General features: G+C 42.5%; 2 protein-coding genes across 16 annotated transcripts; one reads left to right on the forward strand and one right to left on the reverse strand.

Moving 5' to 3' along the window:
* Window positions 1-22655: 22655 nt before the first annotated feature.
* Window positions 22656-31233, forward strand: PRKAB1 (protein kinase AMP-activated non-catalytic subunit beta 1). 2 transcript variants are annotated; one of them, XM_086474054.1, is made up of 8 exons: window positions 22656-22671; window positions 24029-24203; window positions 25092-25258; window positions 27000-27093; window positions 28056-28170; window positions 29458-29591; window positions 30100-30168; window positions 30251-31233. In XM_086474054.1, the coding sequence occupies exons 2-8, from the start codon at window positions 24039-24041 to the stop codon at window positions 30326-30328; spliced, it is 822 nt and encodes a 273-aa protein (XP_086330180.1). In that variant the 5' UTR covers window positions 22656-22671; window positions 24029-24038; the 3' UTR covers window positions 30329-31233. The 2 variants fall into 2 exon arrangements, with proteins under 2 accessions (XP_086330180.1, XP_086330181.1); XM_086474055.1 differs by lacking the exon at window positions 22656-22671 and adding an exon at window positions 23316-23336.
* Window positions 31234-37520: 6287 nt separating this feature from the next.
* CIT (citron rho-interacting serine/threonine kinase) lies at window positions 37521-108921 on the reverse strand. Of its 14 annotated transcripts, none has more exons than XM_086474322.1 (47): window positions 108826-108921; window positions 107866-108007; window positions 106430-106605; window positions 105002-105103; window positions 104647-104789; window positions 103644-103737; window positions 102104-102307; window positions 100742-100895; window positions 93107-93287; window positions 85805-85910; window positions 84789-84932; window positions 83325-83444; window positions 79586-79756; window positions 79266-79319; window positions 78655-78708; window positions 77347-77487; window positions 76849-76974; window positions 73832-73927; window positions 71995-72111; window positions 71458-71567; window positions 68339-68513; window positions 66436-66633; window positions 64214-64267; window positions 56208-56405; window positions 55544-55737; window positions 54902-55037; window positions 54382-54486; window positions 52838-52978; window positions 52542-52649; window positions 51672-51789; window positions 51261-51425; window positions 49871-50008; window positions 49413-49593; window positions 49118-49209; window positions 48713-48817; window positions 47678-47847; window positions 46622-46702; window positions 46278-46413; window positions 44845-44984; window positions 43877-43969; window positions 41447-41555; window positions 41193-41321; window positions 40249-40329; window positions 39557-39635; window positions 39259-39441; window positions 38088-38388; window positions 37521-37575 (listed from the first exon to the last, which is right to left on the reverse strand). In XM_086474322.1, the coding sequence occupies exons 1-47, from the start codon at window positions 108919-108921 to the stop codon at window positions 37552-37554; spliced, it is 6165 nt and encodes a 2054-aa protein (XP_086330448.1). In that variant the 3' UTR covers window positions 37521-37551. The 14 variants fall into 14 exon arrangements, with proteins under 14 accessions (XP_086330448.1, XP_086330447.1, XP_086330445.1 ...); XM_086474321.1 differs by having other exon boundaries at window positions 38088-38391; XM_086474319.1 differs by having other exon boundaries at window positions 47633-47847.
* Between the last annotated feature and the right edge of the window lie 18747 nt (window positions 108922-127668).

A 127668-nucleotide genomic window follows, 5' to 3' on the forward strand; every position in this document is an offset into this window, starting at 1 on the left:
CTGTGAACCCAAAGAGCACTTAGCTGGCAGTGAGCTGCCAGTTGTATCTGAGCCTTGGCTCAGGTGGACTGGCTGTATCTGACTCATGGAATCCGAGCTAGAAGGAGGCTGTGGGACAGCTCTGAGAAATGAATCAGTTAGGTATTTCTAATACCAGCACTGCGGTCTGATAGTTGAACAAACTTTGTTGGGCCCGTCTCAGTACAGCAACTTCAGTTGTCTTTGTTTTAAAGATCCGTTTGTCAGACCAGTCATCTTGATTCCACAGGGCCTTAGATTTGTCAGAACTTCAAAACAGCCTCTCAAAAGCTGTTCCTGCCTGCTTGTTTGTTCCTAACTCCCTCTTTATGTTGGCACATTTCTGTTTAATCATTTGCATGTTTCAAACAACATATGCGGTCAAGCTGTGACAATCTTGGCTCATCTGCCTGCGATAGTAACGAGTTCTTTGACTGCATTTGTTACCCTTGGATTCAGATGCTTTGTCTGTGTATTAGTTTCCCTAAGCAGAGACAACGAGCAAAAGGGTGTTAGAGGTCATGGGACAGCAAAGGATGGAACTTGCTTTCTGAGGGGGTCACCTCTTCTAATTGGGATCCTAACTAGCCATGTACAGTGTGTTGGCTTTGGCCGGGTCAGTGACTAGCATAGTGACGAGTGTTCCCATACAGCTATACTTCTCTTTAGTTTATTTGGGAAGTTGATTATTTATACAGCTTGCTTTAAGTAGCTTGTACGTACCTGGACATATAACACCGTATGGGACAGCCTGTACCTACTTCAGGAGTATTAAACAACAAGGTTCAGCAGCTGTTCTTAGACATTTTTGCATGGCCCTTACCTTCGCAAACCAATAAGCTTTTCGTCTGCAGTAACACTTCCAGCCTGTCCCCAGAGACACCGAAGGCTAGCGCTCGATTGCATGCCACTGTGCAGCCTCCAGAGCAAACTCCCCTCTCATTGTGTCCTGCTTATCACCTGCCTGTTTCATTTGCCAAAAAGCAGCCATCAAGCCTGGTTCTGAATTGCTCCCCGAGGCCCCCCTTTTCTTTCTCTTTCCCTGTAAGTTGCACCCAGTGAGGAGTCATGCTGAGCCAGTGTGTCTCATTCTCCTTTGGTCTGAACTAGAGAGAATGTCTCATTTCCAGGCACAGCCAAATAAAGTTTGTTACAGCCTGGCTCATGGAAAGCCTAGAAAATGTTGATCAGAGAACCTCAGTCTGGTCTGCCCAGATTTCTAAGAGATGTGAAGGAGGATTTCTGAAGTAATTCAGTATTCGTTGTGCTTTTGTCGTAAACGGTGCTCTGGGAATGTGGAACAGAAAACGCACATTAAAAGGGATTAACAGTTTGTAGCTAATTCAGCAAATTTCTGTTCATATGAGTTCAAGTTGCTTCATTGTTGAACTGAGAATATCTTTTATAAATAGATGTGTGTGAACCTGGTGAAGTCACTGAGATGGCTCAAGTAAGTATGCAGCTGCAGAACTGTGGCTTTAATTTAGTTTATGACTTCATAGTGAGCAAGGTAGCAGAAACCTGAGAAATCATATGGTTGAAAATGACTGAAATTTGTTATAAAAGTTGGACAGACCAAATGTCATACACAGATGCTGCGTTCTGTATATGTTGCCTAGCCCTTGGAAATAAACAGATGTAACATTTAAGGCTTTAACAGTTAATGGTGTCTATGTCTAGTGCTGAAAACTGGAAGCTTGCTCCAAGGGCCCTTTCAAGCAGATGGAAGTAAATGAATTTCAAAGAGCTTTGCATCAGACCCCAACCACTCCCCTAAACCTCTTATTTTTTTCTTGAATGCTGTCTAAGTTACGCTATTTAATTTAAGCCTCTTAATAAAGAAACTTGTCTCCTTCCTGTCTCTCTCAAATCCTCTTCTTTAGCATTAGTGCTGTTTTCCTCCTCTTCATTGTGGTTTTGTATTAAAATGACATTATTTATTAAAGTACACAGAGTGAATTATTTATGCAGTACCTGCAGAAATGACATGGGCATTCTCCAGACTTCCTAAATACATTAGTAAAATTATGCAGAACTGCAAGCTGGTGCTGCCATGTCTTGCTGTCTCAGTCTTGAGACAACATGTATGGAGAACTAAGTTTCGAGTGTTTGCAGGACCACTCTCTGGATGTCATGCAAAGTGAGCCTTTGATGGGTGGGAAGAACAAAGTACAGGGCTGGGGTGTCAGTGATGCTTCTCCATGTTTCTCCCTGTAGCCACAGTAACAGTCACAGTGGCTGACAGAGGCAGGAGGAGAAGTCAGCCTGCTCACAACCAAGCCAAGCCATGTTTTTCCTGATACTCCTTTTATTGATCTTCCTGAATGTGTTTTGAGAAAACCTAAGAAAGCTCTTCTCCTGTAGACGGGTCTGCTGAAACCAGTGGAGTAGCTTAGGTGTGAGGAACTGTGCCAGCCACCCTTTGTAACAGGAGGCCGTGCTGGTGGAGAAACAGAAGTGACATCATCCTATTTGACTGTGTGTTTGTGTCTGTCTCTCATTTCCATCTCTTCCCTCTTTCCCCACTGTATCCTTTGAGTCCACTAGCCAGCCTCAATGGAATTTGACAGCAGGGCAGAGGTATTAGCAATATTCCTTAGGGAAATAAAATAGAGAAACGTTTAGGCATGTAGGCTTCCAGGAAGAGCAGAAATGTGTCTGTGCTCCCTTTAAGGGCAAGAGTGCATCAGCAGCTCAACCTTTCTTAGACACCAGAGAATAAGTACGTGCACTTATCCTTGAGATGCAATTCTAGGAATATAGGCTTCATTGCTTTGGGACTGTTGGCACGAGTGGTCTTACTGCAGTGCTAACACCAAGGATGCATCTAGCCCATTAAGTTTTGTGTGCTCACTAATCGACAGAACACACACAGATAATGTCCCTAACTATTTTTCTGCTTGGGGGAAAAAAGACCCTACAACCATGCTTGGTATCCTCTGAAGTTCATTCCTTTCATGCTTCCCACAGTCTCAGATCTTCACTCTGGTGAATTAGCTGTTCTGTCTTTGCTCCAAAAAGTGATTCGTAACTAAAGCACTTTTGTAATAGCACTTGGTGATACCTCATGCAGTCATTTTCTAAAGGCAACCTGAATTATTTAGTCCACAGAACAGTTCATTTGATCAGGTCCCCATATTTCTCCCCCCCGCCCCCCCCCCCCGCACCTCCCCATTTCTGGGATACTTCTTGGAATACTTGTGCGATACTCAAGAACAGGTTATGACTAACCTGATTCCCTGAGGAAGTAGGCTGAGATAATTCAATAGTGCAATCTGATAAAGAAATCTGGACTCATTGTCATGGTTTATGAACTCAAACTCTCCTGATCGTACAAAATAATTCTTGGTACTTGTTTTAAAAATTCTTTGATAGCATCTTATTCTTGGGAAAAAGTTACTACAAACTCTGTTAGGTTCATGTACTAGAATACTTCAGTGTACTTCACCGAATCTTTTCTTTAAAAAATATGGTCTGGTTAAAACAAAAATTAATTCAGAAAATCCTAGTCTGTCTCACAAAAGACCAGAAGATCAGAGTGGTCCCATCACACCTTGCAATCTCTGCATGTAATGAATATAAAGTGTCTGCCAAGTCATGGGCGGATAAACTCAAGTCTGTTAAGATAATATCCGTATGTCTGATGCATACCCCGGGATGTATGTGATAATTATCAGTGTGTTCCAGAAACGCAAAGGGACAGAATTTTGAGACCATGAAGATGGCACTCAGCTGTTTTGTCCAGATGAACTGTATTTGTCTTTTTCCTTTTTTCCCACCACCAGCAAACTACCTGTTAATTCTTCAAACTTCATTTTGAAAAGTAAAACACTGGAAAATGAAGAAATTAGTAAGCTTTTTTAAAAGAAGTTTTCCTGAGGCTTTCTGTAAAAACGCAGCCTATTTAGGCTCCTTCTCGTGCGTATGGTCCTATAAAGCATAAGAGTTTATTTCACTGCTAGTGAAGTGGCCAACTAACAGTTCACATATCCTTAAAAAATATTTCCAGAGATAAAAGCCACTGAGTTATGCAGGTGGGTGGATTAGAGTTGATTTGACAGATTTTACGCTGGTGTGTACAAGAAAACTCGCCATGTGAATGTAGCCTCACCACTGAAAATAAAAGCTGTAGTTGCAATGAAATGTGCCGAAAATGAGTGGAACAGAAAACTGGACTCCCTGCTTACCTTGGACTGTAGGCAGTGAACGTTTACTTCTACAAAGCAAATCACCATTTTTTGAGGTCCTTTCTGCAGTACCGGTGTGCACAGAACTTAATGTTGGAGTTCAAGCGGTCACGCTGGCTTGTGTACGGATTTCTGTTTAAAAAAAGTCACAAACTCTCTGTTTCTCTTCTACAGGCTTTAAACAGTTATAATCAAGGAGATATAGAAGGGTCAAAAAGACTGGGTCGCAATGCACTCTGGGTTGCTGTTGCATCAATTATCATTGGCCTTGTCATCATTGGAATCTATTGCGTAGTTCATTTCACAACGGTAAGCCAAATGCTGCTAGTTCCAATGCAGGCGGTTCTTCTCTGTGCACGGGCTTCAGAATAAGAAAGTAAAGATTGTCAGAGCTGTGTACTAATGTTAAGATGTAGGGGTGCATGCATGTTTTCCTCAAGGGCCATTTTGACTTATTTTGCAATTTAGAAAATTCTGTTGTCTGTGACTAAATGCAAGCGGCTGTGTCTTGGTAGCAGTGGATTTTCTAGAAAGTCTTGCAGCACCCACGGGTTTTTCCAATTTAGGCCAGTTGCTTCTTGTTTTTTCTGCCCCTCAGTTTCACCATCTGCAAGACCAAGTGCACAGAGATCCTTAGCTTTCAGGTAATAGTGTCCCCAGGTGCTAAATTTCAGTTTCATAATCTGTCCAACATATCTTTTAACTTTGCAAGGAGAAGATGACAGTCAATTACTGTTTTACTGCTTGATATTAAGGTGACCATAACTGTATCAAAAGTGACCACAAATGTAATTTTGACTTGGCTTGCTGTGGGGTAAGGTTGTTCACTCTCAGTGCTGTGTAGCTGGCCTACCTCTGTACATCTGGAACAGCAGCGAAGAAGCTCGATGAATCTCTGTGTACACAGGGGTCGCCCAGGTGGATTATAAGCTTATTTGGAAAAGAGGACAAAAGTAGTTAGGGTATTGATACCCTTTCTTAAGCTTGTGCAACCATAGTAATATGCACTTCCCATTAAAATAACAGATTTAAATCCATTTATTATTGGCTGTTTTGGTTGAAGAGCCTTTCAGCGCGCTGTACAAACTTATGTATAAACGATAAACAGAGATCACCTCATCCACTACTGAAATGCAGACATCTCCAGGGAGTGGAATGGAGCGGCCGCTTAAACACTGCAACATTTTCAGCTAAAACCTTGAAGTACGCCGCAGTGAACTGCAGGGAAGTTGTTGGAGATGGGGTCCATTTCTGTAGGATATTAGTGGATGGTGCCCCAGCATCAGTACAGTCATCAGTTTCCCATGCATTTTGCCAGCATGAATCTCTCTCTGGTTCAGCTTGTGTTCAGTTTGTTCAGCCCTCACAGATTTAAAACCAAGTCACTGCAGGCGGGGTGTGCCAAGTTTTGTAATTGACAGCAGCAGTAGATTCCTCTGTTCGCTTCTGCTACCTTACTCATCATTTCTCAGACAAGGATAGCAGCTCAGTAATTTTTTTTTTTTTAAGTAGGAGAAGAGAAGGGCAGCGTGAGGAGCAGCAGATAACACTGACCCAAAGCATTCACATTAACCAGGGCACCCTACCTACGTTTAGTTGTGGTCCACATTTCACTTCCACTACAGTAGGACCCTGCGTGCTGAACATGTGAATGCTTCTTTGTCCCCACTGCCAGGTATCAGTGGTAGTTAGCACTTCATATCTAGCTAGTGTTTGAAGGCACCTGTCTCTCTCCTACCCTCAAGGAAGTAAGCAGCAGTAGATCAATATATTGCGACTTTGTTTTTTCTTAAGTTTTGTCTTTTGAGGATTTTTTTTAAATTGGTTTTGGGTTTTTTTTTAAGAGAAAAATCTCTGTGTGAGATGGAAGCATTGCCAGGTACCTGGGAACCCTCAGTACACTCCTGGGATATTAATTTCTGTATTCAGTCAACAGATTCCATAGAGGTCTCTTGGCCAAATGGTACCTTGAGTTTCATCAGGACTCAAGGTTTACTGGATTCACCCTGCTCTCTGGCTTTCTAGTCTCTTTACTACTCCCCTTGTCCCTCTCACCTGTCACCCTCCAAACAGCCCTTGCTTCTAAGAAAGTGTTTGACGGGAACGACAGTCTTTATTCTTCTGTTGTGAAAATGAGTGAACAGAAGCACCCAACTGGCCTTTGCACCCTCCGTGCTTACCTGAGTCCCCTTTGTTGCTTTACTCTTGGGCATTTATATTTTATACTAAGCTGCCTTCGAGTTTGACATGCCACTGTTGTGGATGGCTTTGCATGCTCCATGCAGTTATCTCGCATCCATTTGTACCTTGGTCATGATTATTTACTAACAGCCACTTCGCACTCTGCTACTGTGAAGTGATTGTAAATTACTTCTATGCTAACATTAATACATGTCCTTTGGTGTTAGTAAGTAGCCTTAATAGAATACTATGACAGTCAGCCCTGTAACTGATTTATTTGGTTACCATTAGGCACAGATTTGATGTTTCCATGACCTACACGTGCATTTTTCCTGAAAGTTAATGTAGACTTCAGCAATGTGTATGAAAAACTTGACCCTTCCAGGATTCATTACTGTGTGTTTTATCCACATGAAATTCATCAGCTACTATATTACCCAGTTGCTCCTGCTGCCATTCCTTGTGGCTTCTTTTGGTCTTCAGAGGATAACAAGTCCCATTACAAATTACCACTGGGAGTACCCCCTTGCGTTCTCCTCCCTAGAGCTTGTTGTTGACCATCCTACAGTCCCATTTCTAATCCGTGCTAGTACTTTATCTGTTTTCCCATGACTGCTAGAGCTTCTCACAGAGGGTGTTACTTGAGTATTCATAAACCCTTTGATAAGTTTCACTAGCTCATTCTGATTTATCCATGGTCCTGCTGACGGTATCAAAGATACAAGGTGTAACGAGTTGGAGAGCTGGATGTGCCTTGGGACTTCTTCCACAACGTCCCAAGTCTGAGCTTCTGGAAAGCAACAAACCTGCGACTTCCAAGTCAGGTTGGCAGGAGGAAATCTCTATCAATTGTTACACAGCTTTTCCTCTTGTACAGAAACTTGGTTCAGGCTTAGCTGGCTCTCAAGTCTGCTTCAAAAGAACTCCTCACCTTCTCCCAGGGGGCTGGCTACACATGTCCTGGAGGATCTGCAGGCCAAGAAGGAACCTTCCGTCTCCTGCCAGAAGTCACAAACTTCAGGCCTTCCCCATCATGGAAGTCTCCATTCAGCTCTTGTTCAAGCGTAGTCTTCAGTTGTTCATCCTTTGCTTTGTGGAGCTCAGGCACTCTCCTCTGCAGAGTCTCTGTGGAGACCCTGTTGGTCTCCTGTTTGTACACCCTGATGGTCTGCAGTCTGCTCGCCTCCTCCTGAAGCCCTTTTACCTGGAGACTTGGTGCTTCAGTCAGACTACAGTTCCCACCAGAGAGGCCACCAACGTCCCAGCCCCAAAGACAGGCAGCAGTCACTCGCCAAAGCTGCAACCTGGGCAGCGACGTCCTCCTTCTGAAGCTCCATCTGGGTCAAGGCATCCAATATGCCAGGCAGTTGCTCCAGCAGTTTTGGGGACGGTGCCCTGCAGCTTATCACCACCACTGTTGCACAGTCCCAAGCAGTCCCTTGGTGTCTTCAGCAGAGTTACTGGATCTCCTTCTGTGCAAACTCACAACTTAATTGCTAAAAACCTTCTTTGCCACTTTTGAGCATCTCTCATTGAAACCACTGTGAATTGAGCACTGAAATACTTCTCCATCTCCAGACTCGATTCTTTCAGTGTTCACTGGAAAGTAATTTCCTCTCTATGAATGGTATTTCTAGAAGACCAGTTCAATGAGGTCAGTGCCTAACCTGCTGCATTTCAGTGGCCTCTGAGTATGAAAACCCACATGCACTATTAAAAATGCCAACCAAAGTTATCCATTTGGTCCCACATCTCCTCTTCTAGCTTTTCAGTGCCCAAACCTACTATGCATTCCATCTTGCTTAGGAAAAGGGTTAAGTCTTGTGCTTTAAGCAGAGCTGAGGAGGGCTCCCATGGTATTCCATGTGCCTCAGCCAGGAGAAAAAGGTCTAGTCAGGGGTGTTAATGGTAGAAATGGTAGAAGCTACAGAGAGAGGAAGTGCAAGAGACTCCTGTTTTGAACAAGCAGCGACGTTATACCCTCAGTTGTACCCCAAATAATACTGGTAGAGTCAGGAAGAGGAAGACCCTTTCACTTTTCAGAAAATTCCTACCTCTGATCCCCAGGCTTCCTTGCGTGCCTTCTTTGGTTTATTCAGTTGCAGAGCAACAGTAGCACAGGAATAACAGCGCGCAACACCTACGTCTGCATGGAAGAAACAGCCTTGACTTTTCATTTTGAAGATTTACTCCGTGCTAAGCCAGCTCGGGGCTTCTGCTGCTGCCTAGGAGAGCCTCATTTGTCTTTTAACACTGGCATGTTATCTTTAGCAAACATATATTAAGATATATAGTGATACATACATATATATAGCCTGGAACAGGGCCCACCCAACACTTGGGAACCATCTACCTTCTGGAGTCATGACCCTGAACGTAGACAAGGGGAAGCCGTCACTTGCATCACTGGAGTTAACAGCCCAGCAATAAAACTTGCTTGTCTTGATCGATGTAAACTGATGTGCTCCTCGTCGTGCTGAGGAATCACTGAGTGTTGAGCTGTGCTGTGTGTTGAATCAGGGCTGTCCCTCGTTCCACTCTAGGCCAAATTTATTCTTACTCCATTCTGTAACTTTTACCCTCTCCGCTGAGCTTCTCCTGCACTGCTACCTTGCCAGTCCTGAATGCTGAGTTACCCTTCCACTGCTTGCTCAGACGTAACTTAAACCAGTATTTTTGTCACCACTGACTCTAGCCCTGCCTGTGTGCTCGTAGGCACGTCATCCATCCAAAACTGCAGTGAGAAAAGGGACATACTTGTCTCCTCATCAGGAGACATCGCTACGAACTGCAGCAGGGCAGAGCTGTGTGCCGTAGCCCGCCCGTGGCCTTAATCGGCTGTAATACGTCTGCTTAGAGAGTGAGCGGCAAGACACCTAGTGACAGGCAGCACTCAGCTGTGACCCCCATCCTGAATGCTGCATCTGCTTCTGGTGTCCTCGTCTTAAGGAAGGTGGGGTGTGCACACACACACAAAGAGAGAGAGAAGGGCTGCAAGGTATGAAAAAAAACCTTTATCGTGGACCGACAAAATAGACACAATCTGTTTGGCTTGGGAAAGAAAGATTCGGGAATCGGTAGTTAAAGGCAATGAAATAGAGTGATTAATTGTTGCCTGTTATGAATGAGATGAAGGGCATCAGAGGAAAGCAGCTTTAAACAAGAAGGAAGTACTTTTCCGTGCGGCACACAATTCAGCTGTGGGACTCATTCCTTCTGGTTGCTGTGGATACAAAAAATACAATTGATACGAAACAGCAATGAGTGAAGTTACAAGAAAGAGCTTAAATGCGAAGATGCAGATATAATCTCAGGCTCAGAAAGTTTCTAAGCTGCAGATTGCCAGAGCTGGAAGGCAATAAAGGGAGAAATATCACCCTGGATGTAGCCTTTTCTTATACAGTCAGTCCCTTTAGGCATTTGTTACATGTCACTGTCAGAGATGGGATGCTGCCAAGGTGGCTGTTTGCTCCCACCCAGTACCACTACTCTTATGCTCCTTCATGAAGCCTGTTAGTGGCCTTTCCACTGACTTGAATGGATTTGGAGTCAGCCTTCCTGTCTCTTCCCAAGTACTTTGATCAGCAAAAGCTAATAATCTTGTCAGTGAATGAGGGCTCTCCAGTAGTTCACAATCTATGTTTTCAGAGCGGTCTCTAAATTTTCAGAGCAGATTGCAAATTCTGTTTTGTTTTGCTTTTTGATAACACAAGACAATTGGTGTCTTTGTATTTCGTTTGAGCCCCACTGGCAGGATTTAGGGAAGCATAGTTCTGGGCTGGAACCTCCTTACTTAAGTGAAGTGACACCCCGGGTATCCCGAACTCTTTTCTTAACTGGATCTCAACATGCCATATTCTACTTCATGCTACCATGGAAATGATGCGTTCTTACTCCATAGCTGGGTTTGCTGCATAGGCTGGCAGTAGTCTGGAACATACTTTTAGCTGTCTCTAGTGTCTCAGTGACGCTTGACAATGCTGCTCAGGGCAGAACTAGAGCTCACACCAGTTTGGCTTCCCAGTTGAGCCACAAAGCGTATCATATAAAGCCCATATGTCTTTTGTGCACCTGTCTAGTGCTTCTCTGCAGTCTCGGCAAGTAGGAGGGAGTCAAGTAGAAATGCGGAGAACTAGTAAGAGGTGTTAGAATGAAGTAAAGACACAAGCTTTTCTGTAGAGCTCTGACTGAGAGAGTGACAGTTTTGGTGTGAGGAAGGGTAGCCAAAGTACTGAAGGAAAGGAATGCAAGAAACTCCTGCCCATGGACCAGTGTCCAAGACTTTTTAAATTCACATCAGAAGTTCATTGTCTTTGTTTAGCTTGAACCCCAGGGCCACAGGCAGGGTAGAATTACCTCCTGGTAATACTTTATGTGAGAAGGGTGGTCATGTTCTGTGACTTTGGAATTTCATACAAACCATTATGATACTTTAATGCTTTCTTAGAGGAGTGTGAACTTCTGACCCCTTCTTTAATCTCACTTGATCTAGAACTTCACCCAAGGAAGTCACAGAAATACCACCTGTCAGCATGGCTTCGAAGGAAGACAGCCAGCCAGCCAGGCCGTGCAGAAAGTACTAGCTTATACTGTTTCATAATCAGTAGGGTCTTGAATCAAGCATGTGTGTTAAGTAATGCAACATTGGCAATTACTGGTAGAAGGAAAAGGAGTAAGCATTTAGACTGTGCACCAGGGACAGATGTATACATACATTTTTCTTATTAATTTAGAAATAATTGTTCAGGGGGAAAAGATTATTTTTAATATCTCTGCTGTTCCCCTCCTGAGGCTCTCAAAAGCCTTTGCAGCCATTTCATTGAGTGACTGTCTGTCTCTCAGAGACAGAATAAACTGAGGGCCAGTAAAGATGACAGGAATTGCACAGCCAGCCTCCAGATCTTTACACTGCCAGTCCTGTTCTATGTACCTTACCATAGGAAAAAAAAAGAGTCAAGGAAGACTGCCTGCCTTTTGCTGTAGGGATTGACCTGCCAGTAACTGATAGAGCACAAAGTCTGAAGTCAGGGCATTCTGATTGTCTTTTACCCACGTTAATGCTTGGTGTCCACCTAGCCAGTGAGCTCATACTGCTGCTTTTCTGCCCATAAGGGCACTGATTATCTCCTTGATACCCTACCTCTTTTTACTGGATTTGTAAAAACATAAGTCCTCTACCTGTCTATCAAATGTGTTCGGTCAGCTCAGAGGCTGAGTAGTGGGCAGACACACGTAGGTGCACAGAGGCAATGTGCTTACATCAGCCTCGTTCCCTTAGCAAACCACATTAAAAATTCTGGTCCAGTTGTTTCCGCTGTGCATGGAGGAAATGTGCCCACCATAGATTCTGCCCATTGGAGTTCTGAGTAGCATCCAAGAGACAGTCAGCAAAGGAGTTAAGGCTGTCTGCAGAATATATTTACTGTTTAGTGCCTCATGTCCTAGGTCCCTTTTTAAGGGGCTGCTAAAAGGTAGCTGCTTGACAGAGAAGATATCTCAGACTCCAGCAGAAAGCCCAGCATCCAGGGACAAGCCAGTGAGATCAGTACCTCCATGGATAATGTCTGAGACCTGCCCCCAACACAAGAATTTGAGGGAACTTCTCAGATCTTTCCTCTCCTAATGCAGGTGTGCAAGAAAGGTTACCCAGTCCTTTTAAAACATCTCTCCTATATTGCTGTTGTATTTGCCAAGTTGTCTACTGCTGAAAGTGTTGTTCTTGCCTGACTTTTATGTACCGCTTCAAGGAAGCAGAGATGCTGTTGACCTCATGAAACTTTCTCAAATAAGAGCCCATTTCCTGGCAATGAAAGATCCTAACTTGCATTGATTCAGGTAACGCAGTTTAAAAATTCAGTTCAGATTGACAGATGACCAGTGCCATTAGAAACTCAGCTCTTTCATTCAAAACTGTATTGAACCACTGATCTAGAGGGATGTTTGTTAAGGGAACAAGTGCCACTAATGTGGCATAATGTATCCATTAGATCTGTAGAATTAATAATTTAAACTCACAAGGCAAATTCTCTGTCTTTTCCTCCTTTAAAAATACATATTTCTGTGTCCTTGCAGCATGCTATCTGAAGACCAGGACTGCATTTGGAGGATATCATCATGTAAATCTCAGGAGGGGAAAAAGAAGAAGAGAAGGAAACCCTTCATTCCAGACTGTTAGATTTGACCCTGCAAGTCTGCAGAGGCATGTTGCTGGTGGATGAACTGATAGTCCAGTTAGTTAATCAGCATGACGTGACCAGGTTTTCAAAATCATCTGTTTATAAGCAATCTCAGTATAAAGCAGCATTTTCTCTTTTACCCTAATGTATAATGAAATCTCACCCTAACAACTTCCTTTTCTTTTTCATTTACATGAAGTGTGTGCTGGACCCATGATGTTCCCTGGCTGACCCTAGCCAGACAAACCCAACATACCTAGACTGTTGATAGTGCACAATGTAAGATCTGATGCACAGCCCGCTGAAGCTAGTAGAAGAACTGCTGTTGCCTCCAGTGGGTTTTGGATCAGGCCATTAAGCATTTTTTTATTACTTTAAAAGAGTCTCAACATAACACAATCATAACCATGGGTTTGTGATTTTATCCTGCTGTGTGATTTTATAATGCCGTGGGCGTACTCTGACTCAGTGGCTGTTTTCTTCTATCATCCTCAGCTTTTAGGGCTTTACCTTGGATTTTTAATCACCTGGGACCGATTTCAATCACTTGATTATTAAGAGACACTCTTCTTCCATAGCATCCGTATTTATTTTTGTTTTGTTGTCTTTCATTGTTGAACTCCCTTGACTCAGCTCCAGTCCTGCACTGATCACGTTTTCCTCTTTAAGCTTCACGTATGTAAAAAGTTCCTATTTTTTTTATCTGACAAAAGATCTTTTTAAACAGATGTTCTTCTTCATCCCTTTGTTATTGTTCCTTTAGAAAGTCACTTAGTTTCATTGTGTTCTGCTTTGTTCATGTCTTTTTTTGTTTAGTTCATCCTCTCATCTTGCTATGAATAGTCTGTATATCAGTGTGGTTAGAGATGGACAGACTTTTGTACCCTTACATAGTTACACTCTTGCTGATCCTAAGATATTACTCAGTGAACAGCCTTAGGTTACAGAATTGATGGCCTCTAAATTACTGCAGTTTCTTGATACCTTGTGAAAATTTAGCATGGGACAGCTGGGGTTTATTAGCCGAAAACTGAAAGAATATATTTGTTTTGTCACACAAGTAGTCCATGTTAAAAGGAGTAAGCTCTGGTGAACGTTAAGACAGGTGTCTACATCTTCAGTGGTTGCTGCTCCATTTGCTTTAATTATTATCTCATCTACAAGCAAGCTATGCCAACTTACACTTACTGTCCTTGCACTAACATAAATCTGGACCAACTACCCAGAAATGCATGAGAGTTTTGCAGGTACACATGAGAAAAGAATCACGCCTGGCAGGAGTACAACTACTTATTAAAAAACCAATAATTTCCCAGAAACCTTTACCTGTTAAAGCGTATGCCTGGAAGTAGCATGTATTTTCTGTGCCTTGATACTATACTTTTAATGTGCTTTTTCGCTTTTCTTTCTGCCAAATTCTGTTTTTCATTGAAGTCAGTGATGCATCTACTATCCTTAATGACTCCAATATAAAACTTCACAAACACTGGTGAAATCAGTTGATTTCTTAAGCATTTACACTGATGGAATTTGTCCACGTGGGAATCTTGCCACTGATTTTGATGATCCCAAGAATTGGCTGTTCTGTGAACTCCTCTTTGATTTTTGAATACTATTTCAATGGTCTGATATGTCTTGTGGGACTTTTAGTAGCTTGCCTTATTATCAGATATGATAGAACTGTCATTGAGAAGTGGAATAAAATTACTTTTAATTCATGTCCATTCTGGTATGTGGGAAGTGTCTTTCCTAACTTTTGTTGCCTCTTCTATTTTAAAGAGTAATATCCCTTTTTCTAACCCCATGGTTTGAGAATAAAGTGAATCAAAGCAAAAGCAGAACTTCTGGCCAGCATGATACCAGTCTGTGCCATAGCTAGTACACTCGGAAGTTGCTAGAGATCAGTTAATGCTCAAAATACCAGCAAGGTAGGCTCTTTGCTTCATTTTTCAAAGTAGCATCCAGAAAGAGTGTTGAGGCCTTTTCAAAATGGTCCCTCAGTCGTCTTTTCGGGGCCTTCCTACCATGAGGGGAAAGTGGTCAAGTGAGGTCACCAGAGGAGGTCTCGCAGCAGGTAACAGAGGTCAGATTTCCACCCCCTTGAGCTGCTGGCATCAAAGTAAACGCTATTGCATTGCTGTAGTAATAGTTTTCTACATCAGTGTACTAAAAATCAAAGCGTGTACAAAAAGTTTCATCCTTCTGCAAAATATTAAACTGCAGTATTGTAAACTAAACCACAGCTAGTGGTGTGAGAGGGGAGAAAGATTTCCAAAGTTCATTTGGGCACCAGAGGGTAGGGATAGGCAACTTGAGGTATTTTTTCAAAGTGCCTAACAAGGATTTAGATCAATAGGAGCTAGACTCCTGACTTGTTCAGATGCTTTTGAAAACCATATTAGAAATCTAACTTGCATCTCGATGCTCATAAATATCTTTGAAGTCTCACTCTTAATATAATTGAGAATTGAGCCGTTGTATCTTCAGGGCTTCTGAAGATAAATGTTGCTACCTTACAGTGCTATTGATTGGTATAAAAATAAAGGCTTTATATTAAACCACTTAATGTGACAGAGAGGGGAAAATGCAGCAATTCCTCTAATGTCCTTTAGTGCCTCTATGTCATAGGTAATCTTACTTTTGCTTTACTAATGTACTGGTATCGGTTCTCTTCATTTATTTATGTTTACATAAATTTTCAACCATGTTTGAGAAATGCAGTCAAACACAGCTTGTGCTGGAAATTAATATGGTCCTTGTACAACCAAATCATTCTGTTGTAGGTGTGACAGACCCAGATACAAAGTGAGGTGTCAGACATAGGGAAGCTAAATGACATTTTACTGCCCAAATCAACAAGACCCTTGGTGACAGCGGTGGGTGTGGAAGGCAGAATGTAGCTGCCTGACTGAGGAATTGGTGCCTGCTTTGTATTTTGAGGGCATAGAAACAAATTTCATTATCTATGACGGCTCTGGAAATTACCTGTTCTTCATCGTCATCCATCTGTTTGGATTTGGTCCATTATTATTCTGCATTGCACCTACCGTTTTTTGGTGGGAGGAGAAAAAAGAGCTGTCATATGTGTGTGCTAAATGATGTTGTTTCATTAAATTAGCGGGGAGGGAGAAGCAGTAAAACATATTTCAGCTCAACGTCTGTGTCCCAGGGAGGTGAACAGAGTCTGTCTTCCACAAAGCTGCTCCAGGCTTCCGTTTTTTGATGCAGTCTTCCTGCATGCTGAAGGCACCAACTCATGCCTGAAGTCCAGCTCTCTTTTCCTTCCTGCATGTATTACAGGCAGAGACAGATGGAAACTTGAAATTGCTGGCCTCAGCTCCTGGATCGTGTTAGCATCTTTCGCTTCTTACAGGGCAGCTGCATTCTGCAAAACAGCAGTGTGCATGTATCTTGATACGTAACCCTAGAAGAGGGCTTCTAAATATAAGAGGAGTTTCTTTGCTGCCGTATGAAGGGGGTCAGCCAGACGCTTAAACAACACGCGGTGTAGGTTTCATCAGATTGCACGGCAAAAAAAAAAAAAAAAATCAAGGGGACAATGTGAAATCAAATTCTTAGGGTGCCTCCCTGCAGGCACACCCAGGAGTTTACAGCTAGTCACTTGAAGATCAGCACTGGCTCTTCAATTATGTGGTTGCAACCACAATCCATGAACGGTGTGGCTCAAGGCTCCAGAAGCTGTTGCTTTTGTTGCCTGTGTTTTGGATTTGTGCTCACAGTGTGAACTGTGTTCTGCCTCTCAGGCTGGAGACAGGTTGTATCCGGTTGCTACCACAGTGTCCATCGCTCTCAGAATCAGTCCAGATGCATCTGCTGGAACAGTGTGCAAGCATCTCTCTCTAGGCTCATTTCCTTACCTGGACCTTAACTTTGTCTACCGGTTATTTAGGATGGATTTTGTTACTGATTTTGCATCAGCACGGGAGAGACGGGGTCATCTTCCCAGTTAGTTTTTACTTTGTGGGCATCGTGTGTGCACACGTGCACAAGAGGATGCATTTGAAGGACTGGATTCCCCAAGGCAAGTAAGATTTAGATACAAAGTCAGTCACTGGGTTGATTTGGGGCCAAGCTGGTAAGTCACATCCCGGTTACCCGACAGCTGTTCAGGTGGAGGGAAGAGTCCATATTGCCAAACCTTCACTCCTGATAATGGGGTAAACGAAGAGGAAGTTGAATAGATGTGGAACCTACCCCGGACTTTGGAGATGCCTCCAGGCAAAGTCAGAGACATCAGAAGGCCTGTGCAGGGGAGTCTGCATGGCTGCTGCCTAAGCCACAGCTCTTCTGAGGCTGAGCCCTCAGTCTTTCACGGGCAGTACCTTCAGGCTGAAACACAACTTGAACGTTGGTTTCCTCTTACTATCCTCCCATCTCCAACCTCGTTTTTAATTAGTAGGTCTCTGGAGGTGTGCAGTGTTATGTTGGAGCAGAAGAGTTGAGAAGGGCTGCGATGGTCTATGAGTGATTTTTATGTGCACTCACAATTTTACGTCTCCCAAGCGCAACGGCATGTTCTGCATGCGCGGCAACGGCATGTGTCCCTGAAATGTGAGTGAGCCTTCAAGGAGGCTGCCCAGCTTCCTCTGCATCGCTCCCTGGCAGCCTGGCAAGTGGGCTAAATTCAGAAGTGACCTAAATGGAGGAGGGGGTTTGGAAACAGATCACTCAGCCAACGTAAAGATGGAAGAACAAACTTGGGAGCCCAAGGTTATAGTAAGAAATTTAGCCGGAAGGTTTCTGCAGTTAAACTCGTCCTGTTGTGAAGTCTAGGGTAAGTTCTGCTGCTGCTGCTGCCACCTAACTCGCTCTCCGTGGCACAGAAGCTACAAGAAGCACTTGCTCATGCGTCCTTTACAACGTGATTGATGGCATGTCTGAATTTGATCTACCAGCTCATGACTGAGTCTGGCTCTTCTGTTTGTCATATCTAGCTGTAGGGCTGAGTCAGCTTCCACTTTGCTTGCAGCGACTTCTCTTTGGCTAAGTAAGCTTGCATCATGTCAAGGAAAAAGAACTTTTCCAGATATCAGCGGATTCATCAGGACTTTAAACCGCACAGTCTCAGATTTGAGGCCGCTGCGTTTCTTTTTCAACACATACTCTGAGGTAAGAGAAGGGGAAACTCCCACTGAAATTAAGGGATGCACACCAGAGCAGGCTGTGTGGTAAAGGTGAGCCATGGCAGCCTCGTGTACACATATCTCACCCAGTGTTCAATCGGGGCTTAACTGCCTTTTGATTTTAACCAACTCCAGGAGATAATCCAAACAATGGAAATGAGATTGTGGCCTAAAGCACAAGTGGTTGGTGAGTGTTCCCCCTTCCTTGGCGCTAGCACAAGAGTTTAGCTTTGACTGTTGGTGCCTGAAGGGTTTGCAAGGCCATTTAATCAAGGGCGTGTAATCAAAGACACACATTCCCCTAACACAGGTCTCTCCTGACCCCAGATCTACCCTGTTTGGGCCTTACTTTCTCTAAAAACGAGTCAGCTGATGAAGAAAGATGGTAAGTGATATCTCCAAGGGGGCAGAATGACTCAGTAGTCAAGATGTCCCTTTCCTGACCTGTCAGCCTGTACAGCAACCAAAAGTGCTCTGTCCTGATTGTTAGAACTTTGACAGTCTGCTGAGCGTCATGATCTTACGAGCCAAGAACCAAACTGCTTTAAAATTAATTTCTTAATAAGATGCTTTCTGTGAGTTTTAATAGTCAGGCCAGGTCTAGTTCATGTTTGTTAAAGAAGGTGGATGCGAGTAAGGGAAAAAGGAGCTGACCTTTGCTTGTGGCTAGTGACATGGTAAATAACATAGAGACCATGTGGCTCATCTCCTTTTAAAACCTCCCATTGCCCTATGAGCTGGTGTAGCACAGTCATGATGTGATAGGTAGAGACACGGACAATTTAAAGTGTCAAAATCCAATGTGAATTTTATTATATTAGCAAGCGAACAAGAGCAAAGGCAGCGCTGGGCGGCCGGGGAGTCTGCGCTCCGCCAACGGCTCGCGCCTTCCCGCCTCGTGTAAGCACCTTATATACAGTCTCATTTCCTGCATTCACGATGTCGCAATCAGGTCGATACTCTGCGCATGTTCCTTCTGTTGCTGGGGGGTCTTTCTCTGCCTCCTGGTGATCCTAAGGATGAAGGCTGAAGGTCTTCCTCGTTGCCCTGTGGGTGGACTTATGCAAGAATGTGACTATTCAACCCCCTCCGCTACGGGTCCTGTTGACTTATGCAAGAATGTCCTTCGGTTGGGCTATCAAGCCTTGGGGGCACATAAATCTTCCATCCATACCTTCCCATACAGGTTTAATGAACAAAGCACAATATGTTACTTATTACAATGACACCTGATAAAGCATTTAATTAATTATTTTTATCTTGGTTTCTGGGTTGTGGACAGTCTGGAAGTGGACCGTGCTTTTTTTTTTCAAGGGTATTTCTCACTCAAAATTACTCAGTTACATTTTCCCCTGATCCTTTTACCCTCCAGCCTGCCATTTGTAATTCAAACTGCTGTGATTCACCATACAATTGCCATGATACCACTTCTTTTTCCTGAGCAGACAAGTATAAATCCCGGGGCACTCACATTGTTGGTGTGATTGCCAATACCAAAATGTCGTATTTGTTTTTGCGATGTCTAAATTTAATGTTTACTTAAGTTGAGTATTTGTTACATGGAAATGTGAGTGGTGAACACAAGCAGGGTCCTGAATACACAAGAACCAAGTAATCTGCGGTTCTGAATTTGTATTCATCTAAAAGATTTTGCAATATTCACCCAAACTAGCATCTCCTGACTTTGGCTGATGGAAAGCTAATAGCTAAAGGCAAAAGTGATTAAGAGTCTTCTTGAAGATCATGCTGGCAGTTAGTGTCAGAGGCAAGAAGGAGATTTTTATCTAATTCTTTCTCTCATTCTCAGTGAAAATGTTTACAGTCACTGTTCTTGGGCATCCCCCAAAATTGTAAGGCAATGTACACAGCGAAGGAACAAGTTATTCTGGTACCAGTGGTACCCTTAGCGAGGGCTAAGCCTGAGCGGCCTGTTGCTGTCAGAGAGAAATGGCAGTTCAGAAAACTAGAGAGAGTTGTCGTGATAAATTATTTCAATGGCAAGTGACATGTCTGACATTCTCACTAGGAAAGTTAACCAGGAACTTCATTTGTGACACATAGGGAAGTCTTGATGGAAGAATATGAACCAGCTCCCCATTTGTTACATCGTCATCTGGCAGTAGGAAAAAAAGGTATGTAAAGGGGCAGGAGCGGGAAAGGTATTTTGTAGTCCTCCTTTGGAATCTCCAGGCTGGTCCTGGATGGAGTGGAAGAGAGGGAGTTTTTATGCCCTTAGGTTGCAGAGCATGGAAGGAGGCACACGGTCACAGATGCTGTTAAAGGGAGGAGCAAAACTCTACGGCTCCAGAAAATCAGGGGGTGGATAAGCTCTGCCAGGCCCTTGTGACATGTCTTTAGCTAATCTCTCGCTTCCCACATCTCCTGCGTTAACAGCTGTGAGGGAATTGGGCTCCCACTCAAGCTGATGGGAGAAAACAATATTCCAGTGCATGTGAGGACCATGCAGACAGACGTGCCCATGAGGAGACAGGGTGATGACTTAGTGGGCAGCAGCGATAAGCCCCGCACACAAGACTCGTTGTTCATGGTGTAATGTGATCAAGCCCTCACAAAAAAAAAAAGAGTTACAGGCTTTAGGACTGTGCTACACCCACCTGTCAGAACTGACAGCGAGGGAGGGCACGAATCAGGGTTGAAGAGGAAGCAGTCATGGGGAAAAGAGGGAAGAGAAGGCGGCAACAGTGAAGCCCAGCTAGCAAGAGGTTGAGATGCGTGTCCATTGCCTCTGGCTTGTCCACAGGCCAGTAACTCCCGAAGGTGGTGGAACGTAGCACACCGTGGATGGCTGGTTCATTGCCGCGTAGGGGGGAACCATTACATTTTAATACCAGAACTCTGAATAATGCTTGGACCTACCACAGACTAGTTCCCACAGCCTCAGGAGCTGTTAGCAGTCCTTGTCCTGTACTTCATTACGTATCTGTGGTTCTCAGACCTAACAAAACCCATCGCAAAGAAGTGAGGAAGGGCCCCAAAGTGAAGGTACCGTTGCTTGCACTGAGTCTGGCTGGCCGCTGCGCAGATCATCACAATGGTCCTACTGGGCGACTGATGGACAAGACGTGGTAGTGTGCCTGTCCCACCTACGCTGCAGACGTAACCAGCACATGCAGAGGCACGTTCATTGGTGCTGGCCAAAAAACTGTGGAGAACAAAACAATCGGGTTTAGAGACAATTTAGGAGAGCTAGGCTGTGTGAAATAACAACAGCTGCATTTTATAGCAGGGTAACTGTTCTGCAGGGGCTGGGGAAGAGCTGCCCACACGCATTCCCCTCACCCCTCTCCGGCAGGCTGTCCCCTGCCGAGGTATTCTACCCACGAAAGACCTACCAGGAGCAGCTGTTCCTCAAAACATGCTGCGGGAGCCAGCCGTGCATTTGCGATCAGGCACAGGGAACCTGTCTATCCCGGCAGAATTCTTCCTACCACATAGCAGCGTGCCACAAGGATACACTCCGATTTGGTAGTGAATCTGAGAAAACTCGGTAACAACTCAGTGTTATCCAGCAGGGATTCTTTATTGCAGCGCCGGGCAGCACGGGGGATGGCTCCTTCCATCCGTGCGCACCCAAGCGTTCGGATTCTTGCCTTGTATTTACAGCTTTCATGTTTATTCATTACATTAATGAGAAAAGGTTGGGTTATTCTAATTATTTCCAGGAATTCATTAACGTAAGTTCCTCCCATAGTCCCGCCTCAGTCTGCCCAAGTTACGCCTCTGTCGGGGGTCCTTGGTGGTCGTTGGGGATGAAGGTCCGAGTCTTCCTCAGGGTTGAACTTTTGAACTTGTCCTGTGGCTCATGCCCTGTACCAGCCTGGGTCTTTTCCAGTTCACAGAACCAGCTCTTGCTCGCTGCCCTCCCTGTCTCTCCTGCTCAGTCCTGTGTGTTCCTTGAGCCCCACAGTCTGACTGGAGGATTCCACCTGGTGTCCTTCGCTTGGCGGATTCTGCTTCATTCTTATCTTTGAAGTGTTGGTTAGTCGGCAATGGAGATAGGCATAAGGGTTGGTACAAATCAGCCTCCCTCCCTGTCTCTAAAGGCTGGTCAGCAGTTCTTTTCTAAAAGCCAGTTTTCTAAAGGCTAGTTAGCCATTCTTCATTACAGTAGGAATCCTTCTGTCTGTTTGCAGGTTGCTTCGATTGGTTAAGAAAACAACAATTTCCTTGTGAGAAGAACTGCCGACCCAGGAACCTGCAGTCCTCACAAGTTTGTGCCCACTAGAAAAGTAGAAGAAAGACAGCGACAGCTGATGTAGAGCAAAGGGTAAAATGAGACAGTGTAACGGGCAATGCTTAGAGAAATAATGCTAGAGAAATAGACGAGTGTCATTTAATTTGGGAAACGTTTATCGGTCGAGGAATTAAATTCCCATCTGTGCTTCCTCAGAGGAAAGAGGGCCAGGGGCTGGTGGTTCCACAGGCTGCTCGGAGCACCTCAGGGTCAGCGTCTGACCCGCCGGCTCCTGCTCCCTTCCACCAGGAGGGGAAAAGCATTTCTTGCCCGGCTCCAGCGTCCCGGCGCTCACTCATCTCCAATTCTCCTGCAGATCCCAAACCTTCCTGTGGTGGTGGTTTGGTGCTGATGGTTGGACTCGATGATCTCAAAGGTCTTTTCCAACCTGAGTGACTCCAGGATTTGGAGAAGACGGCTCCGAGGGGCAGGTAAAGACCCACCGCTCTTCGCTGCTGACCTCGGACCCGCGGCACCGGTGCAGCAGCCGCACGAAGCAGGTATGGGACAGCCGGCACGCAGCCCGGCCCCGGGGCGCCCGGTACAGACCCTCGGCTGCCGCAGGGCCCGGGGGTCGCCCGCCGCCGCCGCCGGAACCCGTGCGCGGGGCTCGGGTTCTCCCCGGGGCGGCAGCGGGGGCGCGCGGCCGGGCGGAAGCGGAAGCGCCTGGGCGGCGGTGGCGGGACAGCGGCGGGCTCCGGCGGCGGGAGGTGGCGTTGCGGGGCAGCGGGCGGGAGTGGGGCCGGGGGACAGGCGGCGTCCTGGGGACGGCGGTGCCGCTGCCCGGCCCGGGTTGTGCCGTCCGTGCGAGGCGCGAGTGGCCCGCGGGGGTCCCGGTGCCGTGCGGGCGCAGCCCCGGCGGCGCCGGTAACGTGGCGGGGGCGGCGTGCCGCCTGCCGGCGTGCTCGGCGGGCACGGGAGAGAGGCGGCGGGGGCGGCGACCGCGCGGCGGGCCGTGAGCGGGCTCGGCGCGTAACGCCCCCGGGCGGGTTTGCCGGTGAGGCCTTGGGCGGCCGTTCGGTGCCGTTCGGGCCTTCGACAGCCGGTCACCGCGCCAGGCAGGCGCGGCTCGCTCGGAGCTGTCGCGGTCTCACGCCGGCAGTTACCGCCGGCGGGTGTACCGGTTTTTTTACCGTGCAGCGAAATCCGCCCCGTGTTGAGCTGTTTCTTCACGCCGGCCCCGCACGCCGGGCCGGGGGGCGGCCGCTTGCGGCCGAGCTGAGGTCGGCGCAGCTGGAAGTTGGGCCCCGTCCGTACGTGGAGCCCCCAGGGAACGCGGTGTCCCGTCCGCGTACCCTGCTGGGGCTCTGCCAGGCCCTGCCTGCACGCTCCCACACGGCCCCCTCGGCCACGGCCAAGTCGCCGCCGTTGACCTGTAGGTAGCCCGGCAGATGAGATACGCCATGTGCATCCAAGTCTGTCCCTTCGGCCTGTGTGTGCGGCTGCGGCGCGGGCTGGAAGTGTGTTTCGTGCACAGCAGGCCCCTGCCTCTCCTAGAGACGAGCAGGGACTGGAGGAAGCCTCCAGCGCAGCACCGGTGGGGCTGTGCTCTTTGTGCTTCAGAGCCGCAGCCAGCCACCGCAAGGATCCTCAGCCGGCTGCTACCTCAGCTGCCTCTTTCTTTTCTAGTGAAGTCACATTTTTAGTAGGCTGTCTTTGAAGCGTCCTGACAGAAAGTTCTACTGATGTTTCGGCTGACGTGGTAGAACATTAGACGCGTGGGTATTCAGAAGCGAGAAGAGCAAGCGCTGAGCTTGGGAAGAGAGAATGTCAGTGTGCTGCAGGGACAGATAGCTGCTTGGTCAACTTTTAGAGTGGCTGAGCCTTGTAGAGGTGCTGGGATATTGAGCTGTAGCATGGGATCAAGAGTATCTGAAAGTTGTCGTTTAGCGTCCTCGTTCTGAGTGTGATACAAGTTTAAGAGGCTAGCATTTTGGGTTAATCAAGTTTCTTAGGCTCTTCAATTCAGAAACAGAGCCCAGGTCTACTGATGAGCATGCTCTTCTGCCTACTGGTGTTCTGGCTTCAAAAGGACCTGTGTTGATCTGGCTTCTCCTGCTCTTTTAGGCCCTTAAAAATGGGGAACACAAGCAGCGAGCGAGCTGGGCTGGAGCGTCATGGGCATAAGGCATCGCGAGGTGACAACTCAGGAGGAGCCATCAGTACCAAAGAGGGTGATAGACCAAAAATCTTGATGGATAGCCCTGAAGATGCAGACCTGTTCCATTCAGAGGAAATGAAGGTATTGCTGGTTCGTTCTTGTCTTCTGACATTCCTGGCTTGGGACTGCTGTCTGGTTGTGGTGCCATTAGCCACCTTCAGTAATTCTGTCACTGAGTTTACACACAAAACTGGCTGAGATCTCCCTTGCGTCCCACGCTAAGGAGAGACCGTGCGTTGATGTTCAGGCAGATATAATGAGCGTAACATCGTGGTTTCCAGCAAGAAAAACTAAAATGTAACCGGCTCAAAGCCCTTCCCCAGTTCTAGGTACAGTGTCCCGGCTTCAGTCGGATCCTTAACGCTCTTGAGGTCACCAGTGACGTTTTACCTGTCTGTTATTTTCCATATTAAAAGATCTGTTAACTGGATTTTTGCTCAGTGTTAGACGGATTGTTGGAAATGTCTTGCCGTGTGTTGTGTTTCGTAAGAATGTCTAACAGAAAGTTCCACTTAGACTTTGGCTGTTGGACAGAGCAGTTTCCTATAGACGAGTTGTAATCTTTCTGCCAACTACGTGCCTGTGGTATTTGTATAATCTAAATGCTTCTTAAGTGCATTTCTTCTTAATTATTTCTCTCGCTCTTCTTATATCTGTGTATCTTGAAAACTCTTGTGAGCTCAAGTAATTTCTTTGTCACTTAATTTAGGCTGGAGGGGGAGGCGGATTATTTTGCCTTCCACTCTTTCTGCAGTTTTGGAAGGCTTTAACGTCTTTGTAGCATTTGTGCAAACGAGTTTGTAACAGCGTCTAGAAACGCACAGTTTCTAATCTCCATCTGACAAAAAAAAACCCTACTTGTAGACTTGTACCTTAGAGAGCCGTGCCTGAGCGCAAAATGCCTTCGGTAAAACATAGGTTGTCTAAGTCTGCCAGGAAAGAGCTCACTTTAAGACCTTGTGCTTGTAGGCTCCGTTGGAGAAGGAAGAATTCCTGGCTTGGCAGCAAGATCTGGAAGTGAGTGATAAAACCCCAACTCAAGCTCGACCAACAGTCTTTCGCTGGACTGGAGGGGGGAAAGAAGTTTATTTATCTGGGTCCTTCAACAACTGGAGTAAAATTCCTCTGACGAGGAGGTAAGGAGCTGCTGCTGCTGTATCGGTGATATTTCCCGTGGTCTGGGAACGTTCAGTGCGGTGAGAAAGGTGGTCAGCTGACAGATTGGTGCTGTGCTTGGGTTTACCACTGTCCTGCTTCTCCCCTCAAGCCCTTGAGGAGAATCTGACTTCTTGATTCTTGGATGGCACAGGGTGAAAGTTGACCTCTGTGTCAATTTTGAAGGAGTGATTTGTGCGCTAGGTACCACGCGCGGGTGACCCGAAACAAACCTCGTGCAGAGTCTGGTGCCTGGGGCAGAGCTGGGGTGTGTTAAGGTGAAGTTGGTTTTAAGCATAGAGTGTCTCTGATGGCACATGTACTTTCTTGCCATATCATTGGCTTTTGCCCGGCTCAAAGGGTCCAAATTCTGCTTTGGAGACTCTGAGCCTGGGATACCCGCTGGCGAACATGAACGAGAGAATAAATCTGTGTTACGGTACCAAGTGTTTTTTCCTGCCAGAGCGCTCTGGAGCTCAGCTGAACTCTGTACCTCAGTTTTTCATTTAAACCAATGTTTTCTCAAGAATTTGAAACTGAATGTGTGGCGGAGGGTCTGAATTTAGCTGTTGATCTGAGCCCTGTTGTCTGTCAGTGATGACGTACCCAGGAAAGATTGGTCTCCTGCTAATTTCTGGTGGTTTTTATCTCAGTGAGTGACTGCCTGCATTGTCATTGTGGCAGAAGTGTCTTATCTTCTTAGGAAACCTGAGGGAGGAGCATGGTGACCTGATGAAATGGTGTGGGAGGATTGGTCTGTGCATGAGCAATGTGAAATAAATTATCAAGACAGGAGATGGAAAAAAGGCCGGTGGAACATCAGTATTACTGTCATACTCTAAGTAGAAAGCCTGGGAGACGGGAAATGGTGAAATGAATCTGGAAGAAGGACAGAAGTGTCACTTTGCCAAAAGAAAAGACAGGTTTGTCAGGTTTGGTAGTCTGAGAGAGGAGATATCTGGACCTCCTTAGAGGCTGGATAAAATCATGTTACTGAATCAAATATGCTCAAGTGAAAAAAGTTCATTATTCCAAACTGAAATTTCAAATCCGGCTCCCCGATGGTATGCTTGCACTCCTTACCCGAGAATGAGTAAAGAGAGATGCTGGCGTGGTGGGGCCTGTTTGAATTGTTCACGCAGCATCAGCTGTTTCTGAGCTGCTTTGAGGGGCTGGTGAAGGCTTCCCAAGAATCAGGCCGTTCACAGCAGGGGAGTATCGACATAGCAGCGGCTATTGAGACGCAGAGTAACTCAGAAGTATTGAGTTGCTGCTTTCATCATCCAGTCATTGTTCATTCATTTCGTAGGCATTTGTGAAATGCAATTTGTGATGGCAAATGCTGAAAGGCAAGGAAATGGGAGTAAGCTGATATAGTTCCATCCACTGGAGTCTCGCAGATAAAGTGAGGTCTCGCGTACTAACAAGTAACATGAAATCATGAGGATGACTTTACAAAAGCTCAGGGCTAATTCCTTGATGCCAGGAACGTGGATGCTGATTTTGAAAGTGTAGGGACTTACTGTCACAGAGGAAATTACCGTTGACGTTAACCTTAGTTTGATTCTTTACCTTTAAATTGCATGAGATTCCCTTAAACGTGGCTCTGCCTTTTTTAAGTTTGTGCATGTGAAGGAGGCTTGTTTTCTGTGTTACGGTGTGTCTAGAGATTGATGTGCTTTTCAGAATATTTCAGGGCTGATTGTTTGTCTTAAATTCCAGTCACAATAACTTTGTGGCAATCCTGGACCTGCCAGAAGGAGAGCACCAATACAAGTTCTTTGTGGATGGGCAGTGGACGCACGATCCTTCAGAGGTAAAGTTGTCTTCAATTCGCTGTGTTTAGTCACGGAGGCATCTGAAGATGAGAAGCTGGCTGGTTTCTCTGCCAGGAGCTGGCCTTTTCAGAGAGATGGTTAACAACAGAAACGGACCCTTTCAGCTGGTGAGAGAGATATTTCTGATCCCAGCTGGCCTAGGTGGTGGCGTCAGACTGATGGCCTCAAAGGGCAGGAGATTTTGTAACAAACAGGTGACAAGATCTCTTGGCTGTTGTTTTGTAAGAGGTGGTGAGCTTTTGTTGTCCGGTGCCAAACTGTCTTTTCAAGCAGCACAGCGTTGCTGACAGCCCAAACCTCTGTGCTGCGCTTGCTGTCTGTGCCAGAATGTTGCTGTTGCCGCTCTAGCTCTTTTCATAGTCCGGTAATTGTGCCAAAATCTACCAGGCCTGTTCTTCTCCTCTCCTATAAAATGAGCTTTAGCCCTGGCCTGCCCAGCAGTCCCTGCCTGTTTCAGAACTAGTCATTCGCAGCTGCTGGTTCCAGCCTTCTTGCTGTCTTGGCAGCACCCTCCCAGAGTTTACCTTGCAGAAAGTTTAGCCTTTTGAACCCTCTGCCTTGGACTCTGGTCTTAGCTTTGGTAGTAAACCAGCGATACCCACCACAAAGTGCTCCATCAGGCCGTGCAGATCTTAGCCTGGCCCTGAAAGCCCGGTAGAAGCTAGAAGTAAAGCTTAGCTCCTTGTGTCGTCACTGCTAACTTTAGCCCAAAGCTGATCCCAGCCTAATCTGTAGCCCAAGAACGTATCGAGGGCTGCGGACCCAGCAGGTTCACCTGACGTGCATCCCCCTCCGGCCGAAGTCCGTGCTAAGTGAGCAGCAGCGAGCTCGTTTCGTAAAAGCCGTAGCTCTCATTCTTGGTAGCGCTGATGGTGTCGTTTTGAGTCTCATAGTCCTGCAAGCTTTTTTATCCCGACTTTTGTATCTTGTTCCTTCCCAGCCAGTAGTAACCAGCCAGCTGGGCACCGTCAACAACGTCATACAGGTGAAGAAAACTGACTTTGAAGTGTTCGATGCTTTGATGGTGGACTCCCAGAAATGTTCAGACATGTCTGGTATGAGCTTACTGGTAATTCTATATCACACTTTTTAGAGCTGTTAAAAATTCCGTTTTCCTTTTCCTCTGGAGTTCGGGCTCCGGTGTGGATTAATCTCCGCTTTTGTCGGGTCCTGCGGACGCGTGCAGATGCACAGAGGAGGAGTGTGGAATGCGTAAAGGAGGAACCTCTGACAGAGCAACCCGGGTCGCTCTGGATCTGAACGGGAGGAGGGCCTGGGTGCTCAATAGCTGTTTGTTTGCCTGCGCGATGGGAAGTGGCTGGTTCTGGCGCACTCAGGGGGGGTCACTCTCCCCTTACAGCACCAGGCCAATGTTGGCAGCGTACGCTGCTCCTCATACCGTCTTTCTCTGCTAAGGGGATGGGGTGAGGAGGTCAGAAGTTGCACGTTAAAAGGTAGAAATTAGGTGCACCTTAGTAGTGCTCACACAGGGTCAGGAGTATGTCATATCCTCTCAGTTTAGTATAAATGATCTATATCTTAGAATAGGATAAAAATGGTATTTTTGCCTTAAGTTTCATATTCTAGTGTAAAAGAAGAGAGGTGAGGTTTAGCTTGAGTCATCTCTGAGATCAGCCTTGCCTCCTGTACTTTATGGACCTGTGTAGGGATGGAGACGTGGCTGAAATAGTACCGTAACTCCTCCTTCAGAAGGCCAGTCCTTTCAATCTGAGGCAGAAGGTGCTTGCGGTTGGTTTTTGCTCTATGCAGCTTTCCCCTGGAGAAAGCCTTTTTTGGAGAAAAGTGTGATTTGTGAGACTCGGACGCTGGAGGAAGCCAGGAGGAGATTCTAGTAGATGCTTCCCCCCCCTATGCTGGAACAACCTTTCATTATATTGCTTTAGCCTCTGAAAAGCCCTTTCTGTAACCCTGTCCCCGCGTGGGAATGACGCCTGCCTTTCCCGTGTGCGGACCGTGGGTTTGGCGCTTCCCTTGGCGTAACGCTGATGAGCGACTTTGCTGTTCAGTGTTTGCAGGGGTAGTGCTGGGCAGAGACGACAGCGAGGTTCTGGGGTGCAGTAGGGCCCTCAGAACTCCGTCCCCACATCTTCACAGCTCGCCTCGGGTGAGACAGACTTTGGACATCTTAAAGTCACCTCTTGGGCAGTGACTGGTCCTGCATCAGCTGCTGCAGCTCTTGCACTTACATGCCACTCGCTTCTTTTGGCCGCCTGTTTCTGGCCGTGAGAATTGGCTTGGAGTACCGGCAGAAACGTGCCGATAAAGAGCAGATATTCGTACAGACTATTTAAGAATAAACACTCAACATCTCTCTCTGGCAGAGCTGTCAAGTTCCCCCCCAGGACCGTACCACCAGGAGCCCTATGCTTGTAAGGCAGAGGAGCGCTTTAAATCGCCGCCTATTCTTCCCCCCCACCTGTTGCAGGTCATCCTGAATAAGGACACGGGCATTTCTGTGAGTACATCCGTTTGTTTTGCTGAATAATGGCCTCGAGGGCGTGAACAGGTGGGGAAGAAATCTGGGTACAGACAGGGGACAGGCAAGGAAAAAAAATAGTTGCTGTGTTGGTAAATTCCCGATTACGTATGTCCAGATGGATCCGTCTGAAGTAGATTTATTGTTCTACTTGACTCTCTTCAAAATTGAAAAGAAGATTAGGTTGCTATTTTACTCCCAGAAGCCCTAATCTTCGCCCTGCAGCACTGCTAAAAAGTCAGCAGCACCCAGGAGGTATTTGAGGCCTGTTTCACGGTCGCAGTGAGGCTGCCGAGGGTCTCAGCCCGGAGGGAGCTTGGATCGTTCTGAAGCTTTGGCTGCACTTGGTGCTGGACTCGGCGTAGGAAGCAGTGTGATGTGTTTGAGGGTATGGCTAGTTACAGGCGCTGTTTGTCACCCATCAGCTGTGATGAGTAAACTGCGAGTTCTGTTATTTTCACACTCTCTCACTTTCTCTTTTCTCCAGTGCGATCCTGCTCTGCTCCCTGAACCCAACCACGTCATGTTGAACCACCTCTACGCACTTTCTATCAAGGTGAGAGGCCAGGGCACATTCTTCACACTTGCAGCTTTTAGATAACCATGTGATATGCTCACTTGTTTTCCATCTCCTGTAGGATGGAGTGATGGTGCTTAGCGCTACGCATCGTTACAAGAAGAAATACGTGACGACTTTGCTGTACAAGCCAATATGAACATCGCAGTAGTTTGTGACCAATTCTTCTGAGCCAGTGCCGTCTCAGAAAAAAACCAACCCTTCTCTTAACCAAATGTACTCCTGCTCTGTGCTGTAGCAACTGAACTCTGATCCCATGTTGTTTCTGAGACTTCCAGGTTCTCCCATATTCGCCTCATTTTCCCAGTCCCGCCTTGGAAGTTCTTGGAGATGGCAGCTTTGTGGCAACTAGACAGATGGCAAAGGTGTCAGTGCCCGTTGTCAGCTCAGTTAAAAACCCACCGATTTAATTAGGCTGAAAAAGGTGAGGGCAGCAACAGCGTAAAGACCTTTAGCAGTGAGGCAGACTGTAAGTAACAAACAAGCCAGCCCACAGTCTAGAACGTTCAGGATTCTTGTGGAATCTTATTTGAGCTCAACACTCAGCAAAAGCAAGCCCTTTACTGCTTTCATAACTCATCAAACATGCAATTATTTCAGTGGCAAGTTCCAAACTTGCGTGGCTGAAGTAAGTGTGACTATTGATGATCTTTTTGTAGCGGCCTTTTCGAGGCAAAGTCAGCGACACAATCACCGACGAGCTTATTTTTGTTTTACAGTGGGCTGGGGCGCACCGTTTCTGCTGTGAATAGCTCTGTAGTTTTTCTCTTCGTGAGAACTGAAATACAACTTTTCCCCTGTGGAATTTCTGGTAAAGACAATTGTTTTTAATGGCTGGATTTTTCTGTAAATCGTAAGTGTGTCTTGCAGTAATCTGCTTTTTTGAAACCGGTTTCTCTTGCTGTCGCTGATAAGGACTTCCTTAAGCTGGGGCAGGTAGCTGTAAGCAAACTGATGTGTTCAGTTTAGGGGTTAGTTCTTCAGTAACAGCCTGAGGGTGACTGTAAGTCACCTGCATCCCAGTGGCCAAACTTGCCCCTCGGCGTGAGCCGTTGCAGCACGCTGGGTGCGGCAGCGCTGCGCCCGTCTGTGCCCGGGGCTGGAGCCGGGGCTCCGCTCCGGGTGCGGCGCTGGCCGTGGGTATAAAATCCCCGGTGCTTCCGCAGCCGGGGCTGGGGGGATCTCTGCAGCTTTTTCCTCTCAAGTGATTTCAGTAGCACCAGGTTGCCTGTCCTCGGTACTCGCGGCCTGTTTGATCCCAAACCAAATGCACCGTTAATGCAAACTGCCTGCCAGCGTGCCTGCGGCCTGCCCTGCTGGGACCAGCCGGGGAGGTGACCCGCTGGGTCCTTCCCTCTCGTCGTTTTTGTGGTGCCTGAGTGTGCCAGTGACTGTGCCAAGGATAACCAGCCCCCGCTGACGGCGGGGCGGAGCGCGTTGCACAAACCAGTACGGAGCCGGAGCGGGGACAAAAGCTGCGGCAGCCGGCGGAGCCAGCCCCAGTGGAAGGGGGGGTTGCCGTCCTCAGATCCGTTCACCAGCCTCGTTGCGGTATCCCAAGTAGATCTGGGTCTAGTGCAATGGTTTTCTCTGAAAACTCTTTCTTCACTCTGTGCTGTGGATAGCATTTGGTATTCTGAAATACGGAATTGCTTTTGTTTTCAGCCTCTTCAGAAAGAAATAAACCATTTTCAAGAAAAGCGGGTGACTTGCTCTGTGTTATCCTTCCCGTCTTTGGTAACCTCAGCTTCCTTGGGTCGTTATTTTTGTATAACCTGTGATTGCCTGGTTACAGCTTTATGCCTTGGTGGATTGTGCAAGCTTTTCATTCATAGAGGCAGCTTGAAACACTTTTTCCGCTTGCAGTTCGTCAGTGAATAAGATGAGGGAGGCGTTTTAGTGTGTATTTGTGATGTGAAGTTTACAGAAGAACAGGAGTCCAAAGTGCTTACAAGCTCCAGCGATCACTCCCTTAGGGCTGAAAAGCCTGGCATTGGCCTTAAGCCTCCCGTCGGCTTCTCTTTGTTCCAGCCAGCCACCCTTCAAGCAGACCTTTTCCCCAGTCCTTTCTCCTTGGCAGCTTGCGGGTGCAGGCTGGGGATGGTTTGTGGTGGCACGGGTGGTGCAGAGGGACAGCCGGCACCCTCTGCCCTGGCTGCCAGCACCGGGAGATGCCGCGAGGAGGTCGGGGCAGAGGCTGTGGCACGCGTGATCGGTGCTAGTACCGGCAGAGCAGGGTGTGCTGCGGGGAGGGCTGCGCGCTCTGCCGCGGGTGGGAGAGGGGGAGGTTCCTTTTGGCTTGAGCTGGTTGTGTCAGGGCAGCAAAGGTGCATCAATGGCAGAGACGGGAGAGCAGGTTGGAGCAGTTCCAGTTAACTAACGTGGCAGGGTTGCCTTCTGTTCACGTGTAAACTCCCTCGGTCGTGGTTAAATGCAGCCGTATACCCCGCTGTGAGCACAGCCGCCCTTTGGCAGGTCCCTGCCCGATGGTGCCACCGTTGAACACCGGCCTCTCGTCCCGCAGCGTGCTGGTGCTCCCGTGGGCCGGGCGCTGCTGTCGGCCCGCTGGGGGTCGTCGTGGTCTGTTAGCGGAGCCGGTGGGTGCCCTGCCCGGGGGCTCGCAGCCTGGGCAGGTGGGGGCAGGCGCCCCCCCTGGACCTCGTCCTGCCCGTCTTGGCGCACGTGCCCCTGCCGAGGCGCCGGGCGCTGGAGCGCTTGGCCGGGCCCCGTGGGCCGAGGCACCGGCGGTGAATGCGCCGGGATCTCGCGCTGGGGCCGAGCCGTGCGCTGCCGAACGCAGGTGCCGCGGGCGCGAGCGAGGGGCGAGCGTGTGCGCAGCGCTGGGCCTGCTGCGGGGGGAAGCGTCGGCAGCGGGGAGGCAGGTGGTGGAAGGAATGTTTTCTCAGCTGAGTTCGAAGAAGAGGAGCTGTGAGGGTGTCAGCAGGCAGAGGTCATGCAGTGAGGCCTCGTAAATGCTTTTGGCACCAGCAGGGAAATGATACCACACCACCAGCTTTTGGGGTTTTTTTTTTGAATGACCTAGAATTAATAATTTTTTTTTTTTGCCAGAAGAGGAGCTTAGAGGTAGCTTCATAACTTTGGGTTGTTTCGTTGGATGGTTTTGGGTTTTGATTGTTGGTTTGTTTGTTGTTTTTTTTTTTTAAGTTGCAAAACAAATTTTTCACAAGTCGAAGACTAAAGAAGCTGAAACTTTGAAGAATGGGGAACAGAAAGGGAGGTGACCGTATGCAGCAGTCTTTATGGCCTCAGCCTCATTAGTTCTTGCTAAGCCTTGTGGATCTTTTTTTTTTTTTTTTTTCCCAATTACATATATGCATGACTCACTCCAGGTTTTTCATCAGTGCTGGGATGGTGGAACCATAGGACAGAACAGATTATTTTATAGAAAGCTTGCTTTTTTCTTTTTGTTTTGTTTCAATTTGCAGCCTGTAGCCACATCTCAGCTGGCAGAGCGCTTGGTACAGCGGCCGCAGCCAGCACGGCACCATGAGCTTTTGCAGCCCACCCCCCCCCCCAAAAAAAAAAGCTTTGTTTGTTTGCCTCAGCACCCAGGGGCCGTGCGCCCAGCCAGCGGCCAGCACGCCACGCCAGGGCCGGGAGCGCGGGGCTGCCGTGGGCACCCCACCTCTCTGCCTGCCGGGCCGGGGCGCGCAGCTGCCCGCCCCCCCGACTCCCAGCGGGGCAGAGCTGGGGGGTTCCTGGCACCTGCGGCCTCGACTGCCACCTCCCCGGAGCCACAGCCTTCCTCCAGGTAAGCCACGGCCGCCCGCGGCCCCCACATCCCTTTCTCTTCTGCGGGAGCTTCTGAGGAGGGTGGCTGGCGGGTTTGGTGTCACTGTGGGGCGGGCTTTGGGCCTGGGGTGGGCTTTGGGCCTGGGGCGTTCTTTTTATTTGGTTTTTTTGGTTGTTTCCTGCTTGTCAGGTGAATGAATTGGATTAATCGCACTGTTCCCTTAGTGTAAGGGGGTGAAGCAAATCCCTCCAAAGGCAAAAGCTGGATCAAGAGCTGGGTTTATTAGCTCGCTCCCCTTCCCCACCCACCTCTCACAGGCTGTGCTGGTCATGTTTATTCCTGGCTGTTGCTAGGAGAGCGCATATTTCTTTTAAGGTAGATGCAGAGACTTTGGTTACAGTCATCTCTGGGACTCTTGAGTAAGCCCTTACAGTCTCTGTCTATGGCAGAAATAACAAGAGCTCCCTGCCCTCCCCGCCCCCCTAAATTCCGGCACAGCGTGCGGTGGTGAAGCTGACAGGGGATTTGTGCAGGGTTCTTGGTAATCAAAAGGCTCGATAAATAATTTTTTTTTTTACTCCACCAGTTTCTGGATTATTTTAGTTTTGTTACAATGCTGATCATGCATCATCGGACTGCAACAATGAGCTTTAAATAAGTATTCTTTGTGCACAGTAAAATAGAAATAAAGGAACATTTAACAAGTTAGCATTTCATCGTACACAGCAGATAGTAGGCACAATAGATAAATCAAGCAGCTTGGTTTTATGGAGAGCGTTTTCATGAAGAATGTCGTGTAGACCCAAATGTAAGAGGAGCTATTAGTAACCCGCCCCCGCACCCTCCAGCAAGCCCTTTATTGGGGGTAAGGGGGCGGTTATGTGCACAGAACCAAAAACACTGAACAGTAGGAGGACAAATTAAGTTACCGTAGGCAGCAGTGTGAATATTAAAAACCTCTTCCTGTGAAAGAATACTTCAGACCCTGTAAAAACTGGTTCAGTTAAAAATAGATGTATTTACATTTAAGTCTGATCTAGCAAGTTTTCCCAGCAGGTGTAAGTTAAGATGTACAGTAACTCTGCAGGTTGTACTCAGTCGGACTTGATTTGTGACTGTTGGTTTGTTGGGTTGTGTTAAAAGTTGCAGCTATTAGGCCTTAAAGCACCAGCATCTTACAGCAGTGGGATGAGCGTCTGCACCCGCCTTGCTACCAGGGTGCTGCTGGGATAAATCCCAAACCTGTCGTTAGATCACGCTGTTGTTAATTAAGACTTTTTTCTTCCAGCTCCAGCTGTGTGGGTCATTTACCAGGGCGAGATTGTTTTCCCAGATACTCACACGTGTCTGACTCTACCCCTAGCACTGGTGGCGTGCACGAGGGCAGAATTTAGCTGTAGGTGGTCGCAGCTGCCTGCTGCTCTCGTGAGACACTTGGGCAAATCCACCTACCTGAGCTCAGATGAACATGCTGTGTTTTCGTGAAGCCACTTACGCTACTTGGTCGGGGAATAACGACTATTAAATGCTAAATACTGTCAAGGTCAGCTCTTTGGTAAGCTTGGACACCTCTAGATTATACGGCCCTAACGCTGGGTGCGATGGGAGGATGGCTCAGTGTTACTCTACACAGAAGGAAGCGTTCATTTCACCATGCCAGTCAAGATAGTTATTTGTTTTATTTGGTTATTGTTCAACAACAAAGTTCAATACTTTCCAGGTGGAGCTTTGAACTGTCCCTCTGGTTCCCTCCCTTGTCAATAATAAAAAGGTAATGAAGAAAAATCCTGTACTTTGAGAGACCTAAAACCTCATTTATGCTAACAAGCTTCAATTGCAATTTAATGTTACAATATTTCTTCATGGGAGCGAGGAGGACTAAGCTGAGGCCCCTCCAGTGTCTGAAGATGGCTGTCCACAACCACCATCAAAACAAAAAGCTAGTGTTGAAAAACGCACAGTTTACAATAAAAAAGTAGAAACCAATTCAATTCCCTTTTGTTACGAATATAAAGTTTCTTGTAAATATGTACAGTCCTTTGAGCTATTTCTATAGCAGGAAGCATTTCACGAACAAGACACAAGATATACACTTTCAGGACTCGACAAGCCCATTTCTGAGGTCTTGAAGATCTTCCATGAGATGCAAAGATTTAAAGACTGATCTCAGTGACCTTTCAAAATATTCAGACCAGGAGACAAAAACTTTCAGCAAGTTTCCTGCCAAATCATCTGACCTAAAATAACCCAACAGACAAGAGAACAGAATACAATATTCATGAAACTCGCCAAAGGACACTGACAAGGCATTTGAATTTTTATGGGTTTCTAGAACAGGTTAGCACAGGCTTGCAAGGGACTAGCAGAAGTTTAAGAGTGTGGCCAAGGGAAGATTGGATGCAGTTTTGCTCTTTCCAGTTGTAAAGAACGTGGTTGTTCACTTAGAATGGTGCTATTGCAGATTGAACGGTCAAAACCTGCTTTGAAAATCATTTGCTCTCTGCTTCGTGTTCACAGCAAAAGGGAACAGAAAGCAGTAAGTGGCTCGAGGTTAGACAGGCGGAAGCAGAGGCGAGGGCGTGTTCAGTAACCGCTAAAGCTGTTCCCTGTGAGTATCCTCGTGTGCCGTGACACTGGGGTCTTATTGTACGACAAGTTACAGGTCACGGGAAGAGCCAGCCCTGGGCTGCTGTTCTCTCTGGGGACCGTGAGACCGTCAGGACGGCGGTGTCAGTGCTGAGAGGAGAACACCACTGTGACTGTAATTCTTGTCATAGAATAAGGCTTGTTAACTCTTCGTTGCCAAATTGCCAGAGTAATTAACGGTTATTTTGCAGCGTAATCTAAAGGTTTCAGTTAATTTACAAGTGAGGTACAATACACTACTCAGCAAAGCAACCTAAAAGGAGAGAGCAGCCAGTGATGGTGCAGCAGCATGCAGTGAACTGTCATGCAGAAGACCTGGATAAAGTCTTACACCCCAGTAGCTCATAGGTAATGCACTTTGTCTCAGGGCCGGGCACATGGGGTCGTTTAAAGCCGGGTTCTTCCCTCCCCGTCAGAGCTGCTCTAGAGCAATTTTAGTGAGAACAAAATAACTTTCAGAAGTGGCAGGTGAACAGACTGGTCAGAAGTAATTTCTCTTGCGTTCTGTAGCGAATATCCAATCACCCCTTCTAGTGAAAGACTCGCTCACCTTGGCCCTGCGGTTTCCGGGCCGTCAGGATCCCCAGCACGCCTCAGAACTGTGACCAATTACCTGGTAAGGGGTGCTAACCACATTAAGGACCTGGGGTGGGACTCTAGTCCCGTTTAATTTCCTGGATGAACTACTAGGGACTAAAGCGAATACAAAAAGTCCATGAACTGCTTGAAAGAGTAACAGTAGTACAAAGTGCAAAAAACAGGAGTGCAGGAAAGTGCAGAGAAATTAACTGAGATGCGAACAATCTTCGAAAGCGCCACGTCTCCCGCTGCAGAGCGAGCTTTGGCCCAGGAATGCTGTTTTGGTAACTGGGCAGCAGACATATGGAGTGCATATACTCAGTGTATTTCCTTTTTTTTTTTTTTCCTGCAGGTCAAGATGAGTAGCTTTGTCTAGCTGAGACTTACACTGAAGATTGGTCCCAGACCTGGCAGGGAAACAAAATGACAGTTACGAGTCGCGCGTGTTTTTCTCACACGTGCACCGGTGCCAGCAGCAGGACAGCGCCCGACTGCTGCTGCGGCCTGAGCGCGGGCTGGATCCCTGCCTGCTTCGGGGCGGCACAATTCTTAACCCACTGACAAAGGCAAGTACTGTCAGGCTGTACTGCTGACACAGCAGGCTCCCACGTTCCTTTCTCCAGACACTGTCCCTCTCCAAATCCTCAATAACTTGATTTCTGTCCGTAAATGCACCTTTGCTTTCAGAGCTGGAGGACTTCAGCCTGTTCTGGAGTCAACTGCTTTTGCAGTTACGGAACTGGCGCAAGGAGGGGCGTTCACAGGGCCAGTGAGTTACACCACTCGTGCTCTGTTCTAATAGAAGCTGGGGGGACACATGGGAATGCTGAGGTTTGATTTGCCCTTGTACTTTACGGTACCATCAGCCCTTCCACGCCTTTTCCTGAGAACACAAAATTTCTCCAGGCTCCTGACTCACCTTATTGACTTGAGCAAGAGGAGTTCTGGCACCACTCACAGGCATTCGTCCTCGGCTGCTCTCTTCAAACAGTCTTCCAGGGGACCTTTCTCTGCGGGTGCTCAGGAGCCGGCCTGGAGATTTCTCCCTCTCCAGCGGTCGCCCAGGTGACTTGTCCCTCCGCAGCTCCGTCCTTCCCTCGCGGTACCGATGTGGTGTGCTTGGTTCTCGAGGGTGGCTTGGACCTTCCGGTGGCCCTGGGCTTGATGCTACCCGCTTGGTTATGTGCTCGTTGTATGTGGGCGGACCTCTCTTGTTAGGGCTGCTGTCATTCAAAAATAATGGACGCGAACAGCTGAGCGACAAAAACCTCACGTTACATTGTCTTTTAGCAAAAATGCCACTTTCCCCAAGCGCCCACCAGTGTTTAGGTGAAAAAGCGTCAGACCTCCCCGAGCCAGGATGGAGAGATACGGTGACAGCTGAGTAGCCATCGCAGTAGCCCCCCTAGTGAAGCGCCGCAACGACTTGCTCATCAAAACTACACGGGTTCATACGCTTCAGCAGTAAACTCTTCCATACCAAAAGTACGCTAAAATTTGATATATGCCTTTTCACAGACAAAATTTTCAGGAGCTCCAGGATGTTCGGGCCAGGTTAGGATGAGCCACAAGCCTCCCTTTCTCAGCCTCCAGTGCACGGTGGCACTATCAACCCCAGTATTTATTCACCTGTCTGAAATACCGCTGTTCCGCTGAACAGAACAAGGTCATTGCACAACTTCCCCACGCCCTCTCCCCAAGGCATACTCGTTATTGAAGAGGAAGGGGCTCTTGCTTTAGATTGTTACGGCCAATCGATGTTTAGCGTCGTATCAAAAGCATCTAAGCTCACCAAGCTTTGAAGTCACGGCTGTATCTCAACGTAAACCAACTAAAGATCACAAAGCATTTGTGGAGGAGATTACCCACATATTCCTTACAGCCTTAATGTTTCTTTGCCTTCTGGATTTTAAAACATCAGCGACTCTACGCCTTGTTCTGTTCCAGCACTACACTAATGGGCCAACGGCAGCCTCCGTCTCCGAGAACGGAACGTGGGCATCCCACAGCACCGGGGAGGGGAAAAGCCGCCTGGAGCAAGGTTTGCTTACGAGGCGCACGGGGCCCGTGACACACTGACTCCACCGTACCTGCGTGTAGCAGACGATCCTCTGTGGTGCTGCTCATTGTTGGTCTCCTTCACCAGGTTGCCCTTACAGCAAATGACCCTTAATTTGTCTTGGTAGGAGGAGGCCAAGTAGATCGCTCCAGATGAAATTGCCGGCCCTAGATACCGCGGGTTTGGTATCTCCAGGTGGGCTCGTGCAGGAGTTCTGGGTGAAATGGCAGAAGAAAGTCTTTACAATGACAAGACTGTACCTTTTCCTGGCAAGTACCCGTGTTCTTGCAGCACATGCTGTTCAAAGTAATGAAAAGAGAACAACTTACCCCAGAGAAGCTCGTGCCTGAATCTCGATCACTTCAAGGGAATTGAAGTGGGTCACAAACAGATAGGGCTCCCTGTAGGCTGAAGGAGCACCACAAAGGCCGGAAAAACACAAAATTCTATTAAAAACTTCTAAAAAGCATCAGTGAGTACAACAGAGCCTCACAGCCCCTTGGGGAAACTAAGGGAATATATTTTCTGTAAAAAGACATAGACACTAAGTGGGGAGATGCAAGCTTAAAGAATTGTTGCTTTGAAACTATCTGTATCTCCAGAACTTTACTAACCAAAGTATCGTGAAAAAGGCATTAAAAGCAGACTATTAACGGAACAAAATCCCATTAGGCAGTGCGAGAGGCCTGAGGGAGCCACACTGGCATTATATATTCTTGACTATTTCAGAAACTTTCAAGTACCATTAAAAATTCCACTAGCCAGTTCAATCACCGTCAGACTGGGAACATAAAAGGAAATAAAACTTTGGGTTTAGTTTTCCTCAAATTGTTTACACTTCAGAAGGTTTGCCATTTGGATTTATAATGATCGTAAGTCATGGGAAAATCTCCACAATTTCTGGGAGAACTGGGAGAGGGATGAGGAAATGGAAGTGCTGAGTGAAGAATACCTGTCCCACAAGGATGCCTCCCGGTTTCAATAATTTCCATAATCCAAGTGAATGTCCCTCAACACCTACCAAAAGCTAAGGGCAAGCGATTCCATTTCAGGTCATCTGTCCTACTGCGTCTTCCATAGGAATCCACAAAGACACCGAACTCTGCCAAGAAAAGTAACGTCGTATCGTGAGCACGTGCCTGAATTTTACTCATTTATTTTTGAAGGGACAAGGGCAATTGACCCTGGGCCTTTCAGCAGGGAGAGGGTGCTCACTGCCTGGCAAATCCTAGAGTGCTGGGAATTTCTCTAACTAACATTGGACTGGCTGGATGTAGGAGTGCTGTCAGTGCCAAAAGGTACTGCAATTCTAGGTCTTTCTATACCAATTAAGGTAAGGTGATTATTTAAGCTACAGCTGGGAAGACTGTGAGACTCCTGCTGTTACTCACCCAAAATTCCTGCTAGTGGGCTTTTGGAGACTTTCTGTGCATTTCCATGACTCTATCCTAGAGGGCCAACAAAAGCAGCTATACGAGAAAATAACACCCTCTTTTATTTCATCCCAAGAAAATTAAAAACTCTCACCTGTCTGTATAACAGACAAGAAAGCCAAAGTTTGAAAACCCCTGAACATTTTATCGAATAACCAAAGACCTGTTGGCCCTTAACAGTGATGCAATCCCATCCCATCCCTTCCTTTCAGGCACAAGCCCACACGTGGCAAGTGATCCGCAGGCACGGAGAACTTCCAAGCCAGAAGCAAGCTGACCAGAAGCACCTCAGCAGACTGGATCAGTAAGTGCTATTTCAGTGCCAATGCCCTGTGCATCCTACTGTTGAGACCACCAGCCACACCTCTTCCAGGGCTTCTGGATTCACAGTCTTCCACAACTCTTCGTTACCAGGTACTAGAAACTCCGCTCTGTGGAGCCTTCCCTTACAACAGTACTTCGGTACCTTCTGACAGTCACGTACCAAGGAGAGCAGTTGTAGTGCAAGCGCCCAACCGAACCACGCCCTTACCATGGAAACACAGCAGGTACTCCTCCCGCTGCCCTGCTGGGTTCACTTGGATGATGCTGACTGGAAAACTGTTGGTGGAAGCAGCAAACACGGCAGAGGCCAAAGTGTGGTCATTTTTATCCAGAAACTCTGTGCAGAGAATGGAGAAAAGCAGCTTGATCAGCACCAACTTTTTTTCCTAAACTGCTTTAGAAAAGCCCCACCAAAAGAGTCTGTGGAGCCACTTGGTGCGTTCCTCAGGAAACGTCTCCTACCCTCCAGCGTGTACTGCTTCATCTCAATTTCATAGAACTTGTTGGTTCCAATGATGATGCTGTAGCTGGTCAAATGAATGCAGCTGCAAGGCTCAGAGGTTTCAATCTCCTGCAAAAGAGGAAAGTATGGACCGATATTAGTTCCCCACAAGAGCTTACAGATTTTGCTTATTCTGGAAGATTATGTATTGACACATTTAACTTTATAAAAGGGAGAGATGGCAACCTCAAAGTCACTAACAGTGTCTCAAAAGCGTATGGAAAAGTACTGTTGACAGAAGAGGAAGTTTTGTTTTGTTGGAAGTGATACTTGCTTGAATACAGACTTACATATCAGCTCAACTACAGGTGCTAACCCTAGTAAGAACCTCTTTGCTTTTTGGAAGAATATATGCTCTTCTGGAAGATATTCTTATGCCCTGTAGCTCGGTTACCTGGAGCAGTAGGCAGTGGCTCCCCACTTCCAATCGGTCACAGCCGTGCCGATGCCTACATGCCTGAACCGTGTCTGGAGATGACGTAAGACCAGGACTGAGCAGTTAGGGCTGAAGGGCAGACTTGTCCCTAGGAAGTCTGTCAGTCAAAACCGCCCCAGCTCCAGAGTAGCTGTGCTAGAACAATCGCTTCCTAGCCTGGATGTCACCAGGACTCAGGGCAGCTGCTGGGAAGGCAGGCAGAAGATCCTGAGACAACTGCAGCAGGATTGACCCCAGTCAAGTCCCAAACTCTTCACAACCCATGGAGCAAAACTCTTGTCAGCAGGCATGCCCATCACGGTGATTGTCCCAGCAGGAAGAATCAGGTCAGTAAAAGCATCTCTGCTGTCAACACTTAAGGATTAGCTGGATGGCTCCTCAAGCAAAAGAAGACAAACACACACAATCTTCCTTCCTTCTCTGTGCAACAGAACACAGATAACGTTGTCCACCAAGACCTGCATTGTGACTGAACAGCTCGGATAGCTCTGCAGGTTAGCCTGACACAACACACGGATCCCCAGATCTTCTGAGGACAAGATTCCTTGCATAATTCCTAGTTTATCTGGGAATTTAGTTGGCAGAACAGAAGAGCATATTCTGGGCTTGCTGCCACCTTGTTAGGATCTAAATTCAGTTGTCTGGATTAGTGAAGATAAGGAAAACCAGCCTGCTGAAACACGCCTTTGCATGTTTTGCACGTAAGCCCTTGTCAAGGCTTGGCACTGTGGAGGTGAGCGGCAGCACGAACAGAGGACGGTGACTGCACAGCTTCAGCGCTTCCTGCCAGCTGCTGCTCCACCGTGAGCAAGAGCTGGTATCAGCTACAATGCTTGCACATGTTCCAGGTTTGCTGGCATCCACGTTGTTTGTGCCGAGATCTTCTCCGTCAAATATGTCTTTACTCCCAAGGAGACCAGCATCTCAATTACGGCGCCGACTCAGCTTCCTTACAGCAGTGCCAGCGTAGGACTCGGTGGGGATAAAAGCCTCAGTCAAGCTGTAAACAGAACCAGTGCCCTCAAAGGAACCCGCAGAAGCTCACAGGGATACGTGGTTTGACCTGAACATCCCTTAAGTTGTGAATTGGGGAGGACATGAGTTTCTGGGTAGCAGCCCATTTGAAGGTGGGCAGTGTTTAAACTCTTTGTTCTGAGGAGAGATCTCTCTTATTTGGGGTTTGTTCTGGATGTATACGGGCACATAAAATTTACTCATGACAATTCATTGGACTTGTCTTTGAGAGGAATGGTGGGTTAGATGCTCGGAGAATTATCTGCTGTCTGAAGAAGAGCTGCAGTAGTTTTTCATACCCGTGTACGGCAGAAGGAAGGAAGCCATGTCCCAGTACCGGTGCTGCCGGCAGACGGGGTTACATACAGGGGAGGCAGACACACAGCCACGCAAGATCTCTATCTTACTGCCTTGTTTGCTGGCCAGGAGAAAGTACACGTGTGTCAGGGTAGGGGTAGGGAACAGCTGCCTATCCTGCGGTGCAGTAATACCAAATACCCTTCGGTTTTCACTAGCACAGCAAACAAATCCAGATACCCACTGCTCCCTCAACTGCAAAGGAGAGAGTTACTGGTTCCATATTTCTCCAAAGACAACAGAGGTGAGGAAACACTGCTGGGTAAGTCAGAAGAAAGGCCTTTTTGGGTAAATAAGCGAGGGTGTGATTGCAGCTGAGTCCAGTATCTCCAAAAAAACCCAAAACCCAACAAACAAAAAACCCCACCACAGTTCTGTTCTGTCTCTCTCCAAATATGCCAACCCTTACTAAAGGAAACTGCTGCCTGCTCCAATTTTAGTGCACGCTGCAATTTGGTACCCTTTTAGCTGGCAAACAAACGTTCTCAGGCATACAAAAAAGGTTTAAGCTGTTTGCTCCAAAGCAAAGTCTTAGTGCAATACGTGAATTGCCTTAGCTACTGAAGGGAAGGACTAAGCTTACCTTTCTGATACAGAACTTGCTCAAGCTCTCGTTGTATCGCAGAACAACCACTTTACTGGGCATGGCTGCACAGATACAAAGCCCATTCTCAACCTGTAAGGGAGATGACAAGCGTAGTTCGGGATGGTAACACAGGGTAAATTCCAATGGTGAGCGTGTGAAACGGATCCAAGTACCTCTTGCCACAAAAAGAACTTTGCAGAGATAAGCAAGTACGTTTTTAATAGGGTGGTTATTGTGAACTAGTGAAATAATAAAAAGCCTCTTCGCATTCTCAGAAAAGAACATGAATTCGAACTGCTTCTATGACTTCTTTTATACTTGAAAAAAAGTTAATAAAAAATTGGAAGGTTTTCCACAGAAAAATGTTTCATGAAAAGGGATGAGAGGATTTCATTAAAAGGTCTGAATTTTAACCCCTGAAGCTGTTATCTTACACATCACTTTGACATGAACGATGTTCGGTTTGTTATCAAAGTAGTCCATAGAAGGAATTGTTCATGAGAATTTTTGCTGTGGCCTGATGTTCCATACTAAAACTGGGAATTAATGTAAATACCAAAAGGCACCAGGCAGACACCTAAGTACCTTTGCCAGCCTGGGAACTGTTACATGACGTTCAAGAACAAACAGCGGATGGAATTCACTAATTATAACTCTCAAAAGTGAAGTCAGCTGCGAGGAGGCAGTTATACTACACTTCGCTGTATTTCCTGTTATATGGAATTCAGGCTACCCCATCACATCATCCTGACTGCATTTACTCATAGTAGTAGCAGATCCTCCACACTGTCTCCAGCTTGGGCCTCTCTTCAGCCCCTATACATTCTCATTTGGAGAAAAAAGATTTAAAACAAGAATATAGACCTTGGATTTCTTCCCAGTGAAATGAAGATGCTGATTTGATTAATATTAAACTCAGTGCAGCCTAAAGGGTGGTCTGGGGGCACGAGAGAGCTGTATCCTACCTTGCCAGCAGCAAAAAGGTGACATCCTTTGACAGCCTCAAAGACATTTGGTGAGATATCAGGCTGGGCTGGGAGGTGAGACTGGGCTAGAGATTGCTTCACTTTCTTTACATCGACAAGACACAGAGCCCTTTCTTCTCCTGGAAACAAAAATGGTTACATTCCGTCAAGGGAAAACTCCCTATTCTCTGCAAAAGTCTGTTCTGTTACCTAAGCAGCAGCTTATCGTTACAGGCTGTTACTGTGGTAACAGTCACAAGGTTCCACGTAAAATTCATTCCATATTATTCCTATTAAAAGTGAAATAGAAAACTTACCAAAAAAACCCAACCACGCAACAGGCAGAAAATCCGCCGGGAGAACCACCATTCTCTCCGCGGATTGTTGGTGTTGCTAAGGTCGAGTAGGTCACCGTAACAGCGGCCTCATTAGGACACTATTCAAAATTAGCCAGGAAGGTTTGTTTTACCCTTCCAAGCTTCCTCAAGTAACAGGTGCTTTAGCCTCTCTGTGCCAACAGAACCGGGACTGGATTTCAGAGAAGCGCCCAAATAAACTGCGCTGTAGACCAAGGCCAGTTCCCCTCAGAAGCCCAGTGATACATTAGCTTAGGGGCTGAAATTCTAATTTTGTGTGCAATTTTCTTTTTCCAGTTGCTTTTTTCCCTACCACCCTGACACAACTAAAGCACGGACAGCTTACATCTTTACAAGGGGAAAAATACAGAACAAACAGAACAAGAGAGAGAATGTTTCTCATTCCCTAGAAATGTCATACAGACACTTGGTAATTTGGGCTTTCAGTTGAAGATACACCCTACTGTTCAGCATGCCTACATCAGTGTAGGAAGGACTACTTCTGGAAAACCACAGATGGAGAGATTAAAGCTGGTGTTCCTTTCATAAAGGAATCTTAAACCATGAAAGAAGTCCCAATTTTGTTATGTGGATTAGCGTTTAGAGCGAGAGAGGTTAAGAGTTGTTGGCCCTAGGCCACAGCGATCACATCATGGTCCTCAAATGGTTAACTATGTTAAAAACACAGGTTGTGTGGTGATTAATGCTCACTGATCAGCTCAACACTTTTTAAACTGAACTTAAAATGACGACTAACCCCTGAGCTGGAAATGTTTTGCCTCTGGTTCTGCCCTCCCTCAGCTTTTGAAACTGAGAAATCACTTTAACTTCTTGGTTTAAGTCACTCTGCCTTTGAGGTTTCACTGAGCCTTCATTCCCACACTCATTTACAAGAAGGCCTCAGACCATACTGTGTCAACCACAGTAATCGATTCCTGACAATAAATACACTGAAGAAGAAAAACAAGAAAAAAAAGCCTGGAATGAATCTGAAGGAAAGCCCGGCCCTTCGACGCTGCAGCACAAAGCAATTGGCACATCTTCACTGCAGGACAAATGGCGACGTAGAGCCCCCACCTGCTATCATGAGCAGCTTCTCCAGATCCTTGATGAGGTGAATTTGGAAGACAGCACCCATTCCTGGGATGTGCGTTAAGGAATTCTTCAGGACATTCAGGGCATAGAGACCTTCTTCTGCACCCACCAGTACTACCTGCAGGGACGGTAGGAAAAAAAAATAGCACGACATGAGGAGAACAAGGAATGCTCCAACAGCAAACTTGGATGATGCTGGTTACCAGTGAAGAGAAAAAAACCAAACCAAGAAGCAAGTCTGAAATGACACATACTGCCGTTAGGATCCCGTTTCCCTGGATGAAACACCCAGTACTCAGAAGGGCCCAGCTGAGCGTTACCATTACCTGGTCACTGAAGGGCATCGTGCAGTTTATATCCAAACGGTCCTCACCCTCCAGCTTCAGCAGGGAGTTTCCGAGCAGTTTCTGCAAATGACAACAAGATTTTATTTTTTTTTGTTGAGTTAATCCTTAGCTCTTTCTCTATTAGTATTTTAACAATGTACGGTCATCATTTCAGACAGGCAAAAAGCTTGGCACAGATTTCTTTTTCTCAGAAGCTAAAAGTTGCAGGGATACCCCCTACAAAAGACTTAGTAAACTTTTGTCAACTTGAAACAGCCAGGCAAATGGATCAGAATTGACCTAAACTCAGACAGAATTGTCCCTATCCTTTCCGTTTCCCCCAGTCCCCTGCAACGGAGCGGTGACATTTTCCTAGGGGAAGGATTAAAAAAAAATAAATAAAGTAGTCCAAATGTTGGTGGGAGCTGGTGTTTTTCTCAGAGACAAAAGGAATGCTGGCATGAGAAGAGAGATGATTTCCTGCTAGTCAAATACCTCCAGAGCTAATATTGTAATACGCAATGCCATAGAACCAAATCTCCCTTTATCAGAAAATAGAGTTATCAGTGCAGCAATGATGAAAAAAGGCTATCCAAAACCAAAACAAATCCATTTAACCTCTTACTCTTATCAGGAATAAAACTTAAACCAAAACACACCCCCACACCTCCCACCTAAGAAATGAAAAAAATCCTGAGACTGTAAGAATGGGAGAGGAGGCGGCTTTTCGCTTCTTTCTTTCTTTCCAGGTTTGCTCGTTCCATGTGGTACATTATGAGCCTGGGTTTAAACCAAGTCCTAACTGCTCGCTCTTCCTTTTCTGTTGGCTGGAGTGGCAGAGGTACAGTTTTGGCGTCCTCTGACCACATCCCCGAGGCTAACGAAGGGCACTGTAATACCATGAACTAGTGCCCGGTACCCGTATTGCGCCTCGTAAGGCAGAAGTTGTAACTTACCTTCGGTTAAACCTCAGCATGTCAAATACCGAAAAAATATTTTTCAAAACTCTGCTCCCTCCCAGAATATTTTATTATTAAATGAAACTTTTATACTCACAGCATCAGCCTCAGCTTTTTCTCTGGAAACTCTCCCACCTGCCACTATTGATTCCAGTGCTGTGACCCAGCGCTGTTTGTCAGGGAAGCTGGGTGCTAACAGGTAGAGTGTTCTACCAGGCCAGCAAGTGGTGTGTGGATGAGACTCCAATTTTAGGATATATGGCACATCTGAGATGTTATATAGATAGAATAAGACTTAGATTAGTTTTTGGAATATTGTCAGTGGACTTAAAATCAACACCTTTCAGCCTCATTGGAGAGAAGTTGTATTTATCATGACGTGTTACCACGGCAATTTATACATAGGTTTCTCCTTTACAGGTCCTGCACAGGCTAGCTACTTAAAGCTCAGTATTAGCTGGATGCATGCAATCCATACTTACAAGCTGTCTTTACTAAATAAAAATAATTTCTTGCCTTTTATTCAAAAGAAAAGAAATTCCGTTGTGAAAAAAAGTACAAAACCAGCCACTTGACTAAAGTTTGCCCTGTACTGTTCAAGAAAAATCTGTAAAAATTGGTTATGGAAACCTTTGTTTTTAACAATCTGTATCCTTTAATGTTACAGTCAAGACATACATAATCTTTTCATCAGTTCTGTTCAATACATACAAATCAAAACATCAACATTTTTCATAAGAGACTGTATACACCCCACAGTGTTTCTAAGTTAATGACTTTCTGGTTAGAGCACAATGGTGGCATGAATTATGACACTTCACACTTGATAGAGAGCATTGAGAGAAGAAATTTAAATAAACCGAGTGCTTTCCAGTTACAAAACTCTTAAAATTTACTTCCATTTGGCTTGATGATTATATTATTCGCAGTTCAACTACCACGACAGAAGCAACAGCCTGCGTAACTAAATCGAGATGACTGACCTATTCACCTAATTCAAATAGAGGTAACCTCAAAAATTACAGTTACAGCATGAAAGTTAAAAGGAGAAAATTCTGCTCAGCCAAACGGAATGCCAACGGGTGGCAAGCCAGATGAAATCCATTTGACCTCATCTACATAAGATTCTCACCTGTCTTTGCTGTATTGGTAAGTTCAGTAGCTCCTACAGCTCCATGAACTGTTACATCACCGTCAGGAAGGCAGAGCTCAAATTCCTCCAGAGGCCTCTGTCCGGCTGCGGGGAGAACGGGGAGACAGAATAAGAACAAATGAACAAGGAAGTAGCAAGAAAATAGTTGTGACAGCAAAATGAAATGGATACAGTGATGTTTCACAGCTGGATTATTACAACAGACCAGCTAACAGAACGGCTAAGCATCTAGAAAAACAACAACGTCGCCTTATTACAGAAGATTTAGCTAAATTAGGTACAGCCATAGCAAACAGCAATGATCTTCGAGCCTCTCAACTCACCAAATATCTTCAATATCTGAAGATTTTTTAAAAAAAGTTCTTCCTAGAAATGCTAAGTTACCTTCTCTTGCTTCTGCATCATAAATGAGCACTTTCGTTCCTTCCAGGACAATATACTTCCTGTCCCAGCCCTGTTGCCCACGTTTATTATTCCTGAAGGAAAAGCACAAAGCCACGTTGGACTTTCTGCCTGGATTCTGAATAAAACAAGCATGCAACTCCTAGAAAGACAAATTTCAGTGGTAGTAATTGTAACGGGCAGGTACCCATTACCACATTGTAAGAGCCAGGATAACATAAGGAACTGTTCCAAATATTTCAGCACCTGATAATGGCACCAAGATTCATGTTCATACCTTGGCACTTTCATCCACCCTTCAAGACGCAGACTGCTGCTTGGCTCCTTCAGCTGCAGACCAGGAGAATTCATTTTATCCCGGCAGAACGCTTCAGAGAAGTGCGTGGCATATTCTGCTGGCAGTCCACAAGTAGCTGGCAAGCAAGTTGAGCATTTTGGGTGACACATCACCTGGCATTCTGACAAGAGGACAGAGGAAAACTTCTGTTAAATGACGAAAAAAATCATGACACAGCTGCCTCGACTTCTAACGCACAAACCCAAGCTTTTCCAAGAATCTCCTTCTACTCTAAACCATCCGATGTTTTCTGATGTAGAATGTTTGCACCCACTAGTTTCCAAGTCTTCATACTTGGTCCTTCCTTCAGCTTTCACTGAAAAGCTGTCCTAGACGCCTGACGCTTTTCCATCCTACCGTCCAGTCCCACTTGGTGTACGCACGCCCCCTGCCCTTACCCAGGCATTTCGATGCTTGCCGACCAAAGTGCACGGTATCCAGACACACGGCGCATTTGGTTGCTCTCATATTTAGCCCCACGTTAAAACGATGGGGGATATTATGATGCATTCGCTCTTTCAGGCGTCGGCTGTACTCTGGAAGGGACAAAATCTAGTGTCAGGATGAAAAACTGTGATAGGGATGAAAGTTAGAGTAGGTTTTGCCATTTTAAGGCCAAGGTAATAAAAAGTGACTACCTATCGCTATTAAAGCCCTGCTGAACATTGGCACTGTTTTCCTTTGCAGTCTGCAAGTCTGAAGCCACGTTGCCACCTCAGTAATTACCTTATACAGATGCACAGAATGTGCCGCTTGAGAACAGACTGTAGAACCGAAATGGCAAATGTTTGGTGTAGCAAGATTATGTCAATCAAACGATCTAAATTTCAAGTCTGCACTCAGCTCCAATTCTTCTGATGTGCTAAACTAATCTCTCAATGTTGCTTATAGCTAACAAACCCTTCAACACCTTGACTGTTGTAATCAATACACAGCAGGCCTTCCTCATACAGCCTTCCTGCTAACCGCCAGCGCCAGCAGATCTTGAAGCCAACCTCAGACCCCTGTTGGTGCATCTGTATTGAGCAAAGCTCATCCTTCAAGGCTCGGTCTTTTACTGATTCTCTTCCCTGCCCTTGATCTGCTGCTGAGGACATTTTCCCATGCCCATGTCCCCCACCCTCACAGCACCCCGTGCCTCCCCAGCTATCCGTGATGACTGGACCAGTTTGTGGGTTCTGGCTTTTCCCAGCTAAAGGCTGGAGGTTTTAATTCAGAGTCTTGGGGTTCAACGCTTGCTCTGGAGTACTGGTTAACTAAGGATAAATGAGCAGAGCCCTCAATCCTTTCATTTTTTTCTGATGAGCCTCTCCCCTCCGTTCTCAAGGATACGGAAGAGTATCCCCTTTTTCTAGTTAACAGGCTGTTAGTGTCATCCTTGACCTGGTATCTTCCTTTATGCCTCACTGAAGTCTTCTTCCCTTCACCTAAAGTCTTGATAGAAACTTTCTGCTCAGCAGAACAAATTTGCAGTTTAGACAAGTAAAAATGTTAACTGCCAGGGAAACTGCCGTGAACGGTTTTGATCAATGCAGAGAGTAGTACAGAAATCACACCCCTTTGAAAAAAACATGGTCTTAAAACAATTCATGCTAGTAATTATTGCTGAAGTTTTGAGAAATAAATTATATAATCCAAATAGAAAATTTTAAACAAAAAACAAAAGCAAAACTTATCATCTAGTATTCCTATCATGAAAAAATCTGGTTTTGAAATGAAAACAAAACGAGATAGCACTGAAGTGGTAGACAGAAAAAAATAGCAATAGAAAAGTTCCCAAGAACCTACCCTCTGGTGTGGAAGATTCCTTCCTGCGACTGGAGGGTGGAGCTAGCAAACTGATCGGAGTAGGCTGGTGCTCTGGGGAGCGGACTATGGCAGACATGATGATCTGCTGCCTGGCTGTGGCTGGAGTAGATGGATGAGGGTGGTCTGATATTTTCCGATGAGCAGCTATAGACGAGATAAATGCCACCCATTAACATAACCCATAGGAAACACTAGTCCACAGCAGGGGTTCTGTGCAACCGCTCAGTGGTTACAACGCGCCGAAAAAAGCGTAGCCTTATTGCATCTTCACTGCAGTAGAGGAGGATTAAACCACGCACGTTACTGCTATAGTGGCACACAATTAAAGGCACGTTTTCAGACCAAAACCGTGCGTCTCCTTCCAGATTCACCTTTTCTGTTAACCCCTACCTTCTTCACGAGCAGATCTGAGTTCAATGCGTGTTTTCTGTAGAGCCTCCTCCAGCTCAGCAGAGCGAGCCTTCTCCTTCTCCAGTGCCACTTTCAGCTCATTGTATTGCAGGGGAACCTGTGTGGGTAAAGAAGGGTCCTCTTTCCGCCGACTAAACAGGCCCTAGCAACAGAAACACACAGACAACTCCTAACTCCTAGTAAGAGATGGCTTAAACTAGGCAAAGTGCAACTAGCTAGTGGCAGCCCGGCCAGAGGGCCTAATGGTAATTCTGATATGCGTAAGAATGGATTTTTAGTTCATATTGGCACTGGAGAGAAAATGTTAGGATATGAATTAATTTAAAGAGGGACGTACGTTACCTGTTAGCACTCACACCTTGAGTTTCCGAAAGCATCTAAACAGAGGATCTCAAAATACGTGGTTAAAAATTAAATGACTTAATTCAAAATGACAGAACGGCTTACGACAAAGCTGCGACCCAAGTCACATTGCCTGACTAGTCAGTCCTACGCTGTAACTACAAGACAACCGCTCTAGAGACACAGTGTGTTCATACACACAGACATACTTACCATTAAAAAAAAATTTAAAAAAATCATGGTTTAAATTCTGTACTCCTACAGCCTCACTGAGGTGTGGCTACTGGGCTGTAAACTAAGTATTACAGGAACAACAAAATACTGGAAAAGCCACAAAGAACACATTCTGCCTAGCAAAGCTTGCATTCAGCAACTCAGAATGCTCTTAAATGAGGACACGTTTGTGTTACACAAAGAAAGATCCAACAGAATATTATGAATGCACAGCACGTAACTAAGCACAAAACCATCACTGAATTCCATGCCTCTCAAACCTTCTTCACCCACCTTTTTCTTTTTCGCCGGTTGGTCCATCTTGGCCTGCAGGAAATCAATGAGTTTCGTTTGCTGAGAAATAGTGCCCTCCATTTTCACTTTTTCATGGGAATAGAGAACCTGTGAACCACACACACACATATAAGGAATTTCATCTTAACAGAAGAAACAGATAAGAGCAGAACAGAGCTAAAAAGTAGTATAAGGAAAGTGTCACACAGAAACAGTAGATCACAGCCTAAACCCCACAGGGAGTGGGGTTTTAGGATGGGAGCACAGAGTCCTGCCTGCTGTTTCCTCCCCCTCACCTGAATGTTTTCCAGCTGATATTCTAAGTCACTTCTTTCAGTCTTCAGAAGATCTGCTCGATCTAGAGCCTCTTGCAGACCTTGAGTTAGGCGGAAGATGTGATTCTTTTGCAGATCCATTTGCTGCTGCAGCTTTGCCTGCTGTTAACAGGAAAACAAAGGCCAGTGTTTTGGTTTTGTTGTTTGCCTGTTTTTAAACAAAAGCTATTAAATGTTATCAGTCCTTGTAAAATAAGCATCATTGCAAAACTTACAAGTAAACAGACAGTTCTTTAAAAGCTGGAAAATTACAATATTCTAGAATTTTTCCTTCCTTTCAGAACACATTATGACTAACCAATCATTTCTATGTGGTGTGCTTGTATTAATCTGTAGCAACACCATTTCTGTCAACTGCGTGCTCAAGTTATTTGCTTTTTTAAACATTTAAAATCTTGTAATATTTAATAAGACTGCACATTCATGAAGAATTTCTCAATGCCATTTTCTCAAGCTCTCGATACAATCACCAGAAGCCATCTCGGTTCTTTGTAACTAAAAAAATAATAATAAAAAAAAAATCTTTCCTATAAACCAGGATAAACTCCTTCCTCTATAGTCATATGAGATAAGGAAAATTATGTCCAATTGTTTACCTCTTTGTCTCCAACTAACAACAGAAAAGGGCACATGACAAACTACTAATTCTTTCAGGTTTTACACTTGAATGAGAAAGTCCCTGAATATGAAAACCATTAACACTCACGTGTTAATGTTCTGGCAAGAGCCAGAAATCTTTCACTGTGATACATAACTGGGTTCTCAGCTCTGGGATAAGTGGTCAGTGCCCCAAGCATACCAAAAGGCTCTAATTGCCCCGGCTAATTGCCTGTAACCACCCTTCCCCTGAAGGCCTCCTCTGCAACCTCTTCCCCCACCGCCCAGGTCTGGCTGCCTGCAGTCAATGCCTCCCTCATAGGGTGCAGGCGCGTAACCCCGGGTCAGACTGCTGGGAACCACGCTCAGTTATGAAAAAAGCAAGTGGTGGGAAGCCCCCCCTGTGGCCTCCACCCCTGCACCCTCAGCACATTGGCTCCAGGGCTGGTTTTAGGTTGTGGTCCTTGCACTTGGTCTGGCCAGAGCTGTGCTGTAAGAAGAATGCTGAGCCTGGGCACGGAGCTGGCCTGGCAGACCTCACCTAGGATGTGCCCAGGCTTCTGTCACAACCACTGGGCTGCTGGCTGAACCCGAGTACCTTCACTGCTCTGCTCTTCTTGTTCAGGCACTGTGGGACCCTGCCCACTGGTTGCACGGTGCCTGCCCTTGCCTGACTTGCTGTTCCCTGTGGCTCCCAGCTCACCTTCCCCTGAGCAGCAGTTCACTCTTTACTGCTCCCCAACAGGGCCGCACACTTTAAAAAATTTTAAAAACCCAAACCCCCTAACTTTATTAATCTCCCCAGTTACACAGAAGAAGGATGGATGTGTAACACTGCTATTCACACAACATGCCCCCCCTCAAGATGTGGAACCTTCTGAAGTTATAACGTGAATTTCCAAGGTTACCTCCTCCAGAAGCCTCTGCTTGAGCTCCCTTTCTGTCTCCAGCTTCTGTTGCAAACTGCGTGCATTCATCTCCAACATAGCATGCTTCTTCTCCAGGTCATTGAGCTAGGGAGGTGGGACAGGGGGTCAGAATAACACTGAACACTAATAAATATCGCGTTCCACAATCTTAAAATCCAGCTTCACCGTGCACACGCTAAAGAAAAATGATACAATTATCCTTTACTTACTGTAAGGGGGAAAACCAACCAAACAACCTTTTGGTACGCCGTTGCTCAAATGCAGCTATCAAGGACTTCACTGTACACTCCAGGCATCATAGGCTGCTTTCTGCTTTAATCTTTTTCAAAAGGAAATCCACGGCCTTTGGCTTGAACACAGAATTCTAGTCTGTGACCTCCAGTCTTTTCAATTTGCTCTAACATCTTGAAAAAGCTGCTCAACACCACATTTCTACAAGTAATATCTCTAGAAAAGTATCTCATCTAATTATAAGAGTCTAGGGTTCAAAGTTACTTACCTTATCAGAAAGGCTCTCAGCTTTGAGTTTTTGTTCCTTTAGTGCTTGCTGGAGGGCTAGAATCTCTGCCTTGTGTTCTTTGACAGCTAGTTCTACCACCTGGCGAGATTCAGTAATACGCTGATCTGCTCTCACTCTGTATTAAAATGGAAAATAATGTTACCTAACTCCTTCCTGGGCTTGACCTCTTCCTAGCATGCAGCAGCATCAACAACTCTTTCAGGGGGTTGCCTCAAATTCGAGATGTTACTTTAGAGAGCCAGACTGTTTGCTGCGACACTTTTGTATTATATAACCCTGTTCGCCCCTGCTAGAACTACAGCCTGAAAATTTCAAGACCCCACAGGAACAGTTAGGAGCAAAGACTACTTTTACATGTAATAAAGTAGAAGATAATAAATCAAGACGTTTCATAAATTACAATGATAAATACCACTCCCCAAGAATCGCTCGCTTGCAAAGAAACAAAAGGAACAATATCACTGGTGAATGACTATTAACTAATAAACCATTTTTAGAACTACCTCACAAGAATTTATATTTAGTTCCAACTCCCATATCCTATTCTAAATATAATTTTTGTACTAGCTTCTATAGAGCATTTTCATGAAAGTTTATAAAAGGAGGAGGAGGAGGAGAGACCTGCTCTGTTTCTCAGTATCCAGCATCCTCTGCAACTCTCTAACTCGACATTCAAACTGGGACTTCTCATCCCCTAGAACACTTCTCCATGCTTCCCACTGACGCTCTTTCTCCAAGAGTTCATCATTCAGGGCCTCCAAGTCCATTACTTGCTCTTCCAGCATTGTACATGTTGTCTTCAAGGCCTCCATAGTCTAAAAATAAATCCTCCTATCAATTCTCACATCCCACATCAAGCGTGCACTTTAAGCTTCAGCCTTACCATTTAAATTACAGTACATGCAAATTGGCAGCAAACATAAGCTGGTAAATCACAACCCATTTATTTCAAGGCTTCCATACATTCACTTGCGATTGCCGTTAATGTCAGTTCTATCTCATTACGAAAATTCTGAAGTTTCCAGGGTCACAAAATTAAAATGAGTAATTCTAAATTACAAGATCTTCAGAGTGCAAAAGTTCTAAATAACATTGCATAAAAATACAATGGGAAATACCAAAAATTTCCATTCACTCAGCTGCTCTGGGAAGGAAGGCCTAAACGCTATTGTCCCTGGAAGCACATTCGTTATTAGAGGTTCCCAGATTTAAAAGAATTTTTTGTCTTTGAGATTCTTAGCTAGCTAGCACGAAGAGAGTGTGATCCAGACTTATAAAGCCTTACCTGTTTCTGGCTGGTAAGCTGCATCTCTCTCTCGGTGATCTCTCGACGGAGGTGGTCAACTTCACTTCGCAACTGGACAACCTCATCATTGGCCCCTGAGGCCTCATCCAGTTGTTTGGACAGGAAGAAGTTCTGATTGTTCAGTTCTGCATTGTCTTCGCTGAGCTGGTTCAGCTGCTCTTCCAAATCCGTAATCACCTAGAAAGAAAAATAAATTCAATTACATGTCAGCGAGTACAGTTCTTTGAAAAAGCGTTCTCCTCTCACAGAACCATTTGTTGCCAAGCAAGGAGACAACCTGGCTTTTCATTATTTTCAAATTCAAAAGCAATATTGTAACGGTAGATTTTATGCACAGGAGTGTACTTTGATTAGAAATAGAATTTTGTTTCTTACAGAAAATAGCTTGATTTTTTTTAAATCTGGTTTAAAGTATAAATATGCTGCAATGCTTTTTATTATTTGAGAGAGAACTGACACATCTAAAAGGACTGGATTGGGAGTCAGGAGTTCTGTGTTCTCAGATCTGCTGCTGACTTACAGTGCGCCTTTGCCAAAGCATTTTACCTTTTCTGCCTCAATTTCCCCTTAAGTGAAACGAGGCTAAAACCTGTCAGAGAGGCTTTCGAACCATGTTATTTAAGAAAACTGAACAAGAGGTGCAAGGGAGGCAGTACAATCTGATGAATCTGCCTAGCAATCGTTTATATTACTATATGTAACACCGTATGTAACCAGGAAAACAGAAAAATTTTAAGAAATAGATTCTATCAAAGTAACAGCGTTATGGATGGCAGCACAGGATATATGAAGAAAGAAAAAAAGGTGTGGCAACACAACAGACTAACGGAAAACCAGTGAAAAACAAAAGCTCAACAAGGTCAATAGCCTTGCCTTTAACGAAGTGGAAGCGTCCTTTTGTTTAAGAGGTAGCATTATACTGTATGCTTTAAACCACATTCCCCTTCAATTTAAAGAAAAATGTGAACAACAGTGGGCCATTTTCACAGCCCCATTTGATTTTTATGAATGAAAAGCATGAACACTGGCTGGCTCAATACCTGTACCTCCTTCTAACTCAGAAACGACGTCATCACAAGAGAAAGAAACCTCAGTATAATCTTGAAATCGGCTTAAAAAGAATTTCAGAAACTACTAAACTCTATACCATTCATATTCAACTCTTACAAATATGTTCTAGAGGCATTTCTGCCTAGATGTCAAAGAAAAGTGAATAAGATACTTCATTAAATGGGAAAAATTAAAATCCCAGAGCACAGTTGGCATTACATTCAAATTTAAATGTTCCAATTTCCTACACAAGCCAAGGACTTAAACATCTAAAGCAGTAGAGCACAGAGCATATAGCTCTTCTCAGCTATCTGGAAGGATGACAACCATTTTTTTTTAAGAAATGTATATTTTGGCAGCTTTTTACCATCCCTCTCCTAGATCCTAAATTAACAGTATTTGATTTTTAAACTGTCAGCAGAAAAAGTCCAACTGACATTACTTCCTTCTAGGTGAAGGGGAGTTTCCTGCTACCCATATGTTTGGGGTCAAATCTAAATGGTTCAGACTCTAAAACACAACATTTCAAGTGAAAATCTGACCACATAGTTTCTTGAGCACTATTACTGCCCTATTCAAAATAGACTTTTTGTTCTGTATCGTATGTGTCAAGTTTTCAAAGAACGTGGGTTGTGTCGTTAGGGTGTGTTAGTGCCTACATTGCTGAAGGGGTAAGAACTTAGAAATGTATTTATACAAAAAAGGAACAAAACAATGTTTGTTTTCAGTGTTTTACCTACCATTCCTAAAAGTAACATCTGAGATTTCTAACAACTGCCAGGTAAGGTAACCTCTTTTTCTTCTACTTGTTTTTATTTTTATGTTTAACCACACAACATATCTAGGCAGTTTTAAGATATATTTTATACATCCATGGTTTCTTCCATGTATATTTTATACAGTAATACAAGTACTTTCTATAAAACTTATTAAACTAGTTTTGAAATGCAAGAAAGCAGAGATGGGGGGAACACAAAAGGGATAAGATGACATGCAGAGGTTAATGGGTCAAACTACTTAATTAATTTTTAAAAACTGGCTGTATTTCAAGTTGATTATATCCCTTAAGGGCTGGAACTTAAGTTCTCATTCGCCTTTATTCTATGTTCTGAGATTTTTACTTCTTTTCTACGATATAACTAAAATTAAACCAGACCACTTTCTATTTCACTGTTACATTTTATCTAGTGGGATATTTCTGGAACACTTAAGACAAATAACAAAGCAGTTAAGAAAGAAGGGTTCCAGAAGAAGTGATGTGATCTCCTTTCTTCAATATTTTCCTAACAGTATATTTGTTGACAATTCCAAAATGGCTTGGCTTAAATTCCAAATATATTATAGCCTACATAATGTAATCTATATAGATTGATAGTTTGTTTTGTTTTTTTTTTTTAAATAAAGAGAGAAAATTTGTTCTTCTCAGTACCATTTTCCTTTTTTCATGGAGAAAGGGGAAATTTGTTACCAAATCCAATTTTTAAAAGCTATCTGCAGCTATGTATAACCCAACAGGGTTACAGACTTTATAATACTATAAAGCCTAAATAGTAATGGTTAATACTGTCACAGGAAAATGGGACATGGTGTGATATAAATGTCTGTCCTGGGAACCAAGAAGAAATAAAACACAGATCAAAAAACCACATTTGATAGGAAATGTTGTCTTAGGCATACACACATACACACAACCTATGCCAGAATCCTGTACCTGAAAAGAGTTAATAGGTTTGGGTATTTTTCTTTTCAGTTAAGGAAATCCCCAGGCAAAAAAAACCAAATAAACCAACCAACCCACCCTGAGCTGTTCTAGAGTTAAATTTGAAGTCTATTAAAAGAAAGTCTGTAAGGAAACACTATTTGTCCTTTAGAAACCCATAATATAATTACCAAAAAATCTTCAAATTTAAAGTTTATAAAACAATTGCTTGGAAAAGCTATTCTAGACAATCTAGGCAGCCACTGTATCGTCACTCTCAGAGCAAGTGAATTTTTCTCTTCAATCTATGCACATCTTCATCACAACTAATCCATAAAATAGAGATATAATCTAACTACACCACAGTAATCTTGGCAGCTTGTTCACTCCATGCCACATCTAAGCTAACAACTTATCTTTATATTGATACAGAAGACTGTTTCTCATTTTTAGATATTACAGAGCAACCCGAGCATAACAACTCTTCAGCAAAAGTGACCATACTCAGCACAATTCCCTCCCCATTGCATAGTTTCAGAAAAGCAAAGTGTTTCTCCATTGCGACATTGCCCAGATTCACAGCTATTACACCTGGCCCTACAAACTTCTCCAGGCATGGATCACAAATTCAATATCGTAGCAACAAGCAGTTCAGGGCCATGATGGTTAGGTTTGCGTATCAGACACAAGGTACAAAATTTAATCCATATGCTCCATGTATCAAAACCACAGGCAAAATAATGAGGGAAAGGAGGAAAGGAAGCCGTTTTAGAATACTGCTAACTGCAGCTGGCAAACTTCTCCATAGCCTTACTCCTTCATGAAGACGTCTCCGTTCTCAGATGCCACCAACAGACATGCAGGAAAACGCTAGGACACAGCAAGGTAAACTGTTTGAGGATGCTATCAGCAGCACATTACTTGGAGTTTAATGTAATTTTTCGTACAACCTTCATTCAGAACTCCCAGACTACTGCAAAGTTTGACTCTACCCGTTTCCACTCCTCCCCGCCCCCACTAAGCTTTACCAGAAAGCTCGCTGTCAGAAGTAAAGAGGGAAAAAGAAAAACTCTCTCAGCCTCAAATTATTGTGAGAAGGAAGCAAGAGCAGGCATCAGACTTGCTTCATCTTACCCTACTCACATTTGGATCCAAGAGAGAAAGCTTTTCCAGCAGAGAAATACCAGGCACTGTAATGGAGCTGAATACCAAGTCTCTTAACAAACACAGCCGCAGAGAGATCCCAGTCTTGTATCTCTACCTGTTCGATCGATACATAACAACGAACTCCTCGCTTTCTTCCCCTTTCCATAGTCGGCCAACATCTGTGACTTGAAACATACCTTCCACAGAGATCTCAGCCTCCAAAAACTCATCAGGGCTTAGCCTGAGGGACATTGCTCTCGTTAGCAGCCGCAGAGTAGCGGGACACTGCACAGTCTGCAGTCCTCTCCTTCCCACACCAACCCATTATTAAAACGTACAGCCGCCTGTACTCCTCTGTCCTAGCTCCCAGAAGACAAGCTGCCGCTGCCAACCACGAGTCTCATCCTCAACTGATAACGATGTCATCGTCCATGGGGAAGGTCCCATTAGCCTCTTTCCCAGCAACCCCTCATCCACACCCTAAAAGTCTCTGACTTTTCATCAGGCTACAAAAACTACAAAGTTACATTTTTGCCTAAAACTAGCATCTGCCATCACATTTTCCATGAAATGAGAATCAGGGATAATCCCTCCCACCCAACAGCCAATTTTTTTTCTTTTTTTTTTTTTTAATTACAAATTCAACAAAGCCATATGTAAGTTTTTGCCTGGGTATTAGCCTTGTTACAGTGGGCAAGATCCCTTTACTCTGAAACATAATTTAGCATCAAAGTATAAAACATCTTTAGACGTAATTTTGGAAGTTCTCAAGACCACAGATTATTCTTGTATGCCAACTCATTGAGCCAATGTGGAATCAGGATCTTAAACCAAAGTCAGCAGGACTTTACGCGTGACTAAAATTATACACATGCCTAGGGGCCTGCAGGTTTAATGCCTCAACATCCTGCCTCAGACAAGTGCAGAATCAAGCCTGCTAATGCTTAAGATAGGAACACAAGATGATGACAAAAGAACCTGAAGGAGGGGAGATAAACCTTGTTTTATTGGGGAAATCTTGAATAAATGGAAACGCCATATCCAATTAGTATTAAGAAATTCCACTTTCCTTGCTAGAGTAAAAGCAACAGCCTGTACCTGAAAGAAACTAGAAGATTCAGATGGTGGTTCCCTGGAATAGCAACGGTATTTTATTAAGCTGAGTGTAAACACTTTATAGGATTCTTTACTTCTAAATATTTAGACTTTACCACCAGCTTACTGAATGTTTTCCTTTTGGAACAATTCTACTATTATTTCTCTAACTTAGTTGCATTTTTAACTTCAAAACTGTTGATGATCCAACAACAAGCCACAATTAAGAGGCAGTTGGAAACAACTGACAAATATGCAAATTTTCCTATTTAAGAAAACACCTTTTATTTCTAGATCTTCTTCTGATTGTGTAGAAAATACTTTTAACACTCAAACGGATCATATTTTTGATAGAATAATTCTTTAAATGTAGGGAACTAGTCCTTCTCCCTCAACATAGCTGGATGAGTTATCATTGTGAGAGGGTTATGATAAAATATTGTTCTTCATGTGTGCCCACATGTATCTCAGTGTGTGTACAGCAGGTACTACAATTTACAATTTTTATTGTAATTATGCATCCTATTCTTTTTTGCACAATTGAGAGACAGAGAAAGCAGAAGCTAGCATTTTCTTTCTGACCCCAAATAGAAAGAGATGTCACAAGATGAAACAATGCAGAGCTATCAGAGCAACTGAATATAAATTCACAAACAAGGCAGAAATTATGACCAACAACATAGCAATGGTCTCTATGCATGCACCCCAAAACACAGTAAATTCAAAATGAACAAACAGGAGAACCTAAAAAATGTCTACTGGGTCAGAGACCTCAGCAAAAAGAAGAACAAGAGTGCAAGGAGGGTACAAGGAAAGCAGATGCACATTTGAGGTGTAAGCCTTCTCTACAATTCGAAGCTGTGACCTTTGTGAAGCTAGAGAAACAGAAGAAATACCAAAGAAAGTAGAACAAGTGTTTTTATTTATCTTTTGAATACTACGGAAGAACTGAAGTAATTCAGCCTTTCCATTTTTTTTTCCCCTGTTTAATCTTATTTTCATAATTCTTTGCTGGTTTGGGCTTCTCAATGAGATTAAATAAAAAGTAATACCATACTAAAGTTTGCCAGACTAGTTCAGGGAGTTTGTTCCAGCTTAAAAAGGATATCCTTTGAAAACTTGCTATAAGAATAAACCCCTTCATTATCATGCTGCATAAGTAGCAGCATATTACGCTATTCCCTTAAAGTGTTACCTTATTTCAAAAGGAGTATAAATTCTAATCACCTTCAAGTAGAATCACATGGTCACCAAAAAGCAAACCCTGCATCATACTGGTCACAATCAGATAAAAATGAGGTTGAAACATCCGGCGAAGGCACCGTAACAAACGTTCCCTGGTCCCTCACTGTCAGTAGAAGATTGTCCTGTATTTTCCCTCAGTGCTCCTCAGCAGACAGGAGGGACAGCTAGAACTACTCACAACACAGAACAAGTACATTTCTATCCATGGTCAATTAAATTATACATGCATTCTCCTGGGCTGGAAAGAGAATGTATGATGAGCATGTATTATTCATTTAGGCACTATTTAATTAATTTCTTATTGATGAGGATGTCTGATCCCACTTATGCTACTGAAGGGCCTTACAATGCACAACACTTTCGGAAATCCTTTTATGCAGAACCTTTGAAGCTCTCAACATTCTTGAAATGTTATGGGTCACTCTTCACTGCTGGAAATTGTTCACCACACTTACAGAGCCAAAGCGTTACTAGATAATGAGTTACAACCTCTGAAAGGCAGCCTACCACGCCGTGAAAAGAAGCTACAGATTTTCCACACCTGGTTTTTGCCTGCATGGAGATCACATAAGCGTTTTCACAGAAAGCTGTCGTTCTGTACGAAGGGCAAGATAGACCAAAAGAAGATAGCTATGGACATAAGATACATGACAGCACATATGGAGCTAGAGGATCAATCTCTGTAAACAAAGATGGGAATAAAAAGTAAAGTTTCTAGTGCAGAATTTCTTTCAGATAAAGGTTAACACGCTTTGGTAAGCTCTACTTCCTCATTTCTTCATATCAGTATGGTCTAAGAACAGAAGAATTCCCTTGCTTAGTGCTAAAGCTCAACTGAGGAAAATAGAGTAACTCTCATCCTGAAAAGATACTTTTGAAAGATGAAAACTTGTACATTAGATATATAGTCCTACAGCATGAAAAATTAAGTTCGAGGCAATCACTGGAAGTAGGGAAAAAATCAAGATTAAAAAAAAAAGCAATTAAGCCTTGCTTACAGGATGGTGTAAGGAGAAAAAGCCTAGAAAGATCGGCAATCAGTGCTGATCCAGAGGACTGTGGTCCCTTTGTAATTCAAGCCCTTGGAAGACAGATGCTTTCCATCAAGAACTCTAAGTCTGAAGATAGTGTTAATCTGCAAGAATCCCTATTGGCTGACAATCAATAGGGTCCTGGACTGATGAAATGAATCTAAAAACAGGTCAAAAGATCTCGAGCAATAGAAGGTGCAAATTAAGATCCTGGCATCCTCTCTGCTCTTCGAGCAGACGCCTACATGTCAATGTATTATTTCGAATCATAACATTTCTCGCCTCTTCAAACAGTGTTAAAGTCCTCCTTAAAACCCAGAGTAGCATGAAGGCTCTTCCACTCTGGCCTAGATCTACAATGCAGCTCAGCATTTGGACAGGGAGATCTTTTCTTCTTGTGAGCAGAAAGGATCTGCACCTACAATCATTTTTTGCAGCTGCTACACCATTCTTATTAGCTGCACTGCAATGAGGTATTTTAATTTACTTTCTTCTCCAAAAAGAAGAACAGAGTCAATTGCACAATCAGACTAAAACCTCAAAATTGAGGTTTACCTGAAACCTAAAAGAAATCAAATCCAATCCGTCTAGCTCCTACTAACACCTTGAAGCCAGAAGTCCACACTAGGAACTAGTGTCATCAAGGATTAAATAAGTAAATTGTTTGTTTCCTTATCCTTAATTTCAAAATAATTCAATGATCTGTATTTAATACTCACTGTGCAGCTATTACGAAGGGCTTCAAATTTACGCTGGATTTCATCTCTATGTGCCTAAAGGAGGTAAGAAGTTAATCATCAATTTTTCATACATTAGAATTCGAATCCAACAGCTGTTGCTAAACAAACTGCAGAACAATCTACCAGCAAGCAAAGTTTGGAAGGCAGATGCTGCAGGCTATGAAAGCACTCTGTAGTGGCAAAGAACTGATTAGCAAAAGTCACATCCTACTTAATCAAAACACACTTACACTCCCAATTCTGAACTACTTTAGAAAAACGTACAAACTCGAGAATTAAATTATGGAAAAGGTTCCATCTGAAACCAGAAGACACGTCAATTCCATGTTAAGTTTGTACATTCTTGGCATTTCAATTTGAGTTGGTTTTACTTCCATATCCCGATTGGTATTTCATATAAAATAAATACTGCATACAATTTAACGCTTGCAAGGAACAATGCAAGCTATTCCAAACAGCTCTGCCAATCTACCTGAATCCTACCATAAAGTGTCATTTAGTCCTGAGCCTCTCTAAAAAGCAGCGATGAAACGTAACAATCAATTCTTTAGAAGACAGCATCCAAAGTATGGAAAAGTGCAAACACTTCTTTATAGAATGCAGTATTGCATGCACCATTTTACCTCCTAATTTACAAGCAAAGCATGACAAAGCAAAAGTTCTTGTTTCAGCCTCATGGCCTCTCTCAAAATTCATCAAACCGATTTAACAATGTCATATGCTATCTGAAAACTTAACAAACGAAAGGTTAGTGCACTAGCACCTCCAGCCACCTTTCTTCATTCAGAACATTTTCCTTAGAGCCAAGAGACTAAACAGGAAAAAACTGTTCAGCAGAAGTCAAAGATGAGAGCCAAAAAGCTATCTTACCACAACAGGCAATGTGAAAAACAAAAAAAAAGTATATTAAAAAATCCATAACAGAAACAGTCCCAAGCCCACCAAACTGGGCTGTCTGACAACAGCTGGTCCAAAAGCACTACCATTTTGCCAAATTAACTGAAGCAATAACTGAGTGAACACAGGTCATAAATATTCATGTTTCACTGGTGGTATAGGGTAAAGATATCAAGCACATCGCCATCCCATTGGCAGTGCTCTATGTTGTTATGCAAAACTTCCAGCTGGGAGGGGACTGCCTCAGTTTTGAGCAAAAAAGAAAGCAATGCCAAGTTCTATTTAGTTATTCTTAAGCCTTGACGTTGCTGCTGTACTTTCCCAGCAGGTCCCTGCTTTAGAACAACTCTGAGTGACCGGTTCCCCCATTCGTCTACCCAAAGCACCAACATAATACAAGCACCCATCTCAGCTGAGGCCACCGCCCCTTCCGAAAAACAGCAAAGGCGGAAATATTCGGAATAGTTCTGTGACCAAATGCCACTGCAGCAAGAGAATGAACATTTTCAACACTTCAAAATAACTGGATTTGAAGGTCATTACAGACTGCTGCTCATGGGGGTTGGCTGGTAGCAGGTCATAGACTTCTCCACTCTCTCCCCCCATAGCCCTGGGAGTCTTTTATGAAGGAAATATTTCTTAAAATCGAGCAGTTTGAAAGCATCTTTTTGTACTCGAGAGACAGCAACCAGCAGCATATAATTTAGAATTCCATTTACTGGGAGCGGAGTTAAAAAACAACTAAAAGCTGGGGGGGAATGAACTTTTTTTTTTCCTTTAAATCATTCACACACCTCACCAGAGACTGCAAGACACACATGACCATTATTAATGAAATAAGCATTGGCATAAAATTATTCTCCTAGGAGTTTGGGGTTTTTTTTTCCCTTAAATAAGTATCCTCAAAGCAGGATAACTGATAGAAAACATTTATGATCCTCAAATACTTTCAAGCTCAGGAGATACTATTTAAAAAGTAAATCACAGAGTAAAACTCCTAACAACAACAAGTTCATATGCAACTTTCACCTCATCACAAAAGTAATAACGTTCTTACAAACAGCCAGCCGGCTTCGGCAGCAATGAAACACTAAGGGGAAGCATTCATACGGTTAAAACTAGTAAGACAGACAAAATTTGACATCTTTGCCATTCCTGCCTCTATCAACACAAGGCACAATTCATATCCTGTTCTGAAAATGAAAAATTAAATAGTATAAATTCATTTTAACCTCTTTATGAAACATGCACCTACATAATTCTAAGTTGTACATATAGCTCATAGTACAAATTTTAGGGCTCACCGTGAGAGCTTGAATCTCTTCCTCTGCCTCAGCTGTAGTCTCTTCTAGTTCAGTTTTGGCTTCGCGGAGCTGATTCTCGAGGGCTGTCCGTGCAGCCTGCAGCCCAGTAATTTGAGATTCCCGCTCCTGGAGTGTCAGCTGCAATTCTGTCAACTGCCTTTTGAGTTCCAGCTTTTGTTCTTCATGCTCTAGACTAACCTGAAGGAAGAAAAAGTATCATCCAAATATAAGGTACTAGCAAAGAACATGTAGGCAATGTAATCTCACTTCAGACCTCACTTTAAGGTGCCATTGCCACGTCTATCCCAAAAATCACATCTTGACAGACTGCTTAAGTCACTGAGAAGTCAAGGGGATGCAGCTTTGTCTACTACCTAAAAACTGGCTTGCTTTGAAAAAAGTAAAAAGCAGCTTGGCATTTTGAATCAATAACAAGGGCACAAGAATAGTTCCAGCTGTGACTCCAATATCACATATCAAACGTTGATATAAAAAGCATAAAAGTTGAAGTAGTTTGTGATGAACTTTCCCCACTGAAATTGAGCATCTTTAAGGATTTTTATTTGACAGTCTTTAGGCATAAACATCACTATTAATCTTTAAGTGTATGTAAAGATTACATGCATCACATACATTTTGTAATTGACTTATTTCATTTTCCCTTCAGATTCTTTTTAAAGAAACCAGCCAGATCATCTGGTCTGGGTTTATTTGAATGGCTTCTGTTGAAGTTTTTCTTGATAGGACAAGGAGCAATGGTTTTAAACTAAAAGAGGGTGGATTTAGACTTTAGAAATTTTTTACAATGAGGCTGGTGAGACAGTAGAACAGGCTGCCCAGAGAGGTGGTAGAAGCCCCATCCCTGGAAACACCCAAGGCCAGGCTGGACGGGGCTCTGAGCAACCTGACCCAGCTAAAGATGTCCCTGCTCACTGCAGGGGCTTGGACCAGACGGCCTTGAAAGGTCCCTGCCAACCCAAACTATTCTACGATCCTTGTGGCATACTCAGGGATAAACATGTCATTTCCAGAAACGAGTAAGAAATGAACAAGCAGCAGAACAGATCTCAGTGCTCAAAATCAATTCCAAACCTTAGCACCTTCTTCAGGCTGTCTGCTATCCCAAGTGAATCTGTCTGTTGTGCTGTAGATGGGCGACAAGCCTGCCAGAAATCTTACACTGGTCCCAACCAACTTCCGGTCAAACAAGGACATGTGTTGGTCGTCCAACCCTCTTAGCTAAAGGCAAGATTTCAGTCTTAGCTGAAAATGAGTGGAGTGAGACTGCAGAAGGTAAAAGAAGATTTGAAGTGGATCCAAACTAGTTGATACAAAAGTAAAAATGAAGCACAGCTCACAAATCTTTAAAAACACGTATTTTCATATTACTGTTAGGTTTCCTTTCAAGAAAACTTCTGAGAAATGTGCATGAAGCAACAGGTCTCCTGTTTTCTTACAGCAATTCTGTTGTGTCCTTAGCTTTCTATTCTGTAGACTCTAAGGCTACGGTTAAGCTGGTCATTGTACATAGCTAAGTTTTTATTCTCTACCCCATAACCACTCTAACTGGACATCATAAGGATATTGTACCAAAAACCCATAAATATGATTCTGAGAAAGCAAGATGATCTAAAAGCTCAGATTCAGTTAGGTCTAAGAATGACAAATCCGTAATACTTACTTTCATCTCCTTCTAATGAGCAATTTTTGAACATTTTTTAAATTTTTTTTTCACTCCTAGGGAAAAGAAGTACTGCTAGACCAAACCAAATTAATCCACCTTAAAATACCATTTTTTATGACGCACAGAACTAAACCAACTTAATTCTAGTTCTCACTATAACACTCAAAATGGGGTATATTCAAGTAAGTTTGTTTGAAGGGATTAAACCCAAGTTTTCACCTCGCGCAGCCTAGTCTCTAACTCCAGCAGGCGGTTCTTGTCAGTGTGATCTTGGTGACTCATCTTTTCCAATTGTTCTTCTAATTTTCGATTCTGGGCCTCTAACTTTCCAGCTTGTGTTTCCAAGTAGAACTTCTGTTGCCTGAGCTCTGAAATCATCTCCTCTTGGGCTTTCCTGGTAGGAAAAAAGTACAAGTGGCCAACTCAAAACATCCTTAGCATATGTCCTTTCACTGGGGTGAAGCAAGGAAGACTATACTACAAGGTTCCTGTTAAGTAGAATAGATAAAGTCATAACTTAAATTCTACATCCCAACAACAACAACAAAAGTCAACTCTCTATTCCTGTGTACCAGTGTATTCACCAACATACGCCCAGAGCACTAAAATTCCATGTTTGCAAGTTGCACAGAAAAATTAATCTTGTGCATGGTAACCTACAACAATATTTAAGCTACAGTTCAATTCTTCTCATTTCACCAGTTCCTTGTTACATGTTTTTCTATACAGAAAAAATAATGCTAAGAACAGTTGCTTTCACACAAAATATTTCCATGAGATACAAGAAATCCTATGGTTTAGTGTTTGGAGGGGAGTAGCGTGTTGTGGGTTGTTTTGTTGGGTTGTTTCGTTGGGTTATTTTTTTTAAGTTGTAATGGACCTCGAACTTGACCTACACTGAAGCAAAGCTTTGTTGCCTCTGATCAAAGTCTTAATCTACAAAGTTAACAAAAATAATTGCTTGTGCTTATAAGAATTTTGAGAGCTGGCAATGATTAATTATTACGATATGAATTTGAAACAGATACCCTCAAAAACAAAAAAGGAAAAATTAAAAAAGGTCTTTCTACATTATTTACAATTCCTGGAATCATTTTATCATGCACTGGAAAATTCTGCCTCATAGTGTGCTTTCTACTTAGAAGTCTCACAAAGCTCTACATATATTAATGAATTAATATTTTAAGAAGTTCACTGTGAGATAAGCTGTTATTAATCCTATCCTAGAGAAATTATGTGGGTTGCCCAAGATCAAATAGGAAGACTTAACAAACCTAAAAATAGAACTTAAGACTTCTGACTCACATTTCTGTGCATTGCATGCAAAACCAGCCTTTCACCCTTTCTCTTCTTTAAATTTACCTCTACAGATTATTGCCAGCCAGAACTGTCAAATGGTGGTGTTTCACTGCCTACCGTTCACTGGGCTATCTTCTCAGGAGCCTGATAATCATTAGTTTCCTCAGATACCGGTGGAACAAAAGCTAGCAGAGTTCCCCTCTCCTCTGAAGGGTTTAATCGCTAGTTCTCCTCTTCAAACATCCTCACATTAGCTGTAGCTTTTGTGGATTCAAAATACAGTCCAACAACAGCTTTACACATTTTCGCCACCACAGTTCACCAGATAAGCACAAACTCACTAGCTATCTGCATGCATCATAAAGCAATTTTCTCTTAACATGTTAATTCTGTACTATCTTTTACCAACCCTGCAAAATTACGTTACTTGACAATATGTCCCTCAATAATCTATCCTAAGTCTTATGTTAAAACACTATTATATTTGTTCTTGTTTTCTATGCATCTCCAGTTAAGTGTCCTGCTCTCAGAGGATGCACTTAGCTCAGCTAAGGTCTTACACTCAATCCAGCACCAACGACTGTGACACTAGACCTTGCATATGCTTCCCAGGTACACTTTGAGACAATACTTCTGTTTTATTTCAGACTGAGGTAAGTTATGGCTTTTGCTGCCTCAACAAACTTCCCAAGTGATTAACTGGAGGTCATCTGGAGCATAAAGCAACACAATTAAATTTTGCAGTTGTTTCCGTGAATGTTTTTGGCTGCTCAGGCTAAAATAACTTGCCAGATATTTGAAATACAACAAAAATTGGAGCATTACATATCTGAAGGCATAATCACCACTGAAAAGGAAAAAAACCAAAGCAACCCATTGCCAAAATTCATCCTTGCTTGATTAATCTGTCCAAGCGCTTCCACTACCTGACATTGCATCCAGCAGTTGATGGACTCTGAAAACCTTTCTGCAGACAGCCAAAGTTGATCAAGCTCTTCCCTCAGTAAGAGCACATACTACTTTAGCCATACCTTGCAGGACACACCAAACAATCCCTGCTTTTTTCTGTCCTTGAAGTAGAATGCCTTCAAGTCATTTATGAAGGAAAAACACCATTGTAAGGACAATGAGTCTCAGCCAAAATCCAAAGCAAAATAAAGTTCAGGAAGACAAAAAGATTTAACACAGGCCATTTCCTCTGTGTTTAATAAGAATCCACCACAGGAACGATTGCCAATTACAAAGGGATTCAAGGTGACATTAGATCTTGATCTATGTACAGAGGTGACGCTAGATCTTGACCAGTAGTATACCCCAAAAACACTGAACTGACTGTTACATTGGTCATTGATGAGAACTAAAGAGAGGCTGAAGCAGAGAAGGCAACAGAGATATATGCAAGTGCTCTTTGGGTTAGGAAGAAAACAAAATGAATTGAAGCAGCATTCTGAAGCTGGGGCATCCTCTACTTCACGTTACTTCTGCCTGTTTCAGTAACAAAATGTCTCACTCTTGCAATCGGCAATTCAAAAATATGCAGAAAAATTCTTGGCTTAAAAAATCTGGTTTTCTTACTTGTCTTCTCACCCATCAGGGCAGTATGGATCCAGTGTTTGTGAAAGAAAGGTGTTTCATGTTTTGAACTTCAACATCATGTAACTGTCACAGGAACTAAGGAAAATATAACCCTACAGCAATATGTATGTTTGAAAAAGGAATATATGCTTCTCCAGAGGTATTTTAGATATTAAAATGATTCGTATTCATTTAACATGTTTGGTAAACCGGCATAAAGCATCAGCCTTAGGAAAGGCTCCAAAGTAAACACTGTAATACAAACCAATTTTCCTAGTCATGTTTGAGGAAACACAAAATAGGCAGTGAACCACAACTATCTGAAGAACGAGCATATTTTTGCATCACTGAAAAACAAGCAGGGAGCACTGCAGGCCTGCAAAGAACCACTTTTACATTAAGAGAACAGATCTTACTCAGAACTGTTCAGCAGTGACCAGTATGACAGCGGCTGCTGTACTTACATGTTCCTCTGTGTAAAAAGGCTGCTATTTGCTGCCAGTTTATTGGCCTCAGACAATTCCACTATTCTCTGCTCCAGTGACCTAATCTTCGAATCCATTGCATTGATCATCTGAAACAGAGCAATGTGCCTTTGAGACTGCACAACAGAAGTGATTATAAAAACAACATTTAAAAAAGTCTGAAATTTTCCAGAATCAAATAGAAGTAAAAGAAAACCGATCAAATGGCCAGAAAAGCATCACAAATGCAATTACTGGAGCTATTTACAACTGCTTTCTGATGCATTCATGTTAGGAAAAAGCAACCATTATATTATCGATGCACAAAACGATGGGTACACAGCGAGCTACGTGGCTACCTTTAATTCAAGCTACGTTGAATTAAAAAACCATGTCTTTTAAAATTATTAATCAGTGGATTTCCTTCAAAACAGCTCATCAGCACTACAAAACCTCAAACAATATTATCTTGCATGAAATCAGAGTCTCGGAAAGCTATTCTTAAAATCCTTTGATTTCCAATTCAACTTCACATACCGCCTTCTGTTCAGCCAGGACTTTACATTTCTCACGCGCTTCTTCTTCATGTCTTCTGAGCATATTCTCAAGTGCTTCCTTATCTGCAAGATCTTTCTTCATCTGATTTTCCAGCACCTAAATGAAGACATTTCTTTTGTCTAAATTATATCTGTTTCACTGAGCAAAGGGCAAGCAGAAAGAAAATCACCAAAACAGACAGAAAATTTTCTTAAGCAATTGATCATCTCTCAAGCAAAACTAAACCCAAGATGCAATTGCATGAAATCCATGGAAGAGCAAATTGTGAAAAAGAGCACTCCCTTACTTATCTCTGAAGACTGAATTTAGTGGTGGAATTTTACGAAGACATGGAGATACTGTAGATTTTTTTAATTATTGTTTTAAGTCATACCAACTGTGTTCAAGAAATATTTCAGACTAATGCAACAGAAATCAGAAAACTCTAAACCCCAATATATCTACTAGAGGAAGTAAGGAAGTGCACATCTTTTGGCTGCCCTACCAATATGGCTCAGAAGTAATTTGCAATTCCCTAAGTATGCATTGCAAGGCCACTGAGACCCCATGAATTCTTCAAGTTGGAGACACTAAACAAAACAGCTAAGTAAAAGACTTCTTTTTGTGGCATGAATACCTGTCATTAGGAACAGGAGTGAAGTAACTAACTGTTGCCTTTTTTAAAAAATTCATGTTATCTGTGTATGTCCAGAGCTTTAAATCAGTTGTTAAACTGAAGGTCATTTCCTTCAAAGACAAGTTTTCAAAGGCACAAAGTCTGGACACCGCAGGGTATTTTGTATTGTTCCAGTCACAAACATCCCATGTCCTCTTTCATCCATCCCTTTGAACCTCTTTCACCTGGCTTCCTGATTCCTTCTACTAAACCCTGTGTCAGAGGCCCCCGTAATAGACTGGCTCTCTTTGTCTTTTAATTCTTTTTCCAATCCCTATCCTCTTTTCCAGTGTTCTCTTTCCCAGCATCCACCTCTGATCTTCCTGCTTTCTGTCACTCTCTTCTCATAACTGATTGCCACATGCCCTGGTCTGCCAGGAAACCTTCTTACTTCTCTTTTTTTCCTTCATACGTCTCCCATAGAAATTTCTTCTCTCCTCTTAAATACTACATCCTCTCACTTTTAAGCTGAAATGTAGAATTCAAGTTCTAGGTAAACATACTAGAAAAAGATTGCTGAAAACAGATGATGCTCAGCAGAAACCAAGATTCTTACAAAATGCATTTACTGGCTGAGGTACTGCACGTTCTTCAGAAAAATCCTTAGCCAGTGCACATACTCCTATTTCCCAATTTGTTTTTCCTAATTTTAGATGGCGTCTATGATTCTATTTCTAACTGTTTGTTAAAGCCATGCTACCCTGGAAAAGACAAAAACAAAGTGGGTGGTTTCTGTGGCTTCTTGGCAGATGTTACAGCTCCAAGAAGACGGAATTTCAGAAACGCGCTAGTATTTGCTGAATATAAAACTTGCAGGTAGGCTCATAGAAAATAATCAGTAGGAACTGAAAGCTTTTTCAGGGTGTGAGATCCAATAGCATTAAGTAAGTATTATTTAGTCAGCAATAGTCAAATTACAATCAACAACTGCCTTCCTGTCGTTTTGACTTCAGATGTCACCAGTGCTAACAACAGATAAGGTACCATGGCGTGGACTAGAAGAAAAACTTACTCAGATTCCACTAAGCTCTCTGAACATTTCAGAAGTGGTAAGCAAGAAGGCAACTCGTAAGACAAAGCAATCAGAGCCTAAAGGCAACTGGTTTTCCCTCAATTCATTCTACCCACAAAGCTTGTAGGAAGATAAGAAGATATTGTTACTTTGAGTTTTTCCTCATAGAATTGTTCCTTCTGTTTCAGCTGCAACTCCAGGTGTTGTGCTGCAATCTGAGCCTCACGATGCTTTTCTTCCAGCTCCTAAAAGCAGCAGAGATTCACATTCAGACACAAAGAAATAGTAGGTGCTGTGTGTATGTGTTATACAGGTACCAAACATTCATTCATTCTCTTTTTTAAGGCTTCATACTACAAAATCCCAACACCAGGGCTGTCGTAGTAAAACACCATAATGAGAGCTGCACATTATCAGTTTTAAGCTTTGCATATTGCTGCTGACCCATCTACTGCAGAGCAGACATACGGCTAAAGACAAAGTTTTCTACTTCCACGGTAAGAATCTCCATTTCCCAGTAAAAATATCCCCAAAGATGGGCCAAGGATGTTTCGTAAAAACAAGCAGTTATAAACACTTCATAGCTGCAGTGGCATCACAGGAAGCTCAGATCTATTTTTAACAAGGTCTCTCACTTCTTCTCTCACAGAGACCTCAATAATGGGGCAGTGCTGTCTATGCTTTTCATTCTACATTCATAGAGTGGGAATAGTATTTACTTTGCTATATTCCTCAGATGAACATTGTCAGAATAACTATTTATAAATTGCTTGGAAAATGAAAAGTGCAGGATGTAATATATGGTAGAACACATACCAGAATATTTTTAACCTCTTTACTTCACATCAGATACTTTGAGCCATGCACAGTAAGGACTTAAATAACTCTGCATCTCAGAAGTTAGCTATTTCTGCTGTCTGACTATATTAGGATATATCTGTAATCACCTTTCAACAGTACACCTTGCAAGAGTTGAGCTTAGAACTTTCCATTCATTGTCATATTTGCCATTCCAACAATCTCCTTAGAACAAAAGGCAGACCCAGGTCTGTCATTCACTACCACTGAGTTGGCTCTTGCATAGAGAAGTTCAGGTTTTGGGATGCATGCAGGTCTCCTATCTGCCATCATTACTGCATAGCACAGGAAAATTTCCTGACATTTCTACTTTAGCTCTTTTCATATTCTCTTTTCTGATCTTCCTCATCTTGAAAACATACAAAGACTTTTTTTTGCTCCAGTAATTGCAATAGACCTCTTTTTCCAGAACTGAGAATCAAAGAGGAGGTTCACCAAAAGTAGGTCATCTACAGTGCCTAGTACCCGACACTTCTGCAAGGAACGGAGATTGCTGCTTTTGCAATTGAAATATGTCTCCCAGCAACAAGAGGGACAACTCACCTCCCCCAGAAGCCCACACGTTTCAGGTCCTGGCAGAGAATCAGACAACCAGATCAGCAGCAGCTTCAAAGCTACCAGCATCAGACTGCTCATATTGTAGCAGAAGCTTCACCAGTTTCTGCAGTGGCACTTAACAGCCAGTGTGGGCTTAAAAAGGTAATCTCTTACCATTCCAGTTCTCACTTACTATTCTCTATGTAGCGCTAACTTTGTTATTAGCATCATAGCAATGATCTCCACTTTCAAGCAGTAATAAGTATCTTCTTCAACTTCTTTTTTTCTTCTTAATTAATTCTCTACAAGCAAATCAGCAGGTACTTCTCAGGTACTGCTAGATGAGTGTACATGAGACCAGTGCCTTTATTCAACAATTTCCACCTTGTTCTACGTAATTCTGTATCTTCAGCTCCCTCCTACCTTTCTGTACCAGAAAAAGTCAAAAGTGTTTGAAGAGATCAACTTGAAGGAACAAGCAGGGTAGAAGTGGAGAAAAAAAGAAAACTATTACCCTACGCTCAGAGATCAGAGCTGCAAAGGACCAGGAAAGACTCTGTAGGATTATTTCGTTGACGCCTGTTTGACTTTTTTATAAAACACTTTTGTGTCTCTCCAACATTCTGTCAGAACTCCATGGAAACTATCTATAAGAAAAGCTAAACATATCCCATGGTGTAAAACAATTAGTCGGTATTTCTGCATTCCCTTCCAGTTTTTCCTCCACAGAGAACGTAATCACAACCAAGGAACAATCCCCAAATATATAGACGAGGCTTATGAAACGGATCGAAGTTTTACAGTATTTCTAAACATAAAGTTGGCTCTGTGCCCAGCAAAACCATAGTCTCCCACTTACCATGCACTCATGTTATCAAAACAATTTGAAAGAAACAGCACTACTAAAGAACTGATTCTACCTTTTCTTGAGAGCGCTCAGGCTTTCTGACGCTAAAGCCCACACATGCAGCTATTACCAGCACAAGTATGGGTCATCTGTTTACTCCAAATACAGTTACTTATACATTTCCATGTGGCCTTCCTCAGGTGTGTCTATGCTCAGGTTTGCTACCAATAAGATGTAATCTTTTTTCCCTGTCATATCGACAACACAAAAAGCAAACTCATGAGAAACGCATGAAACACACTATAAAGTTACGCTTCCTGTCCCAGGGAAGTAAAGTATTGGAAACACCCTCTGCTTGGTTCACTGCAGACTGACACCCCAACTCGCTATAAACACTTAATAGGTTTAACAAGGAGAGAAACAAGAAATTGCCAACAGAGAATGTATGTGGGTGAAAATGGATTCCTGACAAATATTATCTTTGGAGATGAACAGTTTACATGACTGACTTCTCTCTGCTTCAAAACGTAAGCATTTCAAGCAGATTTGACCTATAATTCCTTTGCAATTTACTTTAAAAGCTAGATATCAATGGTTTCATTGTTGTGGTATCCTGTCCCAAGAACGTTTTACTTCGGAAACAATCATAGGTAATGAATTTAAATATTACTAAGTAGACTTAAAAGTGCTCCCATTGAGACAACTAGAATTTTAAAGCAGCATTAAGACTAAAGGTACATGTTTGTAACTAAAGGTGTAAATAGAATTTGAGTGCTTAAGCTTTCTCCAGTGTGACTAGTACTAGAAACAAAAGTCCTTATTCAACAATTTCCACCTTATTCAATGTAATTCCGTCTTCTGTTCCTTTCCTACCCCTTTCTTACAAACTCTTACCCTTTATCTTTCATTTTCACCTCTGCTCACCAGAATTTTTTCTGCCATCTGTTGAATCTGTTGAGATTTAGTTTGAATATCCTCCTTTAGACGGTTTTCTCTTCGTTCCACAGTCTCTAATCTCTTCACTTGATTCTCCAGAGAATGGCGCCGTTCCTGTAGAGCAATGATTAACTGCCATTTAGGCTAACCAACACTGCATTATCACAAAGCAATGAGTAGTGTCTAGAAAAAGTCAGCTGAAGCAGTCAATATATAGTTGTCTTCTATATTTGAAATCCTCATCATGCCTCAAATCCCTTACGCTAACCACATGTCCTTATTGACTCCCACTGAAAATAAAAAGCCTCTTAGTTTTCTTCAAAGACATATATGCTTTTTAATTAAAAATGGATTAATGTCTAACATCACTTTCACATAAATAGTTACTGCAGGAATACAGGCTGTTCGCAGTCCTCCAGATCAGGGTTCCTAAACTGAGACACATCCCAGTAACCAATTTATTCTAGATAGACGTTCTCCACTCACCTCCGCTTCAAGCAATTTCTTCTTCATGCTTTCATTAGAATCTTCCCGATTCTGCAGTTTCTCTAATTCCTTCTCAGCCCTCTCCTTTGCTTGACGGATATTCTGAAGAAGTTCAGTTGCCTCTGAGCTAGCTTTCACAGCCTAAAGATCCAAAGGAAAAAAGGGAAAAAAAAAAGAAATATTATAAGAAAAACACATACACAAGAACTCGTTACGTCAAAAGTTCATAACCTTGAGATGGTCAACATTCTGAATAAAATTGCTACAGAACTTTGGCCCAGCAGTCTAAAATTAAGACAACCTACAAACATGTGCAGGAACCCAAATTCTAACTTCTGTTACATAATTCTTTCCTGTTTCACAAAAAACTGAAAATCCAGGAGATCTATTTGCTGTACTGCGAGTTTCTAATTGTCTCTACGTGCAGAAAGTAAAGTTTACCCCCAAATGCAGGACAAGTTCTTGGAAAGAACTCACAAAATACTCTTACTAAAACGCTAGGAGAATAACTGTTGGCCTACAGATGATTCCTTAGAATTAACGAAAGAAGAAAGAGAGGAGGGTTTAAAACATGACTGTTTTGAAATACTAGCAGTACCATTTCTCCATAGTTTTGGCCTCCTATTCATATTTTAGATCACTAACCCTTGGAAAAGCCCTCTGTCCGTAGGTGCCAAGTCTGAAAAGCTCCCTCAGTGGCTTGTTATGACAACCCCTTTCTTTTCTGCTGAAAGATGCCAAGAAGAGAAGTTCCCCTACTGTTCCTACAGCGCCTTCTTAAGCGACAGACTGACCACAACTGCAAACGTTGGGTATTATGTACTTCCCTCAGCTTCCATTGCTGAGGTATTGTAACACTGTTGTCAATCCTTATCATTCAACCTTTTTACTGTGAACAACTGAATGGGAAAGCGATGTTGCAATTAAAACAGAGTACCCTGGGAGACGAAACCAAGTCCAACATGTATTTCACTACTGAGCTAAAAACATCTGAATCCCGTCTTCAGAAGCAAGTGCACTGCATACAGCATACCCAAACTGGCCTTTTAAATTAGAATTTCTCTACACTACTCCAGTTCTGACTCAGCTTCACTTGTAAAAATAAATACTGTTGACATGTCTTAAGAACCAAAAGCATATTGAGAACACCAGTGATTTCAGATAGCAGTTCCCAGCCCCTTTTCCTTATCATCCCCCATGTTATGACTAATTCTGTTTTTGAGGATCAAACAAAGTGCATCCCCCCTCTGCATTAAGGTTTCAATGGAAAATCTTGTGGAAAATCCACTTTCACCACCCAGACATTACCTTTGTCAGCTTTTCCTGCAGCTCCTGGATTTTGGCCTGCTGCTCTGTATTGATCTACAGTTAAATAAAAAGATGGAGGGAAAGACTGTCATAAAAATCAAAAAGGAAAACATGCTCTCTACTTATTATACCATATTTATTTTAATTCACTTCCCAAAAATCTTTGTTTCTCCCTATAAATTCCAAACGCCAAAGCATTCCTTGGCAAACCTACTCCCATTTTACTAACTTCGGGCTGATTTCATATTTTGGTCACCAAGTAGCTTGTTCAGTGTGACAATACTCAGAATTCTTTTTATTTTTCCTTTGCTATTCTTTATTCATAAAGAAAACCCTTGTGTATCACTAACCTAATGCCAAACTCAGGTTACTTGTAACGGCCTGTCTTTGCTTTTGAACACAACCCATTTAGAACAGGTTATCCAGACACAGCTTTCTATTAAATCAGAAAGAACAATGAATCACACCAAGAAAAAGATTTTTAAAAAATTAAATAAAACAGGGAGAGGTGTGAAGCCGTGCATGCCATTGACTAGCCAAAGACACTCTTGGTTTCTGTATATGACATGAAAGACCCAGGAAGCAAACTCCAGGCCACTGAAGTAGCTTACCTTCTCCAATTTGGAATACAACTCTCCTGCTTCATTTTTCCCTTGATCTTTAACCTGTAACTTAAATACAAAACATATAAAAGTCTCAGGAAAAATTGTAGTACACTGGTCTTCTATCCAGTCACCACCTCGTGCAATTTAAACACAGCAGTTACACAAAGTATAAATCACATTATTTTGAGTGTAGAGTTGAAAGGCATTTTGTATGAGTTGTACAAACCACGCTGATCTTTAGAGGACACACACAACCTCTGTGTGTCTGTGTAAAACAGCACTAGAAATTCAAGCGTCAGCCCCCTCTCCCGTGAAGCCTAAACTACCTTTTGCAATTTGTTGTGACATTCAGTAGCTTTACGTTTGAATTCTTCAGCTGCCAGTCGGGACTCTCTCAACTCCGATTCATAAAGATCACTACGCCTGCGAGCTGAAATAAGATCCTCTTCTAATTGATTCATCATCAACCTCATTTCTTCTACTTGAGCTTGATATTCCTGCAGTTGCAGTGGAAGGGAAGGAAAAGGTATTACATTTTAGAGGCAACAGGGGAAATACTTGGAGCAGCAGATCCCAGAACACTGACTGCAGGCAAGAGGTGCATTTAGGAATATGTGGAAGAAAAGTAAAGCACAAAATAAAACAATAACAGCTAAATAAAATAACATATCCATGGTGTTCTGGTTTGAGTCTCGCCATTTTCAAGTCAATACCTCATAAAGTCACTGACTTTTTAAGAGTGGCTTCACCGCAAAAACACACACATACATCTACATACAAACGATTGAAATTACTTACATTTCTAATTTCTGAAACAGAAATGTGCCTTTGAGTTGATGTCTCTACTAAATGCCCAGATGCTCCCTCAAGATATATTTTCTCAGGCTGATAACATGACAATTACCACAGATCTGCATAGCTTGGGTAAAAGGAAAGGAGAAGCAGAGGAGTAGCATACTGTGGCTTGTAGCAGTCAGCTATTTTCTCTTGGCAGAGTTAAAAAGGATCATATTGCTCTGTATGGGAGACAACCTAAAATCAAATATTAACTTAGAAAAACTGTCTAAAAATCACACTATCCATAACAGATATTTGCCTATATAGGCAGAAATAATGATTCCCCATGCAGAACACTACAAGAAGGATGGGGAAGGTGGGAGAAGAAAAGAACATTTGAATGGACTATCTCAAGGAGACTGGGTACTCAAACTGAGGCTGGCTCACGAAATTGCTTCTCATATCTTCACTGGAAAAAAATAATTTAATTATGTTTATTTAGCATTTTTTAATAAGTTCTGTAAGTATATATTTTGTAAAATTACTCAAAAAAAAACCCAAAACCAAAGTATTTTTTATGAAGCTGAGAACAAGTAGAAAACATGCACACCAAGAGCTCGGAAAAAAGATTATGAAGGACTGAGAGTGGGGGAGTCTATCTGTCTTTCAATTTTAATATCTTACAATATGCCTGACTACCCCCATATTCAAAAGAGTAACTGCCTCATGACAAAACCAGGTTTGTCATCACTCCTTCCAGACAGCCGGCTGTCTTTGGTTAGGCAAGCGATTGCATGAACACTGACCCTAATGTCAGCCTGTGATTCTCCAGCGACGTGGAGAGTTTATGCAGCTATTTAAAGAAGCTGGGCCTTTAACAGATTGCTTTACTATCCGTTATGGGGAGCATGGCAGGATGGCTCTTTGGTTTGTAATTCGCAAATTGTTTCTCCACTTTGTGAGGCAGACAGAGGACCTCCTCTTTCCAGTTAGTCTCTCTATGGATGACCTTGTTTTCTTGATGGAAAGAATTAGAGCCTTTATTATAAATGAGCATACATTAACTCAAATATTTGTTCCATACAAATACATTTGTGAATAAAAAAAGACAGAATGGTTCAAGGAATACATGTTCTGCTCAGAAATCATAATTCGTTAAGACTTCCTAAAATACTCAGCTTTTGTATCAGCAAATGCTTGACCAAAGCATTACAGGTATGACTACAGTTGCCACAGTGAAAATGAGTGTTTGGGAAGGGAGGAGAACGGGAAAAGAGAAAAGAAGAAAGAAGAGGAAATAATTAGTAATATTTCAAGTTTTTCTTGTTTCTTCATGTTTGAAGACTATCTTTGAATAAATCTCGCGGTCAGGTTAGAGGAACAAGCCACATCACTCAAGGCAACACAGAACAATACCGCTCGCATGTGCATTGGTCACAGTTCAAAACCTATCAAGATGCACTTAAGCATGTACTAATGGACAGGCAAAGCTCGGGGCATATGCCTGAAGTGAATCACATCAGGGTAGCTACAGACAAACGTAGCCTTTCAAAAAATACAGATTCTGATTTGTTGCAAGTTCATCCATTCATATGGGTCTTCACCAAGTAACAACCAGAACACAGGTTTAGTTAACAACAACAACCAAAAAAAACCCACAAAACAAACCCAACAAAAAAACCCAGAACCAAACAAAAAAACAAACACACACCCCAAACAAAAAAACCCACAAACCCACCACACTCTTCTATTCAAGGACCTGGCGATAAGCTGAACCCACAGTCTTGCCCTGAAAATACCAAATGCCTAATTATTGGGTTTTGAAGGTCCTGATTTGCTGCTAATTTTATTCGTTCTCACTCAAGCTTCAGGTTTTCAACAGCAAAAGTCTAAGGGACTCTTCCATCTCATCTCCCAGCTCCCTGTGACTTAAAAATAATGATCCAAGTCTTTAATGGCCAAGATCCACCTGCTGGTATGAGTCAGCAAAAACATCTCCGCGTGTTTTGTTGCGGTGCTCTTGCACATGGGTTTCAGATAACTCAGAAGACCACCCCAGATCTGAAAGTCTGCAGGATATTATAGATTCATTTGTTGACCTACGCAGCATTTTTATGCCATCGTGAATCTTCACAAGCCAAACCAAGAGGCTCTGTGACAAAATACTTGATTAAAAATTACTTGCATTATTTTTCCTCTGTACTGCCTAAGAATCTGTTGATATTTATCATCACCAAAAATGTTCCCCATTTCAATATTTAAAGCAACTTTGCTAACAAAGCACGAGAACAGAGAGTAATGAGCTTTAGATCCCTTGTATTACATAAAACAACCATCCAAAATACTGCTGTAGAAGTCTATGGAGGCCTGCCACATCCAGAGGGTTGGTTTTGCATTTCATTACTTTTTATATAAGAGCTGTTCATGTCTGGAGAATTATTACCAAGGTTTCTGGGCTTCCTTGTCTCAAACACTATGAAATTAGTCAGTTAATGTTTGTAAAGTGCTTTGAAGATGAAAAACAACAGATAATTGCAAAAAATTGTTTGAATGCCACAGCAAATTTCAATTTCTTTTTCTCAATGCAATTTTCTCAAGTTTAATTCATAAAACTGAATGGGTTCTGTCTTGTAGACCATTTTAAATCCTAAAAATGCCCACGTTTGTCACGATATTTTCATTTAACTTTGACATTTATTTTCCTTACAAACAACTGTATAGATTAATGAATTTTCAAGATTCTTCTGGTGGAAAAAAAACCTATGAACATCTACTTTGCAAATAGATTAAATTAGGAAAAGAACAACAGAACAACTAGGCAGCACAGATTCTATTTTGAAAGACTATAAAGCATTTTAGATGGCTAGATAAGAAAGAAGAAAAAAAAAAAAAACCACAAAATTAAGGCTAGCTCAGTTCTCTCCCAGGTGACAATTCATTAACAACTTCTGAAATTTGTATAGCTTGACCACTTAAAATGGATATTTCGTCTGTAATGCAGCATATTACTAACGTATTGCAACTTTCTCCTAAGCTGGTTTTGTAGACAAAGTACTTTCAGGACTAGGAAAAGAAAACCCTTGAAGTTTGGAGTTTGTGCTTACTTGCAAGATACACAACAGTGTAATTTCATTGCTTCCCGTTTTGCTTAAGAAACCATGTGAAAACACACAGATTGGGAGTCATCACAGCCTACCAACATAAAACATAAGCCTGGCAACAGAGTTCGAATACGCCAAGAATGCCTATTGTCGATAGCCACTCTGGTCCCTGAAGAAGCAGGTATACCTGTTCTTTGATCTCTTGCAGTTTTCGGCTTTGCTCTCTGATATCATGAAGTAGCTGTAGTGCCTTATCATCTTCCTGAGACACCTCCATCCGTGCCTGCTCCAGGCTTCGCTTTAAGCTCTGCAGAAAGCAAAATGTTCAATACACAGTCTTTGGTTTTTAGGACGGCTGTATAATAAAGATCTTTAGCTATACAAATGCCTCCTCGACTGCAGTGAGGCATCAAAAAAATTGAGGCACCAATAATGGAACCCTAAAGGAATTCACAGCCAGTGCTGCTTCTATCTGCATAGAAGCAGCCCATTTTACAAACACTGTTTACTACACTGAAAACTTAGTTCAAATCTCTACTTCCTCACATCAGGTTTACAGACAAAAAACAAACAGAAATCACAAAAGGCATCCATTATTGACAGCATTTATCTACGTTCTATCTAGCACTATCAATTCACAACCTAGATACAATCTTTCAACTTCATGTTGCTAACAAGCCCATTCATTTTTCTTATTGGTGTTAAATGAGTTAAATCCTTTAATCACCATAAACTTTACAAAGAATGGAAGAGCTGCTTCTGTATCTCACCACATACCTTACCTGCAAAACTTTGACAGACCAGCGGTCCTCCTATCAACTGTGTATTATTCTTCAAAAGACAGATACAAACTGAATTTTACTTATTTACCTAGTAGCATTTGGTGTAGGAAAATCACTCACCCCCATTTTAAGATATGTTTCCCAACAAACAAACCCATCCAGTAATGGTTTTCAGTTCTCTGAAACAGAGTTTTATCTGGATTTTTGTTCTTAGTACAAGAGAGGAAACAGATTATTATATCCAACTGAAAATAGAGAGACTATTAACTAGAATGAAAATATCCTCACTGGAATCTTGCCAGAACAACTGAGCAGATATTCCAGCTCCCATGAAAAATGCCAAACGATCTTTGAAGACATGGTTTTAAGGCCTCATTTTCATATTCCACCTGAAAAATAGCACCTGTCCTAGCATTATCCCTGAAACTACGCTGGGGAACTGGATCAGTTTGAACTCAGAATACCACAGATGGAGGCAACACCATTGTTTCCTAATCCTCTTATTTGTCCTTGAAGATTTCTGTCTAGGTACTGATTAGGCCTCATCCTCTTCTGGCTAAGAAACCTGCAAGAAGTCAAACCCAAACATGTTCTAGCACAGCCAGCAAGACAAACATCACAAAGAGTTTCAGCAAGACCAGGACAGTAGTTATTCCTGTACATTCTAAGCACACGAACATGGAACAAATTTTGAATAAAACTGTCAAACAAGCCTCTGCAAACAATTCAGGGCTCCATGTTCAATGGATATCCTCTCACATATTATTTTCTCTCCATCAAGTACCCCACTGAAACCATGATGGAAGAGAAAGGCAAAGACCACCAGATTTCAGGCCTTCAGAGCTGAAAGGACTGGTGTAAAGGCTCACACTGCATTCTGTGATATAGGTGGCCAGGTCCTGCTCCAGGAGGGATCGCTGGGTCTCAGAGGCTTTCAGTTCCACCTCCTTTTGGCTAAGTACAGCCTCCACCTCTGACACTCTCCGGTGCAACCGCGTCATTTCCTGCTCCATCTGCAATAAATATCAAGAGGTTATAAAAGGGGGCTTCAAAAGCTTTGTTAACTGCTACTTTCAGAGCTCTGTTTGCAAGGAATTTGTCTCCAAGAGACTTCTAGCTATGTTTCTCCAAATGATGTTTAAATTCTGATACCATTGTCTCTGCTCCAGGAATGCACAGTTCTTCTTAAGGACAAGTAGTAAGTCTAAGTCACCCCATTCATTCAAGCTGCTTGTTCATATTCAGTCATTCTTCGAACCCCGGTTAGCAAAGAAGACACAATCATTTTTCACCTGACTTGCAGAGATGGGTCACTTTAACCTTATCCCAAATCCATGCTGGACCAGAAGATGGTTTCCCCCCATCTCCTTGTCAGGAGCAAATGGTCAAATCCAGAACAGAGCAAGGAGAAAAGTAATGGAATTCTCATAAAAGTTTCAAACAAGCAGTAAGTTTTAAAAGACTCCACCGGGTTCCCGTTATTGGAGCACAGCAACTGTTACAAGATGTTCACCACAACCAGTGACGTGACAACAGTTACGTAAGTAGAAGCTGATGAGTTAGGAAGAGAACCTCAGAACAGTACTGCTGTAACTGTGCATATGATGAAGAGGCACGGCCTGCAGGAAGAAGCAGTTGTCTGTGTCACGCTGAGAAAAGGACTGTTTAAAATCCAGAGCCGCTTCTTGTTAAGATAAAAGGATCTAGAGCAACAGCATGGCCTAAATTCATCTCCCTTTGTACTGGACGGGAAGCCACCTCACTGAAGGAAAAGCACTTTGCCCACCACGAGTCTGGATGATCAGCAGCATCTGACAGATCCCTGGACATACAGTGGTTGCAGATTCCTGGAGCAATGGAGATGGCCAATCGCATAAATAAATACCTTGTGACACTTGTCCTGGGCGTCTTGGAGTTCTTTGCTCTTGAGAAGAAGTTTCTTTTCCATGGAGCTGACCTTGGCTGGAGAATCCACACTTGAAAAAACAGATCTAAAAGAGCAAAGCCAAACAGCACATGAATATAGGCAAAAGGTACAGAAATCTGCATTTATGAAGCCTTGGTAAAGTCATTGGGTACTTACTTATACCAGGATAAAAGAAAGGTGCAGCAATCACAGTCTAACAGCCATCATTTCGGATCAAACATACCATAAAACCTGATGACAGTACCTCATTATTAAATAATCCATGTGTACTTCTAGTTACAATATTAGTATTTTCCATCAGTGACTTTTATGTCAGAGTGCAAAACAATAAATCACAGCAACATTTTTGCATAACCTGTACGGATTTCAGTGTAACAAACCATAAGTCAGCGGAACCATTTGGAAAGACAGCAAATTTTCAGAGAATTGCTTTTTATTTTCTACTTTATTTTTAAACAGGTTTTAAAATTATCATCAAAGTACAAAAGCCCTAAAAACTTTAACATGTCATAATCTGCACCACAGGAAGAAGAATTTAATATCCTTAGTTACCTTCTGTGAACCAAAATTGAACTGAAACTTTCCTAACCCCATTCATACGATCCCTACGAACTCAATCAATATCAATATGATTAGTCACACTGCAGAACTTCAGAGTTCCACTTCTAAGTAAATTCTTTTTTGTGACACAACTTAACTGTACTATTCAAAACAATCTGACTCCAGAAACCTGGGGAAAATATTTACATGTTCTTAAGCCTTCTGTCTAATTGGAACGCAACATTTAAGAAGTTTACCATTTCTGTTAGGCTAAATTCTTTCTAGAAAAGGATAGGAAGCCACTCAATGCTTTGGAGCATATTTTTAGTCCTTTACAGTCTTAAATATGTAATTTGCAACTAAAAAAATTAAGTACCCACATCAAAACATAATTTTAAAAATCACATTCTCCCTTGCATAAAATGATTCAAACAAGATATTTAAGCAGTTAATGATGGAACCAGTGTTAACTGATAGATGAAAACACAGAAGTACAATGAAGGTGCTAATAAAAGATCATACAGTCTGCCCACACATTGCTTTCTGCTTCTTCTGGCCACAGTTTGGTATGCAGCCAGTTATCCCCATGGAGAGAAAGGAGCTTTGAGCAGCTCTCTGCATATAGCCATACACCCACACACAGCAGCACAGTCTCTTCTTAACACCAAGGAAAGTTTGATTCTATCACCACCATTTTCTGAGGAAAATCTACTCCTTAATCCAAATAGATATGCAGGATAGTCACAAAAAGAGGCACAAGGATTTTTATGAAAATGCTGCAGCAACCTATCTGTATCAAAATAGATCTCCAGCACCACCACCTAAGCAGTCATTAAGAAATATTGTTTTGATATTAGCAAAGAAACAAAGCAAAATCCACTAATTCTGCCTTCAAAATTAATATTTGTTCAGAAGAATATTCAGAAGAAAGAATCCTGCATGTCAACAGTACAAATATGATCAGGACTTAATAAAAAACAAATGTTAAAAGTGAACGCTTTTGTAAAGCATTCCTTTAGTCCTGGTCCACTCAATCCGATCCATCAAATTATCACATTTTAAAATCAATTTATAAAGCATGTCTATACTCCTACAGAGAAAAGGCAACCATCTGAGAAAGCTGCATATTAAATCCCATAACAGCTGGGTGTACAAACAAGGCTAAAAATGAATCGTTGAGAAAAGCAGTCTAAAAATACAAATTAAAGCTCACATTAACTAAAAAAGACACTAAGGAATCTGCTTTAAAATGTTAATCAAATATATGTAAATAGCTGCAAATGTGTACCGAGACAAGTCTGAAGATCTTTTTATAATAAAAATTTAGCTTTACAGGTCTGAACTGTACTGGCTAAAGCAGTTTGGTTTCTTTAATTACAGTTTCAACACTAGACATCACCTTTTTACTTTTATTCTTTTCAAATATGAGACATTACCTACGAAAACTCTAGCCAGTTCTCACAGACCTGGTTTTATCTGCGGCTTCTATTTCACCTCCCTGAAGGGGCTAATTTTATTTGTTACTTTTGCTTATTTATTTTACTTGCTATTAAAAGAATCAGAGCCTAATATTACAGGCACCATTTTGCCTTTCAAAAATTTCTCCTAACCAGCCAGCTTCGAGCCCCCATGTGCGCTGCAACCCGGGAAGTGACCGGACAGACCCAGGAGCCCTGGGTCACCCGGGGGTACGGGACGGGACGGGACGGGACGGGACGGGACTCCAGCCGGTGCCGGCAGAGGGAGCTGCTCCTCAGGGCTGGCGGCGGGTTGTGAGGACAGAGGAGACTACACACTAGAACTACCATCTGTCTTCCTCATCCCTGTCCAAAGGGAGGAAGAAATCCCTTAAAAACATGTGTCCTGGTGACACGGCGATTTTCCTGCACGGAAACAATCCATTTTGTCCCCGGGTGGAGCTGATTTCAGTCAGCACTGGACAGGCGGTGTTTAAGAGATACTCTTTCCCAGTAATTCTTTCCTGCGGACAATATATATTAGAAGAACTTCATGAACATCCATACAACCTTCAAAGTAGCAGAAAGGGGGCAGACAGAGGAAATCAAGAGAAATGGAATACTGACTAATCTAATAAGCCTTGTCATGGTGATATAAGTTCTCAACACAGCATGACAAGGTGGAAAATACGCACATTGCTGGGGCACTTACATTCTTCCTCAGTCAGCATCATCTCAGAAATTAAACACGTACCATCCCATATCAAAAGCCATGATACAAAGCTGTCACTCAGGTTGGTACCATCTCCATACCATGGTATATTTCATTTAATTAACTGCTACATCCATATCAATTCTCTTTGCACCACAGAGCAGTTTCTGCTGTTTCTCTGAAGTGTGAAAAAGAGATTCACAAACGGTAACCAGCATATATCAACAAGAAAATGGCAATCAAAGATTAAAAAAACCCAAAGCCAAGTCCATAGTACCAAGCGCTATCAGCACTAGCTATGCCAATTGACTTTCAGAAGCAGCACTGCCTGCATGACTAAAATCCCAGCTAACGTACAGCTGACTGTCTAGTGATTGCACAGCTACATCAGCAACCGCCTCAACCAGCAGAACGACCAGAAATGGTGCTAGTTGTGTAAAAGCTCCTCCAGTCTTAACATGGCTGAGATAAAGAAGACAAAAGTATTAGTACAGGAAAAGCTGATCTGGGGGTATCGAACTCGTACCTCAGCCTCTCTTGTGCATCTCACCTCATGCCTTCATTCGTCCTTTCACACCGCTCTCATAAACCCCCAGCTCACCTGTGCTTCTCCCTTCGCGCAATGATTGACACCATCTGTCCTAATCCTGGCCCCCACACAACATGCCTATAAATCTCATCCCCCATCCCTCATGCTCTATTCTTTTTAGCATTATACTCATCTGTACCTTCCGCCCCCTCGTAAATGCTTGCTCAGGCCTAAAAAAAACCAACCAAAACCAAACAGCGCTACCATCAATCTGTGAATAGAGCTAGCTGAAGCAAAGCGTATTTTTGGTAAGTTCATCCTGTGCTTCCTCTTTAATCTATCTTTGGCGAAAGAGTTTACCAGAACCCAACAAACTGTTGGAAGAAATCAGCAGTCCTTCTTTGTGGAAGAATGGTCCATTTTAACTCTCAGTATTTTATAATGACAATCACGAGTCTGTATCAAATTTTAAAAAAAGAAATCTTGAAAAATACCACTTCTTAGGAATTTACAGAAAGGTTTGGCCCATCTACCAAAGCCTCACAGACCACAATTCAAGAATTACTAGGATTACATTTTTTATATTCTGAATGATAATGAAAAAAAAACAAACCCTGTATCAGGAACTGAGATGAGGTACTAGTGCCACTGTCAGCCATGCCTGCGAATATATCTCTAGGGTCTGGTTTAGCAAGTATTTTGTATTAACTTAAGTTTTGTATCATAAGCAGTGAGGCCCCTTTAGGTCCTCACTCCAGGCCTAAGAGATGACAGAAGCAGGCAAAAATTTACATTATAAACTGGTTTTTTAATTAGGTATTTATTTTTTTAATTAGGTATTTTGGTATATTTATTAGGTATTTACTTTTATTAGATATTTTGGCATATTTAGTTACCCCTGAATTTATAACGTATCTATCTCATACCTTAGGGCTTCTGCTAGTCACCTGCAAAGGACAAGAACAATTTTCTTTCACCACTTGATGCATATTTCTGGCATCTAAAGGTTTTTCTTACTTATTCTAAGCACTGGAGATCAGCCACAGTTAGGGACAAGATGTAAGGTGGGGCTGGCTTTTAATGGAATTAAACTCTCAGTTGCCTGTTATCTTGTCACAGCCACACGCTCGCAGCCAAACCTGCAGCCAGATTTGCAGTCAGACAGGCATTTCTCCCCCAAATCAAGAATTCTGAGGCCATGATGGGAGAAGGAGTTAGCTGGTCCTTCTCTGCAGCCTGATCCCAGTTCTCAGAATCATATAGAAGATTTATTTATCAAACACTTTGCTAGTACAGGAACCTATGACATAAGCAATGCCCTTGATTTCTCCTGATCGCTTCCTACGACACATTATTGTCATGCCTTTTGCTCTTTTGTTAAATCTTACATTTGTTATAGGGTCACAAATTCTTCCCAAACCTCATGGTATGGGGCAACATACAGAACATTTTAATTCAATGGACCCTTCTAAACTATACACCTACTATATAATTTCTGGCAACAGGTCCAAGTGACTGAGGTGAACCCTTCTACCTCTTAAGTGGTTGGGAGAAAGAGGAGAACGGGAAAGAGAACTTCTTTTATCCTGTCTAAATTTTTTTTTTTCAACTGCCTTTTCTCTGAAGTATTTGAAATTCCTAGCTCAGCTATGGCTTCTTACTGTCCAGTGAATAAGGGCAAGAGTATAAGCCTAAACTTGGTAGCTTGACAGCCCTCAAATTAAAAGCAAAGGAAGTTTCAAGGACCTTGTTAATGGCACTCTGCAGTTGCCTGGCCTAACTGTGAGCAGCACTAGAGGCATTAGAGCTATCATGCTGCAGACACAGGAAAACAGATCTGCATCACTTAGCAACCATAAGGGTTAGACTTTCAGAGGAAAGATTTTAAGAAGAAAAATTCTGGACTGATAAACTTGATGACTTAGGAGCTTCCAGAGAAGACATCCCAAGATTCACAAAAGATAAGCCTATTCCTCATTTACTGTTCCCTTCCCCATTTAGAATTCAATATTCAAGCTAGTGTGGACAGAAACAGTACTTTATTTCCTCAAGCAAAACATACACGACCCAGTATTTTATAAGCAAGAAGTTATCTTTATGACCCAGTGTTGCAGTGATACTGAGAATAAACTAGTCACTGCATTATTTAAATAGAGGTATTTTCAAGTCTCCGTACACACTTTGCCACACTTAAATCACCTTCTTAGAACAAAATGCAAGTATTTACTTCTAAAAATACCGAAGTGCATCCATCAAGATCTCACTCAAAACAAGAAACAACTAAGATCTACTTACATTAAAATTATTTAGGGGGACATTAAGTACATGATGTCTTTCTGTTCCAGCTCAGGAAAAACAGGCCACACTAAGCAGAAATTTTACTCCAGTCAATTTCTCCAGAGCACATTAATCTCTATATTCTTTTGCTATACTCCTTCTCATCTATTACCAAAATTCAAATAGAACTTCAATACGCATTTTCAGTACTAGCTCCACAAAGAAAGCATATCATTCAGTCCGCTACAGCCGTGTTACTTTTCAGCCTTCAACCTCCAGCACAGTTACACCTCTGTTCCTGAGACTTTACCTCACACTCCTCTTCAGTTCTAGTCCTGGGCCCCGGCTACATATACATTTTTACCATACATATATGGTCACTGTTGAGCCTCTTCTGACTGTTACATGAATGATCGTGTAGCCTTGACAGATGGATTGCAGTTCCCCAGGCAGAAGAGATAACACCGTAAGGTAGTTCACTTCTAAATCAAGACAGATTTTAACCCCAGGTATCTACAGATATAATATCCCATTTTTCTCATTCTGCCGACAATATTAGATCATTTCACCACAAGAATACTTTTTTGGTTGTTACGTCCTCTTCCTCCCTCCCTCCCTCTTTTGTCATAAAAGCAACTCTGCTGAGGAGGGATAGTGAAGGATTCCCTTTTTATCACTGGCATAACCATCATATAACCTTGATTCACAGCGTGGGCAAGATCAAAGATGTCAACAGTATCACCAGATTTGGTTACACACTTACCGCAGAGCAAGTAGCACAACCAATATGACAAAAAAATGAAAACTTGCTTAAGACAGGTTGACAACGAGGTCCCTTAAGGGAACTAACTAGCAGCAATGAACAATGGTTGACACAAAACCACAGCATTTAGTGCATCGAGTCACTAACCCGGCTAAAGCCATTGCATTCCTGAGAGGCCTCACGGTACTGAGGTAAGGACTTCTCAACTTAACGTACTGCACTAATACTTTTCCAATAGCTCTGTCATCAGAAACCAACCACCCACCACACCAAATGGTTTATACCATACTATTTATATTCTTCTTTTTCTCTGACTCCATTCTCTCAGAAAGAATGTTCTCTCAACTGAAAACCATTTTTCCAGATCTTTACCTCCCTCCACACACACATACCCTGCATACTTCATCTGAATCTCCAGTCTCTTCGCACACAATACAGCAATGTCCGGTCTTCGTATTTAACTTGACCCACAGCTGCCATGAAGCTCCTTTTCTTGTTCACTGACCCATCACTACACATTCCCAGATCAGTGGAGCTCCATTTCTGTGGATCACTGATACAGCCTTACACATCCCCAGCACTTGCTGCCCACCCTCTGACCCAATAAAATAACACCCCCCCCTTTTCCAGCTCTGAACTCCTCAGTATTCTCCTTCTTTCAGGGATCTGCAATACCAGAAATGCAATCACCTACTGCTCCCTGCTTAACAGCAACAACTAATTCAAAGTATCTGAACAACAATTTTAACAATAACTGGTTTAGAATCAATCTTTCCATTCCCTTCCCTCCCCCTCATCCCAGAAATAATCACAGAATGGTAGGACATGCACAAGCCACAGCAGCAACAGTATCTGGCAGCTTCCCTAAAGCAGAGTACCGGCCAGTTAACACAGCTTTTCCCCCACACTCACCACCCTCACTGTAACAAACCTTTGCATTTTTCCAATGGTTCTATCCACCTAAGCAATAATTCCTACTTACTCTGATCTGAGGATCCCTAATGCCTTGATGAATGAAAACCCCACAAACGGCAAATCTTCACCCGAGAAACCTGCTGGGTTCAACTGACGCGTAGAGGATAAAACCCGCGAATTCTTCTCTGGTTCATCAAAATTTGAGGTGTCATCATCAGACTTGAGAGTAGGAACGAAGGGGGGAGGAGCTGGTGAAAAAAGCAAGAAGAAAAGACAAAATTCAGCTACGGTTCACTCTGCAACAGTCCCACTCATTCAGTGCTTGCAATGGCACTGCAGCTCCTGCTTTTAATCTTGCTAACACAAGCAGACTGAGCTGCTGCTCTCAAATCGTATTACAGCAACAAGAGATTAACCCTTAAGCTACCAACATGGCTACCACTCTGCAGGCAGAATGTCTCCCACACTGATTAAACTGGGGTTTGGGTTGGGGATTTGAGACTGCTGGGGTTGGGGGGGGCGGTTTCAGGTTAGGGTTGGGGGTTTTTTAAAACACATACATTGAATCAAATCAAAGCACCAGGCTAAGAAAACCATTACTGTAATATAGCTAAAATAATTCAATTCTGATTCATCTAAAAAAAGAAAATGTCTCCAACCTATGCAATTAGTGACACTACACGAGAATGGAGCCTCATCCTTTGCTAGTCAGCTAAGGAATATATCTACCCTTTAATACTACCAAGAATCTTCCCAGCATGGGCTTCTAATCAACAGCAAACTGGTCTTTCTCTTGGAAGATTCTAATAAACTAGAGCTACTAGAAGCTAGTTGGTCTTTAGGAAGGGAAGAAATACCAATAAGATTTTATTTCTCTAAAAGAGCTTGCTAAAGATCTGGAACTCTTGTCGGGACACCACTGCAGTCTGGCTCCGATACAATCAGCTCTGAAGAGAGGTATAAATAGCAGGAATTACAATGTATTTCTTACTATAATTTCTAAATTGGTACCACTTTAACTTGTTAAGCAGTTGTTTAATTTCAGCTGATTTTCTCGTGTTTGCTTCAGTCTAATTAACCAACGGAACAAAGGAACAAGTTCTTCTCAATGATGTGCAGCACCCGAGCTACCTGCTGGCTTGGCTACGTGTGCGAAAGGAATGAATGCAAAAGCCTGCTGTGCAATTCCTACCTCATTAAATCACGTTTTCTAAGAGATTTTTTTTTTCATTTATTTCATCACTCAGGTCTTCACTCACTGCAAATCTACTAATCTCTGGTTTTGCTCTATAAAGGAGACAGCTCTTCAGCCAGCAACTAGAACACAGCCCATTGTCACAAGCTGATGGAAGTGTAGTGTGCTAAAACCGTTACCATGGATCCAGTATAGATCTCCTGTAGCTGAAGGGCTGATGAGAATTGAAGAACCGGGAACAAACATTACAACCCCTGCAGTGCAGGCTCCCTGCTCCTCGCTCTCTGCATGCTCGGGGTTTAACCCTACCTGCCTGCATTCGTGACAGATGCTGATGCTTATCTGACTGACACAGGCAGAATGAGTCACGGCTGGAGCTTGCTAGCTCCCTCTAGGTTGCCAAAGCCTTTCACAGCCCGCTTTTTAACTCTTCCTTCTCTAGGCAAACGTACGCTTAAACTACCCACAAGACCAGCATTATTAGCCAAAAAAAAATAAATAAATCTGCCTGTATAAACTGCCAAATCACAACTGCACAGGCAGGCTTTGTTAGCAGCTCCCCGAGGAGCCATTCTGACGCTGCTCCCAAGCAGGGAAGTGAGAAGAAATTCCATGAAGCAGATAGGATGCTGCTCACGTACAGTAGTTCCAAGTACATTAGAATGAGATAAATGGGGAAAATACACAAATTAAATAGGTTCTGTAGCAAGCAGTTTTACTTACTGGCTCCAGAACATTCACATTTTCTATCAATATCATGAATTTATTAATTTCTGCTATTGTGTTGGTTATAATACAATTTTTGATCCAATATCATGCTGACTGTAAACATAATTTTGGAATACAGATTGTTGATTAGGATCTGTATTCTTAAAAAAATTCACTTAATGTCAGGATAATGTCCAGCTACTCTTTCATATGCTCATAATGATTAAAAACAGAGAAGTAACAGAAAACAGTTTGTAAGTATATCATCCTTAATGCAAATATAAGCCCAAAGTTACAGTTCATTCATAGCAGAGGAGGATAATTTCAGGAATTAATGTTTTTTAGTTTAGGACCTCTGCTGAAAAAAACTCTGCACATCCTCTTACGGGAAGGGGTTGCTGTGGGGTTTTTAACATTGTCTTTGAAGACAGGTACTGTCTATGAGGTAAAGTAATAGAGAAAACAGCAAACTACTCACTTTGTCTGGGGAAGTCTAGAATGTTTCTTAAAGAGGTAGCAAAAAACCAACACACTGCTTTTTTATAATGGTATAACAACGCTGTTATATACTGCTCAGAGTCTGACAGATAACTTCATGTTTGAAAGAGAGATCTAGTGCCTTACTTCTCACCAGAAATTAGCTAAGATGATCTTGAGAGTCATCTTCAAGCCCTTGCAGTTAAAGTCTTTCCTCTTGCCAACAATAAGAATTCCTACTCAAACCACATGCATAAAAGAAAATATAATTTAAACATGCCTAAGATCAGCATGCACATACAAAGATGAAAAGCACTCAATAGGGGAACAATGGATGCCAAAAGATAAAACTGAATGCGAGACAGAGCAAACCTTTGGGGCTGGTGAGAAACCAGTTTAAATAGCACAGCGTTTTACACTACAGTTTCCTCTAATGTTTAATAAACGATGTGAACAAAGAAGAGAAATTGTGAACATTAGACTTAAAAAAATGAAAAAAATCACTTGCCCTCTATTTTGCATCCATTAAAAATCCACAACTAACAGTCCAAAAACTCTGCAACTTCGCAGCATAACCTTGTTACAAAATGCGTATCAAGAAATAGTAGCAACTAAAAAGAAAACTTAGAGCAGTCATTAGACAAAAACACCTCTAGATCTTAAGCAGTTCTGAATTGTCACCAGTGACTGACAATCAGAAGAAGAACTTCAGTTCTTCTTGAATTGAAGTTCTTCTTCTTGAAGTTTCAGGACACTGGAGAAAAACTCACTCAGGAGTAAGAAGGAACATCTTCAAGAAAACAAAAGCTAGATCCACTCTGTCTGATTTTGTGAATTATTTGGTAGCTTCTTCATGGCCCTTTATTCCTAAGACTAACGAGTCCTTTGTCTGACGTGTAAAATATCTACAGAATAAATGGAGTAGCCTTGTGAAAACAAGCTAAAACAGACAAGCAATTTTGTTCTCAAATGTGGGTCACATGGTGACACAATCTCTACTTAAATTATTATTTCTTGCTTATAATCAGAGGACTGTCACACAACTATAATATTTTCAGAACAAGATGAAGATTGGTGAATGCAAATACATTGATGTGCTTATCAGTTGCTTCTTTAGAGGGAAGAATCCTTTAGTAGAGGTCAAGATAAGCCTCCGAGAACTAAATGTTAAAACCATGCCATCGCATCTGACAAGGTGGAAAATTTGCACTTTTTTCAGGCTCACCCAAAAGGGAGGCAAAACTATTATTCAAAAAGACACTAAACCCAGTGCTTCTACTCGTACAAACTGGTTGGGTATAAAGACCTCTTTTTGTCTCCGCTATGTTACAAACGAATGTACATGTTCTGTTTACCATTTAAAGTATCTTGTAGAGAACTGCATGTTTTAAAAAAGCCAATTGCTTGCCTAGATACCTCCCCACTTGTGGAAGGATGTAACCCTCTTCCATCTGTTCCAAAGAATGACTTTCAGAGGAAAAGGGGGTGTTGTAGGTTGCTAAGTTTAAAAAAAAAAAGAAAAAAAGGCAAAATCCGAAACCACCACACAACCACACATATACTGCAGCACTTTAACCAGTTTATCATTAAGATCAGATAAAATGTCTCTTATGGAAAGATGCTTTTTTACTTTTTTTCCAATTCTGCACTAGTGTATGTATTTATGACGAGGTCAAGGAACATTGCCTTAATCAGGTCTTCCCATCCTTCCAAAATATCTTCATGCAAATTCAGAAGAGAGATACTGCATTTCCCCTGGGAGAGTGAAAGACTTAACTGAAACATGAAATTTAAAGGAAATACAGAATGTTTCTTCGGAATAAAAATGTGCCTTTTCTTGATTTACAAGGTGATCTATATACGCTTTCTGGGGAAAAGCATCCACACAGCCTTTCTAAGTAGGTTAGGCACTACTCTTCCTCAGGCTTTAAGAGGCCTATTTGAGTGAAGTGTTATGGAAGAAAAACAGAAAATAGAATGTCCACGCGATGTAATTTAAGGATATTTTCTCTAAGACCACTGAAAAAAAAGGCATTATACTAGTTCTAACCAATCTACACAATATTACCTTTACTGTTCTGTCCAGACAATGATCCAACACATGCATTTCTGTTAATAAAAGTGATCTCCAAACTGACATGAAAGTGATCTCCACTTAGAGAAACAAGCCAACACATTTTCCTGAAGGAAAGCATTTAAATGAAACATCACAACTGTTTAACTGATAACATACTGAATGACAATTTTGGGTTCATAAGGATAAGGAAGAGTCTTGGACTTATGAACGATTTGGGTTCCTGTCTGTTTAATAGCAGAAGGCAGCCCAGAAATCATGTCTTCAACACGTTCGCAAGTTGTTCTGTTTGCACAAGACATTAATTCTTTTCTTCTCATATATTTCATTTCCTCATGCAAGTCCAAATATGCCGTTCCATTTTCAAGAGCTCTGGGACTGCAGTTACAAAACAGTTCTTAAAATGAAAGATTCTTTATACTATACATAAATATCGCTTAGATGACAAAAGAAGTCTTCCGACCATCTCTCAGCTAGCCTTCAGCAGGCAGATTTTTGGTTCCAAATTAAACAGCTGATGTAATTTATGGATTTCAAGTAACAAAAGGTGATTAACCAAAACCCCCAATTTATACAGAATGAAACCTTGTTGCTGATAACTCAAGTATGTCACTTCCTCATTCTCTAATTTTAGATACTTATCAAGTACTCAAGTAGTTCTGCTATCAAATTTCCAGTTAAAATCCTGATCATTTAGCTGAAATATACATAGAAATATGTTTATTCAAGGCAAATAAATTCCAAAATGTTTTCAGAAAATTCTGTCAAGTAAATCAACACAATCTTTGGAAAGTTTTGGTTTCTTTTGTTTGGGGAGGGGGTGGTGATGTACGTTTTCCAGGGCTCTTTTTAGAAGCTTTAGAAGTCATCAAATAGCAGAAATCAACAAATACAGAGAGCAGAATCTATGTTTCAGTACAACACTCCAAGGAAAGGGAAAATTACGTGTCGAGACAGATTCAGTTAAACCTGACCTTCGGTTTAATGGTCGGATTCTGTTTCTGTAACTTAAGAGCTGCTTCTACAGACACATGCTACTTGAACCCAAGGAATTTGGGAGCTTTTTTAGAGGCAACTGTCTTTTGGGAAGGGGTTTACTGAAAAGTCAAGTGTTTTATAGGTTACCATAACAACAAAACGTAACACTGAAAAACCCCTCAGTGACACCTTCTTAACCAAAATCGGTGCATTAAGAATGGTTATCCTGAAGCTCCCAGCATCATAATTTAAATACTTGCAAGGCAAGGGCACCAGTTGTTTCCCTATCTTTCTCAGCCTGAAAATAGAAATAACATTACCATTTTTCTAGACTAGAGGAAAGCCTGACTGGGCTGACACAGAACATACTCAACAATCACAGAATCATTTAGGTTGGAAAAAACCTTTAAGATCACCGAGTCCAATATTCTATACCCCCAAAATCTTTGACCAGATTAACTCAAGGGATTGAGATTCTCTAATCTAAACCTAAATCCTGTGACCTCTTCCAGCACTCACCAGTTTCCTAATTTTCTCAGGCTGCCATTGCTCCGGTTAAATGCCACTATCAGCAGAGGTCAAGATAAAAAAGAAACCTTTAGCTTTCAGATAGCCTGGGTCAAACCTGACAAGGGTTTTGAATAGAATGACAGCAACACTGCCCTGAATAAACCAGCAAATGGAGAACCACTGCAGAGAGCAAAGCAATAGGTGATACATTGAATCTGCTGCTAAAAGCAAGAAGACTGCTGTGTTTTGTGCTAGTTACAGTGGGGTTTTATGAAGTATGAGACATAACAACGAAGTCAGGGGTCAAAACTGCATGAATCTTCACAGTAGGTAGGTCCAGATATTACAGGGAATGATGCAATCCACTGGCGAGCTGCAGAAAGAAATGGGATCTTTAAAATCCCAAATGGTTATTTCACTATTATAACGACATCAGGGCTGCCTACCAGCTTGTCCGTCACTATCACCATTGTCACATGAAATGGCAAAACACTCAACCAACTTGTGCAGTTGTGTGAATACCGGACAGGCAATTGCCAAGGGAACACCAGGACATATGCTCACGTGACATTTTTTTTTCCAGATCTGAGACAATACGATACAAATGCAACACAAACATTTCAGAAATTAAACGGGTGGCTTAGGCAGGGCTCTGGGGAAGGAAGGCAGCGTGAGCTGAAGGCTGGGAAATGTATGCTAAACTGATGAAAAAGACTCAAGGCTCAATGGCTCTCAAAGGGCAGAAACAACGGATTTTAACAGAACAGCAGCTCCTCAAGTTCAAAATTAATGAATCAAGAGGAAAGTGAGTAAACATTCTGTGGAGCTGACAGCTGAAGTGCTGAGATAGTCATCAAAAGCAGAAGCACTGGCTTAGCAATTTATCATGGAAAATGGAGCACAATCATTGCTCTTACAGCATATTTGATAAAGAATATAAGGCAGACATGTTCCTTGCCCAGATAATCTTACAGTCCAAATAATTTAAAATACTATCCAACACAAGTCAAGCACTCATACATAGATCATCTGTGAAATATTTGCTTTTGCCATGGAGCTGATGTTTCAGTACTTCTAAGTACTAAATTCCACTGCTTCCATAGTATTATAAACAATTTTCTGCATAGAAAATTATCTGCTTCACTGGTTTTATTCTATTCCTAGTGGAATGAACAGATTTTTGACAAAAAATGAGTCATATTAGCCACATTAACTTTGAGGAAAAACTCCAATGCCTTTATGACTGCTGACATTCTACCACCTATAGCAGCTAAAAGAAAGAAAAAAGAAAGAAAAAAAAAAAAAAAGACAACCTTAAATGAAGTTGGATCACAAGCAATGAAAGAAAGAAAGGTGAAGATACAATAAAAAATAATGAGATGAAGCCAAAATTAAGAAAATTGAGGTGGAAAAGGCCTGAAAGAACATATTGATGCATTTTAATCCGAGGAAGGACATGGAAAGGACCATGTTGATTTTCCAGTCTAGTGCCTGCAGCAATATGGCAATTGCATCAGGAATTCACATAAGATTGTATTAAACTTCACCTCACCTTACAGTTTGCACCTGAGAGACATTAATATACCCTATGCAAAAACCAAAATGAATTGTTTTGTTAAAAACACCTGCTCCAGGACACAGTCCTGTTTCATTATGAATAATTATTCAGATCAAACACACTTAAATACTCACATTGTACAAATTTTCATGTTACCCAAAGCCACAGGACTTGTTTATAAATACAGTATTATTCTACTTACAGTTACGGATACTATTCCAGTCAATTTTAGAAAAAAATGGATGGCAGCAGAGTCCCTCATAATCCAGCCTTTCCTTCTGCCCACACAGCAGGCTCTGGATCAGATCAAGAAAGTCACTACTAACTTTCACATCCTCTGGGAACTTCAGAAATCTCTGCATTAGAAAGAAAAGGATTTCTGCTCAGTAGGAAAACGGGCCCAGAACAGTAACGCTAAGTTTCATTATTCTGAGATATCTCAGGCACAAATGATAAATATTTATGGCATACAAATAAAAGTACCTTTTTTCCAAACAGGCTTTTATATGCATTTACTGAGTAAAGATAAGAACATAGGAACAACCATTCCCGATCAGACAAATGGTAGTCTCAGATCACCATCTTATGCTGAACAATGGCCAATGGCGTACACAAATGGAAGAGTAAAAAAAGACACTTCCCCAGAAAATTCTCCCAAACTTCCAAGGATTTGTGGCTTAGAATTTTCTGAACCAGGGATGATCTCATTGTATTTGCCAGATCTCAATAGATTCTTCTGTGTTTTTTTCTAGTCACTCCTTGAACGCATATAAACATCCAGTAGCTGCAAACTTAGGGCAAAGAGCTCCCCAGCATGAGGAAGGATACTTCATATAGCACAATTTTGTTTGCAAAGTAGTTACTGCTGGCTACTTCCATCTGATGCCCCTAATTCCCATATTAGAAGAGATAATAGACAACAGTTCTTTGTTCACTTCCTCCTAGCTACATGTGATTTTCTTTTCGTCTTTTCCTTCCCTACTAACTCCTACCACATTCTATGCTGCTTTTTGGACTGCTACTAAGAACCAAACTAACGTTTGCATAGATAATAACATCAAGATACTGTGGAGCCCACCACTGGGTAAAGTTGGGATACTTTTCCCTTCATATGCATTGGTTTAAATTTATTTAACACTAAATTTCACATGATGCTTTAATCACGCAGACACTCAATATCCTCTAGTCTTTCTGCAGCTCTTCATAGCTAGCCACTGTCTTTGCTATCCAGAAACACGCAGTAAGATTCAGAAACTTCATCAATCCACAATTCACCCTTTCTACACCTTTTCTAGATTATTTTTGAAATGTTACAATTATAGTTGCCTAAGATGGACAGCTAAATATGTTTTAATTCATGCACTGCAGATGGTTATTTTTAGAGACCTGTTACAAAAAATAACTTGGTATCTACAATATAGGAACATATAAAAACAACGTAAAGCATATATTCCAAACATTTTATGAACACAAAAAAGATATCCATAAGCTTCTTTTCTCAGCTGTGAAAACAGTCTTTAGTTACAGCCTTTTTACTCAAAAACATGGAAGGACTTCTCTCTACCTGGAAGTTCATGATGTTATTGAAAGTTTTTGCTGAAGTCCCTTCCGTGAACGGAGATCTTCCATAAATCATTTCATACGCAATGACTCCTAGCGACCACCAGTCGCATTCTGGACCGTAAGAAGCTTTGCCATCCCCATTCAACCCCGTCAGCATTTCTGGTGCCATGTAGTCAGGTGTGCCAACAGGTAGCTTGGCATTTACCTAGAAGCAGAGATACACCAAGGGAAATCACAGCCCTTTCTGTTCATTGCGATCTTGGTAATAAAACAAATCTTTTTTTTTTTTTCCTTTTTTAATAAGACACAATTTTCAAGTGAATTTTAAGTAAGGCTGTTAAGCAAAAAGGTGCAAGGTTAAGGAAACTGCTGATAAACAAAGAGAAAGCAAGCTATTTGGTATAAAAAGAGTCAAATTCTCAGAGCTAACTGTTACTAGAAAGTACAAACAGCTAAAGCAGAAAAGCAGTATTCTAAAAAGCACAGGATTACTAAACTGATGTTTTAAGCAGTAAACACTCCAGCACTACTGCTTCATCGAGCATTAACAGGGACATCATAGCTGAAATTTCAAAAATAGTCAAATTTAGACATAAATATTCCCTATCCTCATTCCATTCTGTGTCATCCCTACCTTTTTTTCTTGTGTTCATGATCAGCAAAGTACTAGTATTTGAATTTTTGGAGCGCTTAGGAAAGGTGGTTCAGGAGCCAAAACTGCAATCATTTTTTAACTGAGCAGCATAAAGAATGAAAGAAAACAGCAGGCAGACTAACACAAAAAACTTGAAGATGACTGAAAAAATAATATGAAAAAAATATTTAAAAGAAAAATGCAGTGCAGAGAAGCACTGAAAAAGGAAGAATAGGGAAAACAAAATACTAAGAGTCACAATACTAAGAAAATGCTACAAAAAAATAAAAATTGTAAAACAAGACAGGAATCTGGTATAGGACTTTATATTCTCGCTTAGATATATTTTAATTTCAAATTATCCCCTGAAATTGTATGCAGTTACCTAAGCTTACAAGCAACTTATAAAAACTCAACCAATTCACAGCTTTGAATACAGTGCTGAGTAAAGGCCAGAACACTGGAATGTGACTCATTTCAGTCAAGAGCTCCCTGGTCTTCAAAACTATGCCACCTTAGTTATAACAAACACAATTTTCAGTCCAATTATGAACAATTATAAATCCACGCCCTTCTTTAAACATAGCACTGAACAGCAGCAAGAATCCCTAGCAGTATGATCTTGTATTGCAGTGCAGCACCGTGAGAAAGTAGACTTGCCTTTACTTTACTTGTGTATTAAAATTTTAGTAAGCAAATACGTATCTGCTGAGAGCTGTAAAAGATACCTGAGCTCATGTTTGAAAAGTCATTCACAAACGGAAAAATATCATTGTGAATAGATTCCATATTGGATGAGAAAGGCAGAAGAACAAGGTGCAATCAAGGACAGATATCAAGCTAGTTTTCCCTTGTTGACTGGACTATCCAAACAAGCCACAGACAAAGTTTAAATCCACATTATTACCGTTTTGTTTACTGTCATTTTGGCAGCTGACCCAAAGTCCACCAGTTTAACATGTCCTGTTCGGTCAATAAGAACATTCTCTGGTTTGACATCTCTGTAAGCAAGAAGAAAGCAATCAGAAACCTCTCCATACCCACTGTCACATCCAGCCAACAGGAAATCCCTATGCAGCTACTACTAAGTGGGAGTCTTATTTCCAACTGTTGTTCTGTTTCCAAGCAAATATGGAAGTAGTAAAGCTCCCCTTATTTCACTGAAAGTTAATAATTCTTTTCAGAAGATGGAAAGAGAAGGTGGTTGTCGCACCTTGACTACATAGTAGCTGAGTACAGTGAAGCATTACGTAGCTTTCTTCCCAACTTTCCTCACAACTTACTCCGCACATCTTTCAAATCCAGGCAGCTAACTTGCATTAGAAAGCCGCAGCCTATGCTCTAAGTGCAGCCACTGCAGCTGCTTGGAACATAAAATACTTCATAACATTTCCAAAGCCTCAGAATGGAATATGTTTATTAAACACCAATATGATCTGAAAATGCAGACAGTAACAGAATTCAAGCCTTGATATGATCTTTAGAAAACTCCGTGATATTTAACTACTCCAACGCCCTATACTGCCCTGTTCACCAATCAGCACACAAACAGTATTAACAATTACACTAATTCCCCGTACTGCTTGGTGCTAAAAGCAACATTCTCTGGAAAAGATTTTATTTTTTATAGTGTAACATTAAGGCTTCTTCTTACTAAGCCTCCAGAAAATATATGTAACAATCCCTTCTTGATATTAGTTTGAACTTTACATCAAAGTTAATGCCTTTAGCTACAATTATAGTTGGAGTCTGATTAATTTTCTAATTTTCTTTTCTGATACAGCATGTGAAATACTGTCCTGAAAGAGGACAGAATATAAAAAAAACCCAAGAATGCATCACTCCAGAACACTTTTTCTGGAATGATACCAATGAAATATTAGGTGCAACAGAAAGCAATCTTTACCTACCGGTGTACATAACCCATCTGATGGACACTGTGAATGGCCAAAACCAACTCCGCAAGATAAAACTGCGCCATACTCTCATCGAGCTGGTCCTCATATCGGTTTAAAAGTGACAGTAAGTCCCCTCCAGGCTGATACTCCATAACCTACATAATATTTTAAAGGAACAGATATAGTTGATCTATATGAAAGATACTTCATTCAACTCCTTCGTATGACACTGGACACATCAAACAGCAGCACGCAATGCAGGAAAATTTACAGAAGATGAGCACATTTCAGCCACCACATTGTTCTTCAACATAACAACAGAAATAGGGTTCAAAAGAGGAGAAAAGAAACAAAGCACAGGCATTACCAAGTAGAGATTTTTCTTGTCTTGAAATGCATATTGTAACTGTGGTATCCATGGACTGGTGCTCTGAGATAATATACTGCGTTCTTCCTCAAAAAACGACACCTACAAAAAAGGAAGTGTTCAGTTATATCATGATGAAAATGAGATAGAATACATTAGAACCTCCTAGTTTTAGAAAGATTTGAGTCTGTGCCAAAGCCACGCATCACAAAAAAAAATACACAGGAAATATTAAACGCTATTTCTTCATGATGTGCACCTTTAAAAAAGTAATTTTACTCCTTTGTGTTTTCTGTTGCCCTCCCACCTTCTGCTGTCTAGCTTGCTTTCAACTGAATAGTCCCTACAGCAAAGGCCAGCTTCCCCTTCAAACTGGTGAAGCATCTGCCAGTCTGGAGTGCAATCTCGGTTGACCTCATCTGGGCAGGCCCTAATAAAATAAAACTAATCTCAAAAGAATCAGACAAGCCGAAAAGAAGCTAGAGCAGTTATGGGGTAGCATCTTGCAGCTGATTCAGTAATAAATTCATTGTAAGGTGTTAAAATACAAGGCTTTCTTGAAATCATCTCTAGCAACTACTTAATAATTTAGATGTGCAGCCAGACAAGAAGAAATTAATTTTATTACAGAGATACTGCTAGTTCGTTTAGATCAACATTCCCTACTTTCACTGGCCCACACTTAACCACATTGAGCAAGTGTCGTATTGAGGGTAGTATCATACCTTGCTTTCTTGTCAACCTGTGCCGTAGCAAGAGTAATTTTAGGCTATCTTCACTTCTGATAGCCACAAACAACGCTAAGGGATCTCAGGAGCAACTGAAATGCACCAAATATTGGGAACAACTGATGCAGCTATTGCTGCATAAATTCACAAGGTCTTTCACGGAGTATCTCTGTCCTACTTGTCATCTCACGTCAGCGAAAGATTAACTTCTGTGTCTCACCAAACTGTGATAACAACCTCCATTATCCCTTTTTTATGTTTTCAAGTAACACGTTTCTCAAGCTAGTGAGAGGCTCTCCATAAAAATCCAGTCACCGCAGTTTGCCTTCACACCCACTCTTGACATTCTATGTCGCTCTTTAAAATCAAAAAAAAAAAAAAAAACCCTTAATGAATAGATTGCTTGAAAATTCAAGCCACCATCAAGCTGGTCAATACTGATCCAGCATTTTCTTCATCTGTTTTCAGTTGTCTTGCAATTAGATGGTAAGCTCTTTGAGACAAGGGCCATTTTTTGGTTTGGATGGCACCTCACCCAACAGATTGACGGTCTGTGACAATGGCTTTTAAACACAGCAAAACTAGACACAAATATATTACTTCACTGAAATGTAGGATGATCTTTCTCAAGTGACAAAAATTAAATGTTCAAAAACTTATAATTTATTGTTCTACTGTCACAACAGAAAAATATACGTACATGCTCCTGCGCCAACAAGGACTCCTTGCTCATCACCTTCATAGCATATACATCACCAGTAGCTTTCTCTCTTACCACTTTGACCTCTGCAAAGTGACCACAGCCAACCACACTCTTTACTTCAAAATCCTTCACACTGGGTTGCAGTTCCCTTAATTCAGCTATAGTCTCTGCATCTAGAAAAATAAAATACTTATTTTTACATTAGCCAACTGGCATTTCATAACACACACAACATGAAAAATGGGGAATAAAACAGAAAACCCAACATTCCGTTCCAGACATTCAAGAAACACTAAATCATTCCAGAATATGCTGCTGCTTACAAAAAAAATGTATGCAGAAAAACTAGAAAAACACTGTATTAATGCATAGTTAAGACCAAAATATGGTACATACAAAAGAATCAGGAAATGTTAAGACAGTTCCCATAGCAACCATAATTCTGTCCCATTCATAACAGCATCGGCTGATAGCCTCTTTTGTTTCTAATTTCTTTCCAACCATCCTTTACCAATACAAAGCGTATTCTCTAAATATGAGGGCTTTACCCAGCCGAGTTCTGCGAGTCAAGTGGCAGGGTTTTCTCCTCTGCCTGTGGGAGGCACTAGTCTATTGTCTAACAAATAACCGTAGACATTTCTTTCAGATACTCGGTTCAAGTTCTCCGTTGACTAGTTTCAACCAGCATGCACTGAGATAACCAATTGCTCACGGTAGATTGCTCTAAAAATTCTTCAGACTAGCAGAAAATCACTCTCTACTAATAACATCTGTTGGATGGAACTATTATAGAGAGCATGATAACTTCTAATCAAATGGCTTTCTAGTGTATCTTAACAGAAAAATTGATGAACCCTTTTTTTTCTCTTTTCCCCAAAAAGAATCCAAGCTCATCATCAGTAAAACATTTACTCCATCAGAAGCTGTATTTCTGAAGCACAGAATTGCTATTTACAAGTTACGCACGCAAAATTTGGCTAACACACAGAATCCAAAAGATTACTCGACGCTGAAAGAGCCACGGATTACCAAGTTCCATTTCCAGAAATTTTTTTCCTCATACTTCTAATCACTGTCCTGCTCTCAACTTCTAGCATCCTCCTATCGTGCGCACTTGGAGCTGCACGCAGTACCCAGACACTGTTAAAAGTGCCTCCTCAACCATAAATATACGCAGACTAAGAAGGATGCACGTTCATGTCACAGCTCTTCAAAAGCCACTTGAATTTGACCTTTTAGGATCTGAACAAAGCCTTGCCAAGGTGGCCAAGATCCCCCTTGCAACGTTGAATCTGCCCACAAAATGTCAGACGCACAAAGTCCTGGGTTACAGTCACTAGTGAATCAAAGCAACTCAGGCGTTATTTAAACATTCAGATTCTTAAGAGGTGTCTTTCAAAATGACACCTGGAAATTAGTCCAAAGAAACTTACACTTCTTGACAAAGTTGCCAACGTGTTTAATTTTCATTAAAGCGGGGTTTCTGCATTCTTCAAAAAGAACGAATAAAGAATCCAGGATGCCTTCCCGGGAGAGAGGAGACATCTGCTGTTGAGTCACAAAGAGTGGCTTCCCCTGGAAAAAAAAAGAAGCAACAGCAGATGGAGTCACAGACAACAATGAAAAGCCTCAAATCAATAACATATGTATAGAGCAGATTATATATTATCCATTTAAAAATCACTACTTCAGAAATTAGACAAATGATACAGAAGCGTGAGGTAAATACGTCAACTCGCCGTGTCTGTGACAGCTGCTACCAGTGTTTTACTTTTAGACAAAGCAATCCTTTAAAGATTATTAAGTTCACATCACAGCTTTCTTGAAACCATCGACATCCTGCTGACGGCTCTGATCCGACTGGCTTTTTTCTTGACATCGCACCATGTGGGTTCTTTCATGGTACAAATAGTTTAAGCAACCAGTATCAATATTGGCTCTAGAAGGAAAAGCTGCCGAAGCTCAGATGATCAGCTAGCAGCTGGTTAGGTAAATCCACCTCAGGACAACCCCTCAGCTACATCACCCATGAAAAAACCCATGGATTACAGGACACAGCATGCAATATTCCACCTTCCTGTGGGAAAATCCACTCGGGCTAAACCACTGATGGACGCACATAAACATAAGAGCAGCTGCTATCCGCCAAACTTCGTGCGAACTAGACACCCCCTCTGAACTCCACCAAGCGATGCCCTTCTTTCACCCCTCCCGCCACAGAACCACGCGTCGAGCGCCCACACGAACACGCAAAACTGCACTCGGGTACACCGGGTACGGCCACCGGGTACGGCCACCGGGTACGGCCACCGGGTACGGCCACCGGGTACGGCCACCGGGTACGGCCACAGGCGGGCGCGAGATCAGCTCCTCGCAGGCCAGGTGCTCTTTACCTGAAAGAGAAGATTTAGCCGAGAAATTCGGCTGCCGATGGACTCCGCGGGTCCTGCCTCTGCTGGACTTCGGGCACCGCATTTAAACTTCAACATCTTTACAGATTATCTCGTGTAAAAGATCGCCTGGAAAAGAGAACAGGGACTGTCAAGCAGAGGCATTTGAGCGGGTGACAAAAGGGGGGGGGTGTATCATTTAAGCAACATTTGTCTTCCCTTGGAGGCAAAATTTATTAAAACTAGCGAGTTGGAAGGCGGCCCGAGCGTCACAGCAACGAAGGTGCTTTGGGGAAGCGGGAGGGCTGCGGTCGGAGGGAGCCCTGAGGGCGCGGAGCCCCCCAGACGGCAGTGGCCGTGCCCGCCCGGGCAGAGCCCGCGCTCCCGCCTCTCCGCAGCGCCGGCGGCGCGAGCCCCGAGCCCCGGCCCCCTCACAGCCCCCCGCGCCGCTCCCCCCCGCCCGCCGCCCCGCTTTACCGCCATCCAGGTTTGAACGGAGCCAAGGGCGTGGCCCGGCGACCATCACTTCCGATGACGCGCGCCAAGCGGCTCCCCCCCCCCCGCCTCAGCCAATCCCGAGGCCGGCCTGGCGGAAGCGCAGTCGTCACAAGCCGCAGCCTCCCTAGAGGAGCGGCTGAGGCCTCTGGGGACGTTGGCGGTGCGTCACTCCCCGAGCGGGGCGGGGCGGGGCGGAGCGGGGCGGGGCGGGGCGCGGTTAACGGTTTTAACCGTCAGGTCAGCCGTCTGTCCGGCCCGCCTGCCTGCCGCTGAGGGGCCGGTACCGCCGGAGGGCCGGGAGGCGAGCGGCTCCCCCCTCCCGGGGCCAGGCGGGAGCCCGCGGGGGCCGCCCTGGCTCGGCCGCGGGGGTGGCGAGGGGAAAGGCGAGGGGAAAGGCGAGGGGAAAGGCGAGGGGAAAGGCGAGGGGAAAGGCGAGGGGAAAGGCGAGGGGAAAGGCGAGGGGAAAGGCGAGGGGAAAGGCGAGGGGAAAGGCGAGGCCCCCGCGGCCTTCAGCCGGGCAGCGCCCTGTGCTGTCGCTGAGGCGCTGCTCCGCTCCGCTCCCGCGGGTGCGTTCCCGTGCAGCGCGCACCCCTTGGCCTGCATTTTACCTCGTCTGTTTTCTTTATTGCTTTGCCAAATCTTAAAAGGCAAAAATGACTCATTCTTAATAGTTCTGACTGGAGCTGGTTCAACTGTAGGCTAGACGTCATAGTTGGCAGCAGCTAACTGCCAGGTAGGACAGCCAGAGGGGAAATAGAAGTGTTTTCAGAAGCTTTAAATTTTCTCCTGTAAAATGGCTATTTGACCTTTATGTCCCCTTTTTTTTTTTTTTTTTCTTGTGTGATCTGCCTGGTCGTTTTATTCACGTACAGAGTAATGAGCTTTCAAGTGAAGCCTGGCATCCTCTCCACCGTGCCTACGTGCGGCCCATCAAAATGCTAAGTGGAATGCAGCATGACCTTGTTTAACAATGGAGCAGTGCGGTGATGTCAGGGTGATGTCAGTGGAGAACATCGGCGAGAAGCATTGATGCTATCTGCAAACATCACAGTTAGGCAAAACACAGGGTGCTGTTCCAAAGTACAGTTCACTGTTGCAGGGTGCCTTGGCAGGATTTAAACTGGTAACCGAAATATAGGTGATGGGGTTCCTTAAAAATAATCGTGTTGCTGCATAGTGACATAAACCAAGATCTTTTGCTATCCAGCAATCATTTTAATTAGGCTAATACTGACTTGGCATCCAGCTGAAACAGTAATGCACTCGTGGATTTATTATATTATGACTTTATACAAATCATTTCACAGATTTCTACTTCCTTCCACCTCTTCCAGTCCACCCCTGGAAAACTGACATATTTTCGGTGTATTTCTTCTCTCCAACTTAAATATCTGGGTTCATTTCAAGTTATTAAACCTGAAAGAGTTTTTAAAATGTAATTTATTGTCCACTACCTGCACTGACAATTTGCTTTTTGGAGTCATTGTCTATGTCTCATCCACAGCTGCATTGCACAGGAGAGAAGTGCAATAAAAAGAAGTGCCATAAAGAGCTTCCTTCTCATACACTGGTCAATTTTCATGCTAGTGCATTTTAGTAAATTACCACATCCTGCCTTGATATTTGGAACCCTAACGTGTGGAAGGGTACTCTGGCCTAGATTTTGGCTAAGTCTCATTGTCTGCCACCCAAACTAAGGGGAGAACTTCAGGCTTTTCTGCCTTCCCTTTCTCCCTCTGTGTAAAAGACTCACACGAACAAGAATGTCTACCAGCAAAATGAAACAGTACCGTAAAAATACAGCTGCACCAGAACAGTTACTGGATGTTAAGAAGAAGCTGAAGTGGCAGATGGAGGAGTAGAGGAGAGAGAAAAGCTGTGCGGTTTCAGTGGTAAAACCTGAGCACCCATTTCTGATGTCTCAGGTAACAAAAAATAAATACTTTTTCAGAAGAGCATGTCTTTTGTTTTTCTTCAAATTGGTGATCTAAAGTCTTCAGAGTGAAAGTGATGATTCCTTCATGCTTTTGGTATTTTTATCAAGAGCAATCCTAGTACACTAGTTCTTCAGTCAAATTGTATATAACTTCTTGATCTTGACAGCTACTCCTGTGGATAACCTCACTTCATTTGAAGGATCAGCAGCAGACCTGCAATTGTCCAAAACAAGAGCTTATTCCCTACTATTACATTAATAGGTCATTCAAAAGCTTAACGGAATAAATAGCTCTGTGATTTTCCCTAAACAGGTCCCGATACGGTGCTCAGCATGTTTTGAATCTCACTGTGCACTGAATTGGTTACCAGATCTTGGGCATTTTTTTGTTATCAGACTAGGGGCTTCCCTTTATTCCGTTGGCCAAAATCCTCCTCCCTCGTGCTGTTGTATAGTGTGCCAAGGTGACCACATTCCAAAGATCGCTTGTCACCGTAACACCCTTCAGGCTTGCTCGCCTAAGACACTGTGTCAATGTAAAAGACCAGGCATGCAGGTATGCCAATTTTTTGCCAAGAACCTGGCGCTCAGATTCTCATCCAAACGAACATGGCCATATTTTAATGGGCAGAGAGATGCCAAATCTCCCCAACACCATCTGGCTGTGAACTTCTGCATTTACAGCAGCATCGCTCTTAAATATCTCCCTCTTTGGAGCAGCAAGACGCTTGTGACTGCTCCCAGGGTGCTTGCTTCCTGAGATTTATATATGGCTAGAGGGTAGAAAAGGCTTGTGCTATCACAATTCTAAGAGCTAAACACGACCAAAAAACTCCTATTTTTGTCCTCCCTTGGAAATCTCTTCAGCTCTGTTGTTTCCAAATTTTAATGCTAATCTGTTCATGCAGACTGGTAGCAGTTTGCAGCCTGGGCTTCCAGAGTATGTGGACCCCAGAAATAAATTGTGTTCGTCACTGATTCTTTTGTTGAATGTTATGGCTGGCCTTTACCACAGCTAATCTATGCATGTATGGAAACAACAAATGAATTATCCCCTATGAGCTCTGTCACTTTCTCTAACTCGCCAGTATGTAAAAGGACTTGGAATAAACCAAGCTCTTCCATTTCTTTCCCTAGCCCTAACCCTGATCGTAGCTGGGTTACCGCTTTCTGTATCAAAATAAAAGGTTAAACTTAGCTGACTGGAATACTGTCAGAAACCCTTGCTAATAGCAGCTCTCACCTTGCTTAATGAGACCTAAATAAACCTTAGATCCTATGCACATATTTTCCACATTTCTTTCCCAAACTATCACAAAATACCCAACTTAGATGTAACAGTCATGCACACTACAGGAGATAGAAATATTTGCACTGTACACCATCAGGAATAGCAGTTATGGAAGAGGTAAGTTCCTTTTCAGAGAAAGATATGAAGGCAAAGAGAAATAATCGCCAGAAAAAACAATTCTATTGTCTTTGCTTCTGCAGTATTTTTAATTCCCTCCTTTTAATTTTGGGGAAAAGATCACTCTGCAATCGTTCTCCTAGAATAAGCAGAAAGGAAATGAAGCTTTAAAAGACCTGAATGGCTGTCGGGTGTTTCTTCCATGGAATTCCACTAGAAGTTAGGTACAGAGCTATATCTGATAATGTTCTTCAGGGTTGATTGATATATTAAAGGCCTTTTTTGTTTGTATTAACAATATGCTAATAATAGTATTATATAAGTGCTAAAGTTCACTGGGTTTTTTTTTATACATTGCTTTTGTTTTCCTTACATTTACAGAAGTAAAAATCCATTAAAATAGTGTTTTAAATACACATGGTGGCCTTCCTATTAGATACATAGCCATCATCTACCTTTTTATTTATTTCTAAAAATGCAGATACGTGTGACGCTTTTCAGACCTAATCCCAGTTCTGAGGATTCCTCATTCCAGCGCAGACTGTTCAGTGACCACCCATGTTTTCTCACCAAGCTCTCCCAACATACAGCCATATGTTGGATTTCTCTGTAAGCCAAAACATAATCCTTCTGAATTTCTGGTGTCACCAAAATGACATGGTAATTGGATTGGGTCACTACAATCTTTTTTATGTGCAAACTGAACGTTTAACCCTATGAAAGCGATGCTTTTTTTTAATCCTAATTGTCTTCCACATTAATTTTTTTATAAATTTATCCTAAACCAAATACCTCATTACTTTCTGGGGAAATAATTTATTAACTCTTAGATGCAGTGAAAAGCAAATGATCTTTTATGTATCTCAGCTTTGGGCTTCCTTTCTGCTATCATAGGAACCCCCCTGATTCCATAAAAATTGTTTTATAGAAAGCAATTTATTAAACCTCACGATCTGTCAAGACACATGAATATTGATGTGTTCACATTAACATCTCCTGGAGCAGCTAAAAACTAAGTTTGTCATGACTTGATGGGAATTGTATGTTGCAGAGCAACAAGTGACAGGGACTTAATTAAAGCAAAACTGACAAACTATCTGAGCAACTATAATAAACATGTTTTGTTTTAAATGTAGCTAAAGAATTACTTGCATGTTTTCACTGGTGTGGAAAGGAAGCCAATGTTGTACTCTGTTTTAGAAGATAAAACTTAGAATGGGACAGGTCCAGTTTATCACCTGGAAATTGCATATAACCAAAATGCTCAATTACTCTGGAATTTAGATAGGGTAATCATGTAAAAGATGGCCATATCAAATTCTGGTTTACCTAGATTCCAAAAGAAGATATGAACTGAGATGCCTTTATAGTGAAGATACCAAATTCTTTTGAGACCATAATTAAAACTTATTGTTAGAATTTAATCTTTTCTTGGTCCTAAGACGAATGAATTCTAGATGTTCACAGGAAGGCTTTTTTCCTTGCCTTAAATCAATAAATCCACAGGAAAGACACCCTTTGGTTTACTACGACAATAATTTCCTTGCTTGTGGGGTGGTCAGGGGTGCTTCATTGCCATGTGTTGGAATTCCATTTAGAAACCTGGCACTCCCCACCCTCCCGTGGACTGCAGAACATTGAGTATCCTGATTTGTGGTGGAAGAATTTCTGACTCAACCCAGTCCATGCACTATATTCGGAAACTGGAAATCTGACCATCATCAAAGGAAAGCGCCCAAAAGGATTCATTCTGTCTTAATATAAGTAGTAGGCTCTTAGCTGATCTCTGTCCCTGAGATCAGCCAGCAGCAGAGACGTGCCAGACAGACGTCTCCGTATCCAATATTGATGAGCAGCAGAGCCATGCATACCCATAAATCCCTTTGGCTGACTTCCAGAAAGGTAAAGAATGTGAATTAATTCAGGAGTTAGCTAGATGGCATTGAAAGATACTACTATGTCGCTATACCATGGTGATTTTGGGGAGAACAGGTCTAGTTATTGTTTGGAATTTTCTGGAATAAATAAGATTAGATTGATGATGAAACTACAGTATGTAACCAAATGTCAGGCAGCCATCTGAGGAGGGAAGCATCACTAAATCAGTTTTCCACTGGAGTGGAAAACATCCCCCTTTTTGAAACAGGGATGTATGTTAGTTTGGTGGGGTTTTTTGAAACAGGTCAGTTCAATGCCAGTTGCAAACTACAGCTCAGTTGGAAAGAGCCTGCTCACACCAAATCCACGCACTGAGGCAATTGCTTCAGTCGCCTCTGCTGTAGAAGTCACTGGGAAATATTAAGGTGCTTTCCTGCAGCCCAGCGTTGGCTGACAGATGTAGCTACAACGTACTACAGAGTTCCAAGATTTGTTATCTAAAAGCAAAATAAAACCATTCGCTCTTACCTACAGTTTAGTAAAACACATACTGTCAGACTGAAGCATCAAAATCAAGTACTAAAATAGATGAAGCAAAATGTGTCTGTTAAAATTATGTAAGCTCTTTTTTTAAAAAACAAAAACAAAAACAAAACAACTCTTTTTACTAGGGTGAATTAAGATACAGAGGTAGACTTGGCTTCTTCATATAACTGAACTTGAAAGAAATTCTGTCTTTTTTCTTTTGAAAGATTTATTCCAAAAATTTATACCAATAATCTGTGCTCTGCAGCCATATAGGCATGGTGGCAAGAAGGAGAGAACAACAGAAGCACTTTGTTGAGAGTATAAGTAAAAGCGTCAGATGAGGCAATGACAGCTTGAATGTAGAAGGACTCTTCCAGGTAAGACTGAAAGAAATTTAGATATGATTGCCTGTCTGTTTTTTAATTTGGAATCACGATTTTGGTACTTTACAGATTTAAGATGTTCCTGCTCTGAGTGGGTGTGTTCATTCCTGTCTTGAAGAACTCAGCAATGACAGCCTACATGTTACTTTATTTAATTCTTCTAGAATTAGTTCTATACTGTTTGCTTGGAGGCCAAGAAATATTTTACAGTGACTATTGTAGGATTCTGATTTTTAAACAGCTTTTCCACGTTAAGAATTTTGATGAATAAGTGATTAAGAGATAACACTGACAAACAGTGAAGTAACTTAATGTTCATATAGGAATTGAATGACAATTTTTGGCTGCTCTGGAGGTCCCTGCATGGTCAAATCGCTCATTTTGGAGCACTGTTCACCATTCCTGATGGTGATTGGCCTGGCTCACATTGTTTTCTTACACTTTTAAATTTCCTTCACTACCTTGAAGGAAAAGGCTGCAAAACCAGTACATTCATCCTTAAACAAAAAAGAAAAAACATGGTGGGAGGTTGTTGCAATGATGCAATGTTTGTGGTCGCCAAGGAACTGCGTTTAGCCATTTTTAGCCAAAGGCTGGATACTAAAATACAAGTCTTGAAAGAGGAACGGAAACTCCATTCAAAAGAGTTTCTGTGGAATAAACATTTCCTGGAAAAAAAGGGTTAAGTCTGCTTTTCTTTTTTTTCCTGTTTTTAAAGTACTGCAGATTGACTTAAAGTTTTTAAAATCACTTTTTAATAAAAGGTGGTTTTATACTACCGTTTCAAATTCCTCTATAATTGAATGAATTATGCAAGTACTAAGGTAGAATATTTTCTACTTTCTGCTCTTCCCATCATTCAGCTATCTGATTTTTCTCAGACCAGTGAATCTTTTACATTGATTCCCTGAAATTTTGAAATGGATTAGATGCAGCAGTTACAAATTGTGCCGGTGGATGAAAACAGGTAACAACAATTACTTTCTTGGAAACAAAGGGAGAGTTGTTGCAGTATAGTACATACTACAATTCTTACACCTTTTAAATGTGAAGCCAGAAGTAGTCAGCTTTTCATATCAAACAATTATCAGAAAAGGCCTAATAGCCAGCCTCAACATGACAAAAACCAAACAACCAAACAAACACCTAACAACCTTTCTAAAGTGGAACACCAGCTACCACTTAAAATCCTCCAGGAGACAGCAGTAAAAGGAGCGGAGGAGGCTGGGTTCTGCATCAGATCAATCCACCATGAACAGATATTAGCAATAACGATTTTACATTTTAGAATACAGAATGCTGAAATAAAAGAGTCTTTGCGCGCAGGCTGCAGAGTTTGTTGCGCCTCTGTCCTCTCTATATTCTCTTGGGTTTCATTCTGATGCCTGTCAGTATGCCAACATCAAAAGATGAGATGTCATCTAGTTCCTGTGAATAAGAACAGCTATTTCTCTCTTGAAAAGGGCTGTTGAAATCCTACTGGTTTTCTGTTTTGCCAAGCTGGGATTCTTCAGCACCCAACTGAGCCAGAGGCACAGACAGGCAGCACTGGCAGTAGCATTCAACGGCTGTATAGAGTCTGCTGAAGGATGGCTATTCTAGGACCAGTCTTCCTGCCTTATATGCAGCCTCTTGGGGCAAAAATGCCATCTTGATGTTCAAAAACATCCAATAAACAGGCTGATACAAGGTATTTATAGATGATGAAGGTGCAGGAACAAGCCCGTCTCACTAACCTGTCGTCAGCTGCCCAGCTATGGTATGAGCAGGAGGACACACAACTCCCACACCATGAATCGGGAGTACCAACGCATCAGAAAATGGCAACTGCTAAATAACGTTTTTCTTTTCATCCCTATCAAGGCTTTTGTAAGGGGCCATTTCTGCCCAAGCTGCATATAAACTGTACTTTGCTAGTAGATTGATGCTCTCTTGCTTCATCTGCGCAGCGCTTCAAGCCAAAACCACGAGACTGCAGGACTTCAATCGTAAAGAAAAAAAAATAATCAATAAGCCTGGGCAGCTTGTGACACTTAGTGACAGATTTTCATTGCCTATATGGCTATATTTTAATTTAGACTAAAATAGATAACGCTGCACTTGCATGCAAAAAGAAGTCATCTGCTTCTTATCTAATGTGTAATTCAATAATTCCTATAATTGATCTTCATTGACAGTTTATGCAAGCTCACTCACCCACACTGCACATATTGTGCTTCCTGACATAATTCCCAACATAGACTATGATATTTCAACAGAGGAAGCTTGTTAAATCAGGTCAAACAAAATAAAGAATCAGAATCTGCTGCAAATCCTTGCAACTGTCTGTCTTTGTACCCTCCCCCTGTGCCCCCCCCCCCCCCCAAAAAAAAAAAAAATCCAATTATTGGTATTTTTGTAATAGGCTAAAAATAGAAAAACCAGTTTTGTTAAATGTTGATAAGCTTCAGAAGAAAAATACATCATCATTTTTCCCTAGATGCTGGACTATTACTGTTGAACAGACATAACTGCCAGTCTTTATTGTTTCCGCGTGGTTTGATTTTCCCTGGAAGTGCCATATATATTCTAATGATCTGCTGAATTAAAAGAATTCTAAATTGATGAGAAGTTATTTGTGAGATAGGCCAATAAAGGACATTTTCTCTCATAGACAAAGCAACAGAAAAATTATGGAGGTGATAATGGGTCTTCAGGTGTCTGAAAGAGTGATAAGTAATTTCAGAGAAACACAAACAATAGATGCATTTTCCATTTACAATTATTGTAAATAAAGAGGAACATAATGTTTCTGGTTTATAAGCAGAATCACTTGCCTGGCGAGCATTCTCCAACTATTTCAAATTACTCTTACTCTCCAAAGAACTGAGATATAGGAAGATTTTAACAGACTAACGACTAATAGATACAATTAATGGTAGCAGAAAACCAGACAAAGTTAAATAGAAGCACGCTAAAATATTAGACAGAAGGCTGGAAGATCATTTCCAGAACATATGCTAGCACAGGGGAAACCCTGGTCTAATTTTCTATAAATACAAATAAAACTTCAGCTTTTTAAACAAAGCATTATCTGAAGCTCAGAGGCACTTTTCCAAAGATGTAGATTCCTTTATTACAGATTCTCTTTCTGACTGTAAGACCTAATTCTATAGCAGTTGAGCAAATGATTCCCATAAATAACCTCCTTCACCCAAAAGCCTTTTCCCCCATCAGCTGGGGGTAGCCTCTTAGGCTAACTACCGACTATGCTGCTGAATGATTTTCCAATTTCTGATGGCTGCAGCACTTCAGGTTCATTATACTACACCTTATTGAGCTAGTAAGTCATCAGGAGAAAAAGGGAAGCAACCAAGGGTGACACGTGCAGACGCAATAAAAATCACAGTAGCCTGCTCTTACCGTTCATGCCCACAGCAAGTGCCTAGGGAGGCTTCTGCACGGGAGAGGGGTGTTGGTGTGCTCCGAAGAGTAAGACAGTATTTCATGAGCTCTGCAGACATACCATTTTATGTGGAAGCATCTTCTTTTTTCCACAGAGTAATTTCTGAAACACTAAACAAACAAAAACACTTGAAGGGCAAACCCATAAATATTTCAGTTATTTGTATACAGGTCACTCTTTTGGAGTTAAAAAATGGAGTAAAACCGACAGAGCGTGTCTCTTACCTGTCACTGAATAGCACACAACTGACCCAGGGACTAACAAGGATTACTAGCTCTGGGCCAGACTGTGTGGCACGGGCAAGCCATATAGCCTCTTTTGGGAGGATATTCAATAATGCTTGGGAAGGCAGTTGCTCCCCTCCCTTTTGGCCGTCGCCAAACAAAAATTTGGGGAAGCAATATTCATGTGTCTATGCAATGTCTTTGAATCAAAACGGTGAGGGAAAATATAAAAATGGATTAAATTTTTCACATAAGGCGACATCTGACACTAACCTAAAAGAACATGATTAAAATAGGCAAAAAATACATTCATTTAAACTAAGATGTTCTTTTAATTGCAAAGTGTTTCTGAAAGAAACCCGATACCCAAATATGTGGGGAGATAATACAAGCTAGCCCACAGCACTGAAATAATGCACATAAGAAGACTTTTGATAGCTCTTCTCTTCCTGCCCAACGAGGCTGATTTCACATGGTTCGAAAGATCTTGTCGGGCAAAGGTCTGGAAGCTTTATAAAACAACCTGGTCTCCGAGAGGAGAATCGCAGTCCAAAGCACGACAGGTACGAAAGGGCAATCAGCCGAACCAGGCTCTGCTGGAGAGCTTGAATTGCTGTACAGGTTTGTCATAGTCTCTGCATCTAAGATGAAAGGCCGTCAAGTAAGCAAGAGATGCACACAATCTCTCTGTCCTTTTACAACAGCATGTCAAAGTATTCATCAATCCAAATGAATAATATTTGGCTTCATGTTTGTCACATCTCTCGTTCGTCATGTTGCAGGTCACGCTGCTTTCACGCACCCCATGGGAGAAGTTGGCTGTGAACTCAGACTGAGGCTGAACTAAATGTTCCTAAATGTCATTTCCGATGAGACTGAGCTTGCCCAGCTCTGCAGGCATGGGATGCTATAAAGCGAAATTTAAAAATGGGAAACGAGAATAGAAGATACTTTATTAAGGTAACGTTTGTATTTGAATTTCACCCCCATATAGATCATGTGTGGGTGAATATTAGATTTAAGCAGTTAACTGAATGCTGAATATGTTAGTGACAAATACGGTCTATGCACTTCCTAAAGCGTCTAGAAGTGCAAAGCCATAATACAGGAAAGGCAAGACAGAAAGACAAAGGAAACTTTTAATCTTAAGGTTTATTTTTAGGTCATATATTGAATGAAGGTTTGGTCTTTCCACAGAACACCCACACCCATGCAGCAGAATAAAGATTCTGATGGATGTGATACCCAGAGTATCACAACTTTCTCCATGGTTGTTTTTTTCATATAATGTAGTTAGTTAATTAGATCTCCTCTGATCAATCATTGAATTACCGCTTCAAAAGGCATTATGATACGATGAGAGTGCCTCGCAGCAGTTAAACACTTTGATTTTTCTGTCCTAACACATTTACAGCTACTGTGAACTAGGTCTTCCCAGCAGGAATAAAGAAATAACTTTTTTAAATTACAAGCACAGTTTATCTCATAATTTAAAAACTGACCAGTAAAATTGCTGTAATACAGATTCTTTCTCTCCCCTTCTCCTTCCTGGTATTTAAGACTAATCACTTTCATGTTTTCCATGTGTCTTATGTTTTGATCTCAAGCTCTTTGGAGCTGTGACCTTTTCTCTTGCTCATGTTCTATTCAGCTCTTTTAATACCATCACTGTTACACATTTATGACTTCAGCTGTGTTATAGCATGTCCTTCCTTGATCCTCAGGAGTCTGCCTCAAAAACCAAGGAACTGTAGTCATTACAGGAAGGTACTAACAGGATCTCTTTTGTTTCCCTCTTGTGACTTGGCTTTTGAAGAGAAATGCAATCTAAGGGTTAAGACTGTAGGTCACAATGTCAACATGAGATTTGTGCATGACCTGGCGTTAGGGACTGTTGGCTAATTACTGCCTTGGCTTCTCTTCAACCCTCTGTGAAAGGGGGACAGTGATTACCCGACAGTGTTACCCCAAGACTTGTCTCATTATAGTTTCTGTGAAGAGCTTTGGACTTCTTGGAAAGCAGACAGTATGGGAAGAGGTGGTATGTAGGTTTTGGAAAAGTCTTGTTTTGCTGCCTGTCCAAGAGCAGATGACATTGCATGTCTAATATTCGGGGATCTTTGCATAGTGCTGTACAGAGTTCTTACACTAGTAGTGAAGCAGACAAATAAAAAAGCTTTCAGTCATGCTCCTGTTAGTGATACAAGTCCCGAAACGGGGAGAAAAGATGCATTGTTTTTTTGAGCAGTATAAATGACAGAAAATAATTTACTTCATAATCCTAAAGAAAGACATTTGCCAGATGAAAGAGAGCTGAACTGTAGTATAGGAAGTTCTGCAGTTGTCTTTCCAGCAGGATAGTGCAGCCTGCAGGCAAACAACAGAAACCAATAGCCATAATTCAACAGTAAGTCCTAGCTATTATTTGGCAATTCATTTTCTCTTGAAAACTTTTATACATAAATATGAGCTTAAAATAGAAGTTACTCATAGAAAGTTTTATTTCACTGTGAATTGTTCTCATACAGCAATATGCAACCACATTTGTAAAAAAAAACCAAATCTCTTTTACTGCCAGCCAAAGCTGACCTACACTCTGACAAAGTCTGCTATTTTGAATTTGAACGTGATACCTGTTACGTGGGCAGCAGACCCCAGAGAGATGATACACCAGTCTGGCAGCTCTCCATTCTGTGAAGCGGAAAGGTGCTGACAAACTGAATGGGATTTAGAAACCAGCAACTAGAATGAGAAGACACAGGATTTTCATTTTTTCTGGAGAGATTAAGACCTGGGTATTTTTATAGCAAGGCTGATTACAACCCCACTACTCAGAGAGGGAAACAAAGGACTCTGTTTCTCATGAGCTAGTATTTAGTAAATACTACAAAACAACTTGCAATATTAAGAAGCAACACCTGACTTTTCCAGCTTGAACAGAAATGGGCAAGGTGAAAACCAAGAATGTCTCCAAGCACAATCCTGCTACCAGAACGCACACTGATAGACATCTCAGCCTGCCTGGCCTCTGCATCCAGATGCCAAAAAGATCAGGCATTTAACTTCAGGCTTAAGATGAACACATATAAGGTAAGAGTGCTCATTTTAGTAACTGAACTGTTTATAAGACACAGAAGTAAAGAAACCACAGTTTGAAAGCATGAATCAGGAGAAGGATGCTGGGGAACAGCACTGACTAACTCATGCTAATGCAGAGTCCCTCAGCCATGTAGAATGAGCTTCAGCTAACCAGAAGCAAATTAATTACTTCTGTTCAATGGTTTTCCACCTACATGTTTATCGCAGTTCATGCTCTTGAAAAGCACTGAAGAAACAGCTCTGGGGTGAAAGGCTGCTCCTCTCACAGGTAACGGGTGCTGCAAAAACTCTTTCTGAAAGCTTCCGCGCTGCGCATACCCAGGATGCCTCCGTCTGGGCAGGACTGTCTGGCTCCTAATGATGTGACCATTCAGGCTCTGTGATTTTTTTCCAGTGCTTGGGATTAGTAAATAAGGGGATCCCTTCGCACCAGTTGAAAGGGTAGGTTTTGTTTGGACAAAATACCCCAAACCAAAAACCCTTCAGAGCTGCCCGTTCCTTAAGACAAAGGCAAGAAACTAGCAGTAGATGGGAAGAAGACTGTTGCACACACAGCCTTTCTGAAATGTTTAAGTGATTGAACAGGAGCAAAAGGTTTTTGTATCAGATTATAAATCTCTTGCAGTGTCCAGTCCCCCATAAATCTTGGTATCAAAGACAAAGGGACACATTCTTCCTGCCACAGCCACATGCAGCATTGGCCAAGCACATAGAGGGCAAGGCTCAGGAGCCCTGCAGATGGAACACAGGAATGTTCTCCAAATCCAGCAAGGTTGGCAGGGGGAGCACCTAAACACAGGCAGGAACAAGCTCATCTTCAGTTGTACGTATCCACGGCTCACACACCCGGTAATGAGGGACAACAACTGACCAGATCCTGCAAGGGTGTGAAGGTGCTGGTATTTGCACCAAACAGTTCATAGGCCCTAAGGTTTAGTAATTACACAAATATATACACAGCTAATTTAAAAAAACTGTTATCCTGTACTTTTTACTTTCAAAATTCTTGTTCCCAAGAAGTAAATCAGGCCTCTCATCAGATAATTTATAGAATACCAGTTTCCATAACAACATAATTGCTCAATGAAGCAAAAATACCTGGCAGAGTTGCCATTATCATGAAATAATTGACCACAACAGTGAGTGAAGGAGGCTGCATTAAAACCAAGATTGCTTTATGTCAACATGGCGAATTACGATCCAATAATGCTAGATCAAAGACCATCATTCCTAACGTGAGTCACTACAAATTGCAGCATGTACATAAGAAGAAGAGCAAGATGGTAGGGAACAAATATTTTTCCCTACAACAAAGCACAAAGTCACATCTAATCATTTAACAGCTGCAGAACTCCATGGCCAACACTATGACAGGTAATTTTAGGATCTAATGGTTTCGTATAAAGAAATACAGGCAAGAATATCTCACTCAGTTTGTGTCTTCATGTGAGCGAAGGCACAGGCTACTTTTTCTTTTTAATAGGAGTGTTTGTTCCACAAAGACTTGTCAAACATTGTCATGTAAGATTCAAGAGGGAGTAACTCACACCCACTGCTGAGAACACCTACTTCATTAAAAAAGAACAGCCCCAGTTAGATGAAGATCTGCATCTACCCATGGAGCCATTACATCTTCATGCCTTCTGGGGACTGCAGAAGCAGCAAGACCAGGGCCAGGTTTGTGTGAAAGTGCTCAGGCCTAACTCAAGCGGGCCTGTGGTGCCCATCCTGCAATGCCCTGTCCCAGCTCTGCTCTGCTCTGGACCCTGTTGTGCTCACCATGTCCCTGGGACAGTTTTTGTTGCTTTGCATTTTCACCAGCCAAGAAAGCTTGAAGCAATGAGAAGCAGCGCTGCAGCTGCTCCGGGTCGCCTATGCCAGCAACGCGATGCCGAAGGCACACACAGTGGCAGTCCCTGCAGCTGGCACAAGAGTCTGTGAGGACGGGAGCCCTCCTGGGGTAAGTGTTGGAAGATCGTCTCAGTAAGAGGGAGCCAGCTTGGACCCTGTCTGTGTCCGGAGTCTGGAGCATGGTAAGTCGAGAAGGAGCCCTAGGTGCAGAGTAGCACATACGTCATACGGCTGGTCAGGGCCAGGAGTGAAACAAAGTCCAATTGCCAGTGTGCTACCCCCAAAAAATCATGAAATACTGGCCATGCAACTCCACTAGCTCCACAGTAGTTCTGCTTCTTCCCAGCACTGCCAGCTTTGTTCTGGAGAGACCATTACAGCGTGCTTCCAAACTTCACACCTCCAACGGTGACTAAAACTGTAGTACAAAGTATTTACATCTCTAACTCATAGATGTCTCAGCACGATACTCATACGTGCCATATAACAAGTCAAAACTGTTACTCTGTTCTTTTCCCTTTGCATCCCTTGTTCCTTACACGCAGGCATAGGGTGAGCACTGTGTGGTGTCAGCTTGGTCCTTAGACAGTCCTGAGTCACCCAGGCCATGCTTTATAACCTTAGCAGTCAAGGGATTTTTCCCCTGACTTCGATGTTATGAGTCACCTTGGTGGATGAGTGCTTTTTCTGCTCTAACTGACGTAATATTGATAACCCTAGGAAACAACAAACTTGCCAGAAACTCAGTGGGGATCTTGAGCCTTGGGAAGAATCAGGATGGTCTTTTATTTTACTACATGTTGCTTGGCTAACACTCAATAACAGCTTTCTTTTCCCTTCTGTTTAACCAGAAATTTCCGTTCTCCCTTAACCAACCTCTGAAAATTCACTTTCCCATCGTGTGTTTCCTGTACACAGAACCAGGGAGAACTTGAGCACACATGTACCAGATAGCTTTGGACATCACAGAAGCAGAGAAGAAGAGGTCACACATGAGTCTTGTCTCTGGCTTTGAATGCAGGGCACGTATTTTCTTTAATTATTCATTTGGGTAAGTGCAAAGTCTGAGCAAACTCTCTTAGGCTGCCTGCACCTCTTGCTGCCCATCTTGCAGCAAGCAGAAGGCTGTGGTACACCAAAACATCTCAGCAGAGATATACAAACAACCAGAATAACTAAAACATTTGTCAGAAATAGAGTGCAGTAAAGCAAAGAGAAAAATAAAGCAATTAATCATTCAAAAAGATGAGAAAGAGAGAGAGAGAGAGAGAGCATGGCAAAAGAAATCTGATAGTTTGTGCGGCCTCCCCTAGAAGATTGTCAGCCCACTGACAGGAAGATTAAGGATGCTGATGGGAATTCCTCTCTCACCACAGTCAGTTTTAAAAGCACAGGACAATAATCTACTTTTACAGGTCTAGCTGTGGCTTTCCTGCAATGCATCTCTTTCTCCCCTTACTCTAAACAAAATAGGATGATCCCTTGCAGTGCTTGTTTTCCGAGTGCTGCCCTCACAGCTGAGGTGAAAGTATTGATTGAAGCACTTGGACGTTCATTGGATTTGTGGCTTTTCTGATGCGTGAAAAATGTTTTGTCCTGCTTAACTTGTACAGTCTTACGTACTCCGGTATTTGTTGGTGTGCCACCAAAGGTGCAGACCCTCTGCCACACTTCCTTTGTGAGGAGACCAACTGGTGGAATCCCTGGAAGACAAAATACTAATTTCAAAGCATCGGTTTTAATGGTATACTTGACACTGGGCTTGAAGAGCCTGCACAGCTTAGAGTTCACCTCTCCTTGACCCTCTGGGGAGGACAGTACACATTGCCATATCCATAGCTTAAGCTGGATCGCCTGTTTCGGTATCTTGCTCCTTTAGGAACCTGTTTAGCAGAGTGAATTGCACTGGCAGATTGCCCTGAATGTTCCTTGAGTTAAGTTCTCCAACCATCCCCGTGAATTACTTACTGAATTGGGTAATCATGGGATGGGGAAGGGCAAGAAGGGGAAATTGTTTAGCAACAAAGTCAGTGCTGTCCTTTTTCCCCATCAGGATAGAACTTTTTGCTACTTGCGTTTCTTTTACAGCCCTGTAAGTTTTTCACCTGAGCAAGAAAAGGATGATTGCTTCTCTTATAGGCAATCTTACACCACTCTCTTATACCAATGCTTTCTTTATTTTCACCCTTCTTTCCTAATCCCACAGGGAAGGCCTTCATATGTCCTGGACAAGGTGACTTTTCTGTTACGGGATGACATCACTCGCATCAGTTACTTGCTCTGAGTTCTCTGTGTGCTTTCATCAGCCTGGACTTTTTGCATTTTCAGAAAGGGTGATCCCTGTGGTGATTTCCATGCTGAAAGATAATTTGTGCTGTACACACAGGAACCTTCCACGCTGTGAGAGCATCAGCTCCTGAAATGCTTGATCTAAATCTCCACAAGAACTACCCACTATTGGCAGTTCTTAGTACCTGAGCAGTGAGTGAAGTCTCGCATCAGGCTGGAGTAGTTCGAGTAGTGCAATTAAAAAAACCTCATGTTTGACTCGTTTCACTTAACTCATTCTTCTTTTTTCTAGGCTGAGGTTCTCCAAAGGAGAATAATCCAACCTAACTAGGGGAAGAAGAGCAGAAATGGGAGTTGAGTGTTCACCTATGGACAGCAACTGTCCCAGCTCTCAGCTGAAATACATTTTAGGATCCTAACAGATAATGCCACCATATAATTGTAAAGAAACTGTACTGTTGTATTCTTAATAGTTTTTAATGGATATTTGATTGGGATAACACACACAAGATAAAATACTAGTAAAGTAACATACAAAGGAGTTTTAAAAACCAGTAACTTAATATATTTATAAAAAGTCAAATCAATAATTAAATTCACAGGACGACAGATTTTTTTTTCAAGTTAACAACAGGTCGTGCTGTGAACAAAGCTTTAATTCAAGGTTACTCTAGATAATGTGTTATGTTTTGCAGTAAATAGGCCTCAAACGAGCGTTGAGCTCGTGTAGATGCCTGACGGAGATGGTGGCGTACCTACAATGCACAGCACTGATTTGTATGTGCTTTTGCTCTCTAGCCAGGCAATAGCTTTTTTTCCATTACTATCCTAACAGCTGCAGCTATGGGTTTTGTTTCAGGCTTTGTTTGGGGGATTAAAACCATCTCAGTATAACCTATTTTTGTTTTATACACTGAAAGAAGCATTAGAGATGAAAATTAATGCCACAATGGATTTCATTAATCACACCAGAAGGCTTGGTTTGCTGTAGCAGGCACTTCCAGCAGAAGGTGCTCACAATCAGTTTAAATATTAAACGCCCTCCTGTGTTTAAATAGCAATGATCAAATCTGTGAAAGCATGGTTCCCGCGTCGGGGCAGGGGGATTCTTTTAAAAGGGCCAATACTGTTCAAATCATCTCGCCTTCTGGTGAGTCCCGCTTTCCAGCAATGCAAGCGTCAGTTGATTGCAAGGACAAAAGGTCTAGCAAAATCGGTGCCTGGGGGAATTGCTATGAGATAAAGAACGTGTCACCTCTGGGTCACCAGCACAGAAGAAATCACAGCCGTAACAGCCAAAAGTTACC

This window comes from Leptosomus discolor, chromosome 16 (genome assembly GCF_034619465.1).
Source record: "Leptosomus discolor isolate bLepDis1 chromosome 16, bLepDis1.hap2, whole genome shotgun sequence".
NCBI lineage: Eukaryota > Metazoa > Chordata > Aves > Leptosomiformes > Leptosomidae > Leptosomus > Leptosomus discolor.

Bases quoted from the DNA above. Each gene is read 5' to 3' on its own strand.
- PRKAB1 (XM_086474054.1), top strand. From the start codon at position 24,039: ATGGGGAACACAAGCAGCGAGCGAGCTGGGCTGGAGCGTCATGGGCAT. The intron at 24,204-25,091 runs GTATTGCTGGTT...TTGTGCTTGTAG, and splicing joins TCCATTCAGAGGAAATGAAG to GCTCCGTTGGAGAAGGAAGA. The intron at 28,171-29,457 runs GTATGAGCTTAC...TCTCTCTGGCAG, and splicing joins GAAATGTTCAGACATGTCTG to AGCTGTCAAGTTCCCCCCCA.
- CIT (XM_086474313.1), bottom strand. From the start codon at position 108,921: ATGTTGAAGTTTAAATGCGGTGCCCGAAGTCCAGCAGAGGCAGGACCC. The intron at 105,104-106,429 runs GTACGTATATTT...CCTTTTTTGTAG, and splicing joins CCTTGTTGGCGCAGGAGCAT to GTGTCGTTTTTTGAGGAAGA. The intron at 46,414-46,621 runs GTAATGGTAACG...CCGTCCCTGCAG, and splicing joins CGATGCCCTTCAGTGACCAG to GTAGTACTGGTGGGTGCAGA.